The following is a 144,179-nucleotide window of genomic DNA, read 5'->3' as shown; positions in this document are numbered from 1 at the left end:
GAGAGGCTCTTAGAGTTAGTTAAATCCTATATATCTCCTAAAAATAAACTCCCATAAAGGCTATTTTACTGCAACAAAAGCAACATTTCATAAACTTTTTAAAATAAATGATTATTTAAGAACTCTCCTAGTATTTTTGCAGCTTGGAACAGAAAAAAATTTAGTTCACAAAAATTTAGCCCAAACAACTACTCTCCTGATTTAAACAAATGGAATGATATTTTCCAGATGGTTGTGACCCCCCAACCATCCTCCATATCCAAACCCGTTAAAATAAGTATACTTATTCAGAGAGAGTAAGCTTTTGGTTTTTAGCAAGTGATCATGAATTCTTCAAGGTGAGATATATATATTGCTTACTGTACATACTTGTATAGACCAAGTAGATATTTTTTTCAGCTGCCTACCACTTTAGATTTAAAAATTGCCCTTTGCAATTTTATATATAAATATTTATGCTATTACCATAGCTATGTGCTAATAAATATAAACCGGATGGAAGAGTCATGGTAGTCAGAACTATCTAGTCAAAATACTTGTGCTAGGGCGACACTGTAAAGAAGGGCCGTGTTTAGTGTCACTTACTATGTATTTTAAAGTATGAATTTCTCAAGACATCTCAATTAAAAAGATTTTACACCATTTTCATTTGCAATTACACTGCCATCCATGAACCCAAATTCATTAGTCTGCAAGTCAAATTAGGGTACATTTCTGGAAAATCCAAATCAGCAGTAAAAAATATGGGTTTCATTTTAAAATTTTGAAGTTAACCTGCTTCCACACCTTACCTCAGACGTGGGACTGGGATTTCAAGTTTGGATCATTGAAGGCATCTTTTGAAAATATTTCAAGAGTTTACTTTTAGATATTTGATGTAACATGTGTTTCAATCTACACACATTTCGCACACTCAGTTGAATAAAATGACAAAAACACCTTCTGAAGTGTATGAAAGCTCAAACATAGAACACATTTTTCATAATTTGCAATTTAGTTTTAGTTCTCTCTTTACAGTTTATTGCACTTGCGTACTTCTTAGACTTGCGCACTTCTACCAAAGAGTCAATCTCCCCTACAACACGAACTTTCTTGTGGAAGTGGCACTAGTCACAATCAAATCTTGGAAAATATCATAATTGTGCCTAAAATTGTACTTGCTTCTGAATCAACTTTTAATATTCAATAGCATTCAGGTTATTTTTCTAAGATTGCTTCAATTAAATGTTGGTAAATAAAAGTAATTAGATATGCACTTATGTGCCACTGAAATGCCTGCCACATGCTACCTACTGGCATACATGCCATTAGTTCTTCATCTCTATCGTAATAGAACAAGAGTAAAATCAACTAAATACCATTTATTTAATTTATATCAAAAATCATGATTAAGATTTTGCAGCTATGTTGCTCAATAGTTTCCACAGATTTAGGACAGCTATTAAATTTTTAAAAAAAGGATGATTATGTAATTAATTTTTAATTTACAGAAATCCAAAAAAATACCCATGATCTTCATTTATTGCACCAATTACATCTAGAAGTTGAGGCCATCCACTAGATATAATATCACCACTACTGTGAAGAACTTGTAATGCACAATCTAACTGTTTCTGTCTTATATCAGGATGAGAAATGGAGGATAGTTCTTGCAGTGGACTTAACAACATTGTTTGCAATTTCTGCAATAAAGAAATTATAATAAAATATAAAATTAGAGCTAAAGTAAGTATAATGTAAAATATAAATAAAATATAACGTGAAAGACATAAAAATACAAAGAGAGATATTAAGCGTTTCAAAACAGACATTGTTTGTAAATTGTTCTTAACTAAAAATTAGAAATTATTTTTTAAATTGAAATAAATGTTGAGCACACATTAAAAAAATAGCAATAAATCAATGTTACAATATCATCTTACTTTATTTTCTTTGAGAGATGGTTCATATTTATGATAAAGAGCAGCTTTTACCAAAAATGTTACAGCTTCTGCTCCCCATTCTCGCATTCTGATATGTGGATGTTGGCAAACCTTAAATGAAACCATAAATATATTTGGATAAAATCAAATATTTTTAATCAAAAAAATATTTTTAAAAACTCACTTCCAACAGATGATTAGTCACTGGCCTCCAAAGTACATCAACACGAAATAAGTTCACAAGACCAGTTTCTAACAGCTTAGCTACAGCAAAAAGTGAAGGTTCCTATAAATAAAACAGTAAATAACTTAAAAATTGACAAATATACATGAGTACTATCCAAGACTTTCACAAGATAGCAATGATAATAAAAGAATAAAATCTATACATACTCTATTGGTGTAAGCTAATTCCATAGATTCAGATGACAATTTACAAAGTGCATCAATCAAGTGATGTAAAGCTACCTCATCTAGATATCTAAAGAAAACAAATATAAATGAATAAAATGATATAGTAGAAACGTCAATGATTAAAAAATAATTTAAATTCATTAAATGATAAATTTGCTTTAAATTGGCTAAGTCAGAAATATGCATTTTCTCCAAAATACAAAAAACAGTGTAAATATAGTTATTATATTGAACATTGTCAAACTCATAATTTTACTTTTTTTACAACAAATACAAGAGAAAACTGACATAAAATATTATATGGTTTGTAGTGAGAAATTTAATTTGACAAAAAACACTGTTCTAAAAATAACTAAAGCATTTAACTAACTAAATTATGTTCAATTAAGCAAATAACCTTTTGAAAGGTGGTGTTAAACGCTTTACTAAAAATATTTATTTTTGATTTAATACAGTGTAGAGCAAATAGCTAGATTGAAGATTATTCTTAACTATAAAAAAATTAACTTAAAGAGGTCACAAACTGTTTAAGTTAAAATAGGTTTTGCAAGGCAGGTAAACATACAGAGCTTATACATATATTGCATACATAAATATGAGCATTTGATCAGTTAAAATATTCAATTTAAAATCATATTGTTTACATTTAATTAAAACACTGATTTCACTATTGTAAATAGGTACAGAAAAGGTTAGAGGCAACCATCTAACAATGAAGGAAGAACTATAAAAAAAGACAATCATAAAGTAAAAATAATAAAAGGAAAAACTATGAAAGCACTCTAGAATAACAAAGGTATTTTGTTTCATCAAAACTGTATCTTCTCATCAAAAATGTAAATAATAAATTTCTAAGAAGAAAATTACCAACATTACATTACAACCACCACCAGCTGTCAAAATAAAAATACCAGAACTAGAAATTGAGTTTAAGATTATTTACTGAAGAAAAGAAACATTCAAAACCTGCAAAAGTTGTAAGATTCTTTGGCAGAAAAATAAAAACAAAAATTAGACTAAATGACACTAATTTTTATTAATTAAGAAGTGAAATCATTTAATTAATAAGTTTTACACTAACCAAACGTTTTTGTAACATGGCATTTATTGCTAAATTACAGGCTATTGCTAAACTATAAACTGTATACATATAGCCAGACTATATTTTGAGTAAAAACCTTACTAACAAAATTGCTGCAAACTTTGCAGCTAAAGCATTTATATTTTTAATTGTTTACCAATTGCGATAAAACTAATAAAATACTAATAGAGATAAATAAAAAATAGTTTAAAACACATATTTAAAAAAAGCTAATTAATCAAAAACTAATTTAAATAACTGCTTATGTGATATTACATTAATAATTAATTTTCTAAGAGTCTTTTTGATAGGAGTAATCAATATGTCCCCACCAATTTATGTGTTTTATGAAACAGAAATAATATATCATAAGTAAGAATGAGAAAAAAAGAAAATTAAAAATAATACAGAAGGACAACTAAAATTCAAACTCAAAAAAAAAATCTGATCAGACTAAAAACAGCAGATCTTAGATTATATGCAGACTTTTAAAATTTTAAAGGCACATTAATAAGATAATTTTATGCAGAATTTGTACACTGTCAACTAGCTGAGGGCTGCAGATAAAGGGAACTAAGATTTTAGAATCCATTTTATTGAATATTACATAATACAAGAAAATTTCTTTTTATTTAAGGTTTGTAATAAATTCTAGTGAAGAAAAAATTATTTTACAATGTAGAAAAAAGTTATAACTAGCATAAAAAAATTAGAAATGGAAAATGGTAAACCAACCAACAAATTAAGTAAAATTATGATATGTTACAAGACTTCCCATAGTTACAAAAATTTTGCAGACATCCATTCAAACTCAAAAAACAAAAATATATTTTAAGCATAATTGTTATCATACCTTTTTTTAAAAAAAAATTATTAATAACATAGAGATTTTATTTTGCCAACTAAAATTGAAAAAAGGAAAACTAAAATGGTTTAATATCAAATCATTTAATTATGCATAAATATCTACAAAGCAAAACAAAAATTATTCACGGCATTAAAAAACATACATTGGAATGTGGGTGAGTATTATTTTAGCACTTCAACTGTATCAAATAAAAATTGGAACTGAAAACACAGGAACAAATGATAAACAAGTCTGAAATTTTGATTTGGAATTTTTTCGCTCAAGCAAACATAATGCAAGTGCAATATTATGCATACAAAATGAAACTTCTCTAAAATTGCACAGAAATAATTCTACATGGACAGATAAAATGTTCCTTAAATTTTTGAAAAAAATTAAGGCAAGCCAGCAGTCAACAAGCAGTTGGTTCCATTAAATTTCAATTTGTAAAGTAAAGCTTTTAAGTCTTGCTGCCCTATGAAAAAATTGTACTTAAATTTCCTTTATAGACTATTCCCCAATGAAAAAAAAAGTTTTTTTAATAAAAAATAAATAAAAAAAGAAATGCAGATTAAACTTTAGGAAAGCAGGGACTAATGCTAAATGCTAAGTGGGTAAAAATAATTTGTGATGTATGTTTTTTAAAATTGTGTAAATAAAAATGGTAGCATGTAGTTTATAGCATGTGGTAACTGTGAATAATAATGAATTGGAAATAATAATTAATTGAAAGTTGTATTTAATTTAAATAAAATTTATTTTAAAACATTTGAAAAACATGGTTGTAGTATTAAAGTATCGATGATAATATAGATATAAAAATAAATTTTAAGGTATAATATTAAACAAATATAAAATTTGCTATTAAATGGATTTTAGACATTGAACAGAGAAGGAAGGGAATCAAGAAAAATTCTTTTTACATAAATCCATCCTTCAAGATCAATTCTATATGTTGGAGGTAAAGGACACCATGTCCCAAAAATTTAATTTTTGAGATCAGATTTTAGCATCTTATAACTTTAGAGGAAGTTGAACATGGGGATCTCGCCAACTGCCTAATTCCGCCATTAATGATAGGACGCAGTGTTTTATAACACAAGATAAAGTGAAAAATCTACAACATGGATATGCTATCAACTCAATTTTAGAAACAAAATGACATGGCGTCCTTTACCTCCGACAAACGCTCTAATTATGATTATAACAAAAGAAAAACTTAAGTTGACAAATAAAATTAGTAATAAATTATAATAGTAAATGAAGAAAAACGCTCTAATTATGATTATAACAAAAGAAAAACTTAAGTTGACAAATAAAATTAGTAATAAATTATAATAGTAAATGAAGAAAAACTATCATTTTTAAGTCCAACTATTTAATATCATTTATAATACATAGTTTTGTCATCAGAGCATGTGATACCTGTCATCTCAACATTATCGATAGACTGAAATATATTCGCATGTAAAGAACTAATGAAAAATAAATTAAAATAAAATATTTCAAAAAGAAAAAATTCCATTTGTAAATTGATTCATTTTAGTATCATTTACGATGTTTGTTCATTCTAGACCCGAAAACTTTAATAAATTCATATTACAATTGTATATTAGTGAATGGCTTTTAATAAATTTATTGAAATTTGTTACATGGTACAATATTTCTTTAGTGAAATGATTAAAAAATATTATATAATTATGAAATGTAAATACAATGAGTATTGAAGCTAAATATTTTTGTCAGTTTAACAAATCTGAGAAAATTGAGTTTTTGATTTCAATTGATTTTTTATCAAATCATTAAGAGATGAATTAAAGTTTTTTGGAAAGACAAATCTGAATAACAAAAGATTTGTTGCTGCATTTAAAATAGTGAAAGACCCTCTTACTTCATACTTTTTTAAAATCTTGTCTGTAAATATTATCAAGTTTTTTCATTAAAGAATTAAAGAGTACTAAAAATTTTAAAAGTAATAATACAATAATAAAAAGTAATAAGTAAAAAAAATTTATAAAGCATAAAAGTTTACAAAAATTTAATGCAATTGGTGGACAATCTCTCAAATAAAAATCTTATGGTTAAAAAACTATATGTTCCCTGATCAGCAAAAATTCGAGAGATTACTCAATGCGATTTCAGAGGGAGGAAAAGGAAGCCTGAAATTGAGAATCTCATGCAGAATGCAACAGAGTTGCATATGAGAGTGCTAGAATCCTTCTCACTGAATCGAACTCAATATACATATATGCAGACCCGCAAGTATTTCAACAAATGTGCAAAATTATTGGCGCTTTTATATGCTACAGACTGTCGGTATGCCATAATGGATTGTGGTTGAAATAATTGTAAAAACGTTGAATAGAACAATGTGAAAATTACGCTTTCGTGGCGACACACAATTCGTGGCGAAAATCGACATGGTAAAGAAAATATATAATTTTAATAAAGGGAAAATGAAGAACTTTTTAAAAACACCCGATGAAAAGAGCACCTTTAAGCACTTTTTCAAAAACGCTAAGCACCCTGTTCTTTAAATAACAATCCCAGCTGTGATGGTTTTCAAACTTACATATAAGCTTCAGGGGTGAGAGCAGTAAGAAAGTAAAAAAGAGGAAATCCAAGAATGAATACATATATATATATATATATATATATATATATATATATATATATATATATATATATATATATATATATATATATATATATATATATATACACAATGATATCCAAACCTTTGACAAAAAGAGTGTGACTTTTAAACCATGTGATTATAAATCTCAATGACAAATCCCAATTTTAAAATTGTATATGAACCACATGCATTATTTTAAAATCGTGTGAATAAGTATTGCAATATTTGATTTTAAATAGAAAGAATATGAATCCCGATATGTGGCTTTTAAATCACGTGACTATGAAACTCTATATCGAATTTAAAAAATGTGGAGAAAAAAATCATGATGCGTAATTTTTAGAAAGTGTAAATACAAATCACGATGCATAATTTTTAAATCATGTGAAAACAAATCTTAATGTCTAATTTTTAAATGACATATAAATACAAAAATTAATGTTTGACATTACAACCGCATAAACGAATCACGACATAGGATTTTAAACACGTGAATACGAATCGCTGCATAGGGTTTTAAAAACGCATAAATACATATCGCGATATTGGATTTTTAAACCTTGTAAATAAGAATCGTGATGTACGATATTTAAATCGTGTGAATACGAACCGCAATGCGCAACTTTTAAATCAGGAAAATACGAAAATCGTTGTTTGATATTAAAATCTCGTGAATAAGAATTGAAAATTGGAAATAAATATAATTATTTTATTTCAAAGACCAAATTTTCAGAAAAAGTGGAATATTTATAAAAATTTAAAAAAAATAAAAAAACTATTAGAAAATCGATTTTTTTTTTTATAAAAAGGCTGAAATTCGAGAGACAAAAGCGAAAAATCTAATCCCTGAAGCTTGCATAGCTACACAAAATTTAATTCATCAAATAATAATCAATAGAACAAGAATCAGTCCTGGCTCTCTATTCTAAAACTGCTTGGCATTAAATTAAAATAACTTTTAACAGATAAAGTATTTTTAACAAATTGGTCACCAAGAAACATGGATATACTTTTGTATTCAACAAATGGAATGCATTTTCTCCTTAAGTAGTTTAGAATTCGGTTGAACTGTTAAACTTTATTAAAAGGTTATTAAGTATAAAATACAATGTAATTGTATCTAAAAGCATTAAATGAAACTACTTTTGAATAATTTTGATCCTAGTTTAAATGTTTCATTTAAACAAAACCTTGATGGAAACTTTTCAAAAATGCCAAATAAAGATTGGTATACTAAATTGATAAGGGCCAATTGCTTGCATTTCAAACACCTGAGATACTATATGCAAGTGAATTGTCATTAAGTACTTACCCTATTTACAGATGCATTAGTATATAAATTAAGCAAACCATATCCTAATTTTTTTTTATTTCATAATATATTTTAAGTACAATTTGTATCAAAACTGTTCTCTTACTAATTCACTCATATGGGAAATAAAAATTTTAATTTCCAGTAATTAATAGATAAAAGTGAATGTAAATAAAGTTAAATATGAAAAAAAAATGACACATTAAATTTTGGGGTCTAACACAAATGAAGACATCTTGTTTTGCATTCTTTAAAATATAAAATCGATATAATAGCAGTAAATAGAATATATATTTTTTAACAGTATTAAGATTTAAGGTACAATTTAATGGCACAAGAACAGGATGTGAATATGCAGTGGCAAACAAAAGGTAAAATTCTTACAAAAATACCTTTTCAAAATAACAGAGCTAAATGGTGCTAAAAACTATGTCTGCTGCAAAGTTAAAAGGAAAAAGTGAAACAAAACAAAAGAGAAAAGCTCATTAGGATACCATAGGATTGTAAAACCCTTATTTATCTAGAGAAAATCAACTCACTAAGAAATATTTTAATATCAAAGTCAAAGAAAACATTTATTTTTTTTTAGCGGGGGAGAATTAAATTTCATACAAAAAATTATAATTAATATTAAATTACTAACAAAATCAATAGAAAATAATAATTGTTATTGCAAAAAAGAGAGTTCTAACATCTACTACATTAGTCTTGATGCAGTAATGATAGTACTTGATCTACAAATGACATATTTCACATTTCATGAGTAAGTATATTAGTTAGTTAGAAATGGGCCTTAAAAAACAGAAAGTTCAAGAGATTCTTTAACTTTATCATCATTTTTTTTATGCTATCCATTTAAAATAAGTCAAAATCTTTAAAAAAAAATTTAAAAAATATTTTTGTCTATCATTATTTATATCATATGAATAGAAAAAAAAACACAATATATTTTATCATGAAAATAAGCTTGGTAATTTATTGCTTAAAACTTAAAACAGTTAAGTATACACAAATTTCTAGTTTTTACACAGCAAACTCATTTTAAACAATAATTTGGCAACTAATACTAATTGAAAAAAATTATAACAAAGCAACTAAAATTCGAAAAGCAAATAGAATGTTATGCCTATCTAGAAGAAACAATACATAATGCAAGCAATTTGGAGAAAGAGTGAGCTGTCACTTACTGGGAGCTGTGAAAGACACGTGACAAGGTGCCAGCCAATGGCACATAACTGGATGCATTACAAAAGAAAAGAAAAAATCAGCAATAATTAATGTCTATATTTGAAATTCTGATAAAATATATAACTATTATGAGAACATAATGTTAACTTGATCGCTTAAGCTCCCAAAAAGACACAACAAAATAAAAACAGCAAATCACACAATAGCCAGTCAGTATATTCCAGATGAAACACAATTCTAAGAAATGAAATAAGCTCTTCAAAAATTTTACCAAAGTACAAAACATTATAATCAGCAATAATTTACAAGATAAAGAATCCAAGAGAATGGAAGTTTTTAATATTAATTTATTAACATATTAATAGAAATCTTTGACCAAAGTAAATGGCTGGCGAAGAAAAGAAAAAGTTTCTATGCTCATAAATACAGATCTTAAAGCAGAGGATATTCAGAAACAGAAAAACCACAATTAAAATTAAAAAAATAACATATATTTTATCTCATAAATACATCAAAATGCGTACCAAAAATAATATACAATCATGCCAATTTTATACATGCAAACTTTTGTATAGTATAAAAAGTGTGCAACTGTTAAAATGAGCACATTCTTATAAATCGATTTCAATTCCAAGTGGGGGAAACTATGGCTTGTATACTTTTGACAACTATGTTAATTAAAAAAGTTTCTTTAAGAATTGTTTCTGAAAAGAAAGGTACATCAATTGGACAAGCTAGAAGTGAATTTTTTTACCATTCATATGTAAAGCTACTTTAACTTCAGAAATAGTAAAATTTAAAAGAATTGACAACTCAAAAATGAGGTAACATAAATTTACATAATAGTTAAATAAATAAAAAACAACAAATATTAGCCTTATCCAGCACAGAAAGGCATTTGATATTTTTTCAATAAAAGAAGCGAACTTTTGTGATCTTTTTCTTTTCCTTCCCACTCTTTATATATATATATATATATATATATATATATATATATATATATATATATATATATATATAAATATATATATAAGGTTAAAAGATTTGAGACATTATTTCTTTTGTTTCAGTTTAAATAAAAATGTGTATTTTCTAGGTACAACTCAACATAAATTTATTCGACAATTTTATATTGTAACACTGAATGAGAATGGCAACATATAATAAACAATAAAGAAAATTAATGCAAACATATTTTCTTTGATATAACTGACTTGTGATTAGAACTAACTATACTAAACTAAAAGAACTAACAAATTATATATTTTCTCAATCTTATTAAGAAAGAATTCATAATAACAGAGTTCAGGCAATGAAAGTTATAACTCTTAAACAATATCATAATTTAACTATCACAATTTGATTTATGTTTATTAATATTGAAAATGCGATCAATACTTCAAATACAGTCAAAACCCAAAATTACAAACTTCAAAGGAGACACTAAAAATTTTGTGATATTGCTCAGGATATCAAAATTGAGTACTTCAATCAAAAATTTTTTTAAATTTAGTCAAACTTAAACCTGTACTGAAATTTTTAAAGTTGTATAGCATGTATTTGATTCAAAAAACAGTTTCTTCGAACAAAGTTAATACATTTTGATTATTCATTTGTTTTTATGTTTTGCCAAAATTCTGTTTTATCATTGTCTTCAAATACATTTACCTCTATACATATTATTTCATTATTGATTTTCATTCATATTTCAACATGACATCTTTTAATATTTCTGATTCCTTTCAATTAGCACACACTGCAAAACTAGGAAGTAATAACTATCAATTTATATTGAATTCATTTAATTAGCATGTTCCTTCAAATTTTATGGGTAGTTATTCTTATTTGTGCACACATATCTTATAAATCTACTTAGTAAGGAATGGATGATTGAGGCAAATTATTTACAATTTGACAGGTACAACCTCTCATTTCCTTCAAGAAAGGGTTTATAAAAATATTCAAGAAAAGTGTTTAAAATTGGAAGTTCAAGAAAACAATTTTTCAGAAATTAAGAGGGAAAAAACAATTTGGATGAATAAAAAAATTTTTAAATACAAAGGTCACCAAGAAATGTATTCAGCTCATAGAAATTTTTCTAGTATTTGCATAGTAAATGCAAATTCAGAATTTTTGAAGTATGAAACAATCTCAATATTAAAGTTTGATTGCACATTATCATATCTTGAAAGTTTTAAATTAAACTTTGAGATCTTTTAATTAAAAATTCTAAAATATGGCATGCTTGAATAATCAATAGTATGTATGAATTAAAGAAAGGAAATCAGACAGAGACCAATGGGATCACAAAATCTAAAATGAGATATTGTAATCATTTGATCTATTACCTGCTAATGATATGTTTCTGCATGCAAAAAAAATGCAAAATGAAATTAATTTTTAAAGTTATTGCAATTTTACAATGGTGAATAAATAAGAATTAAAATATATGCATTCCAACATTATAGTTTATTAAAAAGTGTGAATCAGACATATTTTCAATGTTTAACAGATTTAAAGCTTTTAAAATGGTTAAATATCAAAGAAACTGCTGGAAAGTGTTGGTTGAAGTTTTTAAGTTCAAACACTACTTTTCCTTTTCCACTTATGTTACACTAAGAAATACATGAATAGTTTCTGTAAAAAATAAACTACCACTGTATAATGTAAAAAGAGCAACTAATATCACCCGTGTAAATAAAAATTATGCTTTCCAAAATAGGCCATATATGGGTTAAGTACTTAAAACTCCGAAATTTATTACATTAGATAAAATGGTTTCCACTCCACATTTTAATTTTTCCACATTTAAGACACCACATTTTAATAGGCAATAATAAAATTATGCTAATACAACTTAAAACATTAATCCTCAAAATACTTTTATGAATACTTTAGTGAAAACTTGTTTTAAATTATAACTATTGCACATTTCTATTCATTTTACCACAGACTATCAAGAAATTTATACAGTACTAAATCTATTAAATGACACAACATGCTTCATAACATTGCAAAATTCTACAATCAAAATATAAAATTATAAAATAATGTGGATATAAAAAAATACTATCACTCTGCTTTAAGAGATTTTTAACAATATTCAATAATACAATACATTATCAAAATATTTTAAAAATACATAAGTCTAATTATAAACTGTGACTGAGATTTCAAATATAGACACAGTTAATAAGGTTAAAATGATTTGAAAAATAGCTTCATAATAATTAAACATGTGTTTAACTCTTAACAGATAAGATACATCCCCATTGAAAACCTAGTAGCTAAGATATACTAGCAATCAGTAGAAAATATCAAAATTTTAAGGAATACATCAGGATGTAAAAATTTTCTGACTGCTATTTTGAAGCTTTAATGAAGTTATAAGTTTAAGATTTCTCGAAATTAAATGAAAACGTTTTTAATATTTAAAGATTATTTATGGGTGTGCATTTGAAGTTTAAAAAAGAAAAGCACTGTATCTCACATTTAGCTCAGATGCATTTTAAATGTTATAGGTTAAATGAAAAACAACACTTAGTTGATATAAATTTTTGCAATTCAAAGGAAAATTACAGTTATAGACAAATTAAAACTTGGCAAATTGCTCTTTATTTCATTCAGACAAAGACATAACCAAACAAACACAAGAGGCACATGTTAAGTTTTTAAGGGAATAACACTCAATCCTTAAATAAAATAAGATTTAAGTATTAAAGCAGTAGAAGGGCAAATAGTAAGAATTTAAAAAATTCAAAATAATTTTATAAACAATTCTATTAAAATTTAAACTTTTGAAGAAAAAAATTTTCTTAATAACTTATTTGGACTAACATTGTGAAATTCTCAAAAATATTAAGTTTTTGTAAACCTTTTTGATGTGTAAAAAACCTCCAATAAAAATGTATTTCATTATATTGCACTAATAACATATAAAATGTAATATCTTTAACCCAATTTTGAATGAAAAATTATCAAAATATACAAAATTGCAAATTATTCAAACATAAATTTCAGATTGAAATTAATTTAAAAAATAAATATTGTTAAAATTCAGAAAGTTTCCTGTTGTTAGCAATAAGCCAAAATTACATACAACATGGACATGAGACTACAAGGACGCTTAACATGGTTTGTAAAGTCTGTTATTGCTGTCCATTTGTTGTACCAGCTGTAAGCCAAAGGTGAATATAAAAACTCTTGAAATCCAAAAGCTTCCAAAACTACCAAGAACATTTGCAACTCAAAGACGTCATTCAACTTAAATTAATTATATAATCTTTTCCCAACACATTTTTTTGACGCCATAGTGAATATGAAACAAATTTTTTTTCTGTTATTGGGCAAAGTGTCAAAATGTTTCAAAATTAAGCTTTAAAAAGATTAATTACTATAATAATAATGCGATTTTCAGATTACTTTATTGAAGATTATAAGCTAAGCATAATAATATAATCAATAACCCAGTTATTTATGCATTGTCCAGTGAAATTCAAAGATTCTTATACGATACTATTTTTCTGAAATATTTTTTTTTTAAAACTCAAATATGAAATATGGGTGTGATAAATGGTGATAAGAGGGTTCAAGGAAGTAAAATATGCTGATAAAGAACATATTGGATGCATGACTATTTTGAATAACTTCAAATGTAATTTAACTTAGCACTAATCAATTTTAGAATATAAAACTTATAGAATACATATTAAATACACTTTAGACTTTTCACATTTTTCATTATTATATTACTAATATTCAAAAAAACATTTTTAAAAACTGAAAAACTATAACATTACACTTTATAATACCAAATTTCTTAGTTTTCATAAACAAAAAATATTTATAATTTAAATAATAATATATGTCTAATCACAAATTTGCTAAACTGTTATTGAAAAGCTTGATCATAGAAGAAAAAATTAGATGCTATATTTCTCAACAAATCTAATAAAAAAATTTTTGCTTCTCAGCTTTCCCACACAAATACTAACAATAATATTTCTTTGACTGAAATTCAGGAAAAACAAGATATGTATCTTAAAATTGTTTTACACAATTGTCAATGAAAGAAAGAAATTATTTTACTTACTGAGAACTTTCAAATAAACGTGATAACATTGCAGATAAAACAGGTAAATCTGCCATCACAGCAGTTGTTATAACAGCATTTGCAGAATCATTAGATCGACTTGCTTTTAGACTTCCACCAGTAGAGGGTTTCAAGCCAAGAATCCATACTAGATGCTAATGGAAAAAAAACTAATATATGAAAAAAAATGTAAAAATAAAATTTTGTGAAAACATTTTCATATGATATTTAAAACTACATTCTATTTGCTTAGAGACAAATAAGTTTATTACTTTTGAAAGTATAAAATTTATATAAACATAAAATAGAAAATTAGAAGTTCTACTACAAAAATTATGCAAGAAACACAAATTATTTCCTATTCTCTAAAACTTAAGATCACTTAAAGTTTAACTACAATAGTAATAGTTTTAAAATAAATATGAATATAAAGGAGACCAATAAAAAGACTTACCAAGATAGCCATATATTTTCAACTTAAAAATAAGATAATATTTGGAATAATATTATTAACTGTGATTATTATTATGAACTGTTGAAGTATGCAGTCATGCATCAGCTTCCTATTCCAATTTATTTTCTTTCACGAAAAAAATATACATAAATATAACAAATACAAGTTTCAGCTTTAACTTTTTAACCTTTCTTTAAAAAAATAGCTTTTTGTTAAACTACAATTCCTTCGGAAGAAAATAATGAATTCTAAAACTAATTTAAATATTCATTAAAGAAACACAAGCTTTTACAAAATAGTACAAATATAATAGGGTTAAAAGTATTTCTTACTTGTTAAGATGCATAGACTATGTGTTTATACATAGTTAATTACAAAATGTATTTGGCAGAATATCATTACTATAGAGACAAATTATTTTTTAAGAAAGTACACAGCAGAAACAGAAATTCTAAAGAAAAAAAAATAGCTAAAGCAAAAGAAATTCCTAAGATGGTTAGTTTAAGAAATCTATATTATGCAAATATCGATGACAGGAGCACCATAACTCAAAATAAAAAAATTTCAGCTTGATTTATTACATTGAATTTTGAATGTATTTAAAGAGTAAAAATAAGTATAACTCAATTTCGAACTAATAAAATTACTTATTGCACCTTCGATTTGAACATCCCTCAATAATTATTTTACATTTTGTGTGCTTAGTCATAACTCTAAAGCAGTTTAAGTATAAAAAAAGGTTTTATACACAATTATAAAACTTGTTTATCAAAAAATAATTTAATGCAAAAAATATTTTTTTTTTATTTTTTAAATTATTATTTATTGAAAACTGAATCATAAGAAATACATGTCTTTAAATCATTAAAAATTTTGTATAATTATGTATCAAAATACAAAATTTGATTGAAAATAGCCATACAGTTATTGAGGAATATTATTTAGAAACAATTTGCCTGATTTCATTAAAATATCTTATTTTGTCGTTTAAAATAACATCATGTAAAATTATTTGAAAATTATGTACCTCACAATTCAAAAGTGTTTAACAAATATTAATAAATAATGAATAAATATAAAAATATTTATTCAAGCAAAATTATCTTTAGAAATAACAAGTTTAACGATTTGGTGCAAAACGTTGTCAAAAATATCACCCAAGACAGCGAAATCAAAAACTGAAATTATTGCAGGGTGGACAAAACTTCCAACCACTCTCACAACTAAACTATTGTGGCCATGTTTTCAAAATTGTGATGATTTTGAGGATAAAGAAACTAATCTGTTGATGTAAAGGCATGTTCATTCAGGGAAAGTACGTTTTTGTGTCAGATTTAATAACTTGAAATATCGCCTACTAAAACTAATTGGCATATTTAAAGTAAACCAGTCAAATTATTAAAATTGTATGCTAGTATCACAAACACCAATCTATCAAAACTTATTTAGTTATTTTTATTTCGTGCGCTGTACAAAATCTATTAATATTTATATTTTGTATAGATATAAATCTATTTTACCAACTCAAATTTTAATGCTCGAAAACCTAAACAAGCATTTGACAATAAGGAAAATATTAAATAAAAATTTGCTTGAACTTTCAATATTACAAATATGAAATATATCTTCATAAGTTTCAAGTATTTAGACATAAATAAAATAAACTTACTTGAAGAGTAGTTAAGACAAGATGCCATGCTGTACCTAAAACTGAACCATGACAATGAGCTAAGCTTAACACAGCTCGCATACATTGCAAATTCTTTGCAGTCAACTAAAAAAAAAAAACTAATAGTTTAATAATAATTTTTCCATAAATGAAAAGAAAATATAAATTAAGACATGGATAATGAAAGTTTTTTTTAAAAAAAATCATGTTCCTCATAAAATACTGTTTTTTTTTTTTCTTTTTTTGCTTAACACACACACAGCTAGAACAATTACCTAAAAACCTTTCTTAAATATTAAGATGTGTGGTGACATAATGCTCTCAAAAACTGCAGCTGTTATTCTATTTAAACAAATACAATCAAAAAGTTCCTTGATAAGCAAAGTTTCTCCATAGAATAACAGGGGATAAAATTGGTTTACTGTAATGAAAAGCAAAAAGGTAGTACCCTGAATTTTGAGATTTATAGTGTGATGCATTAAAAATATTGTTAAGTGTTATATAGATTCAAATTCGATCAAAACTCAAAATTTGAAGATTCTCTGCAAAATAGAAATTTCGGATATAGTACCTTAATTTCAATATTCAATAGTTCTTTCTGCTATTATTAATAGCAAGCATTTATTTCTTCTATTATTGAGGTAAGATTGAACTAAACTACTGATGATAATTGATAATTTAAAATGATTTATGGTAAGTAAGGTAACTGAGTTAATAATGTTAATTTATAGTACATAATCAGAGAATCTTTTAAATATAATATAAATATATACGTAAATACATACATATTATAATGCATATATATATATATAGTAAATTTCTGATTATCCAAGCAATTGAGAGTGGCCAACGAAGTGAACATATATATATATAATTCGCCGATAATCCGCAAAACGCTTAAAAAAGACATGCAACAATTTTTTTTAATACAAATGATAAATTTCAATATCTATTATTAGCAGTTTTCTTCACATGATCTTCTTATAAATTTTTTTTTTTACTTCTGCATGAAAAAGGATGCTAACTCTTTTTGTTTCCTGATGTTGGAGAGTAGGAGGCTAAAATAAAACACACATAAGTAGACTTCTAACTCGAGAGTTCAGTTTGGAGTACTGAAAAAAGAACGCATAATAGAATCTCGAAACACGAGAGTCAGTTATTATAAAGAGTTACTGCACAGACACGACTTTTAGAAACTCTTATTAATAACAAAACTAAAAAATAAACAACTGACTACAATTTTGAAATCATGCATATGGCCTATATTCAATTCAAAGTATCAATCATATCAAAGTATCAATCAATAATTATTCAAAGCCCTGCTTCATTCTTTTTCTTTTAGGGGTAAAATTGCTGTTTGGGGACCACCCTCATTCATTAGTTATCAATTTTATAGCTGATAAGAGTCCCAAGAATGTGCTACATGTTGACTAAATAAATGACTGAGGATAAATCTTTCCCATTCATAATATGAAGGCAAGACAGAAAAAAACTAAATTTCTTTGCATGCTATCAGTATCATTGCTTTGAATAACAATACGATCCAAGAGAAGAAACTGCTTTGATGGGTGCGCAATCCATTCATTAAAATTTGAACTGCATTCTGCATTTGTAGTAAATCATAACTCAGGTTTTAACTCAGGTTCACCATTTTCACCTTTTCAATGCTCGTTTCTACTTAGATATTGCACTTGAAGCTGCTATGTTTACATGTAGACCCATTATTAGATTACTTGTGAGCACCTAGGCTATGAGCATGAATGTTTGCTAGCATGTTCTTCTCAAAACTTTTATGTATTATGTATTATTCTATCCACGGATAATTGAGAATTAACTGCATATATATATATATATATATATATATAGGTTTAAATTTTTTAAATGATAATTTATAAGTACATGTATATATATGCATATATATGTATATATACACAAACAGGGGTAAAAATTAAGAAAATTTAGTCGCAGGTCCAAGCAACCAGGAACTAAAAGATATTACCAGAACTGAAAGTAAGACAGAAAAGAAGAAAAACTGGTAGTAAAACCTTGTCATGAACTGGTAGTAAAATCTTTTTTATTTATTGTTACTTAACTAAAATATTATAATCTATTTATCAATAAATAACATTTTTACAAAAACTGTAATATATAATGCTTTTAATGTTATTTTAAATTCATATTATTGATTTAATTCCACTTAATAAAAATAAATTAAAAATTTAAAAATTCAACCAAAGTGAATTGTAAGAACTAACCATTACTGGACCTTGCTGTGCCCCCAGAGGTAAAGAAGCTGTAGGAAGAGGAGTTCCAACAGCAACAACCTGTTGTCGCATTTCATAACCATCACATCCACCCAGATAAAGTCCCAATGGTAATTGAGATGCTCCAGCAAGATTATTACAATTAAGGCCAGGATGACTTGCATCACTACAATCTCTTATTCTATCTCCTAAGAAACATATCTTAATAAGTTATTTGCAAACTATTTTAACTTTGAAAAAAAATATTCATTCTAAAATCAGAGGCGACACTTGAAACAACAAATTATTGTTTTAAAAAAAAGCATTCTAATTTATTTATTATTTATTTGAAATTTTAAGAAAAATACATTTTTAAAAAAATTTCATTTTATCAAGGACTTTAAAAATTTAAGTGTCTTAAAAGACAGTGTATGAGTTGTAATTAATTATATAAAAAAAACTTTAAGAAACCTATTAACTTTAAACTTAACAATTTTAGAAAAAATCTAATAGTTTTCTTGAATAAACAAAGAAATAGCACCAAATGAAACATAAAATCATAGTATGAAACAACACTATTACCATAGATTTAAATGTGCTGAATATGAATATATTTATTTGGTAAAGTCATTTTGATTGAATGACTACTACTTTTGAATGACACTTTGATTTCTTGATTTCTCAACGTTTGGATTCAAAGTACCAATTAATAATTTCTACAGCATAGAGTGGGGAAAATACATTTTTTTGTTTCTAATAATTTATATTGATTTCCTCAAACTCCTTGTTGGAAAACCTTCATTGTAGTGTTAGACTAATTGCATGATCCTCATAGATAAAAATAAACCTAAAATATAAGATAAAATCTATAATTTAAAGTGAAATAAATCTTGTCTGTCAAAGTTCTTTTCAAACATTATTAATATTCCGTCTCATTAATATTCATAGTTTATTCTTCACTCCAAAGTTTGTTTTTCTTTAACTGTTCTAGTGTTTTCAACAGTTTTTTTAGTGTGCTTATTGAAGCAAGCTATTAGAGAAGCAATAACAAATTTTTTAAAAAAAAGTTTTTGCTGATTTATATTAACAGATCGATAACATAAAAAAAAATTAAAAAGAAAAAAGTTTCGTTCATTAAAAATTGCCCAAAAGAAAGACACTTCCGGAAAATGGACGTCTGAATGTGAGACTTTGTACTGCATATATATATATCTTTATGCACACCCTATGGCAGAATTTTTTCGATCTTTCTGCAACAAACTTCCTTAGAACTAATATTTTGATTTAAGATAGTTTTAATTATAACAACTACTAATTTAAAGTAACAGAAACGTTCTGTTTACAGAAGAAAGTATAGAATAAAAATGTATAAAAAATTTTAATAGTAAAAGTAATATTTTTTTCATTCTTATATTATAGGTGAAGTTCTCGCATTTTGCAGGTGGAAAAATGCAATAATTATTTCCGATTTCGAATTTTGCAAATCGTTACAAAAATGAAAATTTTTCAATAAATTAAACGATAGTAGTTTAAAAGTCGTACATAAATTAAAAATCGCAAAATCTGTGCATTAATTCCTATGCAGAAACCAGTCACAACCGAATTTTTTTTTTTTAAATCTCAAATGAGAAAAAAAAATCATGATTATTTTCTTTCCTCTCTGATGCACAAGAAAGACTTCTAAAAAAAATTCTGCAGAAAAAAAACATCCTTCAAATAAATTATGCAGAAGGGAAAACCAAAATTTTCCCCGTCGTTGTAATTCTGTCACAGGGTATGCACATAATCAAAAAATTTTTTAAATTAAGAAATAAGTAGAAATTCAAATGAATCAAAAAATACCTTTACTGTCTGTTTTGAGTAAATTTGTATTTAATACCGTCAGAGTATAATGAGGAGGCAGTGAAGCTTTGCACATGGCTGTTATAAAAGCATCTCTGGGTATTGTCATATTTAAGGTACCGCATATACTGCTATAAATTTGCATGGTCTTGAGTATATTTTCAGTAGCAGTTTCATCAGTGCTATAAAATAGATATATAGAATAAATAAATATTTGAATTCGAATAAATATTTAAGAAAATAAATATTTGAATTTGTAATAATGGATACAAAAGAATGCTTTAAATAACAAAAATTATATATGAATAAAAATTGTAGCATATTTAGTTTAACACATCAACAGTGACTAAAATATGATATAAAAATTGTAAAGTAAATATTAATAATGGGGAATTCCTCCCATTCCTGGCCTATTGTATTATAGTGGAAACACTAATTGCTGACCACCAAACATTCTTTATTATCCTTTCACTAATTCTCAGAATCATTTGTTGATGATGATCTCCACACTTCCCCTAAATATTTATGAAAATTACCAATTGCTATTACCAAATTGTCAAGCAATTATGTGGTTCTTCTATAATGAGCTTTTGATTTGTTTGCTTTTTAAACCCATTCTATTTTAAAACCCAGAGATGAAAGTAAAAAGTAAAAAAGTAGTTTAATTTAAGAGCATATAAAAAGCAGGAGAAATTGAACATTGAAATTGAGCACCATTCGATTTACTTTAATCATAAATCTAACACATAACAGTTTTAATAATTTGGAAACTTAAAAGATAGTGGTTTTATGACAAACAAACAAAATATGTATTACATTATCCATTGAGTGCTCAAATAACAATGTACTATATAAAAGGATCAATTTAATAAGCACAAATATTCCAAACTTTGTTGTTTTCTTACCCTATTTGTATTAAGTTATCCCATATTTCATTATCTTATAAATAAATAAAAAATGTTGTCAACAATTAAATATTAGGATAAAATATTTAAGAAAAAAACAAAGTAAAAAAATTTTAGTAACAGAGATAAGTATTGACAAGAAAATGAAAGTAATATTTGACACATTTTAATACACGCTGAGTTTAAAAAGATCTATGTGTTGAAGAATTTGAATAAACAGAACACTACCTGGCATCGATGAGTAGCGTGAATGCAGCTAAAAGTCCACACCATGTTGAATTTATTATTTGTTCTGAAAGCTCAAGAGGACAATCAATATCACATATTTTATCACATACAGAGAGTTCTGAAATTTGTTCTGTCAATGATGTTTTTTCAGGCTGTGATAGAATAGTTTCCTCACTCTCCGTTGTACCAGTTTCACTTGTTAAAAAAGCAGAAGATTGTTTTTGAGGGCAAATAATAGTTGCAATACTATTTATAACATCAAGAAGGCAAGCATATGCTACGGAAATTCCATAACCTTCAGGAACAGCTGGTGCTTCTAGCCTGTCCAACAGATCTAAACTAAGAATTAAAAAACAATTAATAGTCAAAGCTTAAAATGCAAAAAAACATTAAAGAATTCAAAACAAATATGTAAAAATAATTTTCTACATAACAAGATTTATCTAAGATAGATTACATGTAAAAAAATCTCACTGTAAAGCACCTTTCATTCCATGATAAATTTTGTAAAGGAGACAGGACTACAGCAGCACTCAAATTTGATTAAGCACTCTCTATGCAATTCATAAAACTGTTATTCAATGTCTAAAACTAAACAAACATTCTCTTGGGTATTGAAAATTCCATTACTCTTATCATAGTTACTTCAAGGTCAAGTTGAAACCAGAAGTTGCCTCATAAAGAAGGAATGTTGAGTGAAGAAAGGTAGAAACTTAATGAGAGAAAGTGAATGAGTAAAATCTGAATAGTGCTTGATTTTTTTTTCAATTGCCTTTAATGCCATACACCATTAGTGACGATTTTGCCATAAATTCAAATGGGTGTATCTATGTTTTTGGGTGTAATTACTATAGACTTTTTAAAATTTCTATGCTTTTAATAGTATAAAAGAATTAAGACTAGTGCATTTGAGTAATCACTTTTTGGTATGCTCGAAGCACAACAAATTCATCGTAAATTCATGTGATTTTGTGAATAGTTTTTTTTCCAGCAGTTTGTATATTACTAGGGATATTTCGAATAATTTTTAAATTTAATTTTTTTAAATGATACAATTAAGAAATGCAAATTACCACAAGTCGCCTCAAATTTAAAGCTGATTTAGTTCATTTTTCTTGCCATATGTAGAAAAAAATTATCTGTATTTTGAAGGTTTCTGAATTTTAGAAGTATAGATTTTCATCATTATATTGTAACTTGGAGATGTTGGATAAAACTTGAGCAGGTTCAAGGTATTTCAAGTCGTATCTAGAACCTGAATATCTAATTAAAATTTTTATGAAGTCACAAAAAAAAGAAAGTGGCAACAAAGTTACAGTGGCAAATGGCTATCAGTCAAACTTAAAATTCAGGTGTTTATAGAAAGCACATTCAGTAATAGATGAGTATAGAAGACAATGAGGAGAGAAAAAATTGAGAAAACTGATAACTAACTAGAAGCCATCATTGAAAGAGGTAGATTATATGCTCTCAAATATTTTGAAAAAAGAGTTTATTTTAAGTAAATCTTAATAAGATTGTTATTGTTCTTTAAAATCATACTTTAAAGAAGTATATATTGTTTCTTTAAAATCATTACTTTTTGGCTAAATTTTAATTTTCCTCCCATTGCACAAGCCAAGATCAAACTGAAACTAGGAAACAAATAATTATGGTAAAGGATAAAATACATATTTAAAACATAATCTAGTTCTGTACTCATTTCACTTTACTTACAGTAATAATTATGCCCCATGAAATGAATTTTATTTTCTGAAAAACGAAATTTGCATTTTTTTTCTTGTGACTACTTACCCATCTAAATTATAATTTTTTTTCTTGTGACTACCCATCTAAATTATAAGGTTCTTTAACTGGTCTCTTACAGTAGTGACAGGATAAACAGTTTAAAAATTAAACCAGTTATATTGCATGCAAAAACTCTTGCAATTATTTTATTAAATGAAATGCAGAAAAATTTGAAATCTAATTTTCTAAATATACTGAAAAGTTTCTCTAAAATACAAAACTGCTTGTTATTTTTTAGAACTGATTAGTCAATCATTTCTTTTATTACTATGATAAAGTACGTTGTATTTCTAAGGCTAAGATGAAATTTCAATCAAAAATCTAAGGTTAATCCTCAGTGGCAGATGGATCATGAGTTAGAGTCCCCTTGCCGACAGTCTATGGGAGGTTTTTGTGGTTTTCCTCTCCATGTAACGCAAATGTGGGTTAGTTCCATCAAAAAGTCCTCCATTAAGACAAATTTTGTCCAATACTTGATCTAGAGATTATTAGTTCTTAAAAAATAACATGTAAAAAGAAAAAATGGTTGATGATAAAGACCTTATAAGGCTAGGACCTTTGTAGTGGTTCTGTTGAGTGTGACAAACAAAGCTAATCCTACTGGCTTTTAGCCAGCAGCAAATAAAACAATTACAGAGAAACTTTTTTCACAACTTTTCAAATTGTAAATCTTATCTTTTTCTTTAATTAAAGAATAAGAAATAAGACAATTATTTTGCCTTTCTTTGAGATTAAAACTAAAGAGCATTTTTTCAACATTACTAAACAATACTTTTGCAAAACATATATAATCTGAGTATTAATATACCAAGCCTTTTTTTAAATTTATTTAAAAAAACAAATGAAATTTTTGTTCCTTCAATTCATCTTGCTTGCTGACAATTAAAAAAACTTCTTATACAACCACTCACAGCTTTACATTTTGTTTTTCCACTTCATAAGTGGAGAGAAAAAGAAAATTTTAGGGACTAAATTGGTTTTACAAGACATAGTAAGCAACAGTTAGTTTCATTTTCATTTTCTTATAAGAAATAAACTTTAAATTTTGATTTTCCCATCATCAAAATTGTATAGTAAATCACTATTTTGACTTTGAAAAGTGATTACTCTTCTAGAAAATAATACATTTGATAACTATTCTAAATTGAAGATTTTCATCGATATCAAAAAATATTTACACATTACAAAGTTAAGGCACAAGCAATAAAATTATTTCAAAACAGTATGCAAATAAAGTGCATTGATAAAGAGAAATAGATGGTAAGGAGAGCTTACAATACTGGTTTGCATGTTCCAGAAGGAACTGGAGTTATAGGAAGCCAAATACCACGATACAAAAATCCAGCTTGTGGTGTAATGCCAGGACCAACAGGCATTCCTGCCAGTAAAGCTGGAGATTGACCTTGAACAACAGATGGAGGAGCTCCACAGCCAACAGACATGTTTCCAGGGAGAACTGGATTGGCAGTACTGGGGATGATAAACATCGATTGCACATAGGAACCCAAAGCATTAACAATATCCTTAAATATTTTCGTACTATGAGGTTTCATATCATATGACTGGCAAAATGACCTAGATGAAAAACAAAACTTTTTAGAACAATTAATTAATGGTTGAAATTCATAACAAAAAATAAATAAGTTGTTTTTAATGTGAAAACAGTGCTAATTAATTTTTATTTCCTGCCATATTAAACAAGCAATAAATCATTATCAATCATAAAATTAAATGCATCTAATAAAAAATGTCGGATAATAAATATTATGAAAAAAAGTAGGCAAATTAATTAACTAAATCTGTTTTAAGCTGTAAATCATTTTATCGACCCCCAGGATAATGAACCATTTATAGAAATAGGGGACAGTCTCTAATTCAACAAATCAAATTATTTGGTTTTTGCATGCATTATTAATTAAAATGAAAAGAAATTTAACAAAAAATCTAAATTTTTTGACTTTTTAAAATAATTATTTAAAATCCACAATTATATTTGAAGAAATTGGGATGACTTGAACATTTACAAAAATCAGAACAAAAGGCTAAAAATCTGGACCAAAAAGAACAAAATATTTATCAGGAAAATCAAGAATATCAAGATAATCAAACACCTTGCCTTCTAATGCAGCTATTAGAATTAGATATTTTTATTCTGGTTTCTAAAACTAGAGGATTTATCTAGTGTAGTATTTTACAACTAACAGACAGTAAGAATCATAATTAAAAAAATTATTAATATGAAACAATATTTTTAAGAAAGAAATATTTTAAAAGCATTAATTTGAAATATTAAGTTATATCTAAATTTTAAAAATTTAGAAGCTGTTTTTGTTAGGAACGATCTTTACATAAATGATCGTTACATCAATTCTAATGTTAAGTTATACTAAAAAAAAATCAGAATAGTTTATACTAAAAAAAAATCAGAATCTAATTTTCTCTAGGCTATTAAAGGTTTCTTTACATTAATGCTCATATTGAAATCAATAGGAAAGTTACTTAAATAAATCCTAGCTGAAAACTTTTTGTGTTATTTGAAAATTTGTGAAATTTTGAGACGCAAAGTAAAATGCCAAAATCTAATAGCTTGAATAAATAATATTACAACTAAACAACATTGGATCAAACAAATATATTTACTAAAATATTTTTTGATTTCAAATTGTTTAAAAAAAATATTAATTTACGAACTAGGCATTTTTTCTAAATCTGGATGTTATTAAACTTATTTTAATACAGAATTGAAACAAAAAAGTCAAAATTATTAATTTAGTATTTGCTTTTTAACAAATGTTTAAAAGAAAGAAAAAAAATACTTATAAGTGCAATCTCTAAAAAGGGATAGTAGGAACTAATGGATAAACAAACATAGGATTATAAAAAGAAAAAAAAAACTGAACTTTTTTTTAAAAAACATTGGAAGAAAAAAATTACTTTATCAGAAATCAAGATTTCATAAAAGCAAAAAAAATTAGCACAAATTAATATTGTTTTCTGTTTATTTATTTAAAAGAGGGCATTTTGGTTTAGCCATTAGCACCATAATTTTATAGATTATTTTTGAATTCATAATAAGAGGTCCAGAATAGCCTGGTTGGTAGCGCACTGGGCCCGTATCGAAGAGATCGTGGGTTCAATCCCAGCCGCCCGAAGTCTCCCCGTGTTGTAAATGGTGACTGATATACATTAAATCTGTCGGGTCACAAAATCCTCCATGTTTCCATAACAAATCAATACCTCTGGGGGTACAGATCCTGGAGCTCCCTTGCTTTCTGGGTTGGAATTAAAATTACAATGATACAGAGTTGGACATAGGTAGTTGAAAACCCAGAATTGGGTAGGCTGTTCAACAACTGTTATAAAATTAAAAATTCATAATAAGAAAACTCTATACAATCTAATTGTTCTAGACCAATCTGATTATAATTTTAATGCAATATATATATATACATAGAACTCCTTTTTATGGATATAATCATGTGAGCTGATAACGAGATTATATCTTTTCATTATTTTGTAATTTATTTTTAAATAAATTTTTTTAAATAAAAAAATTTTCAAAAATATTTTATTTTAATATTTTTTCTTCCTCTCTTTTCATCAATTTTTTAATATTGTTTTCCATATTTTTTTATATTTTTAACATACATACATATATATATATATATATATACAGGGCCCGCGCTAAACATTCCCCACTTCGCAAAATGCAATAAAATCATAAATTTAGCAAATCAAATAAAATTTTGTTTTGGTAAATAGTTTTTCCACAGGAAAGAAAAATTCATACTATTTAACTTGATATTATTTAATCAATACTATTAAACTTGATCCTCAAAATTACGTCAAAAAGAATTTTTCTAAATAAATCCGTGTTTTTTATTTGATAACAGTAATTTTCAGTAGATGCACCACACAACCATTTAGAACTGGGTACAAATAATATAAACCTGAAACAAACTATAGTAAAATAGTTTTCTATGGGGGAAAAAATAATAAAAAAAAATTCTAAAATTTTTTTTTCGAAGACTTTCAAAAATTAGCAAATACTTTAGACAGATAGGTAGGAAGACTATTAATGTATAGTCTTGTTATTTTCTTAAAAGAAATAAGGATGTGTACAAATATAGGTAAAATTTTTGAAAATGAGTAAATTAGTTATCAAGCAATTTACTTCAAATTCATCATGATCATATTAAAGATCTTAAAAAGAAAATTGTGAAAATTTTAAGCTATTTCAATTTAATTTATTTTTAAAAAAAACTTTAACATAACGTAGTAAAATAATTATAGCTATTTCAGAGGTAACAGATTTATACCACGTCAAAAATTTCTCTTACTTTAATAATTCCGGTTGTATGCACATTTTATGCAGTACCTCTAGGGCTAATGCACGTTGCCAAGGCGGTTTGTCAACATCTAAAAACTTTACAACTAAAGAGAGAAAAATTTCACACTCAGTCACCTATAAAAAAAATTAAATGTATTACAAAGATATAAAAACAAATTATAAATTTTTCAGGCAAAAAATATATATGCATACAGTGTAATCAAGCAAATCATCATTTGACAATTATGTCAATACCTTTTAAATTCCTACATATAAAAACAAATTGAACCCTAATTTTTGTACCATTGATTAAATTGGATGCAGCATGGAAAAAAAATAAAGCATTTAATAGATATTCTACGTATGCAATAATCTAAAACAAATTTTGAACATTTGCAATCAGTCTTTTGGTCTAACTGTAAAAGTTTTTTTATTAGGTGGTACAGTGAGTCCACTACACTTTGAAAATTACAGGAATTTCGGATGCAGTAGTTTCGAATTCCTGGGTCCCTTTATACTAAAGGCAGGTCCCTTCTTAAAAATTGAATTCTCTACTATTTTATTCATCTATTAATATGCCATTCATATTTATTCTTTCGACTGATAAATAAAACAAGGAATTTCAAAACAAGAAGAGTTATATTGTAACAATCAAGGCTTTTAATTAGGACCTGCATCGAAGAAAAGCAACGATGTAACATACGACTTTTCTTCTTCAGCAACTAATAAAGAAAAAATATATATACTTATATTTATATAAAGCTCGATAATAATTTTGCATACTACATGCTATTTTTCTGAGTGCTGGAGAATCATGCCTCCCCTCTATGATTTTTAGTGCATTTGACGCACTATACATACATAAGCAGAATCAATTGTGATTTTTACATGATTAGTTAAAATTTCATTAGTTTAATACTTGATAAAAAAACTAACTAAATTTTTAAGTAAATTTAAATTAATTTTCATTTGAAATTTTCAAACAAATATTATTTTTAAATGCGTAAAAAATTTCTTTCTAAGGCCTATAAATACTTTTTTCTCTACATTTTCTCTTCACAAATATTATAAATGAAAATGTATATGGCATTTAATAATACAAGTTCCAAAAAAGGACACTGGCATTATAAATTTCAAAATACCCAGTATAAAAATGTTTTAAAGCATTACAACATTTTCCTATAATTTGGCTTTTCGAACCCTAAAAATGTAAGAAAATTGATAAGTCAGCTGAAATATCACAAATAATTTCTTTTTAAAATAACATAAAAATTTTTTAAGTAAAATTATCACTATAAAATGTGAAGTGGCACTACCAAACAGTAACTTCAGCTTTGACAGAAATGATTGCTGAGCACATTGAAATAGATAAATATATATACATATATATATATACATATATATATATATGCATACACAATAAAAACAAGTATACAAGTATTACAAAATAAAATGTAACATGGTAATCAAAGTACATAATATATTTAATACTAAGAAACTTACAAGTATTTTATAGTATCTTTGAATTAATATGGATACAATGCGAAGCAAACGCATAGAAATTGGAAAATATGGTTTATCAGATGTAGCTGCTGCAGTACCAGAATTTTGCACCCCTTGACGATACTTTATGTTGGGTGAAAATAACTTTATAATCAAAGGACACACTCTTTCTTTCAGCAAAAAGTTGAACTCTGGAAACTAAAATTTTAATTAATTTTAGGTTTAAGCAATTAAATGTATTTAAACAAGTAGTTTGTACATATTAAAAAAAAACTTTAGTTTATATTCAAAAACATAATACATAATTATAAAAATAAATTTAGAGAAAAATGTATCACAAAATAAATAAAGTTATCAAATACGTAATAAATTAGCAACATACAGATTTTACACAATATGTTTAGAACAAAAATTTCAACAATGATTAGATAAAGAACTTTAGAAAATTTGAACTGTAATAAGACATAAAAACATTATAATTTTAACATAAATGATACATAACCTTAAATATTTAATAAATTTTGAAAAGAAAACAAGTTAGATGTGCAACATAAGATTCTGATTGAATATCAATTTTTATTTATTGTTTTATAAAAGACAATATAATTTTAATTGATTTACAAATTTGTCATTCTCTGAACAAATATATACATTGTATATATTTTGAGATTTTGGAAAAAGTAGTTAACTGCTCAGATAGGATATGCAAAAATAAAGTCGCACTACATGAATGACTTAAGCTAAACACTTTGGGTCTAAAGGTAAGCCATAGTAATAACTATGTAGGTTATTTATACAGCATTAACATTTAAATATTGTTTCAATGCAATTCAGATTTTTTGAAAATTAGTTTCTTATAATCCTAGTTTCAAAGTATACACACATGAGCAACAGATAATATTTTCGGTTAAAAAAAAAACAATCTTTATTAATAAAATAAATCCTTAAAAACTTAATGAAATATCTTTAAATTTTTTAAAAGATTTTTTAGATCTCAACTTTTAACTTTCAAACAGCAGTACAACACACATACAAATGTGCAATACTAAATTATACGGCTAACACCATAAATATTTCCAAATATCAGCACATCCATATATTAGCCACTAGTATAATTTTTCCTTGAAAATTTACTCAAAATTTAAAAACTGATTTTCTCAAATATTCAAAACTGAGCCTTGATAGCTCAGGTGATAGAGCAATCGCCTTCCGATGAGATGAACCGGGCTCAAATCCCAGTGACGGCTTAGCAATACAAATTCCGTATCCGGCAACAGACACAGTGCAGGCATAAAATATCATCAGTGGTAGACAGATCATGGGTTAGAGTCCCCTTGTTGTCAGGCTAATTGTGGGAGGTTCTTGCTGTCTTCCTCTCCATGTAACGCAAATGTTCCATCAAAAAGTCCTCCGTGAAGGCAATTATCTCCCAATACTCGATCCAGGAGTTCCCTTATCTCCTGGATTGGGTTCAAAATTACAACGCTACATAGTTGAACATTAGTAGCTGTAAAACTAAAATTAGGATGGCTGTTCAGCGACGGTTATAAAATAAAATAAAAACTGGTATATAAGCAAATGTTAAAAAAAAAAAATAAATATATAAAAAAACATTAAATATGGTATCCTTGTTTGTAATTTTAAACATCTCTTTCAGACTACCCAGCCATCTTACTTAAATGTTCATTTTTGTTCAGAAATAGATACCTATTGATAGGTCTACTGGTTCTTTTCTTCCTGCAATTGTTCACACCCTCTTTCCTTCACAAAGCTTTTCAACTAACCAGTCCAGATTGACATTATTAACAGTTCAATTAGGCAAAATGTCAAAATCGTTTGAACACTAATAATAAGAGTTACCTGACTTCATAAGCCAACACTTTTTTCTATCTGATTGCTATTTTATTAGAAAAAACCTCATTAAAAATACTTTTAACCGACTGTCATTTTTATCTGTTTCCTTTCCAGCTGCTATTTTTGGTATTTTATTCTCAACAGATATTTTATGTATTTACGTGTTTTGGAATGTATTTCTTTGGGATATTTAACAATCTTGCTAATCCTTGACCAACAGAGAAGTATTTTTGTTGGCAGTGTCCTTGTGGAAATTTGGAGGAAGGTATGGATCTGATTATAAACAGATCCTCCCCTTTAATCTTTTTAAAATTTTCTGAAATCCCTAGGCGTATATTTAGAAATGTATGGGAAGTGTAGTCAAAAGAAATAGTAATATGAAAAATAGGTTACTTTAAAAAAGACATCTGGGAATGAAGACAGAATAGATTCAAGTAGTTCTAATCCAAATGTTCTGGTCATTTCTGTTAATCCAATTAGCCAAAATGGTTGATCAGCATTTACCAGCTGAACTAAATCCTGCAACAAAATATATGATTAGTATTAGTTTTCAACTTATAAACTAAATAATAAGAACAAGAACTAACTACATTAAAACAGCAGATAAGCATTTCTATTTTCAACTTAATATTCCACTGAATATTGAATCGTATTGGTTATATAACTTGAAAAAAGGTCTACAGGTGTGAAATTTCATTTAACTATGTTTTTTTTCATTTAACCATAATTAACAGAATAGATATATAAAAGACTTATTATAAAAGAATAAAATCAAATTCTTAGAAATATGAATACACAAACCTTTTGCATTCACATTAATACAGATGAAATATGATTTAGTAAACTTCATAATTATTTCTCAAAGTGATTTTTTTTTCAAAGACATGGTTACTTTTCTATTTATCAACCGACTAATGAATTATTAATGTAAACTTTATTGCCATTTGGATTTCATTTATCACTTTATAGTTCTTAATCAATGAAATGATAAACTTATACTTTTATAAAAATGCAAAAACTAAAAACCCAATAAAAAAAAATCCAAAGGCAATAGAAACTATATTAGTAATACTCACATTGCCATAAGCAAATTAGTTAAGTATCAAACTTAGCTAATACAATACTGGAATAACGATTCTTTGAAAGAAAATTTAGTTTTCAAAATTAAAAGATGCTAAACAATTAAAAAATAACACAAGATTCTATTTTTCATCCTAAAAATAGAAGCCAAAAGAGTTTTTCAGAAAAATTACTTCTTCAGTTAAGCACTTTAAAGACAATATAAAATTGAGGTGTTTCATACAAATAAAATAATCGGAATGATTTTATGTATATAAAACTTAAACAAGTTAGAAATGTAAGTTGAATTATTTATTGCTCAATTTATGACAATTTATTTTTAGAAAACAACTAAGAAATATTACAGAAATCTGTTGAAATATTATTTAGCTTGCAATCAAATATACCTGAAATAGCATAAACCCATCAGATGCATAACAAGGCAATGATTTAGGAGCAAAACGACTACCAGCTTTTAACTCTTCCAACTGAATATTAGACTGATTAGTAAGACCTACAATAGAAAATAATGTAAAATATTCCAGGAACTAAAAATAATATTACAATATAATTTAAATAATTGACAGAAATTACTCTCAGTTGGAATGAAATCTTCAGCAGCAATTCTTTCAAAAACTGCTGAGACTAATTGACGCACTGTTGCTGAAGCTGTGTTATTTGTAGTACTATTCTTCGTGAAATGTAACCTAAAGCACAATACAATAGCCTGGAAAAAAATTACCAACTTAGTGAAAGAAAAGAATAACCAAGCAAAAAAATACACACAGATGCACTAACAAATTCAATTAATTAATGATTTTCAATAATCAATTAATGCATGCAAAAGGCAAAAAATTCTAAAAACTGAAAATAATGTCTCTACATTAACCACATAGACATAGATTGCCGCATTTCAAGAATTGCATTAAGAAGAATGGACACTTACTAATAATGAGACGCATACTACATGGTGTGGGGAAAAATCCAGGACTAACAATTTTTAATATAGTTATTAATAAATAAATTAACAAAATATAACAAATAATAAGACTTTTACCAATAAATAAATTTATGATGATACAGAGGCACAAACATGTATTAAAATTTCCAGCAATGGTCCATAAGTCTTCTACCTTATTCTACTCCCACAAATTGCATTAGAGTTGAAACTTTTGTGTACAAAGATTATGTACTGAGCAAATGAACTATTTTATCAATTGCCATTTTCCTTGCTTAAATAACACTAAAATAGCAAGTCTGTTTTTTTTTGACTTTGTAAAAAAGTCAAAAAAACAATATGTAAACTAAGAGACATATTATAAAATATTTTATAATTACAGTGTTAAACAAAAAGAAAAGAACGCACAAATTAAATAGAAATTAGTTAAATAATATTCTATGATGCAATGACTTGGTCAGAATTTTTTTTTCTTTCCCCCCCCCCCACGTTATAGTAATAAAAATAAAGACAATTATTTTTCCAAATACGAATAAATAAATGTTTCAAGTTTCTCTCATTCGATAAAATTTATTCACATAGAAAGACATAAACTATCTGATTTATCAAAACACATAAGTTGTTTTGACAACATATTTATTCATTACCTTTGCTAATACTGATCCCTGCACAATAGAATTAGTAGTTACTAAAAGAGTGACAGTCTGTAACAATTTCAGCTCCTCAGTTCCACTTTCCATTAGAGCCCACAAACAAGTGATAATATTACTAGCAGCAGTCTAAAAGAAAATTAACATACATGTTTAAACAAATATTAATTTAGAGTTTTAATCAATTTTTCATTCTAAGAACAATCAAACCTGCAGCTCCTTGCTAAAAACAACCAAACTGAATGTTTAAAGAAAAGTTTCATAATTAAGTAAAATAAAAATACAAATTTTTATTAAAAAATACAAAACCTGACTCAATTTACTATTTTTCCCATTTACAGATGGCTATTTATGCTTATGAATCTTGAAAAAATAGCTAATTTTATTTTAAACTTCAGACTTTGAATTTAAAACAGTTTTGAACTTTACCTTGGAAAAATGAGAAAAATTTAAGCATATGTTTCAAAAAAATTATGTTTCCTTCTTCGTTTTTTTTAATCTTGAAAAGATATAATTTTAAGACTACCAAAAACTTTCTCAAAATATAATTTTTATAACCAGAAATTTTGCTTATAGATACGATTTGATGAGTAGAACACAAAAAGTTCTTTGGATTATTGAAAAATCAACTTATCATACTTCGAGTAATAAAAAATATATTCAATATTACAGCTGATACTATGACTAAACAATCACACAAGCCACAGTGACTGAATTAGTCCCATTCATGTGAAGAGAGAGCTGTTAAAAAATTAAGAAACCACATCAACTATGGAGATTGATTCTTGATGTCTGATGACTCACCCAGCCAAATGAAGTTTTTGTAAGTTTTCGAAATTTAAATTTAGATCTTAGCTTTTTAAATTTAATTGTGATTCTTTAAATATTATTGATGTTAATTTTGATCTTTTTTGGTTTACTTTTTTTCGAAACTTTGACTGTAATAATTTGAAAACATGAAAATAAAGACAGTTCAGTTGCCTTCCAGTCTGTGGTCAGTCCATTAGGTTGTGGTGAGTCGGCCAACAGCACTTTGTGCAGCCTCTGGATTTGGATGGGTTGTCTGTAGACATAACCTGCAAATTTGGACTTGAGTGTTGACTTGCTAATAGGCCTCCTTTGCCCATTAACTCAAGCATGGTGTTCATGATCAAGCATGAGTTTGGTCCTTGTGCTGATGAGTTTGCATTGCTTGGTATTCTTGTTCTGGCACTGTGACGCGTTAGCAAAAGGGTCAAAATTTTGCAATAGGTCTTAATGGCCAGATGTGCATAAATAATTATTCTTAGTTTTAAAACCATCAAAAACTTGCAAACCCTGAAATATCCCATTTTAAAAGTTAACAAAATGAAAGAATCTAAACATTGTTGAGCCAAACAGACATCTGTAACAATTTTTGAGAATGTATATTATAAAACTATAAAAGAGAACAAAAAAATTTGCAATCTCGTGTTCATCCATTACAATTTAAGTATATTTTTAAAAAAATTTATAAATGCAAATTCAACAATTTAACAAGAAAAAGTAGATAATGTCACACTTACCGATGATATAGCCTCTAATGTAATCAATCTCTGAATAGATGTTAAAGACATCTGGACGATTTTAGTGTTTTTTGTATCACAACCCAGAAAAAAAGGTTCTAATATTTCTGGGCTTTCAGAAATAAAAGCTGCAAGGTAAATTAATATTTTTTATTTCAGTATTAATAAATATATAATTCAGATAATTATTTAGTAGATTACCATATAGTCAAGATTTAAGTCAGAAAAAAAATTGAGGTCATGCATGAAACAGTCTATATTAAGACACTTCAAATGAGTATTCAATTAAAAGGTGTTTAAATTATTCAATTACATAAATATTTAGTTAGACTAAATATACATTCAGTTTGCTAACAAATTTCTTTTTTTCATTTATCACATAATTTATTTGTTCAAAATAAAATAATTGGCAATATTAATTAGAAACTTTCAAATATTTTGTATTAAATAATGGTGCAATATTATAAATGTAAAATAGAGAATTCACACTTATTGCCAACAACCTTAATCACAAAAAAATTTTTAATTCCTTACGAAAGTTCAAAGAGTATTTTCCATTTAATAAATTATCAATATACAAATGAAATAATAAGTGAATTCAATAAATTTTTACATTAATTAAAAAGCATGTAACCAACAGATAAGTATGACAAGTGAACATGATATACCATTAATTCAATTGATCCTATAACTGTTGTAAAGCACAGAGCAATCAATGAGTTCATAACTGAATAATTAGTCAAAATCTATAAAAAATTATTCCAGCAAAAACTCTTTTGTGGGGAATGAAATTATCATCAAGCTGACATAAAAATAATTTAACCCTAGAGCAAAATGACCAGAATAGCAGAACATCTTTTGCAGTGCGACAGCGCGCACAGACAGGAAAGTTAATAAAGTTTTGTTTTCTACCAAGAATGTGATGTTTCTTTTAAGCTGAATAAAGTTTTGTTTTCTACCAAGAATGTGATGTTTCTTTTAAGTGCAAAATGCTCATTTAATTAAATCTTTGGAAGATCTAACATGGATAATCAAATAATAAACCATACTTCCCTTATTTTACATCCTTAAAAAAAAAAAAATTTCTTTTTCATTCTTATAGTTTACAGTTTATCAGCCCATCAATGCTAACTGTATACTACAGTTATACAGCAAGATTCAGATTTTGAACTAATTATAAGCAGAAGTGATGAGAATTAATATGACAAAAATAAGAAATGATACCAAGCTTGTGATTCTGCTAAAAAGAAGTAAACACATTTAAGCTAAATGGCATCAAAATAGACCAAATCTAGAAATATTCATGGAGAAAAATCAAAACACCCCATTCTTGAGAGCAGAATGCACCACCCATTTTTAAGAAAAATTTCCTTTTATTATATTAATTAATTAATTTCATCCAAAGTGTTCTTACCATCCTTATTCTCTCTCAATTAATTGTGGTTCACAACTTACATAACTTTTTTCTTAAAAATATTTTTTAAATAATGAAATAATATTTACTGTTATAACAATTTGTAATTAGGCAAAAAATATACAAAACAAGAAAGTCAAATCAGTGCAATTAGCTTAATGCTTATTTTGCTAATTTTATACATTTCCATTGTGCAAATACGATTTTTTAGTTCAGGATGCGAAATTTCTACTAGCCAACTCACTTTGACATACATATTTAGAGATGGCTAGTAAGTATTGCTTTGTAAAATGTGGGGTTTCAAATCAAAATAAATTATATTTTTCACAGGGATGAGAGTTTCCATTTACAGGATGTAGATTAGAATGCAGCTTTGGTAAGCCTTATTGACCCAGTCTCAACAAAGTTTGACCCTAGGGCTACAACTGACAAATTGGAACCATTGAAACCATTTCAACTTCATTTTAAGTTATAATTATCATCTTTTTTAATAAATATTTTCTAATTATTTTTGCATCTACATTCTTTTATGGTTTTGGTCACTACATCTGTTAACATTATAAAAATTGTTTACATTTTCCATGTAAATAGAGATAAGCAAACATTTAAACTAAACTGAAATTTTTAGAATTGAAATTTCACACTCTGCTTTAATTGATTAAACATTATTTAACTTTGAACCAATTTAATGTTGAATGAAAAAAAAAAGAATAATTATTCTCACAATTCTGTATGTAAACTCATTAGTTAATAGAATCACTTGCTTATTATGATACTATTTCCAAAATCGAAACATTATATAAGTAACAACATTGAAATCTCTTTGGTTATCACCTACACAAACACACACTACTTGAATAAAAACAACTAAACAAAAATGTTCAATTAACTAAAATAAGGCTAAACACTCACCAAGTCGTACATCCTTGTACTTTGCAACAGTGTTTTGTACTTTAGCAATTCCTGATTCAGCAGCCTAGAAGAAAATTCCCAGTTAAAAATGTATCAAAAAACAATAAATAATAAAATTAAGAATCTAAAATCACTGTATTTTTAACTAAAATATATATTTGACGTCTTATTTGCAGAGTTTTTCTAGCAATAAATTAATATCAATACTACTTAATGACAGATTTTGCCAAAGCAACACTGTGTATTCTTGTATTGATAATAATAGCAAAATAAATATTTTTGACTGTAAACCTTAGTAGGAAATGTTTTGTCCTCCTGTCGGTAAGAACTCAAGGATGCTTGCAGTAATGTAAAATTTAAATTTTTAAGTCATCATGAAAGAATAACCAAAAAAAATAACCAAGGATTCAAGACAAATATATTAAATATCTAGAATAATTTTTAAAAAGTAGGAAGAAAAATATCAATCAGTGAAACAGTACACTTACACAATTTTAAAGCAAGGTAAATCTAACAGATCACAATTCCTGACAAATCAAATCCAAAAAGCCTTTTTTTTTTATTTTATAATTATGAAATTAAGTAAGATTGTAATTACTCAATTGCATTTCAAACTATTAATTATTAAATATATTTTACAAAAAAGAACAAAATAAAAAGTTTTTGAAAACATTTTTCAAGTATTATGTGTTCCTCGATAGGAACACATAATTTTTATCTATTTTTATCAATTCTACATCGCACATCTATTTTCATCAATTTTAAAACAAAAATCGTGGGGAAGTTTTAGGTAGTAATGGAAGATAATCCAAAAGTAAAGCACACCACAAGTAAGGAATTCCCAATGAGTTTTGCCAGTCACTTGCATCAGATTATTATTTATTTTTTTACTAGCATAATTTACAGTGATGGCTTATTTAGAAACAGTGAGATAAAAAATGGAAGCAGATCTTACTTTAAACTTGTCAAGCTTCTGCTTACATGAATTTGTTGTTATCATGACTGCACAAATTTTTATATCATTCCTCATCTTATATATTGGATTTATGATAAACAATAATTTATTGAACTGTTCTATACTTAGCGCCACTGTTGGAAAAGATGATTTTTTGTAACGAGCATTTTTTCCTCTACTATCCTAGTATCTTTTAAAAAATTATGCACTTGTTATTTGTTTCAATAGAATATTAAAATTTTGCTACAAAAAAAAAAACAAAAAAAACATTTGCGTTTTGGTAATTTGCTTTGAGGAAAAATTTCTTGAGGAGCAATTCTGACACTTCCAACAACCTGCCTCATAATTATGAACTTTGACTTGTTAAACTGTTATTGTTTACTTTGATATTGTCAATAATTCTGTGGTGAGTAACCAAACTGTTAAAGGATCTACAAATTTATAAATTGTGCTACACTACTTATTGATACAAGTGTAAATCATGGTCTCTACAGTACAGAAACTTGTCTACCTACTGAAGGAAAAAAAACATCTCCAAATTAAGAGATATTTATTTAAATGTTACAACAAGTTGAAATCCTGAAATTAAAATTAAATTAAAGCACTTAAAGTCTCCAAAAAGTCCTAGAATATCTTTCAACACTTCTTTTTTTTTCAGACCATAAAAACCTAAATATAAGAAAATAAAACTAAACTCAATACTTATAAGCCCACCACTAAACTCAGAGGTTATCTGATGTGCCAGCTTTTAGCCATGACAGTAAAAGATGAAAAACTTGGAAAACATTGAGATAATTTTATGTTTCTTAAACAATAGCTAACAATGAACAGAACTAAACAATGAATATCCTGATTAAATCTAAGTTTTTAAGTCAAACAGTTTAGTTCTACCAGGCCTTCGAATCTAAACTACCTGGTCTTACTCCACTTTCCTCTAGATGAAATCTAATTATCTTAGTAATGCATTGAGAGTAGGTAAATAAAAACAAACCTCTTTTAAGGGTGGGTAACGCTTTCGAGCTTCAACTGCAAGGGCTTTTAAATCATTTTGTATATTTTCAAGTAATTTTTTATCAGATGCTTGCTTCTCAGGAGCAGCCATTTCAATACCTAAATTGTAGAAACATAAGTAAAAAAGTAATTATTTCACCTTGCAATGACATATAAATTTGACATATAATTCACCCTGCAATGACATAAAAATATTAATTTTTGAAATAATATTTTTTCTTAGAATTAAAATTTTAGTAACTGTATATATTTGATATCTAATAAGAGTTAAAATAGTGAGTTAAAAAAAAAAAGTACTACAACTTTGCAGAGAAGTACTGCCCTCGCATATAAACGACTAGAGGGAAATTTGATAAAAAGGAAAAAAGTATTTTACCATATTGAATGATCAAAAACTTAACACATAACATACATATTGCAAATAAAGTAAACAATTAGCTTAAAAACTATTAAAATAGTTTCTGAGTATACAAGAAAAAAAAAAGATCCTTATAACAACATTAATATTTTTTTCATTTCTAACAATGACCTCAACCAATAGATGTCCTTACAGCCTAAGTTAACATCAGAAGCTTTTTCATTTCTAACAATGACCTCAACCAATAGATGACATTACAGCCAAAGTTAACATCAGAAATTTTGAATTAATGTCTTGAGAAAATGAAAATGTTATCTCTGAAAAAAAATTCCTTTTTCATGTTCTTATTCCTTTTTTTTGATTATGAATTTACAAAATATTCAACTGATTTTTAAGTGGTTATAAAAGAAGATCTTGAATGTTTTAGTTGTGTGAAAATAATGATAGTTTATTTAACTCAAAATGAATCTCATTTAGATTGATCACAATTCTGATTTTTTAAATCACAGCGTACAGTGGCCAAAAAAAAAAACGATCCACCCTGAATAACTTTTGATCTAATGATCGGATCTTCACATTTTAGGTCTCAATCTCAATGGCTCTAGGGGGTGACCTCAAATATACTAATTAATAAGTGCAGACAATACTTTAAGTTACGAAATCAGACACAAAAACGCACTTTCTCTGAATAAACATATACCTTTTTTCAACAGATTCAAATTTCTGACCCCCAAAATATAGGGGGTAGCCACAATCTGGGAAATATGGTCCCAATAGTTTGGACAGAAGAGCATTCTTAAGTTTGGACCCCTTAATGTTAATTTTACTCAATCCTTAATGTTAATTAATGTTAATATCTCAAAAAATTTTTAAGCGAATTGAAAAAATTTTGCTAACAATTATAAAATTTGTTTATTCAAAAATAATTCCATACAAAAAAAACTTTCAGTAAATATTTATTGAATTTTATTATTTTATTTAATGAAGGTCAAAAAAATTTTGAATTGTAAAGCATACAAATTTTTGCATCATTTAAACGAATATAATTTTGCATGATAAAATACAAAATTTGAGTAATTTGGTTCCTGGGAAATTAAATTTCAAAAAAGTCAGACATTTAAAATTCGATTTCTCAGGAACTATTCAACCGATTTTGCTCAAATTTCCGGGGAAATTTCGTAATTTGGTTCCTGGGAAATTAAATTTCAAAAAAGTCAGACATTTAAAATTCGATTTCTCAGGAACTATTCAACCGATTTTGCTCAAATTTCGTCTTTTGCTATGTAAAATTATGATCTTTAAAGTGCAACAAATTCAACACCATACAATTTTAAGTTCTTTTGACCGTTATTAAATAAAATAACAAAAAAATATTAAATAAAAGTTATTTTGCCTGGAATCATCTTTGGATAAACAAATTTTATAATTCTGTGCAAAAAAATTTTCGATTCGCTTAAAAAGCTCTTGAGATTCAGTGAAAAACGCAAAAAGTAAAATCAACATTAAAGGGTCCTAACTTTGTAAGCACTCTTCTGTCCAAACTACTGGAACCATATTTCCAAGATTACGGCTACCCTTTATATTTTGGGGGTCAGAAATCCAAATTCAAAGGTATGTTTATTCACAGAAAATACTTTCTTGTATCAGATTCATAGCTTAAAATATTATCTGCACTTATTAATTACCATATTTGAGGTCACCCCCTCGAGCCATTACGATTAAGTCCTAGAACATGAAGATCCAATCATTAAATCAAAAGTTATCCAGAGTAGTTTTTTTTTTGCGTTTTTGCACACTGTACTTCGGGATAGTAATGCAAGTTATACCTTAGGACATGTCTTAAAGTACAACAAATGCATCATTTTTAAAAATTTCAATATCTTTTATCACAAAAGAATATATTCTAATCTGTTTTAGTCTTTTAATTATAGAAAACAATAAATTCTATAAGTATATTTCAGCTATTTATTTATTATTACAATATTTTTTTTTTTAACTTCTATATTATGAATTTTAAAGCAGTGAAATTGTTCTATGACATAAACCTTTGTGTGCATTTTGTATGATAACACACTTTTTTTTCTAACAGTTCACTTCTTTGTCCTAAAACCGAAAGAAATTACTAAGTTAAAGGAATTATTAAGAAAGTTTCTAATTTATTAACATCTTTACAAAACATTTTTGTCATCTTTTCTTCAGCTTTAAAAAATAATAATACCTGCTTCATCCGATTTGAAATATGATTTCTAGAGAATGTGGTATTAATATCCGCCATTCTTGTTGCAACATTTGCTATAGGATACTGTGTGTTCTACATGTTCGCATTTCTCCATTCCTCATGATTTTCTATTTAGGTTTTTATATATCTGTTCGTTTTTATTGTTCTCATTTGTTCATCATTAATTTGGTTTCATTAATAAAAATAAAATGATTATAGAAAAAAAAAATTTAAATCTTGTTTTTAACTTTTTAATAGTGAATGACAATGCCACAAAATCTCCTCTATGAATGATATTGCTTTAATTATACAATAATAGCTTCCAACAACTTCCTTTTTGAAATTGTGTGTCAGTTTTTTATGTAGAACCATCGTGAAGGTAACACACATCGTAGTGCTACATTGTTATATAATCGTAATTTAAATCAGTGAACATAAATTTTAATGTAAAATTATGAAGGATAAAACTATAAATTCTAACTAATTGGTCTCCATTAGCAGCACAAAAAAAAAAAAAAAAAAAAAAACAGATAAATTTTAAAGACTTAAAAGAATTACAGAAAGGAGAAACAAAAAAAATCATTAATTCTTAAGTTTAAGTGACTATATTTCAGTTACCTTATAAAAATTTTACAGATAGATAAACTGTTAGAAAATTGATGATTTTAAAAAATACACAATAATTTCCTTCAATTAAATTGGATTTTGGAAAATAAAAAATTAAAGAATAAGGAAATTTAATAAAAAAAAAAATTTCTTGTTAATTTTCAAATCTTTGGTAACTTGATTACAGGCAGCATAAAGATTTATTTCATTTTTTTAAGTGTTACATAAAATTTTTATCAGACACTTTATATATATTAAAAACAATTCAATAAAATGCATTTTTTATATAATTTTTATCTATATTATATTAGCAAACCTTGCTGCAGAAATATTAGATTAAGCTTTCAATTTTTACATGACTGTGTTAATGTAGCTGAAAAATATTACGATTGTGCTGCAAATTGGCTCAATAAATTCTGCTACCAAGATTACAACTAATTGTAATTAGCTACATTTATTCAATTGGATATTTGCCCAACACATAAAGTAACAGTATAAATCATAAAAGATGAATCTTCTTTTCAATTTTCACTTACATTGCTGCAAATAAAACTAGAATAACTTTTGTTTTTCAAATGATTGGAAGCACTGTAATTTTTTGCAATACAATTGACATAATCTGAATGAGAGACATAATGTGAATGAATTAATCACAAACCAAAAAAAACTAAAACAGCAAAATAGACTAAAAGTTACCTTTTTATGAAAGCCTTGTTTTTCAATTTATAGATCTTTCATATAATTATTTCTACCCATTCTTTGTTAGCATGCCTACAATGTAATGCCAAAGATTTTTACAAAAAGAAAATTAAAGACCTAAAAAATAAAATGATAGTTATTATTATAAGTCTTTTTGAATAATATTTATATTAAAATAAAATATTTAATTACCTTCTTTTGTAATACAAAGATTAATAAAATATTTTAAACTTTTAAAAAATACTTTCGCTATCTCAAAAAAAATTCACGAGATGTGAATTCATGAGATGAGAATTGCAAGCAAAAAAACTCAAAATATATCAAATTTTTGGTATCTTTATTCAAGGATTTTTATTATTGCATATTTCTAGTAACCTAAATTATCTTTCATTATTAAAACTTTTAAAAAATTTTACACATAATAAAATAAAAGGAACAACCTCAATACGCATTAGCAATTTTAAATTAAATTTAAAAAAAAGTTTCAGGGCTCAAAGATGTAAGTTCTGAGATCAACTTTTGAAAAAAATTAATAATACATTTCCACCAACAAACTTTATAGTAAAGAAATACTCAAAATTTACTTCAGCTCAGATAAATGGTTAAAACAAAGCAACAATTACCGATTTGGTGCAACGCTTTAATGCAGTAAAAAAATAATAAAAATTAGATCAACATATGCCTTTACTAAAAATTTTTTGAAAAACATATTCAAAAAAAATAATAGGTTTATATTATTCAAATTAAATTATTGCATAATTTAAACCTTAAATTTAACTTTCACAAAAACAAACATATTTGTTTTAAAAGGTTAAACATAAATATAATTGGGTAAGGAGCCACAACACAAAAAAATACATATTTTCTCAATTTTTCCTCTACTTCTTTAACACTAGCCAAGGCTATCTCAGTCAGTTCATTCTGCCAGCAGCAAGGATCATGTAAAATTATATAGAATACTTTCTACTGTTCAGCTATCTGAAACGGGGTTGGCCTCTACTTTCTCTTATTCGGAATTTTGCTTTTTTTTCACTAGGATTGTATAACTATATTGGCAGATAATCAATTGATTACTTTTATGATATTTTGCTCTCTTAAATATGTGTGTAATTAAGTATCAAAACTAATTTACTTAACATTATTTTCCTTATCTGCATTAAATACAATTTTAGTATTTTTCATTATCTGCCATCATTTTCAATAATTAATAGTTTATTTTGCTCAGTTTCATTCATGGCTTAACAACACTCGCTAAGGACTTCAAGTTATTAGTCAGTAAATTAGTCAAATATTAAAAGTATTTGCCAAACTTCAAAATTCCTCACCAAAGTTAAATCTTAACTATTTTTTTTATTGATTTCTTCTCATAAAAAAATCAAATCAAAACATACATTTACTATTAATTGAATTATTTTATAACATGCAAATTCAAATCAAGAGTCATTTGCAGTTAGGTAGGAGTTAATGAGCAATGAATCGGAGAGGGAATTAAAAATGTAGATGTTTTATCGTCTTTGTGGAAAAGAAATAGATATAGGATGGAGTTAATATTTGATAACTTTTAAGACTAGAACAATAATATAAGGATAAACTTGAAGCAACATTATGCTTTTGTTTTAAAAAAAATTAAGCACTTAAGAGTATGAAATATTCTTCATACTTCTTATATCATTAAATAGATTTATTAATGTACTGATTCGACTTTTTTTTTTATATAAAGAAAGGAAATGAAATTGTTAGAAAAATTTGCTTCCTTTTACAAGGAACATATCGTATCTTATACAAACTATATGGAATCAAACACCCTTAATATTGCATTAAAAATATAAGATGTGTGAAACATATTATCAGAAAACATTTATGAAGCAATGAACTGTGGTAGTGTTAATAATTATTTAAACATTTACAAGAATAATTATTAAAGTGAAGAATGAGAGGAGAAAAAAACAATTTGCATAAGAAAATCTGAGAGCTAGAATATCAACAGTAACTTAAAATAGCCTTAGAAATGACCACCCCAATATATTTGACAGCATTTTAAAATATTTTACGGCATTTAACGATGAAAAAAATATGAAAAATCTCAACCAACGTCCTTCGAATGCGTTTAAAAACTTATTTAATTTGATAGTATTTTTACAAACAAAGATAATGAAGTAATATAAATAACATAAGTACACCAGCTAAAATTAAGAGTAAAAAGTTTTTTTTAAAAAAAGTATGGAAAGAAAAGGAAGATATCTGTAGAGTCAAGCATCACCTACATAATTTAATTCGCACCACTAATAGATATTAATTGCAAAAATAGAGTTATTTCTAATAATTTTGAATCATTTTCTTTTGTGCAGCAGAAGTAAACAGAAACAAAAATATTGATGTGTAGTAGTTGTTCTTTTCGTTTAACTTTAAGAAAACAATACGGTTACAAATATTTTTCAATAAATCGAAACCGCAGGCGAAGCCGTGATAAGCAAAAATTCTTTCAACTACATCTGCTAGGCGTGAGAAAAATAATAAAATATAAACAAATTAAATCTAATTAAAATGATCTTTATAAAATAATTTAATATTTATTAGAAGAAATGATTATTTTACAAAGTTTGATAAGCAAAGCAGAAATAGACTGTCGGAAGCGTAAACATAAGTGATAGACATAAATTTTTAAATATAAATTTTGTGCTGAATCAGTGTTGCCAGATTGGGCTACAAGTAGCGGATTGGGCTACTTTTAAAAGTCCCCGCTACTGAAAATTGAATTTTCGCTACTTGCTACTTTTTGGGCTACTTATTATTTTTCGAACGCTACAAATCTTAAATATGCGCTACTTTTTTTCCTTACTGAAATATATATATATATTTTTTAATATTTTCCCTTCCCATTATAAAATGATTCTGAAAGTTTGCAGCTTCTTTACCATTTTTAAAAAGGACATTTTTGTTGTTGTTGAAAACGTTCTCGCTTCAGTTTTGGATTCTTGATATGTTTTACTGATGGAGTCTATAATCTTTCCATGTTTATGTTTCAAATCGTAGACTTGGGAAATCGCAAAGATATATATGGAAAAATGCACGGAGAGTATGATGGGGAAAATATTTTTTAACTCCAACTATTATTAATCGTTTATCTTCTGGAGAAAAAAAATCACGTTACTCGCTTTGAAACTCAGAAAAATTAAATCCAAAGTCATTAAACCTGATGAATGAAAATAGCTGTTGTGAATGACAATGAGTTTTCAAAAAATATCGTACTGTTAAATGCTTTTTAGTGAATTCATTTCACTTTTGTAAATCACCATCTATTCACAGTTGCACAAAAATAGGAAAATTTTTATATCTCTCTAGAGCTTAGATTTGCCCGTTGTAAATGATGAAATTATTATTTTTTTTAAAGGAAGCTATAATATGTATTGCTATGGTTACAGTTTTTATTTTTCACCTCATTTTGCCAAATATGCAATAAATAAATGAAATAAATAAATGAAACAAATAAATGAAACAAATAAAAATGAAGTTTTGGATAGTTATCATATTAAAATAAAATTCGTATTACCAAACGCAAAATGATAATCAGAATTGGCATCAAGGAGAACGACATGAAGAAATATTTCATAGAAGGCCAAGGCCCACCCAATGATGACGATGAAACGCAAAAGATGGATTTTGTTATTAAAACAAAAATATATACTATGAAATTTCAAATAATTAACTATAACAATGAAATTATGAATAAAATTGACTAAGTTAATTGAAACATAATGCACTTAGGGATCAGGAAAATTGAATAACGACAATTTTTTTAATTCGAAAATGTCAACATTTTAAACCTTTCGAAACATTTATAGTAATTGCAAAATAACTAGGAAAGATAATTACTTTAAATGATAAACACGGTAATGTATATGCTGTGTGTTATAAAAGGAGTTCAGAAAATTATTAAAGCTACTACAGTGAAACTAGCGTAAACTGATCAGAAGTGAAACTACAATTTGGTGGTTTTATAAGAGAAGTCATCTTATAAAAATGATAACAAATTGTTTTTACCAGTTTTGCACTTGATCATCAAAATCTTAGATAGGTGATTAACTTATAGAGATGGTCAACTTAACATGTTTCACTGTGCAAGTAAATTTAGCACAGCAACTAAGCGAGCTGCGAGAAAAGAAAATATTTACGAGCATTTAGTGCAAATCTATCTTTTTATCATTGTTTTTTTTTTAACTTTACAACAGATGTTGCGGCTACTATAAATGAAAAAAAAAATTTGCTAAAAATATTTGTTGCTTCGTAGACGCTTTAAAATACTGTTTCATATGTGGCCCAAATCAAAATATTCATTTGTTCACTAAATTACTATCAAAACTATTCTCAATCGAGTTTGAAACAATTATTGATGCTGTTACAGAGAAAAGCGAAGTCATATTTCTCATCTGCGAGGTGAATGTTTGTACTTTGTATTGTTTCGAACTTCAGAGCAGAAATGATTAAATAAATTATTTTGCTTATCAAAAAAAGATTTTTTGCCTTTTATTTTTAAATACACACAAATGTAGGCCCATGAAGTTGAACTTTTCTGAATTTCTTGTTGGAGATTGGGTCCTAGTTAGGTCTTATTTTTAATTTCCTCGAAACCCGAGATAATTTTTATTAAAAAAAAATTAGCTAGTGAGAACATTTTTATGTGCGAGTAATTAAGGTTCTTGAGGTTGGGGAACGAAGCGAGCTGAGGTCGAAACCTCTTAGTATTCTTATGCAGCTCAAAGACCGCACCAACATTAAAATATCGAAGACAGTTCCGACTGATTTTTACGCATAAAAAAGCTTGAAAAAAGTGTTTTCTGGCAAACGGCGCTGTTTTACAGAAATAAAGCCAAATAAATTAGAGCACTCAAAACATGGCAAACTTTACACTTTATTTATGCTGTGATATTAATTTTGTTAATATATATATATATATATATATATATATATATATTGTATATATATATATATATATATATATATATATATATATATATATATATATATATATATATATATGTGTGTGTGTGTGATTTATTTTTGGGCTACAAAATGTTCGAATCCGCTACTTTTGGAGCTCCCATTCGCTACTTTTTAATCTTAAGTTCTGGCAACACTGTGCTGAATTGTAATAAACATTTCAATTCGCAATTTTCATCAATTTCAGTTTATCTTTTCACAAATTGCTTGCATTTCAAAATTTTAATCCTCTTAATAAAATGACTAATATAAGTTTATTTATATTTATAGGTTTTAATTCCCAAACCCGTAAAAAGAAAAATTTTGTTTTACTGACAGTACCCATTTTTTAATTTATTTAGGCAAATATTATTTTTAAACTTTTTTGTCTTGAGATACATTGCATGCAACAAAAAGTGCTTTAATTTATTAATTGCAAATATTTTGATATTTTTGCAAAATGAAAGTTCCCTTCCCTTACATCAAAATTTCTAAGTAAAATATTGTTTCTTTAGAACTATGAATAAGTATCATGAAGTTAATACTACAAATTTTATTAAACTGAAAATGTCTTAAGTAGTTATAAAAACATTATTTATTTTTTTAAAATATGTACACTTTGGTTTTTAAACCTATTAGTTCGGCGTAAAATATTAATCAAGTGTTGAATATCAAGTGTAACAGTGGGGAAATCACACAAGTATTTTATCCTAAAAAATATATTAAATATATCTAAGAAGAAAAAATTCTGCAAGAATATGCTACTTTAATTGCCTCATAATTAAATTTGAAGTTAATTAAAATTACTTGAAACTGAGGGGACAAATAAAATCCCACATTTTTTACATGCGCTGCTATTTACGCTGAATTCTTTGATTTGGACCCTCCTAAACATTATTTTTAATTGTTTTTAAAATTATCACATTTGAAGGTAAAACAATTTTTTTTTCTAATGGCAGGTACTGAATTTTTACGTCCTTCACCTGGGAAGATGCTGGAAGTGTTGCTCATTTAACATTACCCAGTGGGCACCTGTGAATCTAAGTCACGGAGGCGAGCAACATTACCCACGCCACACTGCCACAGATACCCTTTCATAATGTGGGCCACATCACACACAATAGAGGACAGCACATAGAGAGCGGGAAGTCCAAAGCAGGATTCAAACCCGCTGTCAGGCACGCTAACCGTTGGGCCACCTGCTGGCATAAAATAAATTATTATAAGACTTTTAAAATTGTAAACACATTTTTATTAGGTTTAAATAATGCATCGTAACAGAGGGGACATCTTACAAATTTGACAAATAGTTGAAGGGAATTATTACTGTCGAAAGTAACACTTTGGTTGGTTAAAGTTAGCAGCACTGCTATAATATCTGACATGTGAACCCATGCTACATCTTTGTAGTTACATTTAAAAGTTTTTATTCTACCAGACGGTGTTAAAAAAAACAATGCACGCATTGTGTGTTTCTTTCTCAATTTCAGTTATTTGGGCAACAAAATTAACTACCCTATTTTTTCCTTGAACTTGTACGCTTGCAAAACTACCTATTGTTTATAGTATCTTTGACATTATCTGATTTTCTATAAAGAAATTTTGTGAAAAAAAATTCAATGAGTACGTGGAATTTAAAAAAAAAAATTTTTTGGCTTATCTATTTTGATATAGAATTAAAAATAATTATTTTAATATATAATTTAAATATTTATTTATTTTTTGATGAATGTCTACATTTATAAACACAATCTGTTACATTTATTTTGTCATTTTAAAAATCAAGAAAAAAAAAAGAAGAAATCACAATTTTAAATTAAAATTATAGTTTACTAATTGAAACTTTGTTTTAATAGTCATAGTACAGGGGTCTATCCAAGCCAAATTTACTACCGTTTAACTGTACTTTCACAAATTCAACTTTAGGAGAAACGGTAGAATAATTTGACAAATTACTTTTTTCTTAACATTTTATTTTTGTGTCTTGTAGGAAACGATAAATCCATATTTTTACCATATTAGTGTTGATTTTTTTAATATGATTTTTAATTTTCACGAATTATGTCTACATTTTCACAAAATAGGTACCTCTCAGTAAAACCTAGACTGACCCCTGAAGTATTCTTTAAATTTTCTATTTCATCTAGTCTTTAAATTTCAATTATGCATTTATTTCTGAATGGTTGCTATGCATTCAAAGCTATGTATTATAATAAAAAATTATATTAGTAGGTTAGAGCTTCTAAAATATTGTTATAGTATAGTTTTAATATTAATTTAATTTTGATTAAACATTTACAAAATTTTTTTAATTATAAATGAAAGTTCTAGCAGTGTATTTGAATAAAAATCTGATTTAAATCAAAAAAATCTGACTTTTTTTATTTTTTTAAAAAAAATCACGAACCGTGCTTTTAGCTAAATCCAACCCCCATCAACTGCACCTTTTCCACGACTTGTGGCAAAAAAATCCCAATTGATTTTAATGAATAAAAAAGTAATGTCACAAAGTGTATACTTCTGTTTGAATTAGGATGATGGCCCATCACTAAGAATATAAATTTCTTTCAATTAAGTTAGGGGTGCACAACCTGCGGCCCGCGGACCAAATGCGGCCCTTCGACTACTGAAGTGCGGCCCGCGAGAGCTTCTAAACACAATAAAAAAAAAAATTTTAAAAATGGCAATTTTTAATCGCACTTTTAAGTCATCACGTCTTGACACAATCAATTTTAACAGATTCTTTAGTAAATGTATGTTTAACGCGCTTTCTTGAAGCCGAATTTATCGTAAATATAAATGATTTGTTTTAAACAGTTATTTCCGCTTTTCTACGTGATTTTGAAAATTCCTAATTTTTATTACGACGCGAGTTTCAGATCGCAAATTTAAATAATTACTTTTTGTGCACTTTATTTGTAACGATTTCATCTTAAATCTAAGTGATTTTTTGCAATTCTTTCTTTTTTTTCAAAAATTTTTCTCGGTAGTTATTGCTATGCGTTCCCACGTATTATAAAAAATTCCAATTATTCTGTTACGACATGCAAATTTTAAATCATGCATTTGACGCGCTTTATTCGTGCTGAGTTCAGCATAAATATATTTTTTCCTAATTATTTCTATACTTTTCCTCGTGATTTTGACGATCCCGTTATTTAACTATGATGTTATTACGACACGTGATTGTTAATCACGCAATTAAATAATCACTTTTTGATACGGTATTACGGTACAGTTTTATCGTAAATCCTAGTTATTTTTCCTTCGTTTTTATTTCCGCAACGAATATGATTTGGTCGAATGTGGTAATGAATTGTGATTTGATCGAAAACCAAATATTCGGCAAAAAAAAGATGAGGAAAAAAATCTATTGAACACCGTACACTTGGAGCCAAATAGCAAAATCTTTTAGCAGTATAGCAACACTGAAACTAAAATTTCAATGCTCAGAATAATATTTCCTGGAAAAACGTATTCATAAATTAACTCTAAAAAATAAGGCCAATCAAGAACGTTTTTGAAAATGTCGAAAAGTGAAACAGAGAACATAAAAATCAATCTTAATTTTTGAAAATTTTTTTTAAAGCTGAACATCTTAGTTTTTCAGTTACCAGAAAAAGCCAAGAAAAAAGAATTAAGACAACAGAAATGCTATTAAAAATTACTGCGTTATAATGAAAACGTCTAAAAAAAGTTTGTTTTTTTTTTATTTACAGAAAATAAAAAGATAGAAAAAATGTTCTTAATTTTTTAAGTGAAAATCTTATGCCGAAAATATCAATTTAAATTTTTCTCATTGCCATAATTTTAGGAGAAAAAAAATTGCTATAAAATAAATTTTATTTGTAACTTTATTTTTTTAAAAAAATGCTGAGTCATAATAAAAATGCCTAAAAAAAGAAAAACAGAAAAAACAAATTTTTCTTAGTTCCTGAAACAAAACTTGAATACTGAAAATCACACTTTTCTATGTTACTGGTTATTTATATTACAGTACAGGGAAAGAGTGATAATAAATTAATAGTATGAGACGTTCTGTTAAAATGCAAGGTTATAATAAAAACTGCAAAAAATGAATCCTTCTCAATTCTCAAAATATCGAAAAAATGACAAAATTGACTTGTCTGATTACAGTTTAAAAAAAAAAGTAATATCTATAAAAATTCTAAAATAAAAAAAACTTAGAAAAATACATTTCTAAAAAATATTCTGCCAAATATTTGACTGATCCTTGACCAAGGACTGATCATTCAACCAACTGAATTTTTCACAGAAAGGCCAAATACTCGTTACATCCCTCCCTAATTTAAATGCAATGTTATTGCAACTTGAGAAATTCATAAAATGGCGGAGAACGTGAATTCTTAAACTGCTCACTGTTTGTAATTTAGATTTTAATTTTTTGTTGCTTAAGTGATCTTTTTCGATAAAAAAAAAGGAAAATGTTTAAGATATAAAAAATCTAATAATTAATAAAATAAAATAATAAAGTACATTACAAAGTAAGCATTGAATTTTATTTTGAACTATCACAGTTTTGTTTTTATTTTAGGCTTTTGTTTAAAACCTATAAATTTTCTTCAATTAAAATATTTAATTTGAATTTATATTACTTAATTACGACTAAACTTTTTCCTACTTTCATTCTGTGGGCATTGCACTTTTTTTTAATTTATTAGAATTTAATTCTAAAATGAGTTTTCATATTGCATGATATGATAAGAAAAAAATATTTCTTTTCTTCAATGTTTATTTATTTTGATAAATCTATTGTTCATATGATAAAAATAGCAAATTTTTTTTTGTAAAAAAAAAGTATAAGTTTTTTTATTTTTGAATGAATTCTAATAATGGAACACTACTAAGTTATTGATATTACTAAGTTTATTGATAAAAAAAATGGAACGCTAATGTTTAAATAAACATTATTACATTTGTCATTAACATGTCTAAATACATGTGCGGCCCTTCGTTAGCCAACCTGCGGTGCAAGTGGCCCTTCACTCAAAAAGGTTGTGCACCCCTAAATTAAGTCACCATTTAAGTTTATCAATTTCATTGAAAGTGTGGATTGCATATTTGTCAGTCACTGGCTATGACATAACTTACAATTTATTTTATTTACCAAACAATCTAGTTACAGAAGCCAGGCAATAACAGCGTATAACTGCCTGTGAGTCTAATAGGCTGACAGTACCTCATTTTGAGTGAGGAAGGCAAAGTTCTCAGTAATGTTCTCTTGTAAAACACACTTAATGGGATTCCACCTAAGCTGCTCAGCTTAAAATACTCAGATTGTGTTGATTTTTCATAGTAGTGTAATATAAATTATTCTAATTGGAACTAAAGCACATCAGACAGTGTAATTTACATCAGACAGACAGTGAAAATATTGAGCACATTCTTTGCTACTGTTATTTTTGTTCCACTGATGCCGTTTTACAGGCTCTTATAACTAGTTTAAGAATTGTAATAACAAACTGCTTAAGACGAAAATTATTCTTACATTTTTCACAAAATAAATTGCCACGATTGGCTATATTTAATAATTTTATGTAATCATTAAGCAAACAACTGTGTGATTTTAATAGTAAATTCACATTTTCATGAATAACACATTCAGACATTTGGTTTTTGTTTTATCTATGCATAAAATATGGTTGATAAGCTTCCATCAAGGTGCGCAGCAGATACTTTTTTTCGCTTTGTGTCTTTCTGTCCATTTTCTCTGACAATCATGCACTAAGCTCTACCAAAAGTCTGGTAAGAAAGATAATCAGATGAGTAGAAATATATTTTTAATAACTTATTTATCTTTAAAATATAAATTTTTGGGCTGAATAAATTAAAATCCTGAATGCCCTCTAGTTATGATGAATTTTACTGTAATCATGCATAATTCCTAAAAATAACTCCCGAACCCATATATTACAACAAATTTCCTCTAAAATGAAATCAAATACAAGTGTATTGCTTAAACTTTATGAAACCCAATGTTGGTTTCAGTTGGCATGGAATTAAACAAGTTCTAATTAAAAATTTTAACAAAGAAATTTTCAATTAAATGTTGACATTAAAATTATATGCATCTTGAAGGGAGTTTATTAAATTTTTATGAAGTAATTTTAATAATCTTGAAGTTATCTTGACTATTCTGAGAATCAAAAGTTAGTAAGAACAATCTATCTTCAATTCAGAGAAAAGTTAAGTATTCATTTTTAAAATAACATTTTCTTTTTTTTTCTTTTAGTTGAAGTTTTTGATGAATACAAGTACCTAGAGTGCATTTCTGATGAATCTTTATGTACCTAGTTATATTTATTTTTGGCTAAAGGAACTTAGAAGGTATATTTAATTTTTCTTCAGAATTTGATATGATAATTGTTACTATGTTATACTGTTAAATACATTTTTCCATTATAGTATAATTTTCGTAAGTAATGTATTGAATTGTATGTGTTTTAACAGTAATTATTCCCCTTTAATATTATGCGATTTTAATGATATACCATTAATACCTGCTTTAATAATAAACCATTTTTATTCAAAAATTGTTTACAATTTTTTTTCATTTCTAAACGCTGTTAAATGACAAACATTATTACTTTGAAAATTAATGTTTTTTTTTTAAAAATGTGTTCATATATTTTAAAACTGTTTCATTTTATTAACTTTAAATATTATTATAAATATCATAAATATGAAATAAAATCAGAATTCAATGTTTATTCTATTATGATAAGGCATTTACACACAGACCTTTTTTAAAATAATTCACACTTATATATTACTAACCATAAATCTAAACAATTTTTTTAGATTATAAAATTTTTATATGTTATTAAAATTTTATAAGTATTTAATTAAAATGCATAATTTTCTTCCCAATTCAAATCAAAACATCATTAAATAAGGACTGTCATCATAAGCATGCCCAGACTTTTTTTTTATGAAGTTGAGGCATTAAAAATATCTTCCCCTATGCCTTATGTGCCCTCACTACAATGTTTGATACACTTAAAAATCGACTTTGCATTGCTAATAGCAAAATATAATAAAAAGTGGTTGTAAGGAACATGGCTAATTAAGAGAAGTCCTCTTATAAGTTTCCAAGTCATCATCAAAATGCTAATGTTAGAAATACAAAAATTTTACGCTTATCACAAGATAAAAATTACTACCCTACCACTATTACAATGATGTTTCTTGAAGAAAACACATTTTCCTTCTGTGCAAGTGAGCAATATTATGAGATAAGCAAAATGGAATCATTTTGAATTATTTCCAATATCAATTAGGCAAAGAGAAAAGCAAACATTTTGCCTTAATGCTTTATAAAGCAAACATGTTGGATGATCATCGGCCTAGTTATCTTCCTACTTACCAAAGTTAAATTCTGGTACTTTTAAGAATCCTGTTGTACACTTTAAAAAAATGTGCCTTTTGCTAACCACATATTACCTCTGTGATTCTTTTACTAACGTAAATCAAAATAGTTATTCAAAACAGAAGGTAAAGAGGTAGATGTGCCTATTTTACCTGTTAGTCTCTATTAATTTGTGCTATTTTAACATTACATGTATGCATTCGCTTATAACGACAAGTTCACTATAAAGACAATATAATCTGTTATTATGAATTGTAATTATGGACCTTACTGTACTCAAACAAGTACTTTATCTCCTTGAACAATTATTAAAAAAATTCTGAATAACAAAGACGTAAATGATTACAATGCAAAACTTAACACAATCTTCTTCAAGACTGCCAAAGATTGCATTGCTGGTAACTTTAATGACATTTTTGGATAACATTTATGAGCAGCGTTTCCAGCATCTTCCATGTGCAAAGATTATAAAAGTTCAGTGAAGAAGATTAGAAAAAAATATTTCAAGGTATTCCATGTTAATTTATATATTTCAAGGTATGCAATATATAAATTAACATGGAATACCTTTTATATGGTATTACCTTTAGAGAAAATATAATCTTTATCATCTTTAAAGAGATAACTTTTATAGGGCAAAAAATAAACAAGTGAAAACAAATGACATAGATAAAATTTTTATCACTAAAAACAGTGGAAGATTATATTATGTCTCATTATATTGAAGAAAAAAAATCATGAAGAAAAACTCACTACATTTTTTAATTTACTTTTAAGCATTTGGGTTGCTTCACTGAAATTTAAGACTGAATTCTAAGTTTAATTCATTTTCTAATTATTCCTTAAAGTATCAATGATTGTATTGCAATTAGTTTCTTTCAAAGAAGCTTTTAAGTAAACTGATACAAGGCAAGATTAAGAGGGAGGCTCCTGGAGCTGTAACCCCAAATCCCTATATTTTTAGAGAGCTCAAAAGTTTTTGAAGGTAAAATTGATTTTTGTTATTTTTCTAAAAAAATATTTATATTTCAAGCGTATGATGGTCTTACAATTCTCCTTCAGAATCATTAAAAATTTTATGTATTTTTCAATTTAAAATTCAATAAATAAATAAACACATTACATCTCTACTGCTCTCTCAACTATGTATTTTTTTTTTTTTTCTATTTTCTACTGTTGCTTTAGGTCACAAGTTCTTGGTTTTTTTAACTTAACATAATTAAATCGTACGTTCATTTTAAATACTTCATCAGTAATTTTTAGCGTCTACCACAGCCCAATTGTTTTCTTGCCAGATATCAACTCTGAGTTTGAAGATTAGACTCAGTTTACAACAAGTATTTTTTTAAAGTTATTTTTTGTTCAATTCAATTTTCTTTTCAACAGATAGAATATAGTAATTTTTATAAATTAAAAACCTACAAATATCTGATGTGCACATTGGTGAATTACACTTTCATTAATATTAAAAAGAAATCTTAATAAAAGGAGCAACTAATTTTAAATTTATTTACTACTTTAAAATAGCTTTTTTAATCTTTTTTCTACATTGTTTTTTTTAGTTTATCATAAAATCTTTTTATATTAGCCTTTTGCTTACAGCTGGTACAATTATAACCAGAATGACTGGCATGCAAGTGCTGTAAGCAAAATGTTATTGTAGGTAAATACTAGAAGTCCTTTATAATGAGTGCATATAGATCAAAGTAAATCACTCATTAAACTTAAATTGGCTAAAATTAACAAAAATAAAACTATAATACGCAAAAATACACTTAAAAATTGTTTCATTTTTGTTTTCTATTTACACTAAAGGGAAAAACCTTAATTTGTAATTTATCTTTGGGCTTTTGTTCTGCAATTGACCAGCTTTGATCTACAATTTTCAAGATGTGTGTTGATAACTTTAATGCCACTACAAAAATATATAATAGATTGGACATATGATTCATGGAAGAGCAGGAACATAACAGGCAGACTCATATGCAATATTCGATAAAATTTATTCATTATTTTGCTTAACAACAGCTTCTAATAGTTATGATATAAAATCAAAGTAATATAATATAATTTGTTTTGCTGGTTTGGAAATTTCCGCCAATCTTGATGTGTTGTTGATTTTGATCTCTGTGTTCTTATCTGAGCATACTGGATCCATAACCTACTAAAATGAGTATTAAAAAAAAAGACTCAAAACTAAAAATTATTTTGTTTATTGTTAGAAACAAAATAGTTACAGGAAAATGACAGATAAGCATATAGTATCACAAAACATGAGATTCTGCTGGGGTTGCCATACAATTACTTTGATTTTATGTAATCACAATTATTTTTAAATTTGTGTAATATGTTTATTCATGAATTCATATTACATGCATGCAAACCTTAGTATTCTTATCATTTCTTTTTATAAGAAGCACCATTGTTTCTCTACTGCTTCCTATTATTTTGTACCTCAATAATTTCTCTATCTCTTTTTCTTTTCTTTATACATGGATGCCAACTCAGAAATAGCAGCACTCCACCATGTTTAAAGTGGTGACAAAATAGCAATTAAAATAAAATTAAATTGTTTAATAGTGCCAGTACTTAGTAAACTTCACTGCCTTGTTTGCATGTCTTGTACATTTGTGTTAACTGATTATTATAGTGGTGATCATAATCTTTCTAAATCAAATTTATTAAATCAAAAGTAATCATAAAATTTACTACCACATAAGATATTAAAAACAATTCTCCCATTTAAACATGAGAAGTTGGCTTTGATGTTTATGTCAAAAATAGGGACAGAAAAAATTATGAAGTTTTGCATAGTTTTCTTAAATTGTAGTTTTTTCAGAACTATTTTAGTTTCTGCTAACTATTTAGACGTATTTCACATACCATATGTAGTTTAATTGTTGAATTTTATAAATAAATTTATTACATCTTCTTATTATTATAATAAATTATTTCAATAGATCTATAGTTTGAACCATTATGATCTGCTACGTCAAATGTTAGGTTTTTGACTTTTTGTCTTCTGGAAATAATTTACAATTTAAAACAACCAAGATTTATCTGAGATAAAACACCCAAGAATATAGGCCTAAATTAGATTAGAAGATGAAGCATTTCACTATGTATGCCAAACTGTTGCAGAAGTTGTGCAAAGATTTCATATACTAAATGCTTATGTACTTAACATATTGTTGACCAGTGACGAGTTAATTTGACTTTAAATGCCCAAACATTATTGACCAATTAGGAGTTAACTCATCATTGCACTTGGATTATCTATTTCAATTTATAAAATCCAAGGTGATATAGAATATTGCAAAAGTTTTGCACACTGTGTCCAAAATTTAATTTCATTTCCTGCAGTATAAATAAAATGTATTGGAGTTTATTTAAAATGTTTTACCAACTAATATCATAGTTTCATGATATGACATAGTTTCTGTGTAAAATTACCAATTAACAAAGTGTTAAGGCAGATGATACAAATATCTATTTATGAATAAAGTTAGTAAATTGTGAAAAACCATGAAAACAATTATTAAATACACACTAAAGGAATATATACAACCTTACTTTTAATGTACTATTACGGATTTCAGTAACTTTGTTTCAAAAATGTACCATATCGAAAAAACCCGAACTAAACACATCTCTTATATTTTAAAATTATAAAAGAATCAACTTATTTAATAGCTAAAGATAATTAAAATAAATTTTAAAAATACATTAAATAAAATTAAAAGACCTTACTTTGTACATTATTGTATATATTAAACTATTGCAAATTATTGCTTTCTTGATTTAAAAAACCTTATTATATATAAACCAAATGACTGAATACTTAAAAGCAATCGAAACAAGTTTAAAAAATAAACAAAATATTTCATTTTACTCAAAATTGCATCACATAAGATACATCTCTGATGCTAAAATTTGTTGCATAAGAACTATCTCTGCATTTAAATGGGACATTTTCTCTCAATTGAAGTAAATTGAAATACTTTTTCTAATTGCTGCATTTATTTTATTTATAAGTTCTTAACATATTTATACTTGCAAAAGAACTTGTTGGCAGAAAATGAATCTGGATATTCAAATACTTCTTTATACCATCTGCATCTAGTTAAATACTAGCATTAGTTTTTTAATCATTAACGAGTAATTAATCCATATGAAACTAGTAACAAATTATAAATGCTGGATGTTAAACCAAAACGTGTATTGGTGTGACACTCTTGTTAAGATTTTTTTCTGCTACAGTATACTTACTTATACACAAAAGAAATTACAGAAATAGTGTAGAAAACCCAGGAAATGAAATTATCAAATCATATGGCTGTGCCAGAATTGCTATACCAGTCACACTGACTGCAAGCTTCGTAGTTAGACCAAAGAAAACTTAGGACATTTTTTGGACCAGTGGCAATTAACCGGAGCTTATATAAAAAAGACAAATGATAAACTAAAAAAAATTATAATTTGCTCCACTAAAGTGCATTTAAGAAATCACCAGTATCAATTAGTTAATATTCCTTCATATTAATATTTGAATAAAATTTGTAATTGTACCCAAGATTTCCTTAATCAAAATTTTTTCTTTAATGAAGGGTTTCACTACTCTTGTGTTGAAAACACAGTAAGTATGCCACTTAGCATTTTTATACAAAAGTAATTTAGTGCATAATTCCTCAATTCAACACCTAAAAATTCTGTGATTTGATGAATTTTTTATTGGAATCGACCATTTTTTAAATCAGGTGAAAAAGATGAAACTGTAAAACTCCATCCTCCAAAAGTTATTATTCAATTTGCTGATAATAATAAAAACCCTTATGACCCATGAGTTCATCACCATAAAAATGTAATAATGTAAAATAGTTAGGTTTTCTTTTTCATATAATGACTGAATTCCTCCTCCCCCCCCCCAAAAAAAAAGTTCAAAATAAGGAATCCTATGGATGAGGCTATTTGTCTGAAAAACTATTGATTCTAAAAATTATGGAAACTATTGATTCTTCATATCAATAGTTTTAAGATTTGTATTTGTAGAAAATAGAATGTTCCATAGACACATTAAAATGCCGGGACAAAATGCTAAAAATCAAGAAAAAAAAGGACGAAATATTTTTTATCAGGAAAATTAAGACTACTAAAGGTAAGAGCTTTTTATGAAAACTAAATCTACTATTACAGATGTGGATAATTTCTGTCTTTAAAAATGTTAACGCCTTTTCTATAAGTAATGTATTTCATGTATATATTAAATTCATAATAGAATGTTTATGAAATCATGGACGAAAAGAGTATGTTTATCATCTGTAATTCGTTAAAATATGTGCCTTTGAAGATGTGCTATGAAGAAGATTGCCAATTAGTGTTCTTTTTAGTGGAAATATAAAAAAAAAAGAAATATTTTGATTCAGATTTAGAATGTGAAATATAAAACAGATTGCAATCTTTAAAAAGAATGAGTGATTTGGGGAGGGTCAAGTTTTATTAATAATACCCTGAATAAAAACATATTATCCATGGACATTATTTGTTCAGTTTGTGTTGTTTATTATAGATTATATATGGATACAGATTTTTATGATTTATGAATACAGATTTTTGTTTTTACTCTTATAATAATTTTTACGACTATCAATGCAACATTTTACAATTCTGATTTTGATGAGTGAATTTAATTAAATTTGATGATAATATTTGGGTGATTTAAAATAGAATAAGATATGTACATCACAAATATTAATTATTTTTATTTTGATCTCATGATTTCTGATCTAATAATAATAATTTTTATTTAATAATAATATTGGTGTTTAAATGGAAAAAAAAGTATTTATGTATTTTGATCATAAGTTATTAAATTTGTTTTTCTCATCTATGATAGTTCAATTGATATTATTTTATATGTAGAGAGAGGGAGAGCTTATTCATGTTATTTATCATATTTGTTTATTTTTACAATTTGAAAATATTTTTAAAATTTATTACAATTATTGAAAAAAAAATTTCTTAGGAAATTTTTCTTTTGATTCAGTAAATTAATTATTATAATTAACATAAAAAATATTTAAAGGAATTATTATTTATTTTGTTGTTTTATATGTTACGGCTTATATAATTTATTTATTGTTGGGCAAAATTTAAATTCTGTTTTAAATATTGTTTTTTTTTCAATGCCCACCAGTGTTAACATCCATCAATTCAGGCATATACAGGGCAATTTTGTTGGCCTCTCTTTCAGAGGCACCATATTAGGTGGGTCAATGTTGCTCCCACAGTGAGGACAGATAGTACAGAGAAGGAAAGAACATCCATGCCTTGCCCGGGGTTCGAACCCAGAACCTTTCTGATGCAAGGACAGTTCCCTGCCCCCTACAGAGGCCGGTCAGTGTTTTAAATATTGTGCAAGGTATCCATGCACCTGGAAAGTCATAAATTTCGGTATTGAGCAAAATTTGTCATGAAATGTCCTAATTTTAAATATTTTTTTAAAAAACCATGAAAAATCATGGATTTAGGTTGCTAAAAAATTTTATTTTTAGAATGGGATTCCTCTGCCCCCCCCCCATATCATGGCGTTCCGAATATCTCAATTTGTAACAAAATCCCCACTCAGAGTCATATTTTATTAAAATATAAAATGTTTTTACCATGTTCTTTAAAAATTATGGTGTTCTTTCAAAGAATGAAAGAAATAATATCATTTCTAGAGTGAAGTATGTTTTAAACTTCTGTGGTTTCAGAATTATTATTATTTTTAATTTGTTATTTTTATTTTATCAATTTAAAATTCTAGCTTAAGCAAGCTAGTTATTGCAAATTTTGTTTTAATTTTGAAATGATAATAGAAAAATCAGGAGCATTTCATTCCTTTCTGTTGAACATGAAAATGATCTTTAGAATATAATCCTGCAGAAAAAAATAATTTTTTGCTCAGCTATAATTTTTTCAGCTATTTTATTGCTTCAACTCTTTCTTTACTCTGTTTTTTAAATCAATAAATATGAAGATGCAGAGTAAAACAGTTTTGGTTATACCTGTCATTTCAATGAATGTTATTAGTGTAACGCTTTTTAAATTTATTATTCTGTTTTTGTCAGAGAAAATTGTAACTTCGATAAGTCATGAAAAGTTCTGGGAATTAGTCATGGAAAGTCATGAATTTCAAAATCTAAAATGTAGCAGATATCCTGATTGTGCCTGGAGTTTAAAAAAAAAGTAAGCAAATAAAATATTTGAATTTTTTTAAATGTAAGACATGTAATTTATTTTTAATGTTTGAAATTATACATTCAACATGGGTAAGGATTTAACCCGCTAAGAAATTTTCCACTACCTAATATGAAAGCATCAAGTAATGTAAAAATTGATACAAATGAGATATAAAATGAATTAAATACTGGTTTTCAAAATTTTAATCATGACAAACCAGAAGAAAAACTAGACATTTTAATGTTTGAGCCGGATATTAAGGTTAATTTTTACATTACTTGATGCTAATATGAAAGCATCAAGTAATGTAAAAATTGATACAAATGAGATATAAAATGAATTAAATACTGGTTTTCAAAATTTTAATCATGACAAACCAGAAGAAAAACTAGACATTTTAATGTTTGAGCCGGATATTAAGGTTCAGTTCACAGCCTGACTCAGATTCTAAATTAAATGAAGAGTGGAAACTCTAAAAATTTTCAAAAATTCATAAAGGGTTCAGCTTTGAAATTACTTATTAATAACTGTTTAAATTATAATTCTTTTCAGAAAATAGCCAAAAAATTTCACAAACATTTTTTTCACTTCCTTTTGGCTTTAATGATTTTCAAAATTTTAAATTTTCTGGCCAAGCCAAAGACCTAAACTCATATTTTACCGAAGAGGTGGAGTTAGGGCGAAAAATAAATTAGAATAATCAATTTATAATTGAGGGTTTGTCTATGGGATTACCCCCACAAATAAAGTCACTTTTGGCTCTAAAAGAACCCAAAACCTCATTGATTGGCTAACAATTGTTTCAAAAATAATTCCTGGTGTCCCCACTGTCTTACCCCAAAATGAAAATAAACAGAAAGTGCCAGAATCAAAATTTAGTGGTTATAGACAACAAAATCAACAATCTGAAAGCTGGTCAATGAGACCACAAATTTATAATAATTCGTGACAAAATCAAAAATTTTCCTGGCTAAGTAAAAGGTTCATCCAACTAGGCCAAATTAGATTTAAATTTCTTAAAGAAGGTGACAAATTGAATAAAAATATACAAATCATTTTGCCCAGGCTTCCCTTTTGTTACCTCCTAAGCCATATAAATATTGTGTGATAAGCTAAGAATTAGTAATACTTGTAATGCTTATCTTTGAGGAAATAATTATGTAAACAAAACAGTTTTCTTTACTGCTGAGAATCAATTCCAGCGTATAGATAAGCAAGAAAGTGACCAACCACAAAATTGACAGTTAATAGTATCCTAATACATTCAAAATAAAAATGAAAACATTGAAAATAACAAATGCCTGATTTTGACTAATAAAAATATCTTTTTAAGTGGCAATACATGTAGTAATTTAAATATAATCCCAACTAAAATGTTTGAAAAGTTAATTGTCCAAAAAGAAAGAAAAAACTTTGTAAATGTAAAACAAACAAAAGGAATATTCTTAAGAATGATTTTGATAATGAGGCAGTACATTGTCAGAGTCATGTTTACAGAATAATGCAAATCCAAGATAGTGAAGAGAGAAAAAATCCCGACTTCAGGAAATTCCCAAAACTTTTTCAAATATTTTATATTGACATATTAAATATGAAAAGTAAATTATAAATAAAGTGAAATTTTTAAAAGAAGGTTGGCTGAAGGGAGGCAGTCGAATAATATTGATTTAGATATCTCCTAATTTTGTTAAATTGTTCTGGATATAGGGTTAACTAATGTAAACAAGGATCATACATAATTATTAAAAAATCTTCTGATGTTAATTATAAAATAAATAAAAAGAATATCCATGATAAAGAAAATACAGTAATAGTTCATGCATCAAAATTGTAAAGGCACCCACCTAACAAACTAAAATTATCTCATGAGTGACAAGTAAGTGTACTAATTCAAATACTAATGTAATTTAATTGTTGAAGTGATTTGAAATTTAATTTTTAATGTATATTTTGTATTAAATTTAATACTTCAATGGGTTTTTCATTGTTAAATATAAAATTAAATTTTAAAAAAATAACAATAAAAAATACCGAAGATGACCTGACAAAACATGGTTTGGATGAACATGTTGTCCCCTTTTTCTGGAAAATCTAACCTCCTTCAAGTTTTCTTTGCATTTAGCGTTTACCCATATCTGACAAAAAGATATGGGACAATGGTTGATTCTTTTTTTTCTGATTATGGTCAACACCATAAAAAGATAAAATGTTTATAATATGTATCTTATATATGTAACCGGAATCTTCCAGTGCAACAATGCTGAGATTTGGGACTATATTCCTCCTTTTGGAGATTACAGCCTCTTATCCTGTAAAATGCCCCTTATACTGAAGTCTTAAATTTCAGAATAATGACTAAACAGAGTAAACAATGCTGAAGTGTTTAACTTCAGATTAAATTTTTTTTTCCAAATAAGTCAACTGTTTTCTTACATTTCATGTTTTTGCATTTTTGAAGTGTTAATAATTTTTTTTTATTTTGATCGAAAGGTTTATTTGAATTGTATTATATTGAGGAACAATATTTTTTAGTGAAATACTTTATTGTGAACTTTTTTAACTTTGAAACTTACTTTGAACTGAAAAACTGTTGAGTCATAAAAATTGTTAAAAATTAAGATCAAACTCTCCAATTTATTAGTAGACGCGCTACTACAAAAACTATTTTGTACAACATTTTAATTGTGTTAAAATATTTAACACGTTTATAAAAGTATATTTTTTGTAATTTATATTACTTTTATATATTGATTTTTTATTCAATTTGTAAATTTTATTCTTTTCATGTTAATTGTGCTTCTAACATAGAGAAAAATTGCAAATAAATAATGTTTTTTCTTTCGATGGTAATTAAAATTTTTCAGGGAAGAGGGATATAATATAAAAAGCTTCAACTAGTTTTATGTTATTTCTTTATCTAAATCTTCTTAATTTATTCAAAATTAAACGCCTTCTCACACTTTATTATTCACATCCGCCATTTTGGTTCTATATTTAAATCTTAAGTATGCATGAATTAACTTTTTAAATTTTCCCTTAAACCGAACCGTGAGAACCATATTATTCCCTGGACCTATTTTATAGACCCATTGTTATTATTAATGTTTCCCTTTTTGCATGTGACTTCAGAGGTCATGTGGATTATTTTGCAAGATTTTCCCTAATTTTTATTAAGGAGCACTTCGATTTTTTGTCACTGGATCGTTCTCTGATAATAAGGGATTCATTATTATCAGAGATTGATCTAACGATAGAGAAATAAGGTTTTATTTACTTTTTTTTAATCTTGTGCCTGTCTCCCCAGCTTGTCCGACTGTCATCATAATAATTTAGCTTAATATTCTCTTCTAATGTTGTATAAATTGGTTTAAGCTGATTTAAAATAATGCTAATTCATACTTGTTTATTAATCATTTTAAGTTTTTTTTATTTTTTTTAAACAAAACACTATTATTATATCTACTAATATATATTTAATATCACTTACTAATTCTAATGTGGTATTAAAAAAAACAAAATTTTAATATTTAAAATATATATATATATATACAAGAATACATTAAAATTAAAACTTTATGCTATTATCTCATTTAAGGATAACATTATACTCAACTAATATTTATTGTCATTGTATACAAAGAAAAAAAAGAGACATTGACTTGATAAATAAATTTATTCTTTTTGATATTTATTAATACGAGTAAGTTAATTTCTCGACCTTATCTTAATTTTCTGATGGATAAAGGTTTCAATTATGTCAGTTATGCTTTTTTTTATTGTAAATGATTTTAACTGAGATTAATTAAAATCAATATTTAAATTGTATTTTTTAAAATTCCATTTAGAAATAAAATTAAACTACCTACTAATTTATTTTTAATTATTATTTGTAGTATTAAAATAAATTTATTAGGATTTAAATGGCTGTTTGTTATTACATAGACTGAAAAATATTTTTTTTTTCCTTTTCATTAGTATGAAGACTGTTCTTTTCAAGATTCGGAGATCTTAATAAAGATGTTGAATTACCTTTATACTTCATCAAGGTCGCCACTCAACTGGAAACCTGGAATTATCAGGGAATTTTTTTTATACTGGAAAAACCAGGAAAATTCAGACAAAAACCTGGAAAAATCAGGGATTTTTAAGGAAGAACTTGAATTTCTTTCTTTTATTTTTCTTAATTTAACTAATTTAAATTATTTATTAATTTTCTTAGTTAACATTATTTTACCATCTGTTATACCCACTTTTAGAGGAAAATTTATTGCCAAGCAGTTGAAATACCATCACCTTAGCAATACTTCACTTGCATCAAAATTTGGTCCATTATAACCTTGTTAAACTAGAATCCCACTTGAAACTCACCCCTAATTACTAAATGAATAGAGAATCCTTCCACCTCTTTGGGAGTCGATTGGACTATGCAGTTTAGGGAGGACAAAGATTCTGGAGGATGTGAAAGAAAGGGTTAGGATATTTGCTTCTATTTATAAAAGTATGTTTTTTTTTTCTTCCAGTAGGTAGACTGAATCCATTTATCGTTCTACTTATTGTTTGACAAAATTATTCAAAATATTTCAGTATTTTTAACTTTTATAAGATTCTCCAAAAGTTAGTTGGTCATAATTTAGCAACAATAGATTTTTATTGCACCCTTTTTCTGAAAGCTTATGTGCTCTCATCCAATGAAATCCATGAAATATTTTTTCTCAGCTAAGCCAACCAATCGCACATTTTTTTATAATCTCTAACAGAAATGTTTGTCAACAAATCGTAACAATTATTGCAGTAATGCTAATTTTCTTGATTTAATTTTAAACTTTTATAACGTATTCTAATTTTAAAAAAAAGTTCTTTTCAAAACCAACTATATATTAACATTTAATTTTACTGTTTCGTTGGTAAATATTTAACTTTTGATTCAAAATTAGATTTGTGCAATAATCACAATGTCGAGAGTTGGTAAATGTTGCTTGCAATCCAAAGATGATATTTCAGAAACTGTTTCTCTTTTTACCCTTACAAGCAGGCAAAAACTAAGGAATGTTTGGGAAACATGCTAAATCATGAATAAACATAAAATATTAAAAAAAAATCTTATTCACATGAGTTTATTAGAAAGAAGTAAAAAGAAACTTTTTTTTTGTTCTGCACTATAGAGGTACGGGTTTCCAATTGCAAAAACAATTTAAAACAATATATTCTACAAGCTAAACATATATTTTATTTTATTATTATTGATATATTTATTTTATAACCGTCAAACAGCTGTCCCAATTTTTGAATTTACGACTACTAATGTTTAACAGCCTTGTAGTTTTGAATCCAATCCAAAAGATAAAAAAACTCTTAAATCAAGTATTAGGCGAAATTTTCCTCTGTGGAAGACTTTTCGGATGAACTAACCAGCATTTGCGTCAAATGGAGAGAAAAATGATGAAAACCTAACACAGTAGCCTGGTGGCATGATTTGTCTGTCACTGAAGATATTTTACATCAACAATGTGAGCCGTGTGTGGAATTGGTTTTAATCAGCCATCACTGGGATTCAAACCCAGGTTACCTCATACCCATGAGGTGACCAGGCTGGCACTCTATTCCCTGAGTCAAAGATGATAAATAGCATTTTAAATAAAATACTTTATAATATAAAAATTTTTCTTGTATCGATCCTATGCTTTATGAGGAAAAAATAACACATTGACCTGGAAATTTTAAGATTTTTACCTGGAAAATATCAGAAAAATTTGAAACCTGATTTGAGTGGCAACCCTGATCCTCTGACCTTCTGAATCTAATTTCATTGAGAGAAAGAAACATGTCCTCTTATAACTCATATTGTAGTGCTATAGTGACTGCAAACTTATGTGTTAATCATCACCATTGTGTTGTTAATCATCATCATCAGTATGTCCACCCACGTGGAATTATCAGGGAATTTTTTTATATGGGAAAAAAACTGAAAAATCAGGGAATTATAAAGAAAAGCTGGAATTTTTTTCTTAATTTAAATTATTTTACCATCCGTTGTGCCCCCTTTTTTTAGATGAAAATTTATCGCCACATATTTGAAGTAACATCAACTTAGCAATACTTTGCTTGCTTTGAAATTTGCTTCATTATTACCCTGTGAAACTAGAATGCTACATGAAACTCTCCCATTGTTGCTAAATGAATGGAGAAACCTTTGACCTCTTTGGAAGCTATGTAGTTTAGGAAAGGCAAAGATTGTGATAAAGGTGGAAGAAGGGGATAGGGCATTTGCTTCTGTTTATAAAAGTAGGTGCTTTTTTTCTTCTAGTTCGTGGGCTGAATCTATTCAGTTTCAAGTTTGTTCCGATGCTGTGGGGGCATTTTTTGACAGATTAAAAATTATTTAATAACGTTATAAAATTCTCCAAAAATAAGTTGATTATAATGATATAGATTTTTTATTCACTTTTTTTTAGAAAACTTTTGTACTCCCATCCAATGAAATCGGTAAATAATTTTTTTCAGCAAAGCCAACCAATCACTCATTGTCTTACGATTGCTGACAATGTTTGATGCAAATCATTAGAATTGATGCTAATTTTTAAATTTCATTTTACCCTTTTATAACACATTTTATTTTTTTAAAAAAAAAATTTTACGACACAACTATATGTTAACATTTAATTTTACTGTTTTGTTTATAAATATCTGATTATTGATTCAAAATTTGAATCGTGTAGTAATGACTATGTCGAAAGTCTGTAAATGTTGCTTACATTCCAGAGGTGATAACTGTTTCTCCTTTTATTCTGAATGAGCTGGCAAAAACTAAGGAATGTATGGGAAACATGTTAAATTATGTATAAACATAGAATTTATAAAACTTTATTCATTTATGTTTATTAGGAAGAAGGGAAACAAAAACTTTGTTTTTTTGTTCTACACTGTACAGGTACAAATTTCTAGTTAGGCAATTCCACAGTAATGTCAACCAGATAACCAGACATTTAAACTTGTTATTTTAAAGCGACCAAAGTATCATTTTCAAGGTAAAAAATTGAAGATTTAGAAATAAAGACTTTTAACTTATAAATATCAGTTTTCAATTAGCTATAGGCTGTTAAATGAAAGACTATATCATTTAAAATTTTTAACCACAACCACTACTAGTGAATCTCTAACAAGCGCAGTTTTTCTCAAAAATTCACACTAAAATTAGAAAATGGACTAAATAATAATTAAAGAAAATTGTAACAAGACTGGTTATCTTGCGCAGATGTGTAGAAACATTTCACATTTTGATTTACAGAACAATTCTCAATACAGCTTTGATATTTTACATCCGACACCAAAATACATAATTAATTGTACTGTGCCACTAGGATTTAACATAATCCAATTACTTTTTCTGTATAAAGCAAGATTCTAACTCTTATTTCTATAGTCTATTTTGACTTTTAAAATAATGTTTTTATAGTGAATTTATAATTAATTATTTTTGGGTCCAGCTCCACTACTTTTTATTCAATTGCATTTGTTTTTATTTATTTTCATCAACATATAAAATGAAGTGAAATATTACCAGGAACCATATAAATATTCTTTTAGATTAATTTACATTAATGTATTTCACCTCAATAACCTAATGAAATCTGCTTAAGTATGCTGTACTTAAAGTTATTTATGTTAAAACATAAAATTGATCAATGACGTTTTTTATAGTTTTAAATTTATTTTAGTTATTTGAGGTAAGCAACTCAATTTTAATTCTTTTGGCAACAATTTAATTTCATTTAGCACATTTTAAATCAAATAATTTTACTTAGAACTTCAAAAGTGTATTTAGATAAAAAAAAAATTGTGTATATATATATTTGAGAAACGCAACTCAGGCCTATATTCAGAAACCGTTCTTGAGTTTAAGCGCATGCTTATACTTAGGTTAGCACAAATGCTTGCTAAAGGGCTGTCATATGCATTCAGATGTTAAGTACCAAATCTTGCTGATACAAACTAAGGTGTAGTTAGGGCTTATGGCACTAAGAAAAACTCAGTCCCCCCCCCCTGAGATAAACAATATTTAAATGATATGTCAGATGTAAAGGAACTATTTGGGACTGTTATAAATTTAGATTGTGTAGAACTAAATTCATTAAATTGATTGTACATTGTATCGTCATTGTACAAACATTCATTCGATTTGGTTTAAAATTGAACAGTTTCTGTTACGCTTAAATGTTTATTGTTTTTGAGAGATACCTATTTATTATTTATCCAATTTGTAAAAAATAATTTAAGAATTAATAAACCTACATGCTAAGCAAACTTCAACAATAATTCACTTTCTATTCAATTTTTAGGTAAATAGGATAAAAGTTGTTAGCAGTTATTTGACCTGTAATTGGCAAATTTTAACTTGATAGGGAAGATAAAAATGAGAGATAAAAATTTATTTTGAAATTCATTTTAAATTATTTCTTATAAATTTAAGGTATCTCTAATGTTAACAATTAACAATAAACAGAACAATTAACTAATCTAAACTAAAACACCATGTGGTTAGATAGGAATTCTTTAAATGTTGTACTTTAAAATAGGAAAAAGAATAAAAATTTGAAAAATTTTATCTAGTTTTTTTCTTTTGAATATGCTACAAGAAATTTTGCATTTGCAATAATAAATAATAATGCTAAAATAATAATGCTAATTCAAAACAAATAACATTATTTAAACATTTGATTTTAGACATTGGTTTAAAGAAAATAGGATTTATGAATTATTTAAAGAGAGCTGATAATTAAATACTCCATAAAATGGCTCTATATTGAAATGTATATAAATATAAAAATTTGTTGATTATAATTGCCTGGAATTTTTTTCTTTTGCTTTAATGAAAATATATTAAACAGTAGTTATCCAAGGTTTTTTGGGTCACTCTCTATTTGCCATTTGGGTACACTTTGTGCGAAAACTACTTAAAGTAACTCATTAAAAAGATTTTTCAATAAAGACAATATATTGTACAAACTAAACATATTTTCTCCACATCTATCTAAATTTTTAAAAATTAATGTTGTACCTTAACATTATAAATTAAAAACAAAATCTTGCTAAGTTAAAATAAATCTAATTTAATTATTTTTTCTACATGATTTATTAAAAAAAAAGCATATATTATTACACAATTCATGATATTAACCCTTCTCTTGTATCCATCCTACACTATATGAGAAAAAAAAAACATGCTGACATGGAATTTATGAGATCTTTGCTTGGAAAAATCAAGGAAATTTAAAACCTGATTTAAGTGGCCACCCTGATTATCTACTATTTTGATTTTGTGCATGCAGCCCAGCATATTTTTATTTTGATAAATCTTGTTCTTGTTTAAGAATATTACAAAATTCATGAATTAAAACTTGTTGTAGATAGCTTTTGGTCCAATATCAGTGTTGTGTGCTTAGATAACTTTTGGCTTTACAATCTATTTTTTCAGAGGTTTCTTATATAAATTAAGATAAAAAGTGTCATTTCTTATTGTTTTTTCTCCATAAAGAAGTTGAAATCAAATTTTTCTAATTAAAGCTAGGTTAATTACATAGAAAAATGTTACTGACCTGCTTTTAATATGTATAAATGAGATGTAAAGAAAATACCATTTTAATAAAAATACAGTACAGAACCCGTTATCCGGAAATCAGAAAACCGGAACGAAATTCGATAAATTTTTCCGCCATTTTTTAAAACAAAAATTTTTCATAAGATTTTAGGATTTTTCCTTCTTTTTTGAAAGATGTTTACCTTACCATCATTTTGGAAATAATCATTAGTGTATTACTCCATTGTGTTTTCTTCTTTTTAAGATTATTTCCACAAAAAAAAAAAAATTTAGTTTGGTTTAACTATTAAAAAAACGGCTTTTTGTAGCGATTCAGAAAACCGGAAAAATCAGTTATCCGGGATAGCTATGGTCCCGATCGTCCCGATAATCGGTTCCCTACTGTATAATTATATAGTTATGATCCTTAGGATAAAAATATAGTGGTAGAAATAATTATGTCAGTTTGTCTTAAAAACAAAGTTCATGTGTATAACAATTTTAATAAAATTAAGTTCCAGTAGTTTTTCTTTTTATTTTCAAACTTATGCAACCCTAGCTTTTCTAACTGTTAACAATTCAAAAAACTAAATATCTTTACTAATGATATTTGTTTACAAATTAATTTTATATATTAATTATTTTTATATATCAAATTGTTACATAGGCTAATAATAATTTGTTTAGAAAATTCATTACTTTGTAATTACTTATAAGTAATGAAACTCTAAAAAAATTTATAATTTTAGTTAAAACATTTAATTATCACTTTTGTGAATATTTTCAAAGACATTTGTAACATCAGATATACTTAATACTGATACCCAAATGATGTATATCAATAATTCTACGTGTATGTCGGGTATTTATTTGATGCTACAATTATTACTTTTAGTAATTTTACATGTATTTATCTAATATATATTGAATACTTTATGGACATGTTCACTATTGTACAAATATGTTAATATTTTTCTGATTTATATTGAATATTTATCAAATATGCAAGGTATGAATTCAAATTAATGGATGGGGACAGAACTGTTTGAGTTATTACTCTTTAAAAAAATGATATTATTCCTTCAAAATAAATTTTGTCATACACTAGATTATTTCAAAAAACAGTGATCCATTATATTGTACCATTCTTTTGACAGATTAGTATTTCTTAGCCTCAAAATATAAGGGGTAGCTGCAGTCTGGGAAATATGGTCTCTATAGTTTGGTCTGAAGAAAAATGACTTTTAGTAAATATTTATTATTATTTTATTAAATAACAGTAAAAAAATTTGAATTGTTAGGTACACATTTTATTACATCATTATAAAGAATCTAATTTTACTTGACAAAATACAAAATTTGAGTGAAATTAGTTGAATACTTTCTAAGAAATTAAATTTTTAAACTTACAACTTTCACAGGAACTATTTAACCGATTTCACTCAAATTTTGTATTTTATCATTAAAAGTTGCATTCCTTAAGAAGTAAAAAATTGTACTTTACCTTTCAATTCTAAATTTCATCTTCTTCGTCAGCACTACAGCCTAGTGCAGGCCAACGCTTTCTTAATTAGCTGCCTCCAGACTTTGAGCTAGATTTTTCTACCTGTTTATTCCCAACAATTTTAAGTCCTCAACACTGTCCAACCATCTTGTAGCTGGTCTCCCTCCTCTTCTAGTTCTTTCAATTTTCGAAAAAGTAAGTTTTTTTAACCAGGTTCAAATCTTCACACCGAAAAACGTGCCCCAGCCATCTGATCCTGTAGGCCTTAATAACCCTCAAAATATTAGGTAATCCATATTTATTGTATAACTCATGATTATATAAACTTCTCGAGATATTATTTTTCTTAACTGCTCCATAAATTGACCAAAGGATCTTTCTTTCATAAATGAGTAGCCTATTTTCCTCTGTTTTATTAATTGCCCAGGTCTCACTACCATATAGAATAATTAGTCTGATTAAGATTAAATTTTATCTACTATTATTAAATAAAATAATTCCATTCAAAAATTGACTTTTAGTAAATATTTATTATCTTTAAATGAAAAAATTTTCAATTGGCTTAAACAGCTCTTGACATATCACGAAATACCCTTTTGGCGTTTAAAAAGCCAAATATATACACAATAAAAATTTATGTTTATTCAGAGAAAGTAGGTTTTTGTGTCCAATTTTGTAACTTAAAATATCATCAACCTTGATTTACTAGCATATTTGAAGTAAGGCCCTCGAGTCATTATGATTAAGTCCTGGAACTGGAAGATCAGATCATTAAATCAAAATTTATTCACTGTGGTCTTTTTTTTTTTTTTTTGCAAAATATTTGATATACGTTAAATATTGTGCTCATGACATTGGTAGAATATCATTTGAAAATATCCTATATCTTATGACATGTGTATGAATATTTTTTATTATTAAAAGAATATATTTTTAGATTCCCAATGTAGTTTCACTCCTTAAAAGAATGCTATAAAAGATTATACATTAAATCTTTCATTATAGCAGCCCGCTCCACTGAATGCTGCAAAATGTGTTCATTGCATCTTAAGATTAATATTATATTTTTCTTTAATACCTAACAAATACTTCACTTCTAAGTATAACACATAGAATAAACTTGTAACATATTAATAAGCGCATTCAAAATGTACTTTTAGTGGTATTTATCTAATATATGTCAATGAAATATTAGTTGCAGATAGAGCCTGTTATCAAATGGTATAACTCTGATGCGGGCAAAATACACACTTCACACACGGGGCATTGCCTGAATGCCTGTTAAATACACCAATCAAAACAAAAGGGTTAAGAATTTTTATAAAACTTAATAAAAGCTACTCATTTTCACTCCTATGAACAGTGATCCCCTTGAAGAGAAAACTTCTGATCCCAGACAGAGCTTCGGTCCTCTCCCCCTTAATTTGGTCTTGCCTTTTTATAATGTTCTCCACCCTAATTAATAGCAGATAGTTTTTATAGTTAAGTGTAAAGAAGAGGTTAAATTTCATGCGACTGTGTGGGGACAGTGTGTATGTGCTCCTTCAATAATTAGAAATTTCTTCAAGTCCACACTAATACGAACAAATAAATGCATGAATCATCAACTTAAATTTACCTAAAATAAAAAACCTAAGAAAAAAATATTTTTGCAGATATTTAGCTGATGGAAGACTTTTTTAATTTGAAATTTTTAAAATTATTGTAACTATGTATTTTAATTTAGTCCCTTCAGAAATTGGACAACTGAGATGTTCATGTTAATTTCATCTGGTAGTCTAAAAGTTAGTCGATTGAATAATCTCACACTAAATTTTACAATACATCAGAAAAAAAAATCACAGTTTTTATTGTTCATTATCAAAAATAATAATAATTTTGAAGAGTTAGAAAAACAGACTTATTTTACAAATGATAAAATCCTTGACATAACAGAGTGAAAGTATTTCAACAACACTAATAAATTAATTTTTTTTTAAAAAATAACACTAATATTAGTCAGAAAAGATCCCATAAAAATTTTGAAGGTAAAATCTGCCAACTTTCAACAACATTTTCAAAGTTCATTGTTAAGCTCAGAACAGTTAAGTCCTTAATACCATTATTTTATTGGTTTAATGTTCCAGTTGCTTTCAGCTCTCTGTCTTGATATGAATGATCATTCATAATTTTGTTAGGATCAGCCCACTGTTGCCGGATTGTTACATAATCCGGCTCATCATCTCCAAATGCAGTGATGAGTACATTCACAACAGTAATTAAGAAGATAATGATGACAATTATGTTGTTTGTTATGTTAGCAATGTTTTGTTCCTTTCGTTTGTTAATGTTCCACCGTCCAACTACCACCAAAAGAATTCCAACTAAAACCTGTAAAGAGGTAACTATTACTAATTGAAAATTTTTAAACCGGGTATCTCTGTAATCACTTTTTCGTATATTTTTAAAATCCTAGTCAAAACAAAAAAATGTACACATTTTAATTACAATTTTTACACAAAAAGAAAGTTATTGAAACCAAACAAATTATTAATATGAAAAGCAAGAATGAAGACACCAAAACATGTTTGATTGCAGGATGAAATGAAAAGGATGTGTAATGTGATTCCAGAAACACCAAGTTAGCAATTAAACTGATTGTTTTTAATCATGCCGTCCTTAATTGCTAGATTTTGATAACATTAATGTTTCTCCTTACTTAAATATCAATTATTAACGACCACCAATGTTCATTTTTACTACTTTTTTTAAAGAAACTTTAAAATATAGGATAAGAGCAGTGATTACAGAATACCCTACCCTGTTTCACGAAACATTTTATGTCCAGTTTTTATTCCAGTCAAAATTGAATTTTTGTTGAGGTCTGAGTACTACTTGGAAGATTTCATGGCATACAAGTTTAATCACATTACTCTATTATGCACTTCTATCATCTAATATTGCATTTATCGAAATCTTGCAGCAAAAAAAAATTCAGGTATAACCAGAGCTGCAAAAGAGTTGATTTTTATTTTAAAAAGAGACTGAATTTTCTTTAAAACAAGCAGACCTTTATTGGAATTTTTTTTTCTTTTATCTTATTATTCACATTTAACATATACATGAGTTTACATTAAATTTACTAGTTCGATCTCTAATACTTTGTAGATTAAGTAGCTAATGTGGGGAACATTATCACTTCAACAACAAGTATATATATATGTATTTGCACTATGATTTAAGCTATCTGTGTCTTTAAGTTCCAGAATTTTAAAAAATAATTGGTGAAAATAAAACTTGGTATTCAGTTACGAACAATTTTTATTAACGCACATCATGTACTTATAAAATGCTATAAAGGTAGCATTGAGCTTTTCAGTATATTAAACTATTAAAAAAAAATCAATTATGCATCTCCCTTTAAGCCTCTAAAATTGAGGTTCCAAAAACTACAAGTTCTGTTATTCAGGAAATTTAATTATTTATAATAAATAGCATAAAACTTGATGTGTACAAATTTAAAAATTTGTAGAGCATCAATTTTGTACAAAAAAATACGAATACTTAGATTTAATGCAGTGATAAAAAATTAATGGGTTTCGTGTAAAGTAATTTGCTTGTATGAATGCTTAGTTTTGATAATTAGCAGGTATAGACGAATGAGCACTGATAATTTAAGAGTGTTTTCTTCGAACTCTTTTTTTTCTGTTATGTTGCAACAAAAGGGAGTAAATTATGAAGCATAGTGAAAAAAAATTGGATCTTAACCATTACGGTCCAACGCAGCCATGTAATAGGCGCACAGTGGTCTGAATTGAAAGAAAACTAGTTATGAGGATTGCAAGTTTATCGCGTCGCAAATTTCTGGAATGATTTTCGTAAGTTACCATATCCTAAAATCCGCGAATTTATTCAAACAGCTTCGATTTGCGCATTGTATTTTTTTTTCCAGCAATTATTACTTTTCTGAAAATTCACGGTCGATAATGTATAATTATCAATTATGCATATAAAAATCCCGATATAAAGAACCTCAGTGCATGCAGGTGCATATTATATAGATAATTTATTTTTCTTTAGTATGTTTGTGGTCCGTTGAAATTTTCAAAGTTTCGTTTGAATCTTCCGCGAATTTTGGTCCTCTTTCCTGTGATAAACTTACAATCCGAGTCATAAGTCAAAGCGTAGTTATAATAAGACTTTTGCTATATGCTGTTGTTCTTTTAGATTGGTTATGATTGCAGATTTTTTTGAATTTATCTTCCAAAAAGTTATTAATTGAATCAGCTTTAGTTTATGTTGCTCGTTTGCAAAATTATTAAAAGACTTCATGTTTTGCAGTAAAGGGTTGTATACTTTTAATTAATACTAAAATAAGTATTTTCTGTCAGATTAACTTTCAAAACTATTGTTTTCTATTAATAAGCTCAGTCAAATTAGTCTCAAACTCTTCTTTTTGAATTGTAAGGTTTACCGGCCTTGAAATGCTGGAATCAAGTGCACGGAGAATATTTTTAATAATTGTTGGGAGAAAAAATATACGCTGTTATGATTTTCCGTTATATTTATCTGTCGTTCAACACAATAAGTTAATGGAGCAAAAAAAAAAAGTTAAAAATTAATATTGTTAAAATTTCCAAAATGTTAACGTCTTTTTAAATTGAAAAAAACCTTCAAAAATGAAGATCAAGGGGGACAGAATAGTAATTTTTCACAAAAATAATTGGATCGTCTTCTGTTGCATTTTGAATTTCGACAAATTAATAGAGTGCAAAATCGGTTTTTCCCTGAGAGAGAGGGATTTTTCAGCAAAAAACCGTTCTCTTCAAACTTGATTTTTCAAATTTTATTTTTCTTCCAACGTTAAAAGTCGTAAATTTTGTTTTGAAATTTTTGAGGGATATAAATAAATACTCGTGACAATCGTATATATTTTTATTTTTACGATTTCAATCTAATTTCTCCTGGAGAATTCTCCAACATTAAAATTTATTTTAATCAAATTCAGTTTTCATGGACATAACCGTTTTCCCCCCATCTTGAAATTTTTTTCTTTGTGATTACATTGTTCTATGGGCATAAAGCTATGAAAAAAAATGGCCTTTTATACCTACTTTTCTCCAGTTTTTTCCCCTACCACAGTGCTGCGGTAGTTAGCAATTTTACTAATTGGGACTAATGTCGAATATATGGCGGCAAAAATAATTTTATTGTTGTCATATTTGCAATTTAATTAAAATTAATTCTATGGTTAAATTCAATATTATAATTTTCCTTAATGCGAAGGCAACTAGTACTCAAATTTGTAATTTGTCGGATAATTAAATTCAGCACAGTTAAGGATTAATATTTCAACCGAATATTTTTTTTTAAAAAAAGAAAGAATTTTACAGCAACACAGTGCATACGCACGGTTAAATCAGCTGCTTTTCAAAGTAATCTAACCCAACAATATATTAACTACCCCCAACAGAAAATCTTGAATAGCATCATTTCAGATAACTCGCCTCTGTTTATTTCCCATGACAAATTCTGTTTCACCTACATCGGCAATTCAAAATATAGAGGGGGGGAAGAGTGCATTAAAACCTAGAGTAAACCATGAAGTTTTGAACGCTGATTTTGCAAGCCAATTGATATGCAGGGCCGGCTGATGCATGTCGCGGCCCCTAGGCAATGCTCGGCTATTTTTTCGCTAACACAACACTTTATTCATAATTACGCTGTTTCTTACTGCATAGGTATATTATCACATTATTCAATAAAAATATTGAATCAAACGAAAAGAATATAAGTAATATTAATATATGCATTAAAAAAAAAATCATACAATAAGCTTAAATATTAACTCTTCTAACTTTTTTTTGTTACAAAATCGTTCAAGACATCCTGAAAGTTAACCTTTTCCAATACATCTTTTTCAATTGCCATTATGGCCAATGAATTTAAACGGTTTTGAGACATAGTTGAACGAAGACAGTTTTTAATTAATTTCAATTTGGAAAAGTTTCGTTTTTCAAGCATGTTGTGTTAAAAAAGCTGCTCTTGCTGTATAGTCATCTGATTAGTTGGCGTTAAAATTACCGCGATAAAATTGCTTGCGATTATATTACTGCGTTATATATGAACTAACTACCATAATATTAATATCTAATTTGGAATGCGTTCAGAAATGTACTAAAATAGCGTCGATGTAATGTACAGAGCAAGACAATCGTCATTGAAATTTCGAATTAAATTTTTACTGTTTTAGAAACATTGTCAATTTTTTTCTCTGTTGCACAGGACCCCTAGGCAGTTGCCTACAGTGCCTAATGGATAAAACGGCCCTGTTGATATGTATTAAGTGTGAGTGTTCAGAAAACCAGTCACATTTTTCTAGATCGCTGAACGCTTTGCTGTTTCATCCTGAAAAATATAGGTATCAAAAAGCCACCAAAACATGGTGAGTCACCCCTAGAGAAATACTTCAGTATTTCTCTAGGACTGACTCTCTGATTACAAAAAAAAGAAATAGAAAATTATATTTAAATGTACGATTTAACTTTTCCCCCTATAAAGATTTTTGTACATATTATCATAAACTCTATATGCCTTTATGCACAAACCTTACACACAAAAAAAATATATGTATTTATTACTCGTTTTAGATCAATTTTAAGTACTTTCTCTTGCAATACCTTTACATTTTAGAATAAACTTTATTACCTGTAAAGTCATGGAAGATCCAATGAGAATCAGATTGATCAAATAGTAGTCATGCGTATCAGCAGTAGCAAGAACATGTTTCAATTGTGAAGCATTAGCAGTCAAAAGGGCAATATCCAACATACCTTGAGCAACAGTTTTTCTGGTAGCATAAATGTTTGCGTCCAAAGGACATTGCTTTTCAGTTTCTCTCTAAAGAATAAAATACCATTGTCATATCAGAGTTTTTATTATATATAGTAAGTATTGCATTGATATATTTTGCTGTGGCTATATTAATACAAAATTAGAAAGCACTATTTTAGCGGATATTATCGTGTGAGCTGACGACGAGATAATATCTTTTTGTTTATCGGCTTTTTGAAATATTTTATTATTCTTGATTTTTCGTACTAGGGATCTATACTTTAATAATACTAGACTATACATAAATGCTAGTTGACATAAGCTCCCTATTCGCTGCCGCTCACCAACCTCGATTGTTTTGAGATAATTGTTTCTTTGAGATAACAGTTTTTCAACGAAGGTTGAAATTATCCTCTTATTTGTGTACTAAAAAGAATTATGTCTGCTTGTGCCGCCCCCCCCCCCTTCTCACGTCTAAAAATTTCCAGTAAGATTCTAATAGAACGTAAGTAATTTTTCTAAGTAATCATTTCTTAAAATAATATTTAAAATTGAAAGTATATTGTTTTAACAAATTTGATGAGTTCGCAACCGTAATGTAATATTTCTGCTTACCAAACAGACGGATCTATTAAATGCATTTTTAGCATGCATCACATTGTATAGGAAGCTGTTCGTTAAGTTCTAAATCATTTGACGAATCTCTTGAACCGTAATTTATAATAGTATATTAATGCAATTTGCACAAAAAATAATAATTGTAAAATGGTTAATAAGGTTGAGACACCGATTTATAGAGCTATCTTAAAATGTAGAGTTACATTTAAAAAAAACAAACTATTTTCTTAGTTTTAAATTCTTAATTTAAAAAACTCTCAAAATCAAAATGCTAATAATAGCAGTACAGGTAAATACTTGTAAATTAGGGATTTGTCTTTTATTAATTTTTTGTTGATGACAACCAAAAAATATGGGAAAACTGGATCCAATTCCGGCCAATAAAAATGCACCGACAACAATCAAACCGTAATAGATCATTTTGTTGTATATATAAACATTAGAAAAATAATAAAAAAAATTTGATGGAAAAGCGTAAAGGTTCTCGTCAAAACGCATTCCTTTACGACAGCGAAACAGATATTTCAGTGTAAAGAATAATTATAAGATAAAAATCTCTCTTAATAATGCGTCTATGCCTCTAAAAAAAATTTTTAAGTGAGTTTCAGATGAAAGAAAACAAACTTACCGGTATGAAGTAAAATATAATAAGCATGTGTTAAAATTAGCTATACTAATCTAACATTCAACAAAAATTGTTAAGAAGAAATATAATGAATGTGCTCTAAGCTTTATTGTATAAAACAATTGGTAAAAAAATATATGAAGCAAATTACATTTCAGTTAGTTATAGTTAATTTACGTCGCACTAGAGCTTCACAATGGGCTATTGGCGACGGTCTGGGAAACACCCCTGAGGATGATCCGAAGACGTGCTGATCACAATTTTGATCCTCTGCAGAGGGGATGGCACCCCCGCTTCGGTAGCCCGACGACCTGCACGCGAAGTCGAGCACTTTACGGTAGAACAGTTTAACGAGGACCAATACCGCACACCCTCGGTCCTTACGCAGACTGACCGTAGCCAGTGATGCAAATTACATTTCAATTCGGCCATCTATGAAAAACACTTTAATAATAATTGGAAAAATTTAGCAACAAAACCCATAACACGTAAAGAAGCTAATGCATAACACTTTTTTCTTGCGGATATTATCATGTAAGCTGACGACGAAATTATACCTTTTCGTAATTTTATTTCTTTTTCAAAATATTTTATTAACAATTTTTCATACTAGAGGGCTATACTATATTAATACTAGGCTATATATAAATACTAGGGGGTCTTAAGCTCCCTGTTGGCTGCTCACCGAAAACGTACATAAAACCCTATTATTGCGTGCAGGGAATTAGCGAGCTTTTCCTACAACTTCTGATATTTATTAAAGTTGTCAGAAAAAATTATTCGCCTATGCATGGTTATTTAATTTCCTTAGAAAGGATTTAAAAACAAGACTTTAGTTCATTTAAAATTGTGTAAACAAAAAATAGAAGAAAAAAAGACAGTGAAATTTCTAATATGTATTGCTATGAATAACACTATTGCAAACACTTACAAAATATTATTTCTCTGTTCTTCACGTGTCTGCGTGCTTGTACTGAAACACAAAACGTTCAGGACACAAACGTATTTTGAGTTAACACTCTTTATGGATGGATTTTATTTTGTAGCCGTCTTTCAACAGACCCGATTTTTGGGTTTATGACTACTAGTGTTAAACTCCATAGCCTTGTGATTTTGAACCCAATCCAGAAGACAAGGAAATTCCTGCTAAATCGTGAATCAAGCATAGGAAGAAATTTGCCTTCGTGGAACTTTTTGAAGGAATTAACCCACATTTGCGTTCATGGAGAGGAAAACCACCCACGGTTAGCTTGTCGGCAAGGGACTAACCCATGATTCGTCTACCTTCGAGGATATTTTACGTCAGAACTGTGGTCGGTACAAGCCATCGCTGGGATTCGAACCCGGTTTACCTCATTGGAAGGCGAGCGCTCTTTCCCCTGAGCCATCACATCTTATTAGGATAACTGAGGGGAGTATACGTATTATGGTCACATAGGTAAATCAGGAAGCATAGTTACACTTTTGTTAATTCTTTATATCATCTTTTTTAATATTGTTGTAACTAATTAAGATACTTTAAATTGTTTGCACACAATAATGAAATTAGTTGACTCAAAGAAAGTTCCATGCAAAAAAAAATTACATTTTTTTTGTAATTAAATTTAAAAATGTTCGAAAAAAATTTGAATTGTAAGCATACAATTTTTTATATAGATTCAAGCTAAGTAATTTTAAATATCAAAATCAAAAATTTTAACGGAATCTAATAGTTCTTTAGGAATAATAATTTAAAAAACATGCATTTTTTAAATTTTTTTAACTCAATTTTTCGTTTGATTTCGTTCAAGTTTTGTATTTTGGCTTATACAAAATTTCTCTGTGAAACAATTTACTTGCTCACATAACTTACATTATGTATAGAATTTGACACATTATGACGAAATACCAAAAATTGAAATGTTCCACTTTATGCTTTCTTTATCATAAATGGGAATTTTGTATAGAAAAAAAAATTATATATATATGAATATTTGATCGAAAATCTAAGAAAGAAAAACTTATTTGGAAAATCAGGACGACTTCTACTTCTCTGCAAATACAATGCAGAAAGCAGTGAAAGATAATTTTGAGATAAAGTTGTGTCAGAGCTTTTAAATATCGATCCAGAAAACATGCGAAATCTTTTCTTTTCAATGGGAAACCGTAAGTTTCAGTTGATTTAAAAGGAGGGGGATTCATATCAATTATTAAGATCTTAGCATAAGCATTGCCTAAGGCAGGTATGTAAATATATTTGCCTTACTAAAAGAATACGTTTCTAACATTACAGCTTTTACAAATTGTTTTATTTGAAATACCTTTCATTAAAACGAAATACAAACAACTTATAGTAATCGAAATATATCATTTGAAAATATATTGACCTTTGAACTATAATTGCACTTATTATCACATTTCACCTGCTAAATCGTGCTTAAAGCCAGCTAGACGCTTAAGGGCAGAATATCAACTTCATAACACAAGCCGAAAAATATTTAAAGGATTTCATGGACTGTCAACTGTTTGTTTTGCGAACAAGAATTATTATACGGTTTTAAACGATTCAGTAAGGTTTTAGACTGGAAATAACAATTAATACAGCTGAGTCACATATATATTAAATAATTAATCAAAAATTGTTTCGATTTCTGTTTCACCTCCATCGTTATCTAACAAGCAAAAATCCAAACATGGAATTTGCTCCACTTTCAATCTTCTTATACTGGGAACTTTATAAATTTTATATTACATTGTAAATTAACATTAATGGCAGTGTCGTTGCGAAGAATTGGGGTTTCATCCTCTGAGGCAACTTAAGGCCCAAACAACTTAGTTTCAGAATGATGTGTATTTTCTATGATGTAAAGGCGGTCGGTACGCTATGCTTACAACATTACTACCATCATACCGTTGGTTTTGAAGATTTGGTCGATAACAGGCTCTTCCGAGAGTACTTTACAGTTATGTATTAGTACTTATTTTATTTGTAACCACAAAAGTATGTGTCGATCAATTAAGATTATCTAAACAATTAACTAAATTTTTCTCTGAAGAATTAAAAGGACCTATTTCTCAATTTCTTTTTAAATTTTTTTTTTCGTACCAGAATGCAATAATCATGGATTAATGATATTTAGTTAAGGAATCCAACTAGGTGAAAATCAACAATTTCGACGAAATATTAGTATTATTATCTATATTTAAACTGCAGTTCATTAGCTTTTCAAAATCCTCTAAATTTTTGATCTCTGGATTTTAGAAATGAAGTTATAGTAGTTTTTTCGTATATTGACAGACGAAATCAAAACCGGAAGTAAACTCCCTAAAACGAAACTAAATTTATTTTTTTTGGTTATGTTTTGAGTGGTTTAACCTTTTTTTATGTGAATAAATTAGGTTTTAAAGAAAAATAAAATTTAATTTTCAAATTATAAACTTTTTTGATCTCAGGTCTTAGAGGCATTGACGTCAATTTTCTTTCACAATGGAAAGAGCCGCTCCAGAAAAAATAGGTTTCTTCCAATTCAGGAGGAAGAAACTTCCTTAAAAAATATATATAAAATACTAAAACTTTTCATTAAACGATTTATAATTGCAATCTCCTTTAAAGGACAGCATTAATTGTCAAGCGATTTAATAAATGTTTAAACGAAAAATAATAAAAATTGGAAACAAAAATTAATTTATGAATTTTAGAAGAAATTAAAACAGTGTCTTTCAATGTTTTGGTTAAAAAAGAATTATAGCAGGATATTATTTTATGATATAAAGTGGTGTAAAATATAATCAAATTTTAATATAACAATTAAATTTACAAATCGCATGCTCCCATCTTAATCACAACAAACCACCTAATGAATTGACGATTTCAAAGAGCATACATTTTTTATAATCAAATACACTTTAAATATAAATACTCAAACGAACTTTTAGATGTGATTCGATGTTTTTAAATTTCTATAGGAAACTAAGATAAGTAATATGAAATCAGATAAAAAAAATAATAAGATGGAAAAAAACTTATTTTTATAGAATTACATTAAATTTTGTTTATTCAAATCATTTAATTGCGCAATCAAATTCATTAATTAACATATTGCATTTTACAATTGTATGGGTCATTTTCAGTTTCCTAAATTTCGTCCATTGTCCTGAAGATTTCACACATGAAAATAATTTTTTTATCTATTTATCTACTAAATGATTAATTTTTTTTCAACATTTTAGTTAAGTTTTTAATTTATCTTAATTTAAATAGCTGATTCGTATTTTTCTTTATTATTATTTGCCAGAAATATTAGGGTATATTATACGAAATGCAACCTATAATTGAGGTGAACTATACCCCGTCCCCGCTCATGAAGAAATCCCAATCCTGAATCGTGTATGAATAAAGATATGTGTCAAAATTTTTAATCACGTACAAAATAAGTGCCAATCATACGGCAAGGAATTTAAATAGACATCCGGCGTAACAGGAAAATAGATATTTCCGCTCAGGGCAGTAGTCATAGTCACGTAATGTTACAGTAGATGTTAATTCTGCAATCATATTTTACGTAAGTCTTTAAATTAGCTTTCGAACTTTACCGTAGAATAATTTGTAATCTAAAATTAAATTTACTGCTTTATTTTAATTGAAAAGATTCAAACTTAAAATTAGAAAACAATTCCAAAAATCATTAACCATTTATTACAAAAATGAAAATGACGTGTGGTACAATTTTGCACCATTTAAATATTTCATCATAAAAGTAAAATTATTTCGATGTCACGCAAATGAAAGTAAGTGGAAATATTTTGTTGAATGTAAAAACAAAATACTTGTTTTGAAAAACTTTGTTTTGCTTTAAGCAATTATTTATTAAGTTATTATTTGTTTAAAGTTTTTATTTTTTAATGAATAAAAAATAGCTTTTGAGAATTTAAGAAAACGAAATGACATTGAAAAAAATTCTGAAGTTTTGGGATGTTATTTGGGTGCCATTAACGCTACGCGTAAGTTTCGGAAAATAATTTAATGTCGTTACAACTTTTTGGGAAATGCCCTTTTCAGCAAAATAGAACACAAATTCGCACTGTAGTTTAATTAATTTACACTTCAAAAGTGTGGTTTTAATCAAATATTAAAGTATTAGTGTCCTTTTAAAGATTTATAACCTGCGAATGCAAAGGCCTGGTATTATTTGCCTTTCGAATACGCAGAAAATCTAATTCTACCAATGGTAAAATATGTTTTCGAAATAAATAATGAAAAAGCAATTATAATTTTTTTAAATGTAAAACATCTAGTGTCTATATTTCTGGAACGGCAAATTTAGGTATTGTTAAAATATTTTGCAAAAAAATAATAATAACAATAGTCATAAAAGTAACAAATTAACTGAATTCTTTAGTATGTAACATGCTTCTAAATAAGTTATTTTTTCATAAACTGTTCGTACTTGTGCCTATAATTGTGAAACAAAGTGTATTGTGCTTCTGAGGAAATTCTGGAAACTTGCATTTACGTGAACAGTTAGATGTAAAAATACCAGCTTTGGAAAAAGTGCGACTTATTATATTGCTCCAAGTTCAAAACAAGATCACGGGATTTATGACTAACCTAATGCATTGATTTAATGTGTAATATAAATTATGAAACTTTTTAAAAAAAGCAAGGTTTTTTTTAAAAAAAATAATGATACTGCGTTATTATTTTCTCAATGTTTTAAGTTCATCGACTCTACAGAAGAATGACAGTGCGAGTTTTGAAACATCTCTCTTTATTCGACAGTTTTTCTCAGAATTACTAATATTTTTGAAACAGTTGGAAACGTCTCAAAAACAAATGAAGCAATCTCTTGAGATTTTGCATACTTTTTCTAGATAGAACTGACTAATGAATGAAAGCGAAATTCAGTGAAGGAATGAAAGATTTATATCGAAAATTGAACTTTTTTTTGTATAAAACTCTGCTGAAAATCCAAAATTAATTTAAATTAAATGATTGAAATTAAATATTTTTTTTATTGTTCTTAAAAAATAAATTTAACTAATATATATATATATATATATATATATATATATATATATATATATATATATATATATATATATATATATATATATATATATATATATATATATATATTCATTTCAGACTTCTAACTCCATATAACTCCTAAATAAGCCAGGGAGGTTCTTAGCAGATCACAATAGCCTGTGATCTGTAACTCTTTGTGCAATGCCTGGTTATGTGAAATTGTGAAAAATCTACTCAATTTAATGAGTGTTGAAAAAAGGTCCTATTTTGAGGGGAGAAAGCTTTTTTTTTTTTTTTTCTTTTACGGAGTTTAAAAATTATGAATCAAAAACGTTATTGATCAAGTTTTCCAAAAGAACATTTTTGTGAATAGTGCGTTTCAGCAATAACTATTTTGCGAGTCATCTAAAAAATTTGAGAAGGGTTCACTGATGGACCCAAATTTCCCTTAAAATAATTCCTTGTGTGTGTTTTTTAGTTCCGTCTAGATTTATTCAAAACAAAATTAATAGACTTCGTTTTGTTTAATATATTTAAGGAAGTGAGAAAAGAAGATTATCAACTCGTAATTCAACTTAAAATTGCAAAATAAAATAGAAATTGGCATTTCCATTGACAGTATTTCCTTATTCACAAACTAATTGTAAGTTGAGCTTCAGACAAACCTGTTTTAATAAAGACACTTTCATTATTTAAAGTTCGTTTTTTTCTGTTTAAAATAACATTTGGAAATAATCTTAATTTCCTTTTGGCTTAAATTCAGAGCTGCTAAAATAAAAATAAGAAATAAAGAATTGTATACTCAGTCAGACTCATTAGCTATATAAGTTTTCAGGATTGGGCACGTTTTACGGCATTATGAAATTTTAATCCACTTACTTTTCTCCCCTCCCCCTTCTGTTTTTTAGAATGGTGACAGGAATTTTTTTCTTTCGTGTTTTTTACCTAGACAACTTTTACCTGATGTATACTTTAAGTTATCTAGAATTCGGGTAAAAAAGAAAGAACAAATAATATAATATTTGCAGATTCTGGTATTTTAGGTCTGCAGACTCGAGCCTGCAAAAGTGACAATAAGCCAGTACTAATTTCTACAGAGAATCCATATTTCGTCGAAGAAAGTGAACTCAAAAGGGGGAAGCGGTAGCATATGAGAATAAGTTAAAAATAATTTCAAATTTAACATTTCGTAGAAAATATAACTCTACAACAATTAATAATACAAGAAGTGTCTCATGACTGCATTTTTTATTCGAAAAAGGAAAAAATTTAAATTAAAACTATTCTGAAAACGAAATATTGTGGACAATTGTTTCCATAAAAAAATTTTGTTATTCCTCCTGTTAAAATACTTATAAGGCCTTTTGTTAACAAATTTTTTTGATAGAAAACTTTTGCGATTACTACATAACATGAAATCTTAATTTGACATAATTCTACCGAAAAATATAAATTAAGAGCTTGCTCATACTATAAAGGTTTTTCTGTCTTCTGAAATGGTAAAATGAAGTTGTTTTCTTAATAAAGACGGTTTAGAATTTCTCTCTCAAAATAATAAAACATTCTTTTTAATAAAATTTCAGACAAGCTGCATATAGAATTGGCACAAAAAAAAATCTTAAAAAAGTTTAATACAACTTGAAATTTTAAGTCTTTTTTTCTCCACAAGGAATGTACTAGCTGGAATTGAATTATGATGCGATTAATTATCGTAGGTTAAAATTTCAGCAAATCATAACTAAACATATTTAGTCAAAAAATGATCTATTTAAATCATTTTTTGACTATAAATCTTATAATGAAAATTTTCATTTTGAATACTAGAAACCTAATTTTTTTTTTTTTTTTGTATTCTAGTTAATCTTCTACAAGTTGTAACGAGATTCGAAAAAAGATTCATTTAAAGACTTTAATTGCGTGTAATTAAAAAATGCCTTCCCATTAAAACTTTGTAAAAAGATGAATTTTTTTTTATTATTTCATTTTTCATTTATTTATTTTTTTTTTTAAAAATTCTGGTAATAAAACATGAAATATTTTCAAAAACACGTAGAGCTGGAAAAAAATATCGTCAAGGTCAATACAACTATAGTGTAAAGACTAATTTGCCAGCTCTGTAATTTATAAATAAATTTTAAATTAAAATTTCTTCAATGACTTTTGCGAATAGATTAACAATTTAGTTTGAATCCAAATCTTTGCGATTTATTGATAAAATTAATATAAAGAAATAAAAAGCCTGCATGGATGATATAAAAAGACCTTACAAGCTTAAAATTGGCAGCAAACTTTTTGATCTGGATTCATTGGTTTTTGTGAATTAAGGAAACAAATACGATTAAATGCACAACCAGAAGAAAAAACTAGTTTAAGAGTAAAATAAATTAATAGTTGAATAATTATTTAAAAGACTTATAGTACTTCATCACTATGCATAAATTAACTACAAAATGATTTATCATAATCTATCAATTTCAAATATACGTTAGACTTATAATTAAATTGAATATTAACTTATTCATAGATTTTCTTAAAAATAACTATCGATGAAGAAATATATACCGTTAAATGTAATTGAATTCTTCAAATCTATATAATAAACAACAATAACAAAAACTATTACACATAAAAACTTACTTCACGTCTTGTCATGGTTGCGTTATGCCGGTTTTACCACAGTAATTTCAAACGCCGTTCCTAACCGAAACAAAACATTTCAACTTTTAATTGCGTAGGATCCCGATCTTGAAGATAGTTGAATGCGCATGCGCCATCTGTCGGCTGAGTCGAATCACAGACAGTTTGACGTGACCCGTTCAAAAAGAAAAACAAAAACTACCTTTCTTGGGAAGTTTTTTTCTGTTGCAGAAGCAAAATCTGTCAAGATTTTTTTTTTTTTTCGGAACAAAGAAAAGTTTGGCTGCAACCTTTTCAAAGCTCCATTAACAATGAAAAATTCTCCTAATATCTTAACAATGAATTAAAATATTTTTTATTGCACTATCGCAGGGTTGGCAAACTTTTTTGCGATGAGAGCCACTGTTGGGGGAAAAAAGTATGCGTATCCTTTAAACTTATCCAACAAACTTAAAATTGTAAAAAGCTGGAAAAAAAACTTCTTTTATAGGCTGATAAGAGGTTATTCACGTAAATAGAAAATCATGAAAATCTTAATTATAGTGGAAATTGAACATAAATACAAATTTAGATATTTTATTGTTAATTAACATATTTAAAGGTTCAGTCAGTTAGGTCAAGGAAAGACAGACAACTTGAAATATTTATTCTAAATAATTATTAAACAGTAATAATTTGGTTTTCGAATTTGTTGTTTTTCACCAAGTCACGCGTATTAGGATTAATTCTTGAAGAGGCTATCAAAATTAAGTAATTTAGTTGAATACCAGCTAAACTATATTTCGATTATGTTCGTTGTTCATAATGAAAAACAATAGTTCAGAAACAAAACAATACCTGACAGCGTGATCCCCTGTAAATTTGAAAAATTACTTATTGATACAAATTTCAATGTAATTCGGGTAGTAGGGTTTTTAGAATTTTGACAATAATCCTGAATGTAACATTATTATTTTTTTAATTTTTCAATGAGTTATCACGTGCCATTGTTAAAATCCTGCCAAATCACGTCGCTGTTTTATTTATTTATTGTATATGTGGTTTCGTGTGCTCGATATAAAGAACAATCTATAAACCCTTGTCAAATAGATAAACAGACAAAAAAGGGGAGATCAAAAATACATCTAAAGTAATGGTTAGATTCAAACCGCTATTAAAGGAGAATTGGTCATTCATGAACTATTTCATCACGCAGAGCAGGGATTTTTAAAACATAGCGCAAACTGATGCTGGTCTTCAAATTCAAAGAAGTTGCCTGCTAGTTCAAAAATTTTATTGGTGTACGGTAACTCTTTGTAGTAAAATGTAATGATATTTTTTAAACCTTTCTTTCATTATTTAGTAAAATCTTTCTGGAGATGTAGTAGTAGTTTATTTACGTTTCACTAGATCTGCAGAATGGGCTATTCTCGAAGATCTGAGAAACATCCCTGAGAATTATTCATCACATTCTTGATCCTCTGCACAGGGGATGACTTCCCCTCTTTGGTTGTCCGACAAATTTCACACAAAATCGAGTACTTTACAATAGAGCAGTTTCAAAAGGACCGATACTGCGAACCCTCGGTTTCTTCGCAGGCTGTTCGCAAGAAAAATTTACAAATACATTTTTTTAAACTTTTTTTTCCCAGAATGTCAAAATATCATAAAGGTGCCATCTCGCAATAAATCACTCAAATGCCGATAATATAGTAACAAAGATTTATTGAAATATTTTAACCTTGATGCATTTTGTAATTATTCTTTAAAATTGCGATTTAAAGATAATTATAGTATTAAAGTTAAAAGCTTTATCATTTCAATTAAATTTTCGATCTTCATCTTTGTAGAATACCTTGGAAAACTGGACTGTTGGGTTACTCCTTCAATCCTTTTCAACCGACGAAGTTAACAAAACAAACAAAAAGTTTAATCTCTGTTATTACGGCAGGACTTCAATCAAAATAATTAATGTTTTTGAGAAGCAGTATCATTTTTTATCATTTAAATGAAAAATTTAAAAAAACAATTAAAACCAATGTTCAAGGTGAGTGACAAGGAGTTTATTTATTTCTATAGATTCTCAAAAATGAAGTATACATCTTGAGATATACATATCAACACATCGGTTTAAAAATCTAAAAGTATACATGTGAAATATTTTCAAAAGACGCATTTAATGATGACAAACTTGATTCACGTCTGGGGATGGAGAGGGCATCTTCAAAATCTTAAATAGTTTTTTAATGCAGTAACTTGGATTTTCCAGGTTAAAGTACTCCCCATGTGGCACATAGGTTGTTGCATTTATGTACAGTGCGCGAAATAAAAAACGGACCACCCTGAATAACTTTTAGTCTAATTATTGGATCTTCACGTTCCAGCACTCAATCTTAATAGTTCGAGGAGGTGACTTCAATTATGCTAATTAATTAGTGCACATATATTTTAATATATTTTTTTATATATAATATATTTTAAGCTACGAAATCAGACACAAAAACGTATTTTCGCTGAAAAAACATGTCTTTTTTTTTTTTTTTTTTTTTACTGATTTGGATTTCAGTCCCCCAAAATGGGAAATATGATCCCAATAGTTTTGTCTATACAGTGGTCCAAAGTTCAGACCCCTTAATGTAAATTTTTTGCGTATTTTTCCATATCACGAAAATGTTTTAAACAGATTGAGCATTTTTTGCACACAATTCTAAAATTCATATATCCAAGGATAATTCCATACAAAAACTAACTTTTAATATTTATTTATTGTAATTTTATATAAGAATGGTCGAAAAAAATTTTGAATTGTAAGGTATAAAATTTTTTGCATCATTTTAAAGAATATAATTTTACATGGCAAAATGTAAAATTTGAGCAAAATCGGTCGAATAGTTCCTGAGAAATCGACTTTTAATATCTGACTTTTTTGAAATTCAATTTCTCAGAAACTATTTTGTATTTTGACATGTTAAATTACATTCGTTAATATAATACAAAAAAAATTTATACCTTAAAATTTAATACCTTTTCGACCATTCTTAAATAAAATAAAAATAAAAAATTTCTAAAAGTTTTTTTTTTTGCATGGATTTATCTTTGAATAAACGAATTTTATAATTGTGTGCAAAATATTTTCAATTCGCTTTAAAACTTCTCGTGATATAGTGAAATATGCAAAAATGTAAAATTAACATTAAGGGGTCGAAAATGTAAAATTAACTTTGGAGCGCTCTCCTGACCAAACTATTGGGATCACGTGTTCTAGATTGCTGCAATCGCCTACATTTTGTGATCAGAAATCTGAATCTGTGAAAAAAAAGGCATGCTTATTCAGAGAAAGTACGTTTTTGCGTCCTGATTTCGTAACTTAAAAAATCGTTTGCACTTATTAATTAGCATATTTGAATTCACCCCCTCGAGCTATTAAGATTGAGTGATCTAACGTGACGATCCGATCATTAAATAAAAAGTTATTAAGGGTGGTTCGTTTTTCATTCTGCGTTTAACATAGGTAACGCTATAACTGCAAAGTGAAGATAGGGTAAAAATTGTTTACTCTTATTTGGTATTCTAAAATCCCTATCTTACGGGACCAAACTCCATCTCTTCCTTTCATTTTGGTTACCTTAATTGAGGCACAGTGCTCAAAAAAAAGGAAAAAAAAAAGAAGAAAAAAAAGAAGGAAAACCCGGAATAGTGGCTGATCACAATAAACCCTTAATAGGGCTATTTACAATATGCTTTTAGTACTCTGGCCTATTGAAAACTGTCTGGAGTCATTCCGGACAATTGAACAATAAATGATGCACTTTCTAATTAAGCTATGAGTGCGTGAGTTCTCTGAATAAAATAGGCCTTAAAAATGTCAGGCTGATTGGAAAATATTCCAGCCATTTCTAAAGCATTTCAAAATGACGGCGGCTGTTTGCAAAATGCCGGATTATTTAATTAGTTTACAACTTAGATATAATCGAAATACTCATTAACTCATTTGTTCTATTTGATTTTTATACTTTATTTGTTAACATTTTTATCTTCTAACTAATTGTAAGCTAGGCCTTTTCCATATTAGGGCACAAATTAAAAGAAGATTTGACTCCTTGATGATAATATCATTTTTACCGCCATGAACTATTTAAGATTATTTGAAAATGTTTGCTTACAATTATAAAGCTTGTTTATTTTTATGTTAATAAAAATAACATCTATTTTTTAAATTATTTATTAATTTTTGTTATTTAATTTAATAATGATAGAAAATTTTTTGAATTGTTAGTTACGTCTTTTTAAACTATGTAATTTGAAATGAAAAAATTCAAAATTTCGAGAGAATTGTTCCATAGTTCGTGGGAAATGGAAGTTTAAAACTACGATTTTTATTAAAAATGTCATTGCTCCTTAACTCTTTATCAGAGCTCTCTTTGATTTCGTATTTTTCCATTTTAAGTTTTTTATTTAAAATTAAATAAAAATTTGTGTACATTACAGTTAAAAATTTTTGACCACTTTTAAACGGAAAAAATAATTTTGAAAAGTTCTATTTTGCATGAAATTATTTTCGTATAAACGAAATTTAGTGATTTGCAAAAAAAAAAAAAAATAAATAAATAAAGTGTTATTTCTTTAATTAGTTTCAGAAGTGCAGAGAAATTCTCAGAAAGTAAATATTAACATTAATGCCTTGACTCAGAATTTTTATTAAACATGGATTTCCTACTTTCTTCATTTTTTTGAATTAATTTAGGTCAAAATAAGTGAAAAATATTAAATTTAGAATTTAATAATTTATGGTTATGAATTATAGCATGATTTTTGATTTTATGTTTTAGTACAAATACTTCAAAGAGTTAAGGAATCCAAACTTTCGATAGCCTTACTGGCTAACCATTAGGACCATCTAGGTTGCGACTATCCTTGTATTTTGAGAATCAGAAACAGAAATCTACAAAAAAATGATTAATCACAGAAAAAAAAATATGAAAAAGTGTATTTTATTTTATTTTCGCTAGTTAATTAACATGCTTAAGATTAGAAACTCGAACCATTAAAATTGAATTAATGATTAAAAACCGATCACTAGATCAAGAGTTACTATGGTGCTCTCTTTTTAATTTTGCAGCACACTGAACATGTAAGGATTGAGGATTAACAACACGTTTTTTTCTTCTTTTTTTGTTGAAATAAATTTTTTTGTTGTTACTTACTTTTATTCTGTGACATTTGGTGAAACTATTCTCAAATTTTTAAAATTAAATTTTCCTACTTCCTTCACCCATTTGAGTTGATCAAGTACATTCTTTACCTGCCTACAATATTATATTTCAGAACTATAAATTAAAAATAATTTTTTTAATAATTTTCATTAAAGTAAGTATTGTATTATATTATCTTAAAAAAGAGATTTATATTGTTTGATGAATAAATATTATTTGGTAGAATATTGATTAAGATCTTTTATATTTTATCAGTAAGAATAAAAATCTTATGAGTTTGAAAAGTTAAATTGTTTGGAATCAAATGAAACCCAGGGATGGTGTCCAATTATCTTTATATATTTTCATTTTAATGCTGAAAAAATAATACTCTAAAATAAAGTTCCTAAAACTGAAAGTCACGAAAGTTGTATCTAGTCTTTTTGTTGATAATTTTATTTATGTTTCGTGAGAATCTAAAGTAAATCCATTCATTCTGGAAATGCTGATTTTCCGATATTCAGTTGAATCGAACAGATTATAAATATAACTGTTTTTTGCATTAAAGTTCTAAGTATTCAGTGAGGTTATCTTTCATTCAATCATCAATGTAAAAAAAATATATTTGGCGCTCAATGATGGAAGATTTCTTTCCTCAATGTCAAATTCTGATAAAATTATAGTCAAGCCAAAAAGACTTCAGAGATATTTTCTATCAACTCTGAGTTGCACCCATTTACCATATTTTGATCAATATCTTAACTCACGTTTTAAAATGCAGTGAGAAAAAATTAAATAATAAAAAAAATTTCCTTCAAGCATCATGAATGTAAGGCAGTGATTCTCAACCTTTTTTTGGGGGCGGCACACTTTTAACGATTTCGAAATTTGACGGTACACAATGAAAAAAATTAGTTTAAAAGTAGTTTACTTAAATATAATGCACTGTGTTAAATAGTTTGTGATAATAATTTTGAATGTGAAATAAAATAATATGTACTACAAAAGCACGTTTATTAAGGGATTAATTATTTCTTTCGACTAATTTTTAATTAGTTAGTAACAGTTATTTCTTTTGCTAGTTATTAATTGTTAGCTTGTTTTCTATAGCTATTAACTGTTATTTTTTGTGATTTCTTGTTAACTAGTTTTTTTGCTGATTATTAATTGTTAGCTTATTTTTTTGTTAGTTATCCTTTGTTAATTTGTTTTTAGAACAATTAATTGCATAGCTTACTTTAATGATTAGCTTTTATTTCCGTTTGAAAGTTAATATTTAGCTTGCTTTCCTTTGTTTATTAATAATTTTAATAATCATTAAATTTCCTACTTATTTCCACATTTTTTAAAATTGTCAAAGACAATTTAAACACGTCCTTCTTATTTTAAGATTGTCAGAGCCAAGACAATCGCCGACGAAGATGTTCGCGCAGTTAAAGCGTGGAAGAATTATAATATATATATATATATATATATATATATATTCACTTTTCTTTAATTTAAACTTTACTCGTAATAAAAAAAAAGCATTATAATTTTTATTGTATCATTTCTAATATTTGGCGACACACAAAAGTGCCGCAGCACAGTGGTTGAGAATCACTGATGTAAGGAAAGAAACACGTAAAGAGTAAATTATTAACTTTTGTCAAAATATGTATTATGAATTATACTACAGCCCGCAATCACCGGATATAAAAATGTATTTTTAGAATTCTGTGCTAAAAGTAGTCATAAAGATCCACATTAGTTGGCATGAAACAGTTATTAAAATCTAACTAATAATAGCGTAGAAAGCATGAAAATCGTCAAAAATAAATTACAATATTTTGGTAAGAGGATACAAAAAATTCGCGTTTCGTTGGGAATGATCTTTTATTTTCATTTAGCAAATGAATTCTGATTATTTTATACCGCCATTGCTCTGATTGAACTCATTCATAATTCGTCATATTTTTTAAAAGGCATTTCAATCACTTGAATATTATTTTGAGAACTTTAATGTAAAGGTTTTCATAATTTAATTTTTGGGCCCGATGATAATAAGTATAGAAGTTAATGGCAATGACTATGAAATATCTGTAAAGGGCCAATTTACAAGAGGCTTTTTGGATTTTTTAAAAAGAAATTAATCTTTTAGAATATTAAATGAAACAACGAAATTTTTTAAAAACTACGACATTTAAGAAAAATAGTTACAAAAAATTAAAAAAACTTTCAATATTTTGAAAGCTTTAATAATTTAGTCGCTACTTGATCAAAACTCATACAGTTTGAAATGAATATTATTATTCAACGTTCATTTATTAAAATCTTTAAAGTTTAATGTTATACCTGATAACCATGTAACTTCTTGCATTTTCACATCATGTTTTTTTCCAAAAAAATTGCGTGTTCATCAACAAATATTTGAATCAAAATGATGCCTAAAGTTTCAGGTTTAAAAAACATGCAGAAGCATGCAAAAATCTGTGGGCAGTATATTTTTTTACTACTTCTATAAGTTTTTGACTGTTTATTCCTTTAATTTTAAGAAAATGCACAAATCTTTTAAGAAACGCATAAGAAACTATGCTGTATTGAAAACATTAGGCCGTTTTCAAAGACAAATTTCATTATATTTTTTATTGTTATAAAATTATAGTAACTATGAATTAGACTGAGATTTCTGTACGCCTCTGTATATATATAATATAAATTTTATGGAGTCTATTAAGGATTCAAATATACAATTTTTTAAAAAGTAATGCATCACAGCTGATCTTTTCTTTTCCAGGCAAAAAAAAAGAAAAGTAAATATTGAAGCAAATGCGAAAAAACCCCGTTTATTGCAAGTATTTTTTAATATAATTTTATTAAAAAGAAGAAAAAAAATAGCTAAGACTACCTAAAATTTTAAGAAAAAAAAATTACATTTGACCATGTGAATATTTTAAGAAAAACAAGTAGTTATTATAGCAGTAAATATTTAATAATACTCTTGATATGTTTATTTTGATACTTCAGATTTAAATAGTTTCGAATGTAGAAAGATGTTCGATGATTTTTTTTAATTATAAAATTGCTAACTTTAGTGTTTATATGTAATAATAAAAATACTGACACACATGGCCGAGCGGCTAAATGCACTCACCTAGCAAGTCGGAGGTCCTAAGTTCGATCTTCTAAGTTCTCCCGATTTCTGTCAAGACTTTAGTTGTAGTTGTTGTTGTAGTTCATTGACGTCGCGCTAGAGCTACACAATGGGCTATTGGCGACGGTCTGGGAAACATCCCTGAGGATGATTCGAAGACATGCCATCGCAATTTTGATCCTCTGCAGAGGGGATGGCACCCCCGCTTCGGTAGCCCGACGACCTACACGCGAAGTCGAGCATTTTACGGTAGAACATTTTAACGAGGACCAATACCGCCCTTGGTCCCTATCGCAGACTGTTCCAAGTGGTCACCCACCCGCACACTGACCGCAGCCGTCAAGACTTAAGAAGTATGTAAATATGCATATAAGTTGTTTAAGATTTTAGTTATTGTTTATAGAATATGTTCTAGAACTGTGTATTCTACATGTTTGTTAATAAATCTATTCTACTTACCAGCGTAAATTCTATTCTTTCTACGCGACAATATCAAAAAAAGCTAACTGGATTTTCAAAAAGGAGAACTATTCTAGTTCTGTAATCCCGTCAAAAATGAGTAGACGAGTAGTTTTTAAATGAAAAATGAAAATCAAGACGATTAAGAATAATTTGTTAAAAATATTATGTCACTAAATGAATAAATAAAATTAGAATGCAGTCCAAAACCATTACCTTGCATAATATAAAAGAACTATTACTGATAATTTTTAGAAAACTGAAAAACAATTGTAGTATAGAAAAATAATGCTTTGGGAATACAACAGCGCCATATAATTTTGCCCCGAGAAGAACATCCCTTTTTTGAAAACTGGAAAACAATTTTAGTATAGAACACATTAAAACATGTAAAATTCTTACTAACTACTAATCAATAAATGTTCGAAACGATCAAAATTTTTTTTTCATTTTCTAGAAAAATAATGCTTTGGGAATACAACAGCGCCATATAATTTTGCCCCAAGAAGAACCTACCTTCTGAATGATAGTCAATTTTTTTTTAAACAAACAAACAAAACTTTATGGGAACAAAAGCAAACACAAAAATACAATTCGCCGCCAAGAGGGAAATCCTGTCCAGGCGACAAAGAAAGGTAATGCAATAAATTTAAAATAGGGGAAAAAAAAGGGGGGGGGTTATTACAACCATGAATTATTTTGCGCATCATAAGACATCATATATGTTGAACACTGTAATAATAATAATAAAAAAAATTACATGAAACTATATAAAAAAAATAAAGGTAACATAAGAAATTCATTTGGATTGGCGCAAGACTGGTATAAAAATCAAATGCTTCCTTTAAAGTAAAACATAGAGATCTAAATCGTCAAGGTTCATCACAAGTTTAAAGCTCGCTTAAAAGAATATATTTGAATATTTTGCAACTGAAATGGTAAGTTATTGTATAATTTAGGTGCTAAGTAAAAAAACTGTTTTCGTGAAATTTCTTTTGTAAAGTGGGGAATCTCATATATTTCAGTTGGTCTCCTTTTAGACGCATTAGTTTTTAATTTGCATATTAATTTATTGTTGTGTAAATAAAGTAAAATACGAAAAAAACACATAATGGCGAAATGGTAATAGATTAATTCTCGTATATATATTGATAGTAGTTATTCTTGAATTATTTATATTTAGAGAATTAATAATCTTGAAGCATTTATTCTGAACTGAGATTAAAGGAAGTAAATTAGTTTTATATTCACCACCATATATTATTGCACCATAATTAATTAAAGAATAAAACCAGGAGTAATAGAGTGCTTTCACAAAATTAAAATGAATTTTATTCTTAAAGTGATAAAATTTAAGTAAAACAAAACGCAATTTTTTAACTAAATTGTTAATATGTGTTTTCCATTACAAACTAGAATCGATATATAGTCCTAAATATTTGATATTATTTACAGACTGTAGAATGTAGCATTGACAATTTTCATTAACACTTTTACAGGAGAGAGAGTGAAATTTTAAATTTAAGTTAAATTCTGATTTTCTTAAACTGAAATAAATATATTTAGATTTATATTTAAGTCATGGTTAGTATGTTGGCGATTTTTTTTTTGTTCTATTAATATACCGTAAACCGGGGCGAGTCTACCCGTTTTTTCAGTTTGTCAACTTTCAAGTGGTCAAACTTTTGTAAATATTAAAGAAAAAAGGCTTTTAATAGGTGTTTCGGAATCGCTATTTATCCCTCTTTAAAACTGTGAAATAGATTTTAGAAAATATTAACAGTTACGCTGTTACTGTATATTTTTATAGAACTGCTGACAAATCTCTCGTATGGGGCGAGTCTACCCATTCTACTAAAATGAATGTTAACATTGTAAATAATCAAATTTTACTATTAAATTGTTATTTTAGTCACTATATAGGATATTTATGAAGTGAAATTCATACCTTTATTATATATTCCATTTTTTTATTCATAAAATAGCACAAATTGAGTATTTGATCGATTATCACATTTTGATCACAGTTTTGTTTTTATAATCATTAACATTATAAAATAACATTTTTTCTGATTATTGTTGATAAAAATAAATTAAAATTAATATAAATTTACAATTAAGTAATTAATAAATAATAATAATTAAAGATTATTAACAAAATCGAAATTAAAACATTGGGAATCATGAAAAATCGAACCATCTGTAATAATAAATAATAATTTATTTAACTTGCATTAAATAAAAAAAGTTAATTTTGTAATATAAAAATTGAAAAAATTGGTAAAATAAACATATTTTATATTTACATTTATATTTAACCTATAAATTTTCTTATTAATGATAAATTTATCAATGCAGAATTAAAATAATATACTCAAATTCATTTAAAATTACTTAATTTTAATATAAACAAAGTTCTAAATTATATTATTATGCTTTATTAAAACTAAATACGAATGGGTAGACTCGCCCCGCGAATTCTGGCTTTTTGTTTACATCAGCAAAACTTACATTCTTTTTGTTTTGTTTTTTATATAAAATTAATGTAATCTTAGTCTTAGATAAGTTTATCACTTAACCAAATTGAAAATAGTAATAATAATAATATACTTACGGAGCACCAACTAAAAGTTTGCTGATTTTCAATACAAATCTCTCAAAAGACGTTTGAACAGGTCGCTTAAAAAGACACCAAATAAATAAAAACGGATCAAACTACTACAGCGCCATCTTCCTTAGAGTCTGAACAAGAGTCCTCCGTCGGTAAAAAAACTTTATTTGCAATTTAAAATAGTGAAAATTAAATTAAACTAAAATGAGTAGACTCGCCCCTGGATGGGTAGACTAGCCCCGGTTTACGTTATATATTATACAAAATTTGAAAAAAATTTCAACATATTTCTTATTGAAAATACAATAATATTAGGGCAATACTTATGGACCTGTCATCCCAACCACATTTCATAACTTCCGTTTTTAAGATACATTTCACAAACTTCTTACGTTCTTATAATTTTTCAAACTTACTTACTATATCTGTTTTTATATCTTTTTCTTAACTATTACTTATTTATATAAAAGCTTCTGTAATCGATGTCATTATTATACATTTTAAGACAATTTGTCGAAAATGTTCGCATTGCGAATCGTTAATTGAAATTAAGAGAGGAAAAAGAACGTGTTCAAAATCTAAGGAATCCTTAATAGGACGCTATACCGCGATAGAAACTTTTCAACACAAATTCTGCTTCACCTCCATAACTAATTTAAATTCTAAAGTATAGTAGTAGAGTAGGCCATGAAGTTTCAATTACAGAATTTTTTTTTCTTTTTTTTTCCAATGCCCAACTGTGTTGTCATTTTTAGTTAATTCAGGCATTTACAGGGCAATTTTGTTGACCTCTCTTTCAGGGGCACCATATTAGGTGGGCCAACGTTGCTCCCACAGTAAGGACCGATAGTACAGCGAAGGAAAGAACATCCATGCCTTGCCCGGGATTCGAACCCAGAACCTTTCTGATGCAAGGGCAGCTCCCTAACCCCTACGCAAGCAGGTCGGCTCAGTTGCCAAAAAAAAGTGTCATAACATCAAAATGCAAAAAAATTATTGGAAGAGATCATTTTCGCTGCATAATCCTAAGTTAGCCTCTCATAATTTGTTTTGATTTTGATATTTTGAAATTTTCTTTTCAGTATTTGAAATTGTATTGTATTGTATTATTTCAGTATTGGCTTACTCTAGGTTTGGTTGAACTCACCTTTTCTGTACTTTAAATTACTTATAGAGGTGAAAGGGAATTTTCGATTAAAAGTTTCTCCTATGGTATAGCATTCTCTTAACGAGGGAGATTACCAGTTTGTTATTTCTATTAATCATTTTTGCATCCTCTTAGTTTTACCGATTCTTCATACTTCATTTTAAAATAAAAAAAATCGAAAAATCTATATTAAAGTCGATGTAAGGAATACCTACATTTTTAATAGCTTCAGGTTTATCAAATATGGTTCAAATCAATATCAAATTATCAAGAAAGATGGAACCCAGTTTTTAGTACTCCAGTTTGCTATGGTTTTTATGAAATAATAGACTTAAGTGTTTTCGTTAATTTTTATATTGGGTATTGACTACTCGAATTTTGGAAAATCTTTTTAACAATTTTTTTACTCACGTATAAGATAGTGCAAAACAAAATTAAATGCCATATGTATTTTGTTTATGTTAGTTTCCCACCTTTCTAAAGTATCATTTCAAAAATGTGAAATTTATGCTTAGTTTTAGAATTCATAGTTAACATATCGCTCAACTTATTTTTACCCTTAAATTTAAAATTTTAATGTTCTCTTTTAAAATTTCATGTGAAACACTCCAGATAAGTATATTTAAAAAACTAGCATGAGAAATGGATATTTTTTTAACAAAAAAAGAAGAAAAAGAAAGGAAACGTATTTAAAAGTAGTAACAAGCAAAATTTTTTAAAATTGAAAATAAAACACTCAAACTTGTGTTTATTTTTATAATAAAATAAGGAGGAAGCGGAAACTAATGCAGTTTTTATGTTGTAATAATTTAACGATTCATTTAAGGCTTATTACAGTAATATAGTAACATTTTAAGGCTAAAAATAACTTAAAAATTCTGAAAATACTTGTATTATCAAAACTGAGACACTGTGAAATGCACCGTAAAACATACTGGATAGATTCATATATATGTTAATTCAATTCATTGTTAAAATAATCACTTCAATTACTTTTGCTTACGCACAATTATAGTCCACACACATAAATCTGTAAGCAAATAATAATGATGTAAGCAAATAATAATGACATAAGCAAAAAATTAATAGTTTAGTCATAAAAATAATTTGTAAAAATGTATTTATTTCTGCTAAATTTATAAAAATAGTTTTATTCCTATTTATAAAAAATAAAAAAAAATCTGATTGCCCCTACTGGTCATTTGCCATAGATATAAAAAATCTCTCTTTAATAATTCTCGTAAATTACAAAACGAAAAAAGATCGTTGTTTTTGCTGTGATATCTAATTACAATTTCCCGACTTCGTTTGTTTATCAAGTTTCATTTTGAATTAAAGATATCACATAACTTCAAACTTTCTCTGCCTCCAGGATGTTAACAATAAGATCTTTTGTATTCCGATTGATATAGCAGTTCTTTTTTTCTTCATATATTTAATAAATATTTGTAATTATTTATACAGTTTAATTCTATATACAATTACCATATTTAGTATATATTTTAAGAATCCTTTTCACAAATCAAGAAAAAAAGTATATACATTGCTTAAAATTAATACAATTATAATTAACATACATAATAATTATAATAATAATTATAATTATTATGTATGTTAATTATAATGTGTAATATGTAATTATAATCTGTAATATGTAATTATAATGTGTGTATGTAATTATAATGTGTAATATGTAATTATTCATACAGTTGAATTCTATATACAATTACCATATTTAGTATATATTTTAAGAATCCTTCTCACAAATCAAGAAGAAAAGTATATACATTGCTTGAAATTAATGCAATTATAATTAACATACATAATAATTATAATTAAGGGTATTGAAGCTGAAATATGTTATCGAAATCAGCGGAACATAAGTAATGTAGGTGGGAGGAAAAGTGCTAAAGGCAATTTGATTTACTGATGAAATTTCTAAAAGGTATAAATACCTTTCAACTTCATAAAACGGCAATCAAACGAAAATTGATGTTTTCAATCTCGCCTTCCTCAGTAGCGATTTGATGGATTTCGTTCGCTTTTTGTTTTTTCCTCGTTTAAGTATTGATTCGCTACTTTATGTATACACTTTTTTTTCCTTTCAATTTTAACAAGCATTCTACAAATATATAGCACGGGTAATTACGCGTAACTCTCAGTATATATTTGTTTCTAGGAGAAAAGAATCTAATCAGGTGCGTAAAATTATGCTATTTAATGACATACTGTTTTGATTTTAGTTATCAAAATTGATCAATTTTGTCTAGTTCTCAGGGGTAAATGAGTATATTAGGTTTTAATTTGGTTACTTAATTAATAATTTATTTATTAATTAAGTACAAATTAATTAGGTTTTAATTTGTACTTAATTAGTAAATAAATAAATCGACAAAAAAATTCATTTGTGCTTACCTATTGTAAAAAATAATTCATTTAAGTATATACTGACGGTATGTAGTTATTTTTCAGGGTACTGTAGTGAAGTCTAAAAACTGGTAATGAAGTTTCTAAAAGGATATTCAAAAACATGCTACTGCATAATTTTGGGCAAAAAATTTCCGATTCGTCCAGAAAAGACAATAAATAAATAAATAAAAGTAAAACTACCAAATTATGGCGAAATATGCAAAAAATGAATTTAAGGAACGTTTTCCATTCGGATTCAAATGTTGTAAGCATCAGAAAAAGTCCTTTACGAAAAAAGTAATAGCACATTTGTTTAAATATTTCATTCATTCAGCTATCAATTTGTTTTAAAAACACGTCCTATTTATTTTAAAACCAAAGATAATAAATAAAATTAAAAAAAAAAATAAGAGCTTTATTGTAAAATATAGAGTCATCTTTATATTTAATTTATTTTGAAAAAATTAATGGGGTGAATACCCGTAACTGCCTGAAAAATAGAGGATTTTCATATTTTTCTTTCTGATAGCATTATAGAATTTAAAATTATTCCTGCATTTGGGAATGTAAAATCATCTTTGAAAGTCAACCAATTTATTTTTCTTATTAAATTTGCATGCTAATCTTTTATAAACCGCTGCTGATGTGGACACCTCTCAAAACGCGTTATCAGTGAGCGAGACAGAGCCGTCTGTTTTCATTAAAAACACAAAAACAATTTTTTTTTTTTTTAGGAAATACTATCGTCGATAAATTAAAAGAGTTTGAACAAGTAAGTCCGTGTTTTAAACAAGCATGCACATTTGATAAAACATTTTAATTTTGAATTTTAAAAAGCAACAAAACTTTTTTTGTTTCTTTTCTTTTTTTTTTTAATAAAGACAGTTTTTAATTTACAGCATTAAAAAAAAAACTAGTCAACCAGATAAAAAGGTTTCGTTTGATAATTGTCATTAGCATATCTGCAAACTTTTACTCATATGGCGTAAATTTTAATTTCTATCTTTAAAGTGGTAGTAAAATGTATGCTTTCATTACATTTATAAACTTAATTTTTTAAACTTTTTTACTGTCACTATTTTTAAAATAATTAAGCATATATAATATGCAATACTGTTGTTAAAGACTCATACCCGCCAACTCTTCCGGTTTTCCCGGAAGATTTTTTTTTTTCATATTTAAAGTGCTAACAAAATTCATGCTATTTCTCTAAACTTTTTGAATTATATTAATAATGATAAATGAGTTTGACCACCACTTCATATAAATAATTACAACAAATATATAAAAAGCTTATTAGTCCTCACGCTAGCGAATATCAACCTGGTTAAAATATAAATATCTTTTTGAGTAAAACTGTTTTTCGGTAATTGTTTTACTACCACTTGGAAAATCCATTCTCGAAAAGAATGGATGTTAGCAGGTATGCATTAGTTTAAAAAACTTTGATTTGCGTAAAACGAAAGAGTGCCGATGTTGGGTAATTTTTGTCAATTCTTGTCACTTTGTTGAATAACAATATAATGCGATTTATATTCTTTGAAAGTTGAATTATAGATTATTTATTTATTTATAATTACTGTTTTTATTGCACAGTGTGAAAAATGAAAACTGACTACTCTGAGAAACTTTTGATCTAATGATAGGTTTTTCACATTCCAAGACTCAATCTGAATGATTCGAGGGGGTGACCTCATATATGGTAATTAATTAGTATAGACGATATTTTCAATTACGAAATCAAACACAGAAAAATAATTTCTCTGAATAAACATGCCTTTTTTCGACGGATTCCTGTCTCCCAAAATATAAGAGTCTAGAAAATAGGCAATCTGGAAAATTGGGTCCCAATAGTTTGATCAGGAGAGCGGTCGAAAGTTTTGACCCCTTAATGTTAATTTTATTTTTTGAGTATTTTACCGTATCTCGAGAACTTTTTCAGCGAATTTAAACATTTTTACACACAATTATAACTCTATGTAAAATATAACTTTTAGTAAATATTTATTTTAATAATAGTCAAATAATTTTGAATAGTATGGTTAACAATTTTTTATATTATTTTAAAAAGTGCAATTTTAAATAGAAAAATACAAAATTTGAACGAAGTCAGACGAATAGCTCCTGAGAAATTGAATTTAGAAAAAGTCGTATTTTTAAAATTCGATTTCTCAGGAACTATTCGACCGATATCGCTCAACGTTCGTATATTGCCATTTAAAATTGCATTCTTTAAAATGATGTAAAAATTTGTTTACCTTATAAGTCAAAAATTGTTTTTCAATTATTATAAAGTAAAATAAAATAATAAATTTTTACTAAAAGTTATATTTTTCATGGAATTATTTTTGGATAAACAAATTTATAATTGTGTGCAAAATGTTTAATTGCAAAATTTTCTCGAGGTATGGTAAAACACGCAAATAGTAAAATTAACATTAAAGATTCCGATTAAACTATCGGAACCCTATATTCCAGATTGCGGTTACCCCTTATATTTTGGGAGTCATAAGTCTGAATCCGTCAAAAAAAGGCAGTTTATTCAAAGAAAGTACTTTTTGTGTTCGATTTATCTTGTATCTTATAATATCGTGTGCACTAACTGATTAGCCCAACCATTTAAACCTAAGATCCGATCATTACATCAAAAGTCATTTAGGGTGTCCACTTATTTTTTTTCTTTTCCGCACTGTACAAGCATTCTCTCTTGATTTTTTCGTTCGGAATTATTCTCTTTAGCTAGCCAGGTATTTGAATGAGAATTTTAGCAAATATATAAATGATATGAAGCTTATTTATGCAAATTTCTTAAGCACTATGAAAATGTAGAGACTTAAAGCGTGTTCACTGGGCATTTAGGTTAAAATTTAATGCATTGGCCCCGACGAGAAGGCGATTATGCAAAATGACACATTTTGTAGTGTAACGAGAATTTTTTTTTTTCTTTTTAGTAATGTGGTAGGATATTTGTACTTGAATATTTTCATCATAATATATTATCAATGGAAGGTATTCACATTGATAATAAATTACGGTAGACAGAATTACTTAATTTTTCACAATAAATGCTCAGATTTAAATAATTAAATTACCAATCTTTATTTTTTTGGATAAAGAATATGTTCTAAAAATGGGAGCATTGGCTCCTAATGGGTTAATTTAATGAAAATTTTCACGATTCTATTAAAGCAAAAAATCCACGAAAATTGCCTATTTTTTTTTTTTTTTTTTAAGGTAATGAAATTTTACTTTAACAAAGTGAATATTGTCACCATAATATATTATGAATGTAAGGTATTTACATTAATAATAAATTATGGTAGACACAAACGCCTTAATTTCTCACAATGAAAGCTAAGAAAGATTTAAATAATTATATTATTTATCTTCATCTTTTTGAACAAAGGATACGCTCTCAAAATAGGATCATTGGCGCCTAATGGAAATTTAATGAAAATTTTTATGAATCTATTAAAGGAAAAGATGCACAAAAAATCCGTACATTCATTTTTTTTCTTCTAGAATATGGAATCAATTATCTCAATAGTAAATCTCTCACTATTTTAATATAGCACAGATTGATTTCGCGCATAATGAAAAACTTTCAGTACTACGAAACAAAAACAGAAGGCCCTTTCTCCCCACTTGTTTTGATAGTTTTTTTCTCTTTCTTCGTTGGAGAAAGAAAAAAAAAATAACCCAGTAGATTCGTAGAAAAGAGTTGGGAGCAAAAAGTTTGAAAGAAGGAGGAGCAGAGTTTTGCTGTGAGTAGGAAAAGTTCTGTTTTAGAGGTCGGACGTCAAAACAACTCAAGAAAAAGACTGGTCCTGAGACTGCGGAGGAGTCCATTTATGGGTAGGGGGTGGACCTATAATTAAGCGTCTATCTGACAGAACTTCTTTGAAAAAAACCGCGAAGATGGCAGCTGAAAGATCAGTATGTGGGCAGTGCGGACGCTTTTAGCTCATTTTCGACGTCCATCTGAAAAGTCTGACATGAATAACGACAGAGCCGCTGATCGAACCCTTGACATTCGCGAGATGGTCGAACTTCCGACACGGACACCGGACGGGGACCCGGCCGATAAACATTTGTTGGAAAGAGAGGTAAGAAACCGCTTAAAGTTTCAGTTTCGGTTTTTTCCTCTCGTTCGTTCATTTGAATATTGAGTGGGCTTTTTAATTTTGATAAAACCTGATGTTGGATTGTGGAATATATTTATACATGTAAATATTAAATAATTATTTTTTAATTAATAAGTAAAATAAGCAAAATTTTACTTATTTTTAATTGATTATTTATATTGATATTATTGATTATATTAGTTTGGTATCAAAACATGAAATTTTTTTTGGTATTTTTCACTGTTGCAATTTCGATTTATAATCCCTTTCGACTGAATTTATACTCCGCATATAAAGATAAAAATAAATATAAACTAAGAGATATTTTACTCCTATACAGAACTGACTCTTACCTTTAAATTTATGATTCAATGTTCACATATGACTCAAAAAATAAGTAGTTGAAACAGATTGAACTTTTTAAGAGACTTTTAAAATAATCTAAAAATCATAAAAACATAAAATTAAGTTTTTTTCTTATAAATATATGTAATAAATTAGAGAAGGATATTTAATAATTTTTTAATTTAATATCCATAAAAGGAAATATTAAATAAAAATTTGAAAAAATATTTATTCCCATATGATTCTTGCCAACAAAATTTATCTAACAAAAGTGGAAATTTAATAGCAAATACCACCAAACGGATATGAACCCGGCACAGAGAGCATTATGGAAATATTATGGCTTTATAAAAAGATTAATAAATTTTAAATTTTTGCTTTAAATAGATATTAATTGATGTGTTTCTTAAATGATCTGTTTAATCATTGATGGGTTATATCTCTCCTCAGTGGACAGTGAAGATTTTTATAAAGCATTAGCAAAATTTTCCGTAACAGAGAATTCTAGATTCCCCTAAGTTGTTCCGCGGAACTATAAGGTTCCGTTAAAAAGCCACAGGGGTTCGGAGAGTTAAAACTTTTTTTCTTTTATATAGTAAGTTAGTTATATAGTGAGTTTAGTTAAATGGTGAGTTAGTTAAATATAGGGAGTTTATGGAACATATAACTAGATTTATATACAGTCCATAATTCCTAACTTATTTAATATTTAAATTGTTTTTCATGAAATATGAGCTAATTTAAAGAGAAATTAGAAATAATTTAAAAATTATAAACATTTTGTGAAAACAATATATTGAATAAGTTTTGAAAAGACATATGTTTATAAAAATTGAAATTGGTATTGGGGTGATTCTTACGAAATATAACAATTCACTGTCCCTTGCTCCAAGATTTAATACTAAAAGAACTTTTTTTTTTTTTTTAAATTAATAAATTGCATTGCTGTTAGCATTTTAAAATGACTTTGCATGTATTCATTTACAACTCTATATTTGCCCTCCTGTAAATAAAATTTACTCGGAAATTTCTCGAACTACATACTTTTTACATTTGTCGTTTAAATTTTGATGTAAAGTGTATTTTTTATAGTCATATATTATTCTCAATTTTAAATAGAATAATTACACTGGGAACAAATTTCTGTTGCATTTATACAAATACTTGATCTTGCCTAATTCGGGTGTAGGGATTTCGAATCGGAAATTAGTTTTGCTCCTAGAGCCACAATAGTTTTTTAAATAACATTTTAAATCTGTTTTTTTTTTTTTATCAAAATGTGCAAGTTTAAAGACATTATATAAAACAGGGGGTTGGATAATTGTTGCGGAGATCTCTTAGGAGAGTAAGAGCACATCATCAAGATTAAAATTATGTAGGAACCCATGCCCAAAAAATTTTGTCGTACGCAGCTAGAGGCGCTTACTCTATTATGACATGTTCAGAAGCACACGAAGAAAGAGTTAAGACGGGAAGAGCCCCTAACGGCGTAAGGCGACATTTAAAGGCAAGGGTTTCCATGCAATTTTAATTCTGATGATGTGCCCTAACTAGCCTGAAAGGTTTTTTGCTACATTTATGCGACCCTTAATATATATATAACGTTTTTAAAATTTTTTTTCTAAAAAAAAAAGACTAAAATGTCATTTAAAAAAAAAACTATTGTTTTAGAGAGAAACCGATATTAGATTTGAAATCAGCAATGTAAAAATATCCTCGATCCGTTAAAAAAATCTCATGCAACAGAGAACAAAAACAAACTTGTCCCTCAGTGCTATCATTGTAACAATATAACCATGTATTTGTATACTCAACTCATTAATTTTACTTCTTGATATTGGAATGGTTTGGAATTTCTACAGTTTATTGGAATGGTCTTGATATTTTCTACAATATGAATTTAACAGTAAGAATTAGTACAGTAAGAAAATACAAAATTATAATTAGTGTCAGTAAGAAACTACATTACTGCGGTACCGTAGGGTAAGTGCGATAAAAAAATTTTACTACATTAAAATAACAGTAAGGATTAGTATAGTATGATATTATTAAGAAATTGACAGTGTAAAGAAGATGTTATACTCAAAGCCCACTCTGAATACATAGTTCTTATATAAGTCACTTAAATTTTGTTGTAAAGTTTATAGTCGGTTTTACATTGCATATTTACCGTTATAAATAAATGTTGTGCAACAAATATTTTTACAGTATAATATTTACGGTATATACAACATCCCATTTTTAATGGTGGTTAATACCATAGGAAAAAGAAGCTCATGTGTCCCAGAGGAAATCCCAGGTTGCCCCTTCAAGGGGTAGGTCCGGTTAAGCAAATAAATATGCCCCAAAGAAAGCATGAGCATTTTCATATTTGGGACACACCTTCACAAATTTTGGAAGGAGAAAACTAAATTTATTAAATTAAGTACTGCAATGTTTTAGACTAAGGAAAACAACGAATAATTGCAGATAGGTATACTTTCGTGAGTAAGCAATTCAGTGCCGGATTAAGGGTACGCGGGGCCCTGGGCCATTCAAATTTTTGGAGCCCATAATTAAATTTTTTTTTTCGTATATTTTTTATTTATTCAAATATAAAAGTATTTAAATATCTTTTCATTTAAGAAAGCGTATTTATAATAAAAATAAATAATAATAAAATAAATTTTACTTTATTTTTTGTTAAATTTCGTAATTATTTATAGATTAAAAAAGAATTACGGACACGGACACTGAATAATTATAAAACACTAAAACAATTACGAGACACTTCAGTTGGGGCACTAAATAACTTCTTTTTCATTTAAAATGTCTCAATAATGTCAACAAAATTTAATTCTTTGCTTCTTGTTTAAACGAGTCTCAGCTCGCTATAGTACTGCCTTCAATTTTTTCGCGCGCAAAACAACATGACAATTGAATTTGACATGACATTTGAACATGACATTTGAACATGACATTTGAACTTAAAAAACATTGACAAATCTTATACTACATAAACTATAATAATACTTATAAATAATAACTAAAGTAAGTAATAGATAAATATGATTAACATTATGCAAAAAATTATCGTATTTTATTAATATATATTCAAAAAAAAATTTTTTTTTTTAAATTCTTGTTTTTCTTAATTTTTTTAAATTTATTTTCAAAAAATCCATTTTAAGGGGGCCCCTAATCATTGGGGGCCCCCGACCATGGCCTAGTCTGGCCTAATGGATAATCCGGCACTGAAGTAATTTATGAACAAAAAAGTTTTGTTTAATTTTTGAATAGCATAGTTTTGCTACATACTAAACTTATGCCCCAAAGCATTTATAACGGGAAATTTTTTAGATTTACTGTATGAGCGTTTTTGGAGACATTATAACTTTAGTTAACTAAAAAGCCCCACTGGTGGTTTTGCAAAAAGGCAAAATTGGTACAATGTTTCTTCCCGATACACTATTTCTCTATCTAATAACATGGAAATTCTAGTTTTGCTATGCAGAGAAGAGCGCAGGTTAAAATACGACTTTTAGGGAGCAGAGCAGCCAATAGGAAATGTTGCTTATTTTTAAAACTTCATATCGCTAGTTTAAAGTACCGAGCACAAATCTAAAGAAAATTAATTCTCTGTCAAATTGGTTGAAAATTTAATCTGTTGTAATTTAAAACAGTCTGATCAAAAGTTATCATTGACACAAAGTGTAAAAATTAATAGTTTCTGAGATACGAAGTCTCATTCCATAAATAGTATTTCTCTAATTCCGTCAAGACAATAGCATTAACTAAGGAAATTGAAAAAACTAGTTAATAATAAACTTTTAAATAAGCATTGTTAATAAGATTAAGTAATGAATGAAAAATTGTTTTGACATGTAAAAGACCTAACAAATTAAATAAATAAACTTTAGTATAAAAGAAATTTTTTTGATTTGTTAGTTTATAAATTGCTTATCATAATGCCGTAGGAAAAATTATGATACATTCAATCAAACAAGAGATACATTTTTAAAACTAAACAACAATATTTAATGTGAACATCTTTTATTGCAATTTGTCTTTCACTTTAAATGGCTCTAAAAACATTGCATTTTTCTAAAAAAAATTTTTTATTTTTCTATGAAATTACCTTAACACTCACTTGGCAGAAGTTTGGCTAATATTTTTTTCCTTAAAGTTTGGTCTTTCCAAAGTTAAACTCAACTTATTCTTAATTTGATAAAATTAGAATAAACTACCGGTATTACTATAGTTTTTCCAGTCAGAAGGTGGCAGAACTTGATTGGGAATTTCTAGATCTTGTATACTAAACTAAAAAAAAACTAAACTCAGTGGCGCGACAGTCCATAGAGGGCCAGGGCCTACTGTGCCCATCTCAGTTTTCTTGACCTTGGGCTCTAGGGTGCAGGAGCAGATGTTCCAGTCAGGTGGTCAACCGAATGCGGAACCCCCAGTGTTTAGTTCCCAAGCATGCTTGGTACTCATTTATCGACTCATTGAAAGGCTGGGTCAACCTTGCCCGGCCCGAGGATCGAACCCAGAACCCGTGGCACTGGAGCGCGAAGCGCTACCACTCAGACACTGGGCGTCACTTGCATACTAAATTCAATAATTCAATTAGAATTGAGAAAGTGGACATTGATCTGAAAACTGGACTATTTGTAAATATTACTTAAATGACATGTCATTTTCTTAAAAAAAGAGAATTAAAAATAAACTATTTAGTTAAAAATGTATTGTATAAATTAATTCCTTTCTAATCAATTGTAACCTTGATATAAAACTGGCTTGTTAAAAAAACTGTTTTAATCTTTAAAAAAAATTGGAAAATAATGATGGGCTGTAAGACAACTTACTGCTCACCAAACTTAATTAAAAACATTAATTGTTTTAGTTTGAAATTTCAAAATTCGCAAATGATCTGACAGACAATTGCGAATATGGATAATATTAAAATAAAAAATTTCAATATCACATAGATTTAAATTTAATTATTCTCTAATTATGTTATAGAAACGATTTCATGTGTTAATAAGAAAAATAAACACGATCAGTCCAAACTAAAGTGGCGATGCAAATTCAAACATGCAATTTTTTTATAAAGAGCGATGATGTCAAAGGAAAATATGTAAGACAGTGTTCCTTACTTCCTGTTGTGGTACAATAGCAACTTTTAGTTTGTTATTTAAAAACAATCATAGCTGAAAAGGTTACAGCTCAATGATAACACGTGCCCACGTAAAAGATATTTCAGAGTATGAAATGTACCAAACTATTGATTTCAGCAACTGTAATTTATTTTGTATAGAAATTTTAAATATTCCTACAGTTAACGAACGTTGAAATGGGATGTAGGAACCAAATTTTTCATTAAAATATGTTTAAAAAAATAATTAATCTTTACCTACTCAAGTCAAAAGTTTTGATGATTTTCTATTGATGAACCAACATAAGCTTGAATGTCACCATCAATAATTTCATTATGAACCATTATATTTCTGATGGTAACCAACAAAAGTTACCATCACCCCAATGTAGGAATTCGGACTGATTTATGATGGTTCAACATAAGAATAGCAACTTTTTTGATGTTTTGTTCATGTTAAACCATCAGAAATTTCCATCATAGTTTCTTAGAAATCAAATGTTGGAACGATCATGAACAATTATCATCCCAATATAGGAATTCGAACTGATTTATGATGGGCCAATATAAAAAAAACCAAATTGTTTTTATGGTATATTCCTGAGAACCAACAAGAATTCCAATTAAACCATCATGAAAATGTATAGTTGGAACCATCACAAATCATCATAGATTGTTGGTCCATGAGAATCAAACTTCTCTTGATGGTTAATCACCATAGTATAAAAGTAACATTCAAAATTCCCTCATGGAATCATCGTAGTTAGTTGGCATATCAAAAACCATGAACGCATAATGGAAAATGTTGGATGATGGTAACCATCAAATGATGTTGAACCATCATGAATCGCACAGAAACCAACATAAACCATTCAAATGATTTGTTGGAACCATTAAGAGTTTTGACTTGGGTTAGAACATTAAAAATGATAAATTTTACTTTCCAATCTTTGTAAAGACTTTCCGATTAAGACTAACCTATTTCAATTTTAAATTTAATTATTTTGATCACACATTTTTCGGGAAGAAGTTCCTCCCATTCACTCCAACAATCATTGATGCAGTGAATAGGCCTTTAACCAAGCCTTTTACTTTTAACAATTAGCAAAAATGCAGGTCTCTAAGACAGCTCTTGCATCCTCCTACACCTTATGCGTAATTAGGTGTGATCTTTTTCAACAATGATTTCTTTGAAATAGTAATTTAAGCAATAATAATAAACAGGAAGCCGTGAACTCTGACTTCCTTAGTTTTTTATTGACAAAGCGTTTTTTCTTTCTTTCTATTTTAAAAGTTGATAGTTAAAATAAATTCCTTGTGACTTTTTTCTTTTGTTTTTGCACGTTTTTTTTAAAGAAATGCTTAGTTTAAATTATTTTTAAACATATATATTTTTTTAACAAAACTTAAAAACCAAAATTTTTTTTCAAATTTACTGGAAAAATTATTATAGTAAATATATTTTTTACTAGAATTTCATTGCCATTTGTCTCTAGGACCACAAAATGTATGAATTCGTTTCTGGTCAACACCAGAAGTTTTGATTTTTTAAAATATGTCGGTAGTCAGAATGCAAAAACGATCTGCATTAGTATTATACATATAATTTGAAAATCAGATACCACAAATTTGTCTAAATATTGAGCTTATTTTCTCTTGATTTTGGGTTTAAATTGGTTATTTCAACCAGATTTCAACGTCATTTTAACAATATATTTCATTTTTAAAAAGTCAATTTTACAGCATTTTTGGAAAAAAAACACACTACGATATTTAAAACGTTAAATTTATTTGCTTTTTTATGAAGCAATGAAGTTCTTTTAAGAAATCCTAGACTCAAAATAAATTGCAATGAAAATTTTTTTTAAAAAATGCAGTTTGAAGACTGATGGCTGATGTCTCTATAGAATTTTTGAGTTCATCGAACAAAATTATTGCGGTTTGTAAGTAGCATCACTAGTTTTGAAGTGGTACCAACATCAAAATTTCTACGCTAAATATGCAGTTATATTAACCTCAGAAATTCTGCAGAAAATGCTTAGTGTATTGCATTGGTGCTAGGTTATGTTAGACTTTTCGGTAGGTAAGGGACTTTGGAGTTAGATTGTTGATTTTTTTCAAATGAACTGTGGAATGTTGCTTAATTAGTTAATCAGGGCATACCATCTGTCGATAGACATAGTAATACTAGACTTTTATGTTTTACTCAGTTTTGTGAGACTATGTGTGAATGAGGGTTTCGTATTCTAATAGTCCAGGGTCAGCAATTTTAGAGTGCAGGTTACAAGAAATTCTTCACGTGTTGAAGGAATGTTACAAATATTGTTGTGTTAATACTGGTATTCGAACCCCTGTTCAGTCTGTCATGAGATTGGCAGATTAACCCTCTCGGCTACAATATGCACCCAGCTTTAGGCAATTAAGTGGTTTTACAAGATGGGTCTAGTTGGCACTGATAAAATTGTACTTGTTTAACAGTATTAGGGGAAGATGGTTAATAAGTGATTTTTCTCGCAGTTAACTGTTTGAATACCATCTCTTATCCTGGTTATTTTACTGTTTTGGTTGAATATGGTAAAATAACAATGAAAAAAATTCTTATTTAAAAATTTTTTTTTTTCGAGAAATTTCTTATAAAGCGATCTGCGTCTTTTGAGTTGTTCGCTTTTCTTCTGGATTTGTCGTTCTTTTTTTAGAAAGAATTTTCATCATTGTAAATCTTATGCTACTTTATGTACTATTAAAAATACTATAAACCATATTTTTTTCAAACAAAGTTATTTGTTTAAATTTTTTTAACAGTAAAAAAATATTTTGTTTTAATTGATATAAATTTATTTAGGATAAATTTCAGTAGTCGATTGAAGTTTATAAATTTATGAAGAAAAGGCTAAAAAAAATGAAGAAAAGGCTAAAAAATTGCAGCTAAAAAATCTGATATTAACTATGCATTATATGCATTTTCAAATTCAATTGTGTCAACTCTTTTGAAGCTCTAAGTAATAAATTTATTTTATTTTTATTAGAAAAAATGATGTGTCTAATTTTGGTTTTAAAATAGTTCTAGTTTTGTATCAGTTCGAATTAAAAAAAAATACTTAATTTCATCAATTTACATTTTATTATAATTTTGTTAACGTCATTGCTTTGTATATAAGTAATTTCTTTAGTCAAAATTAAACAAATAAATTACTAAAAATATTTTTTTTTAAAAATTGCTGAAATGCAGAAATATTAAAATATCTAATTTAATCTGATTTTAAAATAGTTAAAATATCTTACTTAAAAATTTACAATACCTCAAAATTAAAAAAAAATTACAATTATATATTGTTTTGCTTTTATTTCATATTTTATGCATTTTTTTATTAATATAGATAGTGTATGTTATCTCCGTCCTTAACATGTATGTTTTGAAACCTTATCAAAATCTAAGAAGTTAATAACCAGAGATTAATAAATAATAAAGAAAAAAGTTGGAGAATTATTATCGAGGAAAGCGAGTTTTAAAAACATCAAAATATGTTTGATTGCCGGAAGACTCTCATACTCTCACTTTAAAGGCAAGATGAGGTTTTTCTGGAGATACATTAGAAAATATACTTCTGAAACAATGACTGTATAATTACTTCAAATTTCCTGCAGTATAACCACGGATTTAAAGTTTCATTATATTTTAAATTTATGATTTTAAAGTAACTTCCCAAAAACAGCAGTAATTTTGTAGAGAATAGTTAAAAGATTGTTTTTTTTTTAATAAATTGCTAAAAATTACCTTCACATTGCCTGCAAAATAACTGAAGTATTTTTGCAGTTAAGATTAAACCACAGCAAATTTACAGTTGACTGTAGAATAACTGCAAAAATGCAATTCTGTAGGTAAACTGAAATTTATTTTTAACGGGGATTGGGAAAATAATCTATTTACTTTTGCAATTATTTTATAATTACAACTTTCATTATGCAGTTGTGTAATGCCCATAACAAATGTTGTAGTCAAGTTGTATTAAATATCAATGGGACTTGTTGTCTCTAAACAATAGACGAAAATTACTTTTTCCCCGTTCTTATTCCCTTTCCCACTATAGTAATTTTATCTTGGGCCTTGACTAAAACACTTCCTTCACGAAGATGAATAAAGAGATTAGGATATTCAATCCTCATTTTACTACAATGAACTATTTTATTTCTTTTTTCTCTGACGTGAACTAGAATGACTATTATTATGTGACACTTTGAGTCAGTCTAAAGTCGAATCGGTGTTCATATTTGTTGATTTTTTAGCAATATGAGAAGCCTGATTTTATTTTTAGCTGTATATAATAAAGAAATTGCCCGCTGGTTGTAGTTAAATATGGAGTAGTGTTCTATGTTAGATGTAGTCATATTTTTCGAACTTAATGTTTTTTAATCACAAACGGCAACGTTTTTAATACTAAAGCAGCAAAAAATATCAAATGTTTAGAAACTTTATTATACAAAGAATAACATTTAAGTAATACTAATGTATAAAAAATATTTTAATAATGCTAATGAATAAATAATATATTAATAATACCTATGTATAAATAAAATATGTGTATAAATAAAATGTGTGTATAAATAAAATCTATTAATAAATAACATATAAATAATACTACATATCTTCCTCATAATAATTATACTGTAAGGCAAAATTAAATTATTTATAATAGCAGTCTGTCTAACAAATATGGTGAACATATGTGAAAACAAACGTAATTAGCCAGGGCTCAAGGTTGTAAAGATAAATCGCATGACAGATTTGTTGTAAATTAACAATACGGCTTTGAAAATTAAGAAAAAGTATGAATACCAGCTCCTATGCAAATATTTTGTAAAGAACATCATATATGTATCAATATAATATGCCTTGAGAACACAATGACCAAGGGGGTACAAAAACCCTTTGAACAAATAATGATTGTCTATAGTTTGTAAAATGCACATTTTTGTTGAGAAACAGTTAAGTTGGCAGGGTTAGGACTATTTCTAAACAATTGAAATGCTTGAGGCAAAAAAATGATAAGCCACATTTTTAAAACTGTTCAAGCGTTTAGGGGAAGATACCAAGATTTCTTTTTAGGCAAAAAGATGTTTCTGTGTATTGTGCAGCTATATAGTGGGAATTCCATAAATTATGAATTACTACCTAGAAACAATATTAAGGAGCACAGATTGATGTATAAAAAATTCCCTCTGTGGGAAAAGAGTAGTTTATGACCCAAAACTCTTTAAATGCTGAGAAGCATTTTCAGTTGCTAAAAATATTAAGTATAATCCAAATTTTAATTTTTTATAACATTAATTAGAGGTCTTTTATATCTTTATATGACCTCATCCACCTGAAACTACAGCTAATTATCACTTATTGTGATAAACTTTTACATATACTACACTAAATAAGTCACTGTCACCGTCACTTCAGAAAATTTTCGCCGTTCGTACTTCTCACTGTCATAACTCAAAAATTATTGGCTGGAACAATATAAAACTTTGTAGATTTAAAGAGAAATGCTAAAAGTACATTCTGGAATCAAAATGTAATTGGTGCGATCATTGCTTTGCTATTTTACATCTAACTAAAGATTTCATTTTTGCGCCGCGTAATTCAGTCTAGGGAAAACTGTTAGCAATGGAATTATGATATTTTTTTACTTATATATTGTATTAACAGAGACAGATTATCAACGTAGGAAAGGAATTGCTATGAATTATAGAAAATGAAGAAAAGTATATTATTTCTAAACAATATACTTTCCATAATTTCTAAAATTGTTATGGAAAAAAAATTATATGAAATTTAACGAAACTGAGGAAAGAAATTATTGAAAATGGGGGAAAGCATATTATTGCTAAAGAAAATTTTTTTTTTAATGAAAATGTTTTTAGTTCAATAGGTTTCAAATCGGCTCGAGTTTCTTCATCTTTTTTTTTTTCAACTGTCTGTCTCGTAATTCTTTGTATTTTGCCGCAAAAAACACTTGAATAAGACAAAGACAGAGAATAAATTGAATTTAGGGTGCTTTTCTATGAAAGGATGACCGGAAGAAGTGTAAAAAAACATCTTGGCCACCCAAAGAGTTAGAATTGGTAATTATTACTTTTCGGGTCTTGTATTTCTCCGAACTTCGACATCATACGATTCAAATCTTGATAAAAGTAAAAGAAAGAAAGAAAAAAGTAATGAAAAAAAAACTAGATTTGTGTGTAAATTTCGGAGAAGGATTTCATTTATTTCTTTATTATATGCAAATCTTTATGCGATGATATGCATGGGTTGATTTTATTAATTTTTTAATGTTAGTGCCCCTTTCAGACATCGTATTTCTTTAATGAGACTTAAACTCTTTTTATAGTATATATATATATATATATATATATATATATATATATTAGAGGGACTACTTTTCTACTTTTTTCAACTCAATAAAGCCTTTTTTGTTTAATTTTTTAATAAAATAATGGAGAAAGATTACTTATATTTTTTTAATCATAAAACTAAACCAGTCTGTAAAATAATTTCTGCCAAAGCCTAGATTTCTTAATATTCACGACTTTATTATAACCTATAGGGTTATAGTCAAAACTTAAAGTAAAAAATTAAAATCTTTAATTTTTTTTACTTTTTTATTTTATTTTATTTTATATTTTAAACAAAAATCTTTTAAAATTAAATTTTTTTTAAAAATCTTTAAAAATGAAAATCTTTAATTTTTTTTTACTTATTTTATTTTATATTTAAAAAAAAGTCCTTTAAAATTAAATTTTTTTTTAAAAATCTTTAAAAATGAAAATCTTTAATTTTTTTTTTATTTATTTTATTTTATTTTTTAAACGGCCACTTTTTCTCTACAAACTTTGTTTCTTTTTTATATGAATGTTTATTTCCTCTTCTTAACAAAACTTTGTAATCGATATTAATTTATGCGAGAATGAAATGCTCACAATAAAATCGATTTTATTTAACTTTTACTCCAGTTAGAATATTTTTAAACGTTTTGCTGTTGTTGTTTTTAATCCTCATATTCTAATTCTGATTGTTTGAATTAAAGAATTGTAAATTTTGAAGTTAATATTATAAACTTGTTGACGATAATTAATTTTAGTATATGATAAAATTAGTTTTATCACTTATTTGACTTACAGCTTTTTTTTGTCTTTTATTTCTTGTCAAAAATTAAAGGTCAGTTAAATTTCGTGTTTACCCATCATAAATAAATAATTAAACAAAATCGGGAATTAGTTTCGTAGGTGTCTCAACTGGTTTTCGATAAAATTAGTTTTTCTCATTATAGAACTGTTGCACCCATGTTTTTCTTCCCGAATCTCTTAAAATATTGTTTCCTGTGTGTAGCATTTAATGAAACGCAACATTATATGAAACCAAAACAGCGAACGGAAGTTACACAACATCTGGATTTTAACTGAAGATACTTTTCTTATCATTTCTCTTTTTGCTTTCGCTCTGTTATTTTAAAATCTATTTTTGCCTGAAATATGTTATCTATCATTCATTGGTGCGTGAAGTTTCACTAAATAAAAAAGCTAATAAATATTATTTGGTTAAAGGGTTCCATTCTTTTGGAACACTCTTCATTTGTGCACCAAATAACACCAAGTGATGGCTTAGAGATTAATAAATTTTCTTAAGAGTTTCTCAAGAAAATTTATTAAATCAGTCTCTTATTCATTATAGAAAATTCAGACTCTTATTCATTACAAATAAGCATAGGAAATAACAGTTATTAAAAAATATGTTTCGGTAGTTTTATTTAAATAATTGTTCTAATAAACTGTTACAGAATAACATTCAGTCACAAACCTTTCGCAAAAGCTTAGGAACGAATAATGATGCACATTTACTTTTAAGAAAGACAGTGAATAGAAATCCTTTAGCATGTCATGCTTCACTTTTTACTTTTTACAAAATTGCTGGAACTTCTCAAATGAGAAAAATATTGGTTTAAAAGTTTTGATAAATTTAAAGTGCTTTAAAATAAAATAAAGAATCACTGTAAAGAAATGTAAAAAACTAATAACTGCAAAAAATTCCGGATCAAATTTCGTTAAAAAAGTAGAGGCATACTGAGTGGCGGTACTTTTTACCCTAAAATCCATTTTTGCCGTAAAACCTTAAGGAACAAAAAATCTAATATACAGTAAATTTAATAGTAATATTTACTGTAAAATCACTGTAATTAAATAAATATAAGTGTAAAAATTGCGGTATAAAATTTTACGGTAAAACTGGATTTTTGGATTAAATGAATTTTACGAATGCTGCTCCCAGGTATTTTTTTACCAGTATTTTTTACCGTAAGTTAAACCGGAATTTTTTACAGTGCACGCTCAACTATCAAAACTATTTTCTCTCCATATTTTCTTGAATATTCATTTTTATTGCAATTTATTTTTAAAATTATTATTTTTCTACGAAATAGTTTTTAAAGATGTTAATAGTTTTTAAAGGAAAGCAAACCAAATAAAAAAAATATGTGAAACTGAAGAAAGCTTTTATTTTTATAAAAGTTTTTTTAATATAGTTTTTCATTATGTTATTCGAGTACACTTTTCTTTTACTTAGTCTTTTATTTTTGTTTTTTTGTCCTGTTTGTTGCACTAGAGATTGCCTTGTTGCTCGATGGTTAAATTTATTGGATATATAAATATTAAATATTCAACAATAGTCATTAAAGCGATGGTAAGACGTTAATAACAATGCAAGAATAGCTAAGTTAATTGTATGGGTACATTGTACTAAGTTAATTGTAAGTTAATAGCAAAACTTTATTTTTTGAAAATTTGCAATTTTTAGCTTTTCCCTTAATTTATTTATTTATCAGTTTGCTTATTTATTTTGTGTTTCGCTGGCGTGTGTGTTTTGCAAAAAATGTATGGTGACAGGTGAAGTTAATACATTGACAAGATTTCTGTAATCCCTTTAAAAGGGTGAATTTCGGAGAAACGAAACGATTATTTAACGATAATCTTATAATATTAATAATTAAATTTAAATTTAATTATTAATATTATAAGATTATCGTTAAATAATTAATTATTGTCATGTATAATATTAGATATAATATTAACGAATATATAATATTACAGTATTATTATGTATAATGTTATATATAATATAAAGTAATAATATTAAAGAATTAAATAATTAATTATTGTAATGTGTTTCATTCAGATTATCTCTGTGTTTCAGGTTTTTATAGGTTTTTGTGCGAAAGTCAAATATATATTGTGGTTTAAAAAAATATCGGAATTTGGTGGTTCATTTAGATTTTAGAATGATAACGTAAAATAAATGTTTTACTTAATAGCTTTTCCTCTTTACTAGCTTTCATCTTTTGATTATAAAATAGAAACAATTCTTTTAATTGCTATTATTATATCCTTTTACGAAGGTAATTATGATTGTTATTTTTCCGCACAGTCATTATGCGTTTGTTTATAGCAGACATTTTAAAATAAACGCCGATAATTGCGATAAACCCGATTGTATATTATGATAAAGTGAAAAGAATATGCCAATATAATTTTCATTTTGAGGGAAAACTAAGCAGTTTTTTAAAATAATGTTCAGAATGATTTATCGTCAAATTTTTGAATTTCATTCTAATAAGAAGGCAAACTATTACTTCTCATAATACATTAATATACGACCTTGGTTGTAATACACAGCTATTAGTTTATAATTTATTGTTTCATGTGGTCATTTTTCTTTTTTTTTTTACAACTGATAAACAATATATATAGTAAAATCTTACTATCGTTCACCAATTTTTGAGTGAATGACATGAAATATGTACGGGTATATTTATCAATTTGGGAAATGACGAAGTGAAGTTTTTTTTTAAAAAAAAAGCATTTTTCTAATAATAGAAAACATAGTTTCTTCGATTTTTTTTTAAAAAATCTTATTTTTTCTTCGAATTAAAAATTGTTGTAATGCTCTTAGTTATTAATTTTAAAAATTAATTCAATGTGTGCTCATTGTGCTATTTTTTTAATCCATATTTTAATTTTTGGCAATTATTTTGTGTAAATCCATTATAATCGTCACTTTTATAGTATGGGTGTAACACTTTTTAATCTTAAATTCAATATATTGATATAGAAATGTAAACTGCAATTATTGAGCAATCAAATGAGGATTACCTTTTTGATAAACGGGATGATTTTTCAAAGTTAACTCTATAAATTTCTATGTTGTGAAAAGAATTTCTTTGAATAATTTTTAATTCGTTTAATTTATATAAAAAATTTATTTTGTAAGTTAATATCTATAGAATAAAAAATCTTCATTTGAAACAATTTTAACAAAAGTGCATTACTTTATGCTAGCTTATGTCGCATGTATTCATTATTTGATGGTTTTTTAAAATTTGAATGATTTCTTAGAATTAAAAATCAACTAAATTGATAAGTGTAATAATTATACAACAATGATAGTGAATATTAAAAATGTTTATTAAAACTTATTAATTTTGCGCTAAAAATATTTTTTTCTAATACACTAATTTTTTTTCCTGTTGCAGTTTATGAATTGAACTTTAATTTGTAAAAAATTCAATTAATTATGAGTTTTTAAAACAGAGTTATGAATATTTGAAAAAAAATCTGCAAAAATATTTAACGCCTGCTAATTTTTTTAATTAAAATTCGAAATTAAGAAAAAAAAAATTCATAGGCTACTTTCTATCAGAATAGACAACAAAATTACGGAAAAACTTTATGTGCTTTGTATTTTAGTGAAAAATATTTTTTCTGAGACACTATTTTTTTTTCTGTTGCAGTTTATGAATTGAACTTTAATTTGTAAAAAATTCAATTAATTACGAGTTTTTAAAACAGAGTTATGAATGCTTGAAAAAAAATTCTGCAAAAATATTTAACGACTGCTATTTTTTTTAATTAAAATTCAAAATTAAGAAAAAAAAATCATAGGCTACTTTCTATCATAATAGACTACAAATTTATGAAAAAACTTTCTGTGCTTTGTATTTTAGTGAACTAGCTAGAAGATTTTGATCCATATGATAGTCAGGATTATTTAAAATTTTTAGTATCTTATTTTTGTTGTTATTTTTTGTTATGATTAAAAACTTACAAACATCACCTTGAAGTTTTAAATTAGCATCGGTTTTGATTTTGCTAATCGATTATGATATGCTTGTTTGACCTGTCACAAAAATATATTTATTTCCTTAAACGTTTCACCTGACCACGCTTTTTCAATGACCTTATAATTGGAAACAAATTACCTATCTATAAATGTATCCTGACAACGAGAAAATGAAGAGGTTGCATTTATAATGTTTTCATTTCTAGCCAGAATGCTTGATTAGAAAATGTCAGCAATACAATGAAATCTTTTTAATCAATTCGATTTGATGTATTAATCACATGTTGAAAAGGATAAAAGTACTTTAAGTGTGAAGCATTAGACTTTTCTTATTGATCGTAGGATAAGCATTTCAATAATGGTATGTTGTTTTTTAATATTTAGTTGAGGATTTATTCGTCGGGATTTTGATATTTTTAATGTATATTACATTAAAGTATGTGAACTTTCGATTAATGTTGCGTTGTTTTGGATAGCTTTATTTTTAATTCCTTCTAATTAAACTTCTAAATATCTTTATTTACATGAAAATTAATAGTACTAACAAAGATTAAAAAAAAAATTCCAAAATCGTGCTCTCTATTTCGGAAATATCATAAAAAATTTTCAATTACTATCAAAATAAATGGATTCCAAGATTAAAATATATAAATATTTTTTAAGGCCTGCCTAAGTTATATAAAAATATAACTTAGGGATTTAAAAAAGTTTTTTAAAAAGGATTTAAAAAAGTTTTTTTAAAAGGGATTTAAAAAAGTTTTTAAAAAGTTTTTAAAGTATAAATGAAACGTGTTGCGTCTTGTAGAGGCTTTAAAAAAACTTATAAGAAAAAGTTTTCCAAAATCGTGCTCTCTATTTCTGAAATATCATAAAAAACTTTCAATTACTATCAAAATAAATGGATTCCAAGATTAAAATACATAAATATTTTTTAAGGCCTGCCTAAGTTATATAAAAATATAACTTAGGGATTTATTTAAAAAAGTTTTTTGAAAAAGGATTTAAAAACGTTTTCATAAAGTTTTTAAAATATAAATGAAACGTGTTGTGTCTTGTAGAGGCTTTAAAAAAACTGAAGGATTTGAAGTTAAAATTGAACTTGAAAAATTTTGTCAACTGAATTGTTGGAACTTTCATATTATTAAGAATGCAGTTTTCCCTAACTCATTTCAAAAATTAACATTTACGGAAAAGATAAAAAAAAATAATAATAAATAAATAAATTAAAAAAAAGAATTTAGATAAAAATTCGAACGTTTATTATGGATAATTTAGTTGAATGAAGAAACATATATATGATTGGCAAAAATTCTACAACTAGCATTATCTTTCTCCGTTCAAGTTAATAATTCAAAAAGTAAATATTTAGCTTTATATAATATTGCAAATGTGAATTTTAAAAATAACTAAAATTAATATATTAGCTTTATTCGTGAATTTGTAATCATTTTTTTAAACAAAAAAAAAACAGTGACTTCAAGGAGATGGGGACAGATGAACAACTTCGTCAAAACAGTGGCAATTGTCAATAATCATAAAGCCAGGGAAGACCAGGTTCCCTATTTCCAGTCCTTAATTTTTTTTAAATAAATTTTAAAGGGATTTTTGAAATGAAATTTATAGGATTAGTTTCATAAAAATTCTGATAAAATTACTATACTCTATGGTAACAGGGCTAAAGAGAATAGAAGGGCTGGTTCACTCCTTTGAAGTATCTCTCGCCGCGCCGATCCTCCGACGTCACTCTAGTGACGTCACTTTGGCGCAAAGCTCGCATTTTTACTTCAAGAACGGAGCGTTCGGCCTTACTAGCTCTAACTAATATTGGATCATTTCTTTTTGCGAGATATTCTAAGACATTTGTTATTTTCTATAATGACTTTCCTCAGTTTTTGCAGTGAATTTACAAGAATTTAAAACTATTATCGAAATGCCAGTTTGCGCGATTGCAACTTGCAAAAATTCTGATATAAAAACAAAAGGAAAAAGTATAATTTTTCGCGTGTTCCCTAAAGTAAATGAACAACTATGTAAAGAATGGATTCCGAAATGACACAGTTAATATAAAACAGCAATACGTCTATTCTGTCGTAAAGAACTTTTATAAAAATTCATTATCTAAATAGAAACCGCCTCGCTACTTCATAAAGAAAGGCAGGTGAAAAGAATTAAAAAATAGATAAAGTCAAAGGAAATTAAAATGTAAGTAAAAAGTATAAATAAAATATATAGTATATAGTTGAAATTCACCTAATTTCATAACATATTTTTTAATGTAGTTATTCTAAATATTTATGATTTTTTTTAAAAATTATATTCTCTTCAATTTGAATATCTATATATTATATCATCGTAAATTTAACTGTCTATAAACAATTGTAAAATTTCTAATGACATTATGAACCTAAATTATTATTTTGTTTCAGTAATTAGCGTTTAAGGTTGATGTTTCCTAATGATTAAGTATGAACAAATTGCTATTAACGACATATTTCAAAATCAGGGATTCTAAATTTAACTTAACTTATCTTTATAAAAGAATATGTAGATAAAAAAAGTGTCGATATATGCCTTCATTTTTCTTAATAGTTAAAGTTAAAACTGAACTTTTTAAAATAAAGTATTTATCGTGTCATTTTCACCAACTTGCAAAACATTTTTATAAGTTTAAAATGGTATTTTTTTAATATAATAACCAAGAAAGTTTTTCTTGAACTATGTTTATGAACGGAAATAATGTGTTAATTACGTAAAGTTTGAAGGCTAATAACCAGAAAAAGTCTAACTTATTTTTACAAGAGAAAGATGCAAAGTTATCATATCTTTGCTTGCGATCTCCGAGATCTGTAGACACAGTGACGTCGTGAGGAGGGAAATCGTAGCTTCAGCTCTAAGAGCGGAGTGAACTAGCCCTTGTATTCTCTTTAGCCCTGCTATGGTAATGACATTTCTGGTAAAAAAAATCATCATAATTCTGGTTAATAAAACCAAAATATACTTTATTTTAAACCATTTATTTGTTAATTTTTTCGTTTATGTGGTAACGATTTACCGGAAATTTTGGTTTAAAAAATTATAGTTCTTATTACCAAACATTAAGTAACAAAATACAAGACTGAAAAGTTATTTTAACCAAATAAATGGTTTTATGCCACGCTTTAACGTTTCATGATAAAGTTACATCATTTTACCACATTTACCAAATTTTATCATGTATTATGAAACCATCTACTATTGTTAATTTTTCCAAAATCCTTACTAAAGCGCTTGGGTAAGAATTACCGAGCTTTTTGGTGCTCCCAAAGATCCAGAAAACGGTAAACTTTACCATATTCTGGTAGTTTTGACTATACTTTTTCCCCCCTCAGTTCTGACCCAGGTTATTCTTCATAAAAAAACTGTATTGGTATAAGCTTATAAAGATTTTAATAATTTCGTGTTGTTTTCTATTATTTAGTTGAGTACTTATTTGCCGAAAAGGTTATATTTTTGTTTACCTGCATAATACATTAGAGTTGAGGAATATTTCGTTGGTGGTACGACGTTTCGAATTAAGTTTAATCTTCTCTATATATAAACAAAATAAAATTTTTGGAGCTGCAAAATATTAAGTATAATACTTCATTTGCCACCCATGACGAACGTTAATACAGTTTCATTTATTTTTTGTGAAATATTCTTTAACAAATAAAATTATAACGTGAATAAGAACGTGTTAAAAATGCTTCAGCTTAGAATGTTTGAACTTCGAACAAAGTGTTTGAAGTTTTTGATTATATATCCGTTACCAATTGCGCTAATTAAAAGTTTTTTGTTTGCGAGGAATCCTGTGCAAGAACAATGTAAATCCATTTTTTTCTTTCATTTCAATGTATTTTTGACTGTGGACAATATAGCTGCTTTAATTGTTAGTGTAAGAACCAAACAGAAAATATAAAATAAACCTTCGCTGTGTGGTAAACAGTGTAAGAGGGGCTATGTAAATTCCATTCACGTGCCACCCATGATTTGTGAATTTGAACTTTCCTTGTTACTGCATTGAACTTTTTATATTATTATATAAAGGTCAAAATTTCTTTAAGACAGGCATCTATGCATTAAAATCTTGTTGGGGAAAGTGCATTGAAGCAAATAGAGCCTATTTTGACGAAATAAACAGCTTTTGACAAGAGATATGCAGTTTTATATATTCACTTAAAAATCAATGTTTCCTACGCACCAACCTAATAACCCTTCTTTTTTTTTTTGAGCCACGTGTCGACATTGTTGTCAAACATAACTTAATTGCTTGAGAAAAAAACAGTCAACTAAAGAAATAAGTCAAATTCATTTCGAAATTGTCTTCTGAATTATCCTGAATGGACAGTACATCAGGAAGTCTTTAATATACAAAATACTATCACTTCTTGTAAGGAAAAGCATGCGAGAACTGACATTTACTTCATTGTTTCATTTTATATGTTGAATGTTTGTCCATGATCGCTGACCTTGATTCAATTGTAATTACCTCAAACATTCCAACGATTAACTTCAAGATTTAAAACTCTTAAGATAAGGGAAAGAACAGCATATTACGAGCTATTATGCAGTGAAAAGGTAATTAAGTGATACTTTCAGTTTATAATTCGTACAAACAGGAAAGATCTTAAAAGAATGTTAACAGCTAACACTTAGGGAATTTAGACACATCCTTTGTTTACTATGAAGAAATTTAACCTGAAAAAAACCTTCAGAGGTTTGAAAATTCCTGTTGCCAATAAGGATCAGGATTCAATGGTATGTTTTTTAAAACATTTTCTGTGCAATTTTCAGGGTGAAACTCTCAAAATTTAGATTGATATTTTGCATTCAAGGCCTGACTGTACGAAAAATTTGAGCTAGGGACAGCAGCATAAAATTTGTGCCGTCTTTGCTTAAAACTTTATGTTTGTACTCCGAAAACTTTTTGGGACAGTATTTAATTTGTCTACATATTTTCATAGTTTTTATAAATTGTACGTTAAAGCTTTCAAATTAAACGAATATCGATCTTATAATTAATTTGCCATTTGCCTTACATTCTTAAGCATAAAGTAGGGTCTTCTAGATACAGAGCCCGTTGCTTAGGTCCCTTACAATAACCAGAATCTGTTTGTATCGAAACAGAATAACCTAATTTCAATAATAATAATAATAATAGTAATAATAATAATAATGAAAAAATAATAATCTCCTAGTGAATGATAAAAATGTTGTGGATGTGATCTGTAATAACGAATTATTGTTATTGTTTATTCTATATACAAACTAAATAAATGAAGAAAATATTTATTATCATTTCTTTATTATCAGGAACATATCAAAATGTTAATAATTAATATTGCATTTATTTTTAATTATAATTGCAGTTACAAGCCAATTAAGAAAGGGTATGCTTTTTTTCAGCCTTTTAAATAAGTTAATTTCAGAAATTAATATGAGTAAAGGAGTGAAGTTTTTAGGAATTAGTTTCTAGGAAAACATACTACTACGAGATATTCATATAAGTTATTATAGACATTTTATGGGTTATTCCACAATTTTTGGCTTTAAATCATGCAGTCCTAATAACTTTTAATAAAATAATTATTGGTGTCATTTACACTTATTCCAATTTTCATTATCTTGTAATGAAACATGCTGTGTTACATCCGTATCAGGCAGTTTTAATTTAAAAAATTTTTTTAAACTAATGAAAGTTACTGAAAATTGAAGTAAGTGTAAGCAAAAAGAGCTATTTTAATCAAAATTATTAGAAATCCATGATTTTTTTTAACTGAGTTGTGTGCTTTTAAGGTCAGCAAATATGACTTTCGAAAATGTGGGAATTTTCCTTCTGTAAAAATTAAAAGAGTTATCATTTTTTTTGTGTCACTAATTAGATATCGATACCATTGTTCACAGTAAGGAATAAAAAATTTATCTTACCTATTTTACTGTTTTATTGAGTTTTTAACATATCTTTCCAAACCTAATATTTTTTAAAAACAACAGAACATTAAAAAGGGGAATTAGAGGAATTTTTAAAAGCCTCTTAACTGCTTATGACTTTTTATGTTGCTGTATTCAGTTTATGCATCTGAATGTACATTTTTGCATTTATCATGCTACTCTACTGCTGTTATTATTTTAAATTTATGCTGTTAAATTTATCCTCCCTATTTTACTGTTTTATTAAATTTTTAACATATCTTTCCAAACCTAATATTTTTTAAAAACAACAGAACATTAAAAAGGGGAACTTAGGGAATTTTTAAACGCCTCTTAACTGCTTATGGCTTTTTACGTTGCTGTATTCAGTTTATGCAACTGAATTCACATTTTTGCATTTATCATGCTGCTCTTATGCTGTTATTATTTTATGTTTCATTACTAATTTTCGAGTAAAATTATGAAGTTGAATATCTAAAGAGTGGCTTGCATTGTACTCCATGTTGTGTCACTTGTCCCTACATATTATTTTTACATCATTTTAAGTATACTTACTTGAGACAAGAAATCTTGTGAAACTTAAAATGTATTCGGCCAACTGAAACATTTTCTAAAAATACACAAAGTTACGATTTGATTACTGTAAAGCTTATTAGAAAATTAATCAAAGAGTGTAGTGTTGCTCATTTTCAAACATAAATGTTTGTGGCTGCAAATGAAGAAAATAATAATTGTATGGTTAGTAGTTTTAGCTTAATTGAAAGAACTGAAAAAAAAACTTCAACATTAAATAATTAAAAAGATTAATGTTCGCATCAATAACATTTTTATATCAGAATACATTTCCCTAAAAATGAGTAAAATTTCATAATATTTTTATCTCATAGTTTTAGCGTAATGAGAGTGAGAAGCGAGAGATAAAATTTTATGCCACCGTTGGTGACGGTGACTATAACAGTAACTTTTTGGTGACGGTGACAGTAACTTTTTTTAAGTGAAAAAAAATATCGAATTTCAACGGAATTTTGTTAAATAATTTTAAGTGAATGCTGTGTGTTTACGACGGGAGTATGGTAAACGTTGTTTTTAGAAAACGCTCCAAAGTTTGCTAAGGCATAGTTCTTCCTCCAAATAAGTTTTGAAATAAATATTCTTTATCTTTCTCATTTATATGAATTTTAAATTTTCAATTCAAAGTTCACTGAGGCTTACATCCATACTTTAAAGTGTCGAAAGACTACCGCTATAGTTATAAAAGTGGTATTTAGATATTAGAAAGAGTTACGCATTACAATATGAGACAGCTTACTCAGCCACCTGGGGAAAAATTGGCGAGTTGGTGTTTCTATCATAAAAATGGTGCTAATTATTCACAAAAAGTAAAATGCAAAGTTGTAGAGCATCAATTATGTACGAATATACATTTTCTAGACATTAATTTTAAGGAAAAAACGCTTTAAGCACTCATTTTTATGGCAATTACTTACATTGTGACGTAACAAAACTATCTTGATAAAAATAATAATGATAATAATTAGAATTATTAAAATAATAATAATTATAATAATTTTTATAATAAAAATCATTAACTGATATCGCTATTAGATACATTTATTCTCGAAGTGCAAAGTTTTAAAAACAAATTGAATCTCGGAACCTAGTAGTAACAAATGGTTTCCCCCCATGTCCCATAAAGCTAAAATTTGGACCTTGTGTTCTTTATGGGATAAATAGAAAAACTAAAAGAGTTTCATTGTGAGACTTTGCAAGCCTAACCGACGGATATGCTAAATAACACGTTTTAACCGATATATAAGTCCCAAATTTGAACCACGTGTTTTAAGATTTTATAAGTCTGCAGTAAAATACATATTATAATTAAAGATGCAAATGGTGGCTTTAAATCTGCATCTAAATACGTATGAAATTTCTAAAAATCGGAATATCAAAAATTCTGTCATAGCATCCTACTATAATTTTGATGTCTTTCTTTTTATTCCGAAATTAGGCATAAAATAATTGGTGATAATAATTTTTCTATTGAATCAATTTTTCTGATTGTGTATAAAACAGCTCAATTTGAGGAAAAAAATGTAAAACACTGTTAAAAATTTAATTGTTGACATTTAACAGTGTTAAAAATTTAATTGTTGACATTTAACAGTGTTAAAAATTTAATTGTTGACATTTAACAGTGTTAAAAATTTAATTGTTGACATTTAACAATATTCTACTTCTAATGGGCTTTTTTTATTTACGTCTTTTCAAATTGCTGATTGTTTATTTCTTTTTGGTTGTTTTTTCATTATTGTTTAACTTTAGACTCTTAATCCAATAATTTCAGGAGCAACCTCGATGTGCTCGACCCTACAAACCAGGTATCGATGTCAATCTGTATGCCACGAAGAAAAGCGTGGCTCAAGGTATGATGGATATTGCCCTCCTCACTGCAAATGCTTCACAGTTGAAATACATTTTAAAGGAAGGAGCTGACAGTCGATTCTACCTTGTAAATGTCATATGTATTGGAGTTTCTATAGCTTTACAGGTTAGTTTCTCTTCTTCACTACTGGTAAAAACATATGAGACATTTGATGTGTATCTTGCACTTAACATTTTAATTTGACGTTGTATGGTAATTACTATCAAAATTGTATTAGAACAATGCTAGAAATAACCGTTTTTATCATAATTTAATGACGGAGTGAATCACCAGCAGATAATTAAATTATGTAAAATAGCTATTTCTGAGCCTGTTTGAATGCATTTTTTATAAAATATTAATAAAGGACAGTAAAATTAACATAAAATTAAGAAAATTTAGATAGATAAAAATGCCGTTTCAAATGTGCACGAACCTCCAGTTCATTATTGTGAAGCACCCTTAAAAGCGTTTGATGACATCTCAGTACATATCTCAATTAAGATTTGTTTTACTTTCTCTTCAAATTTGTAACTGTATTGAATAACAGAATTCAGTGAATTTTCGCATATTTTTACTCAACTCACTCTATATATTAGGGTACATCCTTTTCAAAATTTAAACCATTACACATTGCACAAAGTAAGAAAAGGAATACCTGAATAGTTTCTTGGATATTCACGTGCTAATTAAATAGAACAGATGATATCTTAAGTTACATAATCAGTCACAAAAACATATTTTTATACACAAATGTTCTTTTTTTATGCATGTAGATTCTTGACTCACAAAATATTAGGGAAGGGTAGTTACGGGAGTCAAGAATATATGGCCACAACGGTTTAGTTAAGAGAGCAGTCGGACGTTTGGTCCCCGTAATGTTAATTTCACTTTTTGCTAACTGCGCTTCTCAGGAATTATTGGGGCAGTTAAAAAAATTTTACGCACACTTATAAAACTATTTTAAGGTTCATTTCATGCAAAAAATTATTCTTATAATTATTTCTTTTTTCGAAATTTATTTTAAAAATAATCGAAAAAAATTTAAATTTTAAGGTACACAAATTTTTACCAATTCTTTTTAAAATATGTATTTTAAAATATTAAATTCTGAAATTTTGAACGTTAAAATCATTCTGTTAAAATTTTGTAATTTGTCATTTAAAACTTCATTGTTAAAATGAGATGTATGCATTACAATCCAAAGAATTTTCGACCATTATGAAATTATGAAATAAAAAATTATTATTGTTCTTTAAAAAATATTTTGCAGGAATTTATCTTTGAATGAAGAAGTTTTATGATTATGTGTTAATCTTTTTTTTCCTTTTTCAAATAGTTTCAGATAAATGACGAAATAAAATTACAGTAAAATTTACATTTAGGGTCCGAACAGTAAAATTTACATTTAGGGTCCACTTTCTTGACAAAACTATTAGAATCATATTTTTTCAGATTGCGGCTACTCTCCATATACTGAGTGCCTCTAATTTAAATCCTATCTTAAAAAAGTATCTTTCTAAAATTCAGAGAAAGAGGTCTTTGTGTATGATTTCGTTGCTTAAAATATCATCTGCACTAATTAATTAGCATTCTCATGATTAGCTTAAACCAGGGATGGGCAAAATTTTTTGGTCGTGGGCCAAAAATCTAGAAAAAAAAAGTTTGGTGGGCCGAGTAAAAACTTCTAAAATAAAAATTCTAACTTCTGAAATAAAATAAAGTCAATTCACCATTGAACGCATGGCACTCTACATCAACTTTGCATTTTTTAGTTGCCATTTCGGGATTAAAAATGCTTACAAATAACTCAAAAAGGCAGTAGCCATTTCATACATTTAATAATTTCAACATTTTTTACAATGACGTTGTATGCGTGCAGCCTTTCCATACGCCAGTGTTTCCCAAAGTGTGGTACGCGTACCCCCAGGGGTACGGGAACAGTTTAGCGGGGGTACGCGTTCTTATGCAAAATATCTTACAACAAACGAAAATTTCAAAAAATTTCATTTAAAAACAAAGCTAGCCATGAAAATTTACGATTACGTACTTTTCTATTGGCTATTTTTTGCAAAGTTAACAGTTAATAATTAGTGGTGCATACAGCCAGTTGTGATTTTTAACTTTTGTGCAATTTTTCTATAGTAAAAAATACATTAATTTTTTAATTAGTGGTACACAGCGCTAAAAAAAATTTAGAAAGGGTACACAAAAAAGGTAAGTTTGGGAAACACTGCCATACGCAGTAAATTATGTTAGAACTCACGCCGGAGGAAAAATCCGCTCGTTGGAACTTAAAATGCGTAGTAAGCCTCATGTGAAGTACAATTCACCTATATTAGATTCCATATGTCTGCTCCTCGAGAAAGACAAATACTATTTGGAGCTAATCTACGGCTATTCTATAAGGAACTTTTGCTTTCAACGTTTTATCAATTGAAGCTGTTAATGCTAACTATTTTAATTAATTTATGTTTTGTAGAACAAAAATAGAGAAAGTAAAAAGTTAAAATTCGGTCCGCGGGCCGGATAAAATCTTCCGGCGGGCCACAGTTGGCCCGCGGGCCGTAGTTTGCCCATCCCTAGCTTAAACCATACTGATTGCATTTTAGTTCATAAAAATTTTATAGGTTTATAAAAGTTAATCTGGTGTTCCATTCTAAATTTTGCTTATTGTTTAAGTCGCAAAGAATTAATTAAATGGAAAAAAAAATTCAGAATATTTTTTTCACTTATATATATATTCCGAAGGTTAAATTAAAAATAATTGAAACAATTTGTCGAATGAAATAAAAACGTATATAATTTTTTTTTCATTACAATAATTGAAATAGTGAGCTTAAGTTTTAATTAATTTCAATCTCTTCCCTTAAAATCACGTCTCTTAAAATATAATTTTAGAACCTTTGTCGAAAATACTGCCATATATATGCACATTATGGTGCTCAAATTAATACTTAAGCTTGGGAAAAAAAGAAAGAACTTTATCCCAACCTAACGAAATATTATCTAGGAATGTATATTGAAAGCATCCAAATTTGTTTGCTTGCCAAAGGAAACAAAGATATATTAGAAGGTGGTTGCTAGAAACACCTCCAAATTTCTTCCAGCAATGAAACAGCATTAATCTTGCCTTTCCCGTCTGTGAGTCAACAGATTTCGATATTTTTTTTTTCCTTTGAAATTTTAACTTCAGCAAATCAACGCCCATACATTTTACTTTAGTTTTTACAAAGCTTCTAAATATATATATTGAGAACAAAGATTACAGAACATCCTGTATTTTCTGAGTAATATGCAACGTTTTTTGCTTTATTCCATTAAACATTGAGTTTCTAGTCGCAGCACTTTTGTGCTTTTTTTTACTACACCATACTTTTTGATGTTTCACTGTGAAATCCTCTATTTAACCTTCTGATTTTTTCCTTTGTTCTTAAGGCAGAAAAGAAAATGCAAGAAGTCTAGAGTAATAAGCACTCAGAAGCGATTTTCGCCTCGAGTGGTGAGAAAAATCTCACCAGTGATAAAGGCTTATGGGTAACCTTTATCATTGCAGCATATTGGTAACATAATATAATTATAATGGCTAAACATAATACAACTATAATTTATCTTTTCTTAAAAAAAGTTATCCCGACTTTTTTTTTTTAAGAAACTTTTCTGTAGTTTCGTTTGTACATTAAATTTCTACTACTTCTTCGCCATGCTTCACATTTTCGGGAAATTAATCAAATTGAATCCTTTTGAAAACGTATTTTGTAGGACATTTTACGCAACTTTAGTCCATCAATTGGTTCAACGAATATCTGTTCACAGAAATACTGAAATGATGAGTTTTCCGAAAATAAATTCCTGGTCTTAAAATAATTTTATTAATAAAATTGGAATAAAGTGGAATTGGTGCTTAAACTTGAATATATATAAAATGTTATCATAAATTCCGAAAAAGAAGCAATATAGCAATTAATAATCCCGTTTTCGCTTTACTGTTTAATATTGTTGGCACAGTAACAAAAATGTAACGTCTATTATAGCTCACGCGGAGAAAAAAATCTCTAGTAAAATTACCGTACTGTATAGTAATGACATTCCTAGTAAAATAATAATAAGAATTTTGGTTAATAAAACCAAAATATACAGTATTTAAACCATTCATTTGGTAATTTTTTCCTTCATATGGTCACGGTTTACCGAAAATTGTGGATTTCAGAATTATAGTTCTGTTATTAAAAAGTATGTTGATAATAAAAAATAACTGTTACAAAATAACTGTTACAAAAAATAAATGTTACAAAAAATAACTGTTACAAAAAATAACTGTTATTAAGTTGAAATTAAAATTTAATACTGTTTGAAACTTATCACAAAAATTTAATTTTTCAGCTGATTGTTGGTGTTCTTTTGATTTTAAATACTCGATATAACATCAATTTAGTAAGCCATCAATCAAAAGCAGAACTTATCAACAACCTTACAATCATCGGTATTTTTCTTATTACTGTATCAAACGTTTTTGTGTCTGCCTTTGGATCTACTCCAAGATGAAAGAAGATTTGAGTAATCACATTTTTAGCTTTTACACTTTTACAAACCAAATCATGTTTTTAAAAATATCTTGTTTAATGTTTGTAACAATGTGTTATGCCATTTGCTTATGTAATAGTTGTCATTTCAATGTATCCAGTGTTTGTACACTGTGAAAGAATTTTCATTACTGCGGTGTTTGTAACAATGGTGTTGTCTTATTAGCTAATAAAAGGTTTTCATTTTAATAAATTAGTTTTTAGCAGGAAAGTATTTGAATTTTTTGTTCTAACAATTGCATATTGAATCTACAACATTATATTTTAGACTTCTTCTATTTTCTAAGTGACATTACATTCTTCATTGAGCTCATAATATAAGATTTTAAAAAATGATTAGGTTATATAATTTCTAGACGGGAACTTTTAACACTATGAAAAAATTTTCATTACTGCGGCGTTTTTCATCTTTATCGGGTTATTGACTAAGTTAAAAGAAAAATGTGTGTTTTTTTTACAAGTTTTTAAGAAAGACACTATTTAAGTTTTTGAAAGTAATAGGATGATAATAAGCATTAAAAAAAATTTTGAATATTTTTTTACTTAATAGTCGCATTTGGAGTCATATTAAATTGCAATATTCATGATTCGAGTTGTTCACTTTCAATATGCTAATTTATAAGTACTAATTAGCGTATTAGCCTACCTAACCACTGAAAGAAAGAGTGAAAACTGTTCATAAAATTAAAAATTCTTCACAACATATTTTTTTTGGCCTTTTCTTAACAATCGACATAGGCGAAAAGAGCGTTCAACCTAATCTGTGAAATAAAAGCTTCATATTGTTTACTTCGGAGAATGTTCGAAAGTTTTTACCCCAAGGTCTTTCTTCAGTAGCTCGACAGCTCTGGGTGGGCCCTGGTCTTTACCAGAAGTTCCCTCCAGGCAACTCTACATTTGGCTACTCCTCTCCAATTCATAACCTTAACTATGTTTAGGTTATTTTCAACACTAACTTATATAGAACTCGTTTACCAAAAGAGTATTTTTCATTATTTTTTATATATATTGAAAGCTTACGCAATTATAAAATATAACATATTTATATTGTAGCATACTACGCAATAAGCTTCTTAAATTAATTTTATATACTTCTCGCGAACTACCAACCGGTTTATTTTATATTATAATGTATAAATTTTTTTTATTTTATCGTGCTTGAATTTTCTTTAACAAAAATTTTTAGACACTGCTCTTCATCTACCGACCGTGACTTCTGGGAATCATTCCATATTTTTAAAATATGTTAATAATTTAATTCATGATCTTTATACTATCCTATTCTTTGCTAATGTTTGGAAATCTGTTCTAATTTAATTTCTACATCTTGCACCTTGAGGTTCCTACCCAACCTGCTCACATCTGTTTTGTTTGTCCTTTCTTTCATTAATTTGTTCAAACTGGTTCCTCTTACTTTATTGATTAAACCACTCTTTTCTTATTGCAGCATCTTTGTCCATGACCCGAGCTACCGATTTAAAATTCTTAGCTAGTAAATTTGCCAAATATCAAAAGTGTTAGCCAAATTTTAAAATTCTTAGCCAAAGTCAAATCTTAACGATTTTTTATGTGTGATTGATATTTCCCATTGAAAACTTCAAATCAAAATACAAATCGACAATAAATTGAATTATTTTATAAAGTGAAAATTCAAATCAAGAGTCATTTCGCAGTTGGGGAGGGAGTCAATGAGTGGGAGAGAGGATGAAAAATGTAGATATTGTTTTATCATCTTAGAGGAAAAGAAAAAGGAGCAGGTTGGGGTTAAATTTTGATAATTCATAGACTAGAGCAGTAACATACGAATAAACCTGAAGCAACATTATGTTATTTTCCCGTTATTGTATATAGTATTGTCACAAGATGAAATATTTTCTGCAGAAGTAGTTGAATGATAATATGTACCTTGCTAACACTTGATCTGTTTTATTGATACAAAATGTAGGGAAAAATTTGTCCACTTGATATCGCGTGATCCGGCAACGAAAGTGGTCTTCTCTATTTAATGGTAATTTGTCTCATGCTTAAATAGTATCTTTTATTGCTTACATTATCTGGACTTAATATAATTCTAAATTGTTATGGGACATATCTAACGGAAATTACCGTAATAGAATAAAAAAATACAGGATTTGTTCAGAAAAATTCCCTTTAATCTTTTTTTTTCCTTTTAGATCAAGGGGAATAAGTATTTTTACTTTTCAGTACAAAAGTTACTATTTTATCGCATTTGGTGAGGTGGCAAATGTTTATCGCGGGTCCTGCATGTCTCGTTACTTTCTTCTGTCATTTTGGGTTTCGACACTGAGGAAGGTTCTTGTTTATAAAACCAAAGCAATAGAATGTCTATTTTTTACATTTATTTAAGCTGTTTTGCTTTATTTATGTACAAAGTATACACTATCATAATCTGCTTAAATGCTTTATCACTTTTTTTTTATGAAAGGCATTTTTTACATCTACGAAATATTGCGCTTTCACAACCGTAGTCTGGAATATGGTATATAAAGTATACACTATCATCATTTGCCTAAATTCTTTATCACTTTTTTTTATGAAAGGTATTTTTTACATCTACGAAATATTGCGCTTTCACAACCGTAGTCTGGAATATGGTATATAAAGTATACACTATCATCATTTGCCTAAATTCTTTATCACTTTTTTTTATGAAAGGTATTTTTTACATCTACGAAATATTGCGCTTTCACAACCGTAGTCTGGAATATGGTATATAAAGTATACACTATCATCATTTGCCTAAATTCTTTATCACTTTTTTTATGAAAGGTATTTTTTACATCTACGAAATATTGCGCTTTCACAACCGTAGTCTGGAATATGGTAAACATAAAATGAGATTCATGCTTTTATGAGTTTTAATGTTTAAGACACTTATTTTATTATAAATATTTAGTTTCGCCAGCTTGCAGCTTGAAAGTATATATTAATTCTTGAATAAAATAAATAAGAAAAGTGTTGTTGTGAAAGACGCCCAATAAACTTTAAAAGTATGCACATAGCATGATATTTCTAAGAGAACAAGACAGAGTGGAAACCGTTGGGGTTACAAGTGACAGATAGTTTAATAATTTCATTAAGAAGCTAAAACGTCTCATTAATTTCTTCCCTAGATAATAAAAATCTTGGGCATTTGTTTCGAAATCTGTCAAACTTCATTAACTCATTAACTAGGAATTCAATTCAACATAAATTAACAAATTTAATTTTTAGTCTTTTAATGATGAACTCATTCATTTCACAAATAATTAGATCCAAAGCAATCTAAATTTGTTACGTTTTTTTATTATATATAAATAAATAGTTTTTTTTTCTAGCTTCTTTGGTTGTTATCTTGCTTACATTAATGTGATTGGGTATTTTAGAGTAGTTTGCTGAGACAGTTTTATCATTTTTGAAGCTAATTCAGTAAATAATTTTACCTTTAAATGTTTAATTTCAATCTAAACTAAGATGAAACGGACGGAATGAAATGAACAATTGGAGGCGAAAATATATAACCGTGTTTATTTCATTTGTTCGCAGATTACAGTTGAATCATATTTCATTTCTCAAAATTTTTGTCGAAAATTTATTTTTGAGCTTTTTTTAAGTAGATTTATTTGGAGTTGTGACCTTCTAAAATTGTTATAAAAGCAAAATGAGAGTTACCTGTGGCCTAAGAATTATTAGCGTAACTTATACATACAGAAATTCTAGTTATCAATAAGTGATTTAACTTAAGGCTGTTTTTCGAAAGCTCCGTCGTAATATGAAATTATGCTTTTTTGCTAATAATATGTTATTTTTAAAATTTCTGTGATTTTGCAATTGTTACTCATCACTGTTACGTCAAGTTTAGCCTATCTAAAGCCAGCACTGTAAACGCTTATTTTGAAAATGGCGCAAAACGTCAATCTGAAGAAAAGCCAAATTTGTGAATATGAAAAGCGGTTGTGATCTAATTTTTTAATATTTAAACTCTTATTCCAATGCTGCATTACTTGGGCTCATAAAAACTTGCAAAAACTTAGTATAAGGCAGTGATTTTCATAATTTTCATCCAAGTGGAAAAATGTCGCCAAATTGGCATTTTTTTAAAAATTAATAACTTTTAAAATATTTAAGTTATTTGTTTGTTCTGAAGGTCAGATAATTCTTCACGGCAAGATTATACATATAGTTTAAAATCGTCGTATTGCTTTAAGCGTAAGGCACTTAAAATATGTTTTTTCCCCTATTTTCTTTGGCAACAGAGTTTCGAAAACTGGGAAGAGCTCTCATTACTACTTTTTAAAATACTGAATTTGAAATCGAAATGTAACGACAAAAAACTTTGTTTACTCTACTACTTTCCTGTTTTTATTATAAAATTTTTTTTTCAATATCAATATACTTAGAGAAAATATAAAAAATTCGATTGCTTAAATATTCCTTAAAGGTTTATACTTGTATTCCTAGCAAAAAAGTTTTAGAA

At 27.2% G+C, this 144,179-nt stretch overlaps 3 protein-coding genes and 1 long non-coding RNA gene across 7 annotated transcripts in view; 2 read left to right on the top strand and 2 right to left on the bottom strand.

Moving 5' to 3' along the window:
- mon2 (Mon2 homolog, regulator of endosome-to-Golgi trafficking) overlaps positions 1 to 46,105 on the bottom strand; it is a 67,135-nt gene extending 21,030 nt beyond the window's left edge. Inside the window, exons 1-21 of one of the 2 annotated variants that reach the window (XM_016060444.4) lie at positions 45,959 to 46,105; positions 43,692 to 43,811; positions 39,794 to 39,912; positions 37,848 to 37,911; positions 35,522 to 35,649; positions 33,975 to 34,106; positions 32,964 to 33,096; positions 32,777 to 32,883; positions 31,704 to 31,829; positions 29,457 to 29,654; positions 27,964 to 28,088; positions 24,899 to 25,198; positions 21,836 to 22,174; positions 20,703 to 20,884; positions 18,873 to 19,069; positions 16,618 to 16,722; positions 14,495 to 14,649; positions 2,316 to 2,403; positions 2,107 to 2,208; positions 1,923 to 2,033; positions 1,507 to 1,682 (exon numbers count right to left, since the gene is read on the bottom strand). In XM_016060444.4, coding sequence (XP_015915930.1) covers positions 1,507 to 1,682; positions 1,923 to 2,033; positions 2,107 to 2,208; positions 2,316 to 2,403; positions 14,495 to 14,649; positions 16,618 to 16,722; positions 18,873 to 19,069; positions 20,703 to 20,884; positions 21,836 to 22,174; positions 24,899 to 25,198; positions 27,964 to 28,088; positions 29,457 to 29,654; positions 31,704 to 31,829; positions 32,777 to 32,883; positions 32,964 to 33,096; positions 33,975 to 34,106; positions 35,522 to 35,649; positions 37,848 to 37,911; positions 39,794 to 39,904 — 2,879 coding nt within the window. In that variant the 5' untranslated portion in view covers positions 39,905 to 39,912; positions 43,692 to 43,811; positions 45,959 to 46,105. The remainder of the gene's footprint in view (positions 1 to 1,506; positions 1,683 to 1,922; positions 2,034 to 2,106; positions 2,209 to 2,315; positions 2,404 to 14,494; positions 14,650 to 16,617; positions 16,723 to 18,872; positions 19,070 to 20,702; positions 20,885 to 21,835; positions 22,175 to 24,898; positions 25,199 to 27,963; positions 28,089 to 29,456; positions 29,655 to 31,703; positions 31,830 to 32,776; positions 32,884 to 32,963; positions 33,097 to 33,974; positions 34,107 to 35,521; positions 35,650 to 37,847; positions 37,912 to 39,793; positions 39,913 to 43,691; positions 43,812 to 45,958) is intronic. The other variant, XM_016060445.4, reaches the window with a different exon arrangement.
- Positions 46,106 to 50,390: 4,285 nt separating this feature from the next.
- LOC107445916 (uncharacterized) lies at positions 50,391 to 76,343 on the top strand. Its single transcript, XR_001584323.4, has 3 exons — positions 50,391 to 55,019; positions 63,171 to 63,288; positions 67,258 to 76,343. It is a non-coding gene; the product is annotated as an uncharacterized LOC107445916 (long non-coding RNA).
- On the bottom strand, positions 76,186 to 91,214 carry LOC107445944 (ninjurin-1). 2 transcript variants are annotated; one of them, XM_016060461.4, is made up of 3 exons: positions 91,061 to 91,214; positions 81,048 to 81,239; positions 76,186 to 76,730 (listed from the first exon to the last, which is right to left on the bottom strand). In XM_016060461.4, exons 1-3 carry the CDS (start codon positions 91,073 to 91,075, stop codon positions 76,467 to 76,469), a joined length of 471 nt encoding a protein of 156 aa, XP_015915947.1. In that variant the 5' UTR covers positions 91,076 to 91,214; the 3' UTR covers positions 76,186 to 76,466. The 2 variants fall into 2 exon arrangements, with proteins under 2 accessions (XP_015915947.1, XP_087010925.1); XM_087154799.1 differs by lacking the exon at positions 91,061 to 91,214 and adding an exon at positions 90,986 to 91,043.
- An 18,501-nt stretch (positions 91,215 to 109,715) lies between these two features.
- Positions 109,716 to 139,913, top strand: LOC107445943 (ninjurin-2). Of its 2 annotated transcripts, none has more exons than XM_016060458.4 (3): positions 109,716 to 110,096; positions 135,042 to 135,245; positions 139,503 to 139,913. In XM_016060458.4, exons 1-3 carry the CDS (start codon positions 109,929 to 109,931, stop codon positions 139,662 to 139,664), a joined length of 534 nt encoding a protein of 177 aa, XP_015915944.2. In that variant the 5' UTR covers positions 109,716 to 109,928; the 3' UTR covers positions 139,665 to 139,913. The 2 variants fall into 2 exon arrangements, with proteins under 2 accessions (XP_015915944.2, XP_015915945.1); XM_016060459.3 differs by lacking the exon at positions 109,716 to 110,096 and adding an exon at positions 131,319 to 131,524.
- Positions 139,914 to 144,179: the final 4,266 nt, after the last annotated feature.

The sequence above is a fragment of the Parasteatoda tepidariorum genome, chromosome 11, assembly GCF_982258835.1.
Source record: "Parasteatoda tepidariorum strain Cologne lab strain chromosome 11, Ptep-v5.0, whole genome shotgun sequence".
In the NCBI taxonomy this organism is placed as follows: Eukaryota; Metazoa; Arthropoda; class Arachnida; order Araneae; family Theridiidae; genus Parasteatoda; species Parasteatoda tepidariorum.
Note: the sequence above shows the minus strand (reverse complement) of the source record. Positions and strands in the feature narration are given on the sequence as shown.

Excerpts from the sequence above, each read along its gene's own strand:
- LOC107445944 (XM_016060461.4), bottom strand. Across the intron at positions 76,731-81,047 it reads GATCTTCCATGACTTTACAG|GTTTTAGTTGGAATTCTTTT; the intron begins GTAATAAAGTTT and ends ACCTCTTTACAG.
- LOC107445943 (XM_016060458.4), top strand. The coding sequence starts at position 109,929 with ATGTGGGCAGTGCGGACGCTTTTAGCTCATTTTCGACGTCCATCTGAA. Across the intron at positions 110,097-135,041 it reads AACATTTGTTGGAAAGAGAG|GAGCAACCTCGATGTGCTCG; the intron begins GTAAGAAACCGC and ends CAATAATTTCAG. Across the intron at positions 135,246-139,502 it reads GAGTTTCTATAGCTTTACAG|CTGATTGTTGGTGTTCTTTT; the intron begins GTTAGTTTCTCT and ends TTAATTTTTCAG.